Raw genomic sequence first — 144,179 nt, forward strand, 5'->3', positions numbered from 1 at the left:
CAGGAATCAAAATCAATAAAGGCATCCTCATGGATCCTTCGTCAAAGAAACCTAACAACCCACCAAGGTCATTTACAAAGGCTTCCGAAAGTAAGGGCACACCTCCTAGGAAATTTACCAACATTGGTATTACATACACGGATGCCCTTCATAGACTCATGGAGCGACGAATGTTGAAACCTGTCGGTCCTACACCTGATCCAGAAAAGAAGTCTAGGTTCTGGGATGAGAATGCCTATTGCCAATATCACGGGGGCAAAGGACACGATACTGAGATGTGCTATAAGCTCAAGCATGTGATCCAAGATATGATTGAAAGCGGGAGGTTGTCCCTCTCAACCTTTAACTCACATGGCAAGTTAGGCAATCCTCATGGATATACCACTTATCAAGAAACTCTTCTTGATTGTTATCCTTCCACTGTTCCCAATGATGAGGATGAGGTGCTCAAATGGGTAAATGCTCAAAGTCAAATGCCGAAGCCAGTTGCTAGAAGACAAAATGTTCAAGCATGGGCCGATGATTACGAGTCTAGGTCTAGTATCGCGTCAAAGTCCGAGTCCGAGTCCGAGTCTTAGGCTCTCTATCCCATAATATTTTTAGTATCTTTCTTCGTTTCCATTCCTAGTGACAACCTGGGGGCTGTCCCATGAGTCACATGTCTTCTCATATCTATGTTAAATACATTTATTATTCATTTCAATAAAAGCACACTTTTCAATCCACATATTCTATCATATCTTATCCTTTACCATTTCCTGTGACAACAAGAATTGATTTGAGACATTTTAAAATGAACAACAACAACATCACATGCCAGTCGATGTGAGTGCACTTATATGATGTTCTGTTCAAAGTTGTAGAGGACCTGAAACTCCGTGTTCTTTTCTTACCTATTCCATGTCTGGCAATAGAAACCACAATATAACCCTAGTCTAGGACGAGCATATCTCAAGAGATTCTAGGACGAATCCAGACCATCTCCCTTGTTAATGATCCATGACGGAAGGCAAGCCCATTCCCCACAATAAACAACCTCTTTACTAAAAGACCAACCCGTTTCACATTAAAGGTGCTAGTCTGACCCAAATCCATGGTAGCAAGCAAATCCAAGACGATACGAGCCATGATCAAAGACAAAAGACTCAATCAAGAGAAACTGAAATCAATATCCAAGGCCACAATTATGCGTATAGCCCAAGACAAAAGAGTCAAAAGAACAAAGCTCAATCAAGCAAGTCAATTCCAAAGTCAAAGTTATCTTCAAAAAACCTGAATCAAAAGTCTGAGCAAAATCCGAGATATATTCTAGACCAAGAATCCAAATCTGGATCAAGAACAAGCCCGAAATCAAATACAGAATACTGCTGAAGTCTATAGACTCAAGACATCAATGAAGATGGTCATCTAGCACCCCCACTTAGCCTTTCACACATTACACACCCTAAGTCCTTCTCGAGACCGTTACAGGGAGATAGTTAGGAATTTTGAGAATCCTCTTAAGCTTGTCAAGTATACCCATCCTTTAGGGCCAAGACATGGAAACTTGATCCCACATCATTTCAACCTACCTTTATGTGCTCAGGCTACATCAAGCCAAGAGACTCCATTTCCAAGCCACATTATAAGCCATAACCCCATAAAGCCTTAACTCCACAAAATCAAGCTCCAGAGATTTGTTCATCAAAGCCTCTTATTACCGAGCTCCACATTCCAAATATCCAATCCAGTTTCACCTTGACCCAAACACGGAGTCTTCAAATACTTTGCTACCTAGAATGGAACATACCCATATCATCCTTAGGGTCCACTTCTAGTGTGCTCACATGACAAGGAAATTTTTACAAAATTAATTATACCTCTTTGGTCTATGATCAGAGGGAGTTATCTCAAATCGATTCTTTGAGTCACCAAAGGAATATTACCCTTGTGACCCATGCACTTTAAGGTCCTGACAACATAGCTTAGGCACACACTTGAACTACGAGCATGGTTTGATTTCACCTCTTCAGGTGGATACGTAGGCAGTCCTTTCTTACACAAGAAGGATACAACCACAACACCCAAACAAAATTAATAAAACCTCAGAACTACGATCTGGTTTGATTTCACTTCACGTGAATACGTAGGCAGTCCTCAGGGACACAACCATCCCCACTTTTAACTTTCAACCTCAAATCAACCACCTCAACCATCAACTTTCAACCTATACTTCAACCTTCCAACCTCAATTAACATCCCTTCCACAACCAAATTTACCTCTATATTGGGGGCTCCTTATTGTCGCCCAACCTCTTTTTACCAAAGTCCAGAGTCATCTTCTCATCCTGGGGGCTTCTCTTCCAAGGCGCCACCCTTCCTTTATTCCTCTAAGTCTAGCTAGTACTCGGTCCGGACAATGACAAAGATCTTAGATCAATTCTCCAAGTTATCGTTCCTCAAGAGGAGTCTCTTTTATAGCAAACGATAGTGAAAGAAGTCCTGGTAGACAGATGTTCCATGGCTCATGCCTTGCCTTTATATGCCTTCATCTTTCTTGCGATTCTTCTACCTTTGGAACTGATACGCATTGTCACCCACACTTGGCTAGGGGTTGTGCATACTTAAGCAAAGTCTGTCAAAGTCATCCCTGTGTCGCGTCAAATCTAAGTTAGTGTCGCGTCAGTCCAACCTAAGTCTATATTTTCACATCCATATAAGGTCTACGTCGCGTCAGTCACGTGTCTAAAGCCCATTGAACATGCATAACGCGTTACAAATGACAAACTTCTTTGAACAAGTTTTAAACAACTTTTATAAAGAAACAAGTTTTTGCAAAGCCTGTGTGTTTCCTCATTCGAGGTCCATGTGATAATTGCTTACGTGCATATATTAGATTGCATTCTTGTGTGGCTACTAACCATGCAGGTGAGCTTCCAGCGCAGCAGTATTTTGCAGTATTGCTCAAATCCTTACATCCAGCGCAGTAGTATTTTGCAGTATTACTCAAATCCTTATATCCAGTAGATGTAGTATTTTTGCAAGTATTGCTCACTCAAGATTTCTCCCATGACGATCAAGATGTTCCTAGTCGTCAATATAATCACCCAACGAGAGTTTGCTTGAGGACAGAGACAGTGATTCCCCAAAGTCATCGCTTTATTCCCCGAGAGTTTGTTTGAGGCGGACTTAAGCGATTCAACCTCAAGTTTCGCCGAGTTTGTTTGAGGCGATGCAAGCGATTCAACCTCAAGTTTCGCCAGAGTTTGTTTGAGACCGACGCAAGCAGATTCAACCTCAAGTTTCGCCAGAGTTCGCTTGAGACTGACGCAAGCGGATTCCCCAGCAGTTTCTACCGACGTCCTGCTGCTTTCAATATTTCTTGTTTCCCCGCGGGGTGCGACAAAGGTGTCGTTCTCCAGAAGTTCCCAAACCAGCACTTCATTCCTTAGGTTCGTAAACCCAAAGTTAGGATTCTTACCCCTAGATTCTTAGATCCAAAAATGGCTTCCTTTAGGTTCATAAGCCTTTAAGCTCACACACCAATATCCTTAGGTTCATAAACCCATAAATCCTTTAGGAGTTCTCATACCTCACGCGTTTAAAACAAGAATTAGTAACCCGGTAGTTCCTAAATTTAACCCTAGGATCCCAAATTCTCTTAGGTTCACAAGCCTTTAAGTTCCCATACCGACCGTCCTTTTAGTTTCATATACCCAGGTTCACACATCTAGCTCTTTAGGTTCCCAAACTCCCTAGAGTTCATACACTTTTACCCTTTAGGATCACATTCCTTTAGGATCGCCTTATACCCTTTAGGATCACATTCCTTTAGGATCACCTTTTTAGGATCACCCTTCCTTAGAGTTCCTACACCCAAACCTTGGTTACCCCTTAAGTTGAACTTATATTTGGCCTCCTTCCCGTCGATGCTTTCCTTTAGGGCCCCACACCCTAGTACCAATCCTTACTTATCTTTTAGGTCTTACCCTTAGCTCCTACGCTTAACCTTAGCTCCTATGCACCTCCAGAAGCATCTCGAGAAAGAAGTCTCAGGTATGGTCTCTTCTTATGGCTGGCGAGCTTCCTTACGTAGTCTAATGGACTTTAAACGACCCTCCCCGATAGTCGACAGACTCTAAAATGTTCCCGACGACAGGTCCTTGGTTCAGACCCCTTGAACCGCCTCGCGTCGCCATAGTCGTCAGGTTGTAATCTTCGATTGACCTGATGGCTATACTTTGACTTTCGCCTTGTCCAAGCCTCAGTCAAAGTGGGGGCTCTGTAGACACCTCGTTTCTGCACCCCTCGCAAACCACCCGGTGATGATTGGGCCGCATGTTTGGTACGCGGAACGATTTGTGACAGTTCGTAAGATTATCGTTAAGTGATTGCTCAAACATTAATGTCTACCTCTTAGTTGTCATCTACGCGCCGTTACGGTCGTTTTGGCAGTAATTAGAGTTCATTTGGAGTCCAAGTCAAAAACCGTCTTCATTTTCTATAAACCGTCAAATCCCGAGTCAAAGCAATGTGCTTGTCTACCTAAGGTTAGGATGTCATAAAATGTTGATATTATATCTCATTTTGAGTCCCATGTCACTTCATTAGGCTAAACTAAAAGTTTACATTACAAAATGTGCATTTCATTTAGTTAAAATGACAACCCGATCTTTAGGCCCGTTTTACGAGGTCATAACGACTTTTGTGGGTCAGGCCTATTTCACATAAAGTTCTAGATCTTTCTCTTAGCTTTCCAACGCCACCGAAATCACCTAAATACGAGTCTTGTAGAGAAAGTTATGCCTAAAATACGACAAAGTTTGTCAAACGCGCTTTCTTGCTTTTGAGGAAAGGACGCAGCAAGTGCTGCGCCTCTTCATAGGGACGCAGCACCTGCTGCGCCTTTTCCCATAGCTTTCTTTTTGTCCAAGTTTCCGCGTTTAACCTAAGTCGGTTGTTTCCGGATCTTTCCTTCCGTATCCAACTCTTTCCATAATTCCGTCGCGTGATTAGTATAAATAGGAGCCTTCGTTCCTCATATTTCTCACGCGAGTGTCCGCCCTTCTCTTCTCCCTTTGCATTCTAGACTTTGTTCTTACTAATTGGCGCCTACGTGCTTGGACTTTCGACCACGTAAGCTCGGATCTTTCCGGGTACCAGCCTCTCCGTTGCATGACCGACCAATTTGACCAACTACACTCAATCAACTTAAATTAATTAATCGTTTTCCTCTTACGAGGGCACTTTCTTTGCATTCGCGTCGAGCATCACTAATCGATATCTTAGTCCTTCTCGTTTCGTCAACATGTAAGTCTGAGGGTGTATAATCCTTATTTATTTATTGTTATTTACTTATTGTATAATCCATTGTAAGGTTTACGTCGAAAAAACCTTTTGAAACCGATTTCTAAAACCGTCTTTAAAACCTCTTTTTACGGATTTCCAGTAGATAACCGTCGAGAAAGGACGCAGCAACTGCTGCGCCTCTTCGTGAGGCTGCCGCAGTTCCTGCTTCCTTTCTTCTTCCTTCGTTCTCTGTAATTCGTATGTTTTTATTTGTTTTATTTGTTTTCTTTAATTGTCTGATGCCATAGCATAATAATTCATATGTATATTATTCTTCATCATTAACATGTTTAATTCATCATAAATTCGGCTTAAATCCCAAGTAATCAATATTTGCGGGTTTTCGTCATTAAACTCAATCCGGGTTTTAGATATTCGATTTGTTCATATTGAGTTTCTGGAATTCATCGTTGGTATATTTGTTATGTTCATCATCATATGTTCGTCATTAACTCATGTTTAGTTTAGTCTAATTAATTTGTTTAGTTAGTTTAATTCACTAATTAATCGTTCATTCATGTAATTAATCCATCTTAATTCCGTCTCATCCATGTTTTACTGTTTTCACGACCCATTCATATGTTAAATAATCTATTAATAACTTTCATCCGAGTAAATAATTTAATCAATCATTAAATTAACAAATAGCATTAACGGTTTGCCGTTAAACTACGAGCCAGAACTCACCCTTGAAGACGCAAAGAATCGCGCCTCTTCCAAAGGGCGCGATCTCGCTGCTGCGCTGTTCAGGTGATTTGTCCCTGAACTCCTTTTCTGCCTTGACGTAGTTTAATTAGTAAGCGTATTAATCAACTAATAATCGTATTATCACCTTCTGACTTGTTCGTATTTCTTTGTTTTATTCTTTTATTCTTTTTTATCAAATCATCCGTTTTAGCGGTATTTCCGACATAAATCGCCTGTTCCATTGTAATTAATGTAATTTTCATTATTGTAATTTATATTTATTGTATTTATCATTATTTTTCGTATCATTTGTATGCTTCACATGTAAATGAACATTAAATCCTACTTCGACCCAATTGTTTGCTAAATTAATTGTCAACCGACTTAGTTAATTCTCACATGTTAGGATTAAAACTTGGATGTTGCATTGCATGCATATAGCCGACGATATATCGAGTATGAATAACTTCCCTAATCATTAGTAGAGGCCGCTATCGAGGCGGGCGGGATTAGGTGTTCGATCAAAAGAGCTTCCTAATACGTACCCTCACCCCTTACTCCAGATCTCCGTGAGCACCCGTGTTCATTGGCATCCACGAGAGTCATTCTAGACATAGAATGCTAAGGGTAACGATTGCTTAGTGTTCATGTCACTACTTTGTGTCTTGACATGACACGAGGTATTCGAACGGTTCCAATTTCCCATAAAAATTGGTGGCGACTCCATACAAAATGCAAACGCTTGTTTCGTTTCTCACCAAGCGCCCCCCGTGGGCGGCCCGCTGTCCACAATAACGGTCGCGTGTTTGTACAACCGTGGTATATATTTAACAAACATCGTTGCAATAACGGTTCCGTGTTTCTATTTAATAACGGTAGTTGCATTATCTGACCGTTATTGAAGGACTTATTTGGCGTAATGTTAGTGACACAGGAAGGGACCAATAGGTGGGGGAAAGAGGGACACCATATCAGTCCCAAAAGACACTGCCCACACACACACACACACACACACACACACACACACACACACACACACACACACACACACACACACACACACACACACACACACACACACACACACACACACACACACACACACACACCTGACCAGAGCACCTATTAAACAATTAGAAGGCAATCAAAGAAGCCCTAAAAGAAATTACGCAGACTTCAACAGCTGCGATTATCAAATGCACACAAAAAGTGACAGCAACCAACAAACATGGACCAACACAGTCCCTTATCATTTTTAAAACAATAAAATAAACAGTAATGGATTAATCAGGAAACCCAACAAACGACACCCATTTTCACCAAACGAGACCTCTCAGGACTACCGCCTTACGTGCAATAAGACCAAATAGAAGGACGACACTAACGACATTAGTAAAATGGGGTCGATAGGTGGGAGGAATGGGGGATCACCATATCAGTCCCAAATCATCACCACAAAGAACAACAGAACCTCTACATCTGTAGAACAACACACGAGCTATGCTCATCAACACGATCCAACAAGACGAGAAAAAAAAAAGGGACATACCAAGGGTGGGGGGAATGGGGCAATCACCGCTAGGTTGCACGCACGGTTTCGGTGACAGGACGAGGGAACGAAAGGACGGGAATTCGACACAGGTGGCGCTTCAATCCAAGGCTACAATCAAAAGTAAACCGAACAAAGAAAACAGATTAAAGACTCACAAGGTAAGACGAGAATGGAATCGCACTTCACGAACTATAGTGATCCGTTAACGGAGAAGGGAATAAAGCATGGAATCGGGGGAATCATTTTGCCAGAGTTGGGCTGATAATCCGCCTCATTTACGGCGGGCGGCAAATCGGTAGACGAGCGTGGGTGGCGGTTGGATGTGGTGGATCAGGTTAGGTTAAATTTGGAGGTTTTTGTTTTGGAGCTTCTAGAGGGAGAAGCATTTTTAATTTTTTTTTTTTATTTATGAGTATATTTAATTAATGCTTGGGGGACGTTAAGAAATGTGGTTAAACATGATAATCATATAATTACATTACAACAAATTATGATTGGACATAATCCTCAACTTGGCTATCTACTTGATTGATTCTTTCCACCATTTATTCCCTCATGATTTCATTTGCCAAGCATTTTACTTTAGAACATTACAAATCTTTTGCGTATCATGAATAAGAACTATAACTTCGAGAGGCTCAAGGTTTTTCGTAAAAGATAGGTCTTAGGGCCGCTTTGTGATGTTGGGTTGGGACTATTGGGATCGGACAACACAAGCTCCCACTCCATCACAACAAAATGGTGTCATTTTTGCCATGCTAATTTCTAGCTAGTCAAGTGGTTCAATTATTAGATTGTTTTTCTTGGCCTTAAAGATTCTACTCGTCAAATTCCATAACATAAGTGTAAAACGAATTAATTGCCGCCATTTCTAACTATCATCCTCGTTATGGAGAATAGAACTTTTAGATAGGTTGTGAAATTGTTTATGGATAGCGAGCTAGTAATACAATAAGGTAAAATTGAAAAAATTCGAAAATTTAGACGGAAGTTTTCAATTTTTTCATCATTCATAACGGCGGCCCTTGCTAGTCCCTTAGTTACTTCAGTGATCTTGAACAATTGCACGCACTCATGCTGACGGAGTAATTAGTTACGGAAAATTGTCACCTCTCTATTTTTTAATTCGCAGCACAAAGTTATTGTCTCCAATTAGTGCTTAAACTAGTTTCTCGTTGGCTTTTCGACAGTTGGATGATCATTTATAAAACCAAGTTACTCATCATATAGGTGTCTTCTAATGGTTGAGATTTTCGCAAGTATTGCCATACTCATCATGCATTACTAAAATTGGTTGACGACACTGTCCAAGTACCATACACGGCCATCTTATGAAACAAACATTTAATTATTTAGGTTTTCCGGATAAAACCTTATTCTTTTAAATCAAAACTTCGTAAATAAGATATACTAACACTTAACTGAATTTAATTGGTACATGCATTAGTAAATAATAAAGATGAACTAATTAAACTAAACTTATAAAATATGAATTAAACTAAACTGAAATTAACTCAAGTCAACCACATACTAAAGGTGAGTTGCTTTAAAACTTCATAAGTTAGCTAGTGTCCAACATAGACGGGTTACTAGGGCTGGGTGAGTTTATATATTATTTGCATATTCGGTTATATCGGGTTAGTTCAAGTTATGTATATTTTGTTTAGGTATTTTGTTATGGGGTCAATTCAAGGTGGGTGATTCTTGGTTAGATTATTGATTTTGGTCATGTTTGTTAACATTCTTTTTTCTTTTCTTTTTTTCCAGCTTTTCACAGATCATCATGCGTCATTTTTTTTTTTGATAAAATGTAAAAATTTTATAAATCAAAAAAGGAGATATACAAAGGAGTTGTGCTTTAGCACAATGAAGCGATATATGCCTCGTAACAGAACTACTGATATGGACAAGAGTTGGTCGTCACACATCCAATCAAACACAATTTATAGCTTCACAAACAACTCTACAATTAGTGAAGAGGCAAGTAAAGGTCGGATCCCAAAGGACGGGAATTGAGATGAGATTTCTATTGTAACTAGTGGTGTCTTAGGGGTGTCACAATTTGGGTTGATGTAGAAGGTCACTAAACTAAATAGCAATGAAAGTAAACAAGCAAGATGAATTAAAAGGGTTGTAAACAATTGATAAAAAGCACTAGGGTGTCATGGGGTCATAGGGGAATCATGGGAATTGATCATACAAACATGTTCTCAAATTATAAGCAAGCAATTATTGTTGTGATGGATTGAGTTGGGTTATATCTTACAATCCTAGGAAAGTTTAGGTCCCGGAGCCGAATCGATTAGATTGTACAACACCTACAAGTCAACTTATTCTTTCCTACTCAACAACATGCATGGTCTAATGAGACTCGAGTTGGTTTATGTCTGACAAGTCTCATTGAAAAGATAGGTGATGGGTAATAAATGCAACGATTCATAGGCTCGCATTTCATCAAACATAACATGTGCATGAGTCGAGATCAAAACAAGCAAGCAAATAAACCATGAAAGCATATTAATTTAAGCATGAATCATTCCCCATGTTGGTTTCCCCTAATTACCCATTAACCCTAGCTAGGTGACTACTCACTCATTATCATGTTGATCATGCTAGCAAGGTTGTCAATCATACCAACAAAGTAAAACATGGTGAATAAATGAATGTAATTAACAATAATTAAAAAGGGATTAAGAGAATTATATCTACTAATGATCCAATAATAAAGCAAAGATAAAAGAAGTACTTGATGCTTGATTGAGAGGTTGTCAATCTACCAATAATAACCCAAATAATCTTCAATTACCCAAAATAAAGGATGAACAAAAGAGAGATTAAGGAAATAAAACTTGTATTAGAACTTGATTAATTGTTGATTGCAAAACTAAAGAGAGATTTGATTGATATTTACTACACTAAAAATTGCTAAGAAGAACATGCTCTTCTAATTAGACTAATGGGGTATTTATAGTGGAAATTAGGTGGATGCATTAGGGTTAACTAAGGGCTAAACTAGTAATTACACTTTTTAGATTTGAGCAGGGAAACGCCGGTATTTTTCGAAAGAAGGGCATCTTTCACGGAGGCTTGAAGAAGACGAAATTGTGCTGGACTGGAATCCGTGCGTCTTAGGCTCGGGACGGGCGGATTCTGGGTCTGGAGGACGGGCGTCTTTGGGAGAAGACGGCCGGATTCTGAAGCTGCTGCACGGGCGTCTTTGGGAGAAGACGGCCGGATTGTGGAGGTGGAGGACGGGCGTCTTCCAGTCAATCCGCTCGGATTGTAGCTCAGCATTGTTTCTTCTTCTTTTCTTCCCTTTTCTTCATAAAATCCTTGGGGATTTCCTCGGGGATGCAAGGATCTTTCCTCAACATTGCCCATCTACTATAGTATGTACAAAGGCCTTCTAATCTTGTCTCTCCTTGATGCTTGGTCATTGAATTCAATCAATTTAGTCTCGTTTTGCCATGAAAATGCAAGATTCTTACTCCTTTCCTACCAAGGGATCAAAATCTCAAAGAATATGCAAAACAAAGAACTAAAGACAATAAATGACCCAAATATGCACTAAAAAGCACGGGAACAAGGCTAATTCGGGGGCTAAATATGCGCTAATTATGGTCACATCAAATATCCCCAAACCGAACCTTTGCTCGTCCCGAGTAAAGAGGTGACAAAGACTAGGACCATTATTTAAACTAACCTAATAACATAGCCGATATGAGATAATTAGCGGGTCTCACTCCGCCCCTTCAACTCACAACAAGACAACCATGAGGTAGGATGCCTTCTTGCAAGGCAAGGTGGGTCTTGCCAAAATGGCGACACATCCAAACATTAAGAACACAAAATCAAATAATGGATGCATCTACAAAAGGAATAGCCACTTCCTCATCAAGTGGCGGAGACACTAAAGAAGAACAAATTTAAGAGCATATAATCCTTCACAAATACTAGTTCAACAAATTACTAAGGCTAAGAGGATGGCACTAAATCACCTCCAAATGGTGTTAAACTAGACTACTTTCGTCCTCAATTTCCAAATGCTTTCGTCAAGAGCGATCGGATGGTGGTGGAATGATGATCCCTATGATGCTAGTAGCATATGACATGACAAGTCTCGAATTCTCTACAAAAGTAAAGGTCATGGATCGTCACAAGCTCGACAAAGTGGCTTGACAAAAAGGCTTTTTGGGAATGAAATGCTCAAATCGTTATAAACAAAGGGTGGATATGACTAGTATTCAAAAATTGACATCATTTAACTTTCACATTTCAAAAATTTAAGATGGGGTTTGTCCCTTCCGGGCTAGTGTCCTTTGCTTTCGCCAATCGCTTAATAGGCAACCGGTTAACCTCTAGACGATAGCTTTTCGGGGTGATAGTCACTCTGTTTCTGGGCGGTTGAATTCACAACCGTGTGGGGGCCCAATTCAATGGATCCCTCTCCAAAGCACATCGAAGTGGTAGGCCTCCATTAAAACGACTAAAATTCTCAACATTTCAATATTTCATAACATTTGAGGTTTCCTTAGCAATAAATTGTTTCCACATAACAAAATCTTCGAAATGAGCACTTCAAACTTATTGATAGAAAGTATTTTTGGGTTGCCTTACCACAAGGTCAATCAAGGTCACCTAGATAAGTTAACCAAGTCCACATCGCATCACGGGGTTGGATAGGTGACTCACATGCAAACCCTTGACTAGGCTTTGGGTCATGGGTCAAAAGACACTAGTATGACACAATCTAGGGTGTTTTACAACCATTCTAGTAGGCAAAGTCTTAAGTTGAAAAAGTATTTGTAATGGCTTAGTTGCTCTTGTCAAAGTTCCCAATTAGGCATTTTTCAAAACTTTTTATCTAAATGCAACTACATGCCATGAGGCAACTATTATATACATTCTAATGCAAGTGATTCTACCAACTAATATGACATATAAACTAAATGCAAGTCCTAAGTTCACATTGTTATACCGCATCAATCAAAATAAAGCCACATAGTCATTAACATAAAGAGGAAAAAAGAGATTGGAAAGATCATACCATGCGGTCTTCAATATCCTCATGTCTCGGATGTGGCGTAGTCGATCAATGTGAACAAGGATAGAACAAACACAATATATATAATAATATATACAAGACTACACTACAAAAGAAATAAACTTATTTTTGGTTTTTCAATTTTTCAATTTTTTATGGTTTTTTCGAAATTTTTGAATAAGAAGTTAAGGTAGAATTCACCATCCCCACACTAATATGGGCATTGTCCTCAATGGCCAAAATGATGGGAAATTATGCAAACATGATGCATGATTTCTACACTAAATGCAAGCTACACTAATCTACACTACATGATGCATGGTTTTTGTTTATGACGGAGAGGATAATTTAGATTACCTCCCGTTGTGTATGCATTGACTTCCCCAAACCGAGTTAGACATTATTGCTAATGTCCTAAGGATGGGTGTAGTTCATGCACACACTATGTAATGCATGAAATTAATTTGTCATTTTGGATTTTGAAAAATGGGAACAATAAAATGAAAACACCTCAATGGGGCCGAGGTGTTAGTCCTCTATGGTGCTAGGACTACTCGAACAATGATCAAGAAAAATAAATAAAACAAAGAAAGAAGTAGAACAAACCTCAAGAGGGTAGGAGCCTCCAAAGCTTACTAATCTTCCATCATATCATCACTATCATCATCTTCCTCATTAGAAGTGGACTCATCGTCACTTCCCTCTTCACTTTCTTCTTCACCTCGCTCATCATCCTCTTCTCCTTCTTCACTAGCTTCTTCATCAATGTTATCATCAACATCTTCATCACCAACAACCTCATTGTCACTTGGAAGCTCACCCCTAGATGCACTCGGAAAGAAGACTTCTCTATCCGCCCAACTAGGCAAAGGACATGAAGGATCAAGTAGTCCTTGCCTAGCTAAGTGTAGAAGGGGTGGATATTGAGCTAAGTAAGCATCTTTCCGGTCCTCGAAAGCTTGCTTGTGCATCTCTTGCATAAGAAGAGTCAAATAATCATTTCTTGCTTCAACACCTTCGGGCTTGAACTCTTGGTACTCGAAAGGATAGGGTGGTGTGTCAATGGAAGAGGAGGGCATTTCAATTTCACCCTTTTGTTGTTGGATGATATACTCGGCCTCTTTTGATAGGGGAAGGAGATAATTGGTCCGGTGGACACTTAAACGACAAATCTTCGAAGGCAAAGTAAAAGATCTAGCCTCACTAGTGAGCCATCCATACTTGGTGTCAAGAGGGTTATGAGAGACCCACTTGTACTTGTGCATCATAGTATCAATATCAATGAGATGACCACCCTTCTTTGCTACATACTTGTTATCTTTGTTGAAGTTCCGATCAAAGTATTTAGCTAGAATAGTGACTAGACCGCCATTCACAATAACGGTAGTGCCTTGCTTCCCACAATCAATGTTTAGCCATCTATCCACCAAAAGCCTTAGAGAGTTAAAAGGCTTGGTGTGTTCCCTTCCAATGTTCAAAGCCGACTCAAAAAGAACAAAATCAAGTTTGGTGAAATGGTTGGTGTCTTTTCTTGCAATGATGGTGTTTCCTATGACCTTATGCCATACTCTAATGCCCGGGTGGTGGACTAAAAGAGCACGACTAGCATGAAAGCTTTCAAATTTCCTTCCGGAAATCGCCTCCCAAAGAGGGTCGGGGTCATACTTGCCAACATTCTTAAAATAACTCGGTGAATCACTAAGACCCAAAACTTTACCCATTTCCTCAAAGGAGATGCGCCTACTAACATTAGCTAGACGGAACTCGATGGTCTCCATAGTCTCAACCTTGTTGACTTTCAAAGAACTCAAAAATTCTAAGGTAAGGGAGGGGTATGTCAATTCTTTTGACTCAAACAATTTCTCCAACCCCATGGCTTTAAAGAAGGCTCTAGTTTGCTCAAGGACACCCAAATTATCTAAGACCTCTTCACAAATAAACTTGGTGGATAAAAATGCTTTTCTAGCATACTTGGCAAAAGTGTCCCTATGGGATTTGGAAATGAAAATTATCTCCGGATAGTTCGAAAGTTGATCAATTTCCGGAGTAGTAGATGATGTTGTTCCCATGGGAGGTTGTTGTTGTTGCACTTCCAAGCTTGGGTTAGCTACCACCATAGCCAATGCTTTCTTTGCTTGAAGACTCTTTTGCCTTGATGAGAGAGTCTTTGCCTTTGGTGCCTTTGCCTTTGTTGCTTTTGTTGCTCCCTTTGTCCTTGCCATTGATGATTAAACCAAGAAAAGAGTGAAAAATCTTCAATTTGTAGTGTACCCAAATCGATTCAAAGATGAAAGGCTTTGCCTTTATGAATTCAAAAATCGACTCAAAGGTTGAAGATTTTGTGCTGTGTTTTGATTTTTATTGAAAAAGGAGTGATTGATTTGTTGTTAAAAGGATGTTTTGATTTGATTTTGGTGAATGTTGTTGAGGAATCTTGTTTTTGTGATGGAGAGGATGAGGGTTTTGGGGTTTATGAGTAGTGTTATGAATGAAGGAATGAAGAAATGAATGTGTGAGGGGGTTTATAAAACCCAAAAAATTTGAAATGCAGGGGCAACACGGGCGGTTTTTGCTCGGGACGCCCGGATTTAGCCTGTTCTGGGTTGGGAAAAACTCGCCTAAAGACGAGCGTCTTTCAGTGAAGACGGGCGACTTTCTGAAGACGGGCGGATTCCTTTGCAGGACGCCCGGATTTGCTTACAGTCAAAAATTTCAAAAATTCAGCTCAGTGCAGGACGGGCGGCTTCTACCCAATATGCCCGGATTGTCTGAAGACGGGCGGATTCTCCTGAATCCGCTCGGATTCTACCCCTTCTACCCGGATTCAGTTCCATCCGTGTACTATGCATATCCCTTGTCATTCTTCCATTCTTCTTCATATCTCGTGTTCTTCATTCTGGGGGCACTACTAAGGCATGGATGGCCTAGGCAATTGCTATCCCCACACTAAGCTAGAGCACTACACATCAATTGAAATCATTAGTCCTTCCCTCACTTCTCTCAATCATGACAATTATCTTAATCAAAGTATAAAAATCCAAAAATAACAAAAATGCAATACAAGAATTGAAATGCGAGTTAGGGAGTTAGAAATATTTATAAATGGTGGTTTAGGGAGGACTCCACCAAACTCTCATTCTTGATGAGATGTCAAGGGGGCATGTCCAAGGTGTTGTTGATATTGCTCAACACCTTGAAGAAATAATCAAAAGCTTGTTCATTATCGTGATAAAGATCTTCAATAGACCTTGGCCCTTGTTGTCGGTCTTGATCAATAGCATTGCCAATGTAGGGATTAAAAATCCCTTCAAACTCGTCGTCCCAAAGACCACATACTTCATCCACTTGATCACTAAAGAACTCTTGAGTTGATAGAGACAACTCTCCCAATTTCTTGTCTTGGCCAATGAGGCCATCCTCTTCTTCTTTGCTTGACTTTGATGAGCTTTGCAAGCTCTCCTTGTTACAATTCACTTGCTCTTTGAATGGAGCATCTTCAATTTTCTTCTTCCATTGGAGTTCCGACTTCTTCCTATCATCCTTCCGGCTATAATGATCAATCATGAAACATGGTTCATGCAAACGTGGAGCTCTCATAGTCTTGTCAAGATTAAAGGTTATACTCTCATCTCCCACTTCTAGAGTGAGCTCTCCATGTTTCACATCAATCACCGAACCCGCGGTGTGTAAGAAAGGTCTTCCTAGGATGATTGGAATGTTGGAGTCTTCTTCCATGTCAACAATGACAAAGTCCACCGGGATGAAAAATTTCCCAATTAAATGCGGGAACATCTTCCCATATCCCTAATGGTGTCTTCGTCGATCTATCGGCCATTTGGAGTGTGATATTGGTGCATTTAATCTCTCCCATCCCCAACCTTTTACTCACCGAGTACGGCATAACACTCACACTAGCCCCTAGATCACATAAGGCTTTGTTGATCGTGGTGTCGCCAATGGTACACGGTATTGAGAAGCTTCCCGGATCCTTGAGTTTTGGAGGTGAACTCCCTTGAAGTATTGCACTACTCACCTTAGTGAAGGCGATAGTCTCAAGTTTCCGAATCGACTTCTTCTTTGTGAGGATGTCTTTCATGTATTTCGCATAGGCCGGCACGTGATTGATTAATTCCGTGAAAGGAATCGAGACTTCCAAATTCTTCACAATTTCCATAAACTTTCCAAGTTGGTCATCAAATTTGGGCTTGGCTTGACGACTTGGAAAAGGAAGTCTAATCACAATGGGCTCCTTCTCCTTGACCTTGTCTTCATTTTTCTTTGAAATTTCTTCTTTTGATGATTCTCCAACCTTGGAGTTTTGCACAATTTCTTCCTTATCACTAGCTTCCACAACTTCATCCTCAACTTGCTTCCTCGGTGCTTCATACCTTGTACCACTTCTCAAGTGAATGGCACTAACCGTTTCATGTCTTGGGGGATTACTTTGAGGTGGTAATTGCCCCTTTTGTCTTTGTGAGCTTGAAGATGCTAGTTGAGTCAATTGGGTTTCCAACATTTTGGTGTGAGCTAGGATGTTGTTGATGGTGGTTTCCTTTGCTTGACTATCTTTTTGCATTTGAGTGAAAAATTCTTGTTGATTCTTTTGCATTTGGAGGACCGCTTTTTGAACATCAAAGCCTTGGTCATTTTGTTGATTGTATTGAGATTGATTTTGGTAACTTTGGTTTTGATTGTAAAAGGGTCTTCGATTTTGGTTTCTCATGGGTGGTGGGGTGTATGTTGTTTGAGGATTTTGAACATTTTGGCTTTTGTATGAGAGATTTGGATGGAATTTGGTGTTTTCATTGTAATAGTTGTAATAAGGGGTACCACTCTTGTATTCTTGGAAAGCATTCACTTGTTCATTTGTTCCCCTACATTCACTTTGGTCATGTCCCAAAGTTCCACAATTCTCACATATCCCATTTGGGATTGATGAAGATGCCGTCATGGCATTAATATGATGCTTTGGTGATTTTGAGACTTCTTCAAGTCTAGCCATTGCTTTCTCAAACTTCAAGTTGATAGTATCGATATGGGAGCTAAGTTGAGCACCTAATTGAGTAACGGCGTCCACTTCGTGCTTTCCTCCTCTAGTAGCCTTGCGAGGCCTACTATATTGTGAGTTATGGATTGCCATCTCTTCAATTTTGCTCCAAGTTTGGTTGTCATCAACCTCGGTGAACATCCCATTCGATCCCATATTAAGGATATTTCTTGAATCTTCATAAAGACCATTCCAAAATTGTTGTACCAAGAACCATTCGCTAAGTCCATGGTGAGGACATGAGCGACAAATTCCCTTGAATCGCTCCCAAGCTTCATACAAAGATTCTTCATCCCTTTGCTTAAAACCCGTAATTTGAGCTCTTAGCATGTTAGTCTTTTCCGGTGGATAGAACTTTTTGTAGAAAGCTAGAGCCAACTTCTTCCAAGAATCAATTCCGAGAGTAGCCTTATCAAGGCCTTTCAACCATTGTTTGGCGGAGCCAATTAGAGAAAAAGGAAATAAGACCCATCGAATTTGGTCTTGAGTTACACCGGTTGGTGAAATCGCATCACAATAGTCGCAAAAAGCCTCCATATGAGAATGAGGGTCTTCACTAGGCATCCCCCCAAATTAGCTCCTTTCAACTAATTGGATAAATGCGGATTTGGCAATGAAATTTCCGGTTAGATGTTGTGGTGTGGGAGTACCGTTGGGTAGGTTATCCTCGGTGGGTACGGAATGTGATGAAAACTTAGGCATTGTGGGTTGATTTTGTGGTTGATTTTGTGTTGGGTTCTCCTCACCTTCTCTTGCAAAAGGGTTGATGAACTCAATAGTTGGTTGAATATCTACAACCTCACTAATACCTCTCAAATTTCTCCTAGCAAGTCTTCTATTGATTGTCAAAGTTCTTTCAATTTCACGATCAAAAGGTAACAAATCACCTTGTGACCTTCTAGACATGCAAAATATCAAACAACTCGAAAACAATTAGAACAAACCTTGAGGAGTTTTACTTCCCGAAGGCAAAGAAAGACACAACTAATAACAATATAAGGAAATCTAAATCAAGTTAACACCGTCCCCGGCAACGGCTCCATTTTGATATGGACAAGAGTTGGTCGTCACACATCCAATCAAACACAATTTATAGCTTCACAAACAACTCTACAATTAGTGAAGAGGCAAGTAAAGGTCGGATCCCAAGGGACGGGAATTGAGATGAGATTTCTATTGTAACTAGTGGTGTCTTAGGGGTGTCACAATTTGGGTTGATGTAGAAGGTCACTAAACTAAATAGCAATGAAAGTAAACAAGCAAGATGAATTAAAAGGGTTGTAAACAATTGATAAAAAGCACTAGGGTGTCATGGGGTCATAGGGGAATCATGGGAATTGATCATACAAACATGTTCTCAAATTATAAGCAAGCAATTATTGTTGTGATGGATTGAGTTGGGTTATATCTTACAATCCTAGGAAAGTTTGGGTCCCGGAGCAGAATCGATTAGATTGTACAACACCTACAAGTCGACTTAGTCTTCCCTACTCAACAACATGCATGGTCTAATGAGACTCGAGTTGCTTTATGTCTTACAAGTCTCATTGAAAAGATAGGTGATGGGTAAAAAATGCAAGGATTCATAGGCTCGCATTTCATCAAACATAACATGTGCATGAGTCGAGATCAAAACAAGCAAGCAAATAAACCATGAAAGCATATTAATTTAAGCATGAATCATTCCCCATGTTAGTTTCCCCTAATTACCCATTAACCCTAGCTAGGTGACTACTCACTCATTATCATGTTGATCATGCTAGCAAGGTTGTCAATCGTACCAACAAAGTAAAACATGATGAATAAATGAAAGTAATTAACAATAATTAAAAAGGGATTAAGAGAATTATACCTACTAATGATCCAATAATAAAGCAAAGATAAAAGAAGTACTTGATGCTTGATTGAGAGGTTGTCAATCTACCAATAATAACCCAAATAATCTTCAATTACCCAAAATAAAGGATGAACAAAAGAGAGATTAAGGAAATAAAACTTGTATTAGAACTTGGTTAATTGTTGATTACAAAACTAAAGAGAGATTTGATTGATATTTACTACACTAAAGATTGCTAAGAAGAACATGCTCTTCTAATTAGACTAATGGGGTATTTATAGTGAAAATTAGGTGGATGCATTAGGGTTAACTAAGGGCTAAACTAGTAATTACACTTTTTAGATTTGAGCAGGGAAACGCCGGTATTTTTCGAAGGAAGGGCATCTTTCACGGAGGCTTGAAGAAGACGAAATTTTGCTGGACTGGAATCCGTGCGTCTTAGGCTCGGGACGGGCGGATTCTGGGTCTGGAGGACGGGCGTCTTTGGGAGAAGACGGCCGGATTCTGAAGCTGTTGCACGGGCGTCTTTGGGAGAAGACGGCCGGATTGTGGAGGTGGAGGACGGGCGTCTTCCAGTCAATCCGCTCGGATTGTAGCTCAGCATTGTTTCTTCTTCTTTTCTTCCCTTTTCTTCATAAAATCCTTGGGGATTTCCTCGGGGATGCAAGGATCTTTCCTCAACATTGCCCATCTACTATAGTATGTACAAAGGCCTTCTAATCTTGTCTCTCCTTGATGCTTGGTCATTGAATTCAATCAATTTAGTCTCGTTTTGCCATGAAAATGCAAGATTCTTACTCCTTTCCTACCAAGGGATCAAAATCTCAAAGAATATGCAAAACAAAGAACTAAAGACAATAAATGACCCAAATATGCACTAAAAAGCACGGGAACAAGGCTAATTCGGGGGCTAAATATGCTCTAATTATGGTCACATCAACTACAAAGCAGCAAACAAACTCGATACCAAGACCAGAGACAAAACCTCCAAGTCTAAACGAAAGCTATTCAAGCATCATCCTAATCTCTCAGTTTTATCAAAAAACTTCCTGCCCGGAGCTCAGTCAGAACTGAACTTGCTTAACCATCACATATCTTGATTTTGCACAGGATACTTGATCTTAGGTAAACAATTGGTTTTCGCAACAGCCCTGATTTTGGCCCCTATTACTTGAGGTCTCTCCTTTTTGAATTCCAGTCTACATACATTCCTTTGATGCCAGATGAAATAAATTGTAGCATTTAGAATAGCATGGATCAATCTTTTTTTCATTCTTGTTCCCCTGTAAGAAATAATCCAGCCAAGAACATTATCTCTTCTTAACTTCATTCCCAACCAGTTTTCCGAAAATACTAGAACTAGTGAGCTATACTCACAATCGAAAAACAAAAGACTGACAGTTTCTTCCTTGATTAGTGTCACTGATCCTAAGCAGGTTGAGCTTTACTCTAGTATTGATAGCCCCTTGATAAACAAACCACGCAATGCACCTATGCTTAGGTACTGACCAAGTAGCCCAGAACTAATGAAACCAAGGAACCTTGGGTTTCACATCCCTTAGACCATTATACGCATCCCTGATTTTATATTTTTCAGTCCAATCTCCCTGACAAAAAACCAGCAGCAAACTGTTTTTCACTTGCACAATCTTCCTCCAGCTCCAACTTGAATCAGAAGTAGGACTATAAGAGTGCCAGTCCTTTCCTTTACGATATATGTGGCTCACCCACTGATCCCACAGCTTATCAGGCCTGTGGAACACCCACCATGCCAATTTACCAACAGCAGCAGTGTTCCAAATAGCCATATTCCTGAGCCCTAATCCTCCTTCCTGCTTAGGTAAGAAGACTCTATCCCATGCTACTAGTGGAGCTCTGGTATATTCAGTCCTCCCTTCCCATAGAAAATTCCTACACAAAGCATCAATCCTATTCATTACTCCTTTGGGAATTATGAAAATCATTGCCCAGTAGTTGTGATAAGTAGACAGAACAGACTGAACAAGCACAAGCCTCCCGGCATAAGACAGTTTTTTTGCACCAATACTTCTAATCCTGCTTATTATCTTATCAATTAGGCCCTTGCAATCTCCTTTAGGCAGTCTAGTAGACTTGATAGGAACTCCCAAGTATTTGAAGGGTAGTTGTCCCTCTTTGAATCCTGACACTGCTAGGATTTCATCTTTATCAGCTTTGGCCATCCCATTAAAATAGGCATTCGATTTACCTGGACTTAGCTTCATACCAGAGGATTTGGAGAAAGTACTGAAAGCTCTAAGCATAGTCATAATGGATACCTTATCTCCTTTACAAAAGAGCAAGAGGTCATCAGCAAACATGAGATGGCAAAGCTTGATCTGAGCACACTTTGGATGGAATTTGAATGGGAAATTCTCAGTTATAAAGTTGAACATCATGGTGAGATACTCCATACATATGGTGAATAAGAGGGGAGAAAGAGGGTCCCCTTGTCTGAGACCTCTTTTACCCTTAAAGAATCCAAAAGACTCTCCATTGAGATTAAGAGTATATGTGGGAGTAGTAACACAACACATGATCCAGTTCCTAAATTTGGTAGGAAAGTTCAGGGCCTGGAGCATTTGGTCCAAAAATTCCCATTCTACCGTATCATACGCTTTCTGAAGATCAATTTTAAACATGCACCTTGCACTTGCTTTAGGGTTTTGATATAACTTGATCAAATCCTGGCAAATGAAGATGTTTTCCATAATGCTCCTACCTTTAATAAAACCACCTTGATTCTGACAGATGAGATCAGGGAGGATCCTTGCCAATCTGTTGCACATAATTTTGGAGATGCTTTTATATAGGACATTACAACAAGCAATGGGCCTAAATTGTAGAATAGTAGAGGGTCTCTCAACTTTAGGGATTAAGGTGATATTTGTAGCGTTTATTTGCTTAAGAAGTTTCCCTGTCAAGAAGAAATCATGAATAGCCTTTGTTACCTCCTCCCCTATTATTGATCAAGCATCTTTAAAGAATTTGCTAGTATATCCATCTGGCCCAGGAGATTTCTCATTTGGAATGTTGAAAATAGATTCTTTTATCTCATTGTCAGTAACAGGTGACAGCAGAATGTGCCAGTGAGATTCATCACACACTTTCCCTGTCTTAATCACCCTTGTTTTGATCCTCATAGTGGCCTGGTTCATGCCAAGAAGGCTACTGTAATACTCCAAAAACGCAACTTGAATAGCATTCAATTCCTTGCAAATCACTCCGTTCATACTCTTAATTTGAAGCACAAGATTACTTAATCTTCTGGCCTTGATAATCTTATGAAAAACATCTGTGGTTTTATCCCCTTCCTGCAACCACACGGCCTTTGCTTTTTGTTGAACGAAACTGAACTTAGCTTTTTTTAAATTTTAATTTGTTGGGAGTGTTCATATTCATGTTCAAGCAAATGAAATTCAGCAGGTCTGATCACCAATTCCTGCTGCAGAGATTCCAGCCTGTCTCCAGCATCCTTGCATTTACCCTCAATATCAGAAAAACATTGCTTGTTCAAACGTCAGGGAAATTAGTAAGCCATTGATGATTTACCATAAACCTGTCTAGCCTACTGAAGACCCTGTCAGCTGGTTTCTGCTTGTTAGACCAGGTATAATAAGCTTCTATAGCAGTTAAATCCATCATCCCACAATCATTGATGTAGTCCTGAAAAGGAGCCATCTTAGCTTCAGAGGTACTAGTGCCCATCCTTTACTCAACCTTAGTAACACAATTAAAGTTACCCCCAATAGCCCAAGGTCCTTGCAGCACACTTACATACCTTCTCAATTTATCCCATAATTTCACTCTATCTTGAATACTGTTAAAGGCATAAACAAAAGTCATGAAAAACTTACTGTTATTAATGAGGGACTGAGCCTCCATATGGATACATTGGGCAATATAGTCATGTATGTCAACCTGGTATTTAGCAGGGTTCCAAAGCACCCATATCCTTCCTCCTTTGTATAAGTAGTGTTGGTAGTAATGCACCACCCAGCACTAAAATTATTCAACACTCTATTGACTGGGTCTCGAGTTGATCATGCATCATTTTATATTAGTTGTTTCGAGTCAATTGGTTTTAGGTTTAGTGATCTTAAATTGGGTCAATTTGAGCTTTATTTCAATTTCATTATCATATTCTTTCATTATCTTTTATGTTTTAACTGGGTCTCGAGTTGAGTTATTGAGGTAGGGAAACATATGCGAGTTACAACCACTGAACATAACCATGTAAGATAAACTTTATGATTTTAATAATGAAATCATTCCCAAGAATCAATATAGACTTGAACTACTTTAACCCTAATATAATCAATAGACGGAATAAAGGACTAACCTTGAACCGGACAAGCCTGGCTACTTACATGCTTTCTGGAATCAAAGTACGCCTTCCCCCGAATGCTCGGTGCGGCGGTTAGGCACAGACAACATTCTGGAACTTCCAAACCAAAAAAAGGGCGTTGGGCAGATATGCGTTGGCAGGAGAGGAACGAGTCCGAAACTAAAGCCTGAAGCTGGGTCTTAGACAGAGCAGTCAGCTAGAACCAAGAGGGGTGGGAGATCCTTTCCCTGAACCCATACGGGTTTCCGCAGGGGATTTGAAATTTCTATCGAGGGAATCAGGTAACCAAAAAGGCTTTTTCTCGGGAGCATTCCAACCGCTAGTCTCGCTGAAGATCTTGTCCAAGGTCCAAGCCAAGCAGGGGCGAATGCCAATCTCGAGGAAAGTAGAAGGAACTAGATAAAAGGTGACTTGAACTGCGTGATTTGCCTCATTTGCACAGACGCACTCAATACAATAAGAAGTATAATACGATTGATTCTCCTCCTTAACCCTTTCCTTTATGTTCCTTTGATAATGGAGAAAGAAACTTACTTTCAGCCTTTCACTTTGTTGTACATATGTTTTTGTTTTGTCAAGATAATAAAATTATTATGTAACTTCCAGTATATATAAAATATATTACGTATCTTTTCGCACAATCAAACCCGATCGTACCTTTTCGTGAAAGAGGACGTATATTAGGGTAAGGTAAGAGGGAATTATAATTCCCGTACTTTAATTACATTTAATCGAAACCTATCCATCACGGTGTCGTCTTTTATATTAAAGTCTCGTAATATTTAATATAAACCTAACTTGTATTTAAATCCGAAACACATAGGCCACTCGAATATTATTAAATATTCTAACATTCTCCCACTTTGCCTTTTTGTTGACTTGATGGTTCAATAATACTATAATGTACACTATTATGTTAAGCTCACTAACTTTTTTAACTTTAATTGAATTAGAATTAATTGGATCATGGCGGTCACAAGTCATTTATTAATCGACATGATTCCTTCCACGTATCACAAATTAATTCCAAATCTAAGTCACCTTTAATTTGAGAAGAATATTAATTCTCACAATTAGTCACATATAATCCAATAACTGTAATGTATACATATACTATAATGATTAACATGTCTGTTATAACAGAAACAATACTATAAGTGAATTCTAGATGTCACATTTATTACAAGCATATTAACTTTATAATAACAAGGCCTCTGATACAGCACCCATGCGTTCTACATGGCCAATGAACGCCTTGGGTGGCAATCCCTTAGTTAATGGACCTGCTACCATCTTATCCGTTCTTATATGCTCAAATGACACTCTTTGCTTATGTACCTCCTCCTTGACGGATAAGAACTTTAATTCCATGTGCTTAGCACCATTGGAGTATTTATCGTTCTTAGAGAAGAAGATGGCTGCAGAATTATCACAATAAATTCTCAGCGGCTTAACAATACTATCGACGATCCCAAGTCCCGAGATAAAGTTTCGCAACCACGATGCATGAATAGTGGCCTCAAAGCATGCCACAAATTCAGCTCCAATAGTAGAAGTGGCAATGACAGACTACTTCCCACTTTTCCATGATACTGCCCCTTCAACTAAAAGGAACAAGAAGCCAAATGTCGATTTTCTACTATCAACACATCCGGCATAATCTGAATAACCAATCACCTCAAGATGATCAAATCTCCTATAAGTAAGCATGAGCTCTTTAGTGCCTTGCAAGTACCTAAGGACCTTCTTCGCAGCTTTCCAGTGGTCTATCCCGGGATTACATTGGTACCGACCCAGCATTCCAACAACAAAGATGATATCTGGTCGAGTACATGTCTGAATATAGTTCAAACTCCCAACCACAGATGCATAGGGAATTCTCTCCATTTCTTTTCGTTCCAGTTCATTACGGGGACATTGTATTTTACTAATTTTGTCACCTTTTTGTATAGGAACTATCCCTGTAGAGCATTCATTTATTCTATATCTCTCTAAAACTTTGTCAATTTAAGCTTTCTGAGACAACCCTAACAATCCTTGTGATCTATCACGGAAAATTTCAATTCCAATCATATAGGATGCCTCACCCATATCTTTCATTTCAAAGTTCTTAGATACATATTTCTTTACATCATGCAATATTCCTAGATCATTCGCAGCAAGCAAAATATCGTCTGTGACACCTCCATCTACCAAGGAGCCTTAACAAGACCTTCCCTAGCATATAAGGGCGTCACCATCTCGGTTGCCCGAGGACAGTGATAATTAAATGTCGATAAAAGAACATTTAAGATACATTATAGTGATTAACAAAACTACGGTACATATATACAAAGGTACAACTCAAACTACTGTCAGCTTTGTGGACTATTTCTGTCGTAACTCGTGGAAGACTCATCCCGCCAAGCACCCAGCTAACATCCAGATCACAACCTGCTAAGACTGACTGCTCACCATAAGGGATCACGGCAGACACAACAGAAACAAACAACAAGACAAACCACACAAGGTCAGTAACTGAAGAAACGCACCAACAACCACAGACACAACACAGGCACAACAAGTCATACACAACACAACACATCTCATCCAACCAATCTCTGTCACCGACTGTCCACTGGACCATCCCTGCCAGTGGGGGACCGCAGCCGTACCCACCAAATCCCCACTCATCATACCGAGCGATAAACCCATGTCCATTAATGTGGACATCCTCTCCCGTGGCGGGCTCAACGGAGGGCGAACAACGGGCGTGAAGCCACTCCCGCAAGTGACTCCACTCAGCCGAGGACGCAACTCGAGAACCAGAGACAAACAAACACAATCAGCTGTACCACAACAACGATAACGAAACAACACAATACCAACCAACTATCACAATTAGACAACCACACCGACACTACAGCAATCAAACCACATCAAAAGACACTCTAGACAATCAACAGTATTGAGTAGGCGAACCTACCTTTAGCCAACCGCAGCGATTCCACGTCCGATCACATGATACCAATCAACCAAGCAATACACCTATACAAATAGTACCATCATCTATTACTATTACTACAGCCCTAACTGAAAACACAACGACAGCGATGGTGACGATGACATACCTACGCATAACAATCCGACGTCAAGACCGCTACCCAACTCAAGCAACCCATCCCCATGGCATAAGCATCTTTAAGGACCTCAAAGGAAGGAACTATGGTGAAGGGAAGAAGGAGAGACGACATCTAGGTTTAGAGAAGAGAGGCGGAAATGATTTGCGGTTTCTTAAAACACGATATATAAATCCTCTCTGTAAACCCGCTACTCGATCGAGTAACTAACTTACTCGATCGAGTGACCCCTACTCGATCGAGCTCCCAAGCTACTCGATCGAGTAGCCTCGACTAGATCGAGTACCACACGCACAAAGCTTATCATGTCACGAGGTATCCCTCTTGGGGTGTCCCACGGTCTAGATCGGTGTCTAAGCTCAGTCAACGTGGGTCAACGGGTCCTTAAATGGACGGGTATTACAGTCTTCCCCCCTTAAAAAGAACTTCGTCCCCGAAGTTCGACTCATCCTCTCCCTAACCACCCGACAAAGAACCAGGGTCGTCACAACCGTTTACTCGACACAGGTCAACATAACTTTTTAGAAATACCATACCACTACGTATGTCCATCAAACATCATCATCAGCCACCTTAGCACACAGTACACAACACGACTCCCAGCTAATCACAAACTTTCTTTTGAATCACTTGAACGCATACCAGTCACAAAACAACTAACTCAACCATCACCTGCACCCACTACATACTACTATTAGAACGTACAATAACACAACTATTAGACTGTACTTTCATTCGTTACTTGTCAACAACTACCGATTACGAAACATACAAAACAACGATCCTACCACCGATTTATAACAACACACGTTACTGATTCATACAACACATATTTCATTCTACTCTATTACCTTAACCACACAACATAATTCTACTAAGGATAACTTAACTGTTTGCTAATAACATCTAATTCTCAAGCCAACATAGCGAATAAATACTGAAAATAAAGTACACAACATGTTATTTTATTCAACAAGTACAAACTCTTACTCAATTGCACAATAACCACTGTCAGACTATTCAAACCATCATATAAAACTGTTCAAGCAATCCTTCACATACTTTAAAATACCACATAAATACTGTAAAGTTGTTATAATCACATCATTTTTCCTTTGCGACATTACTCTTCCCCTCTTAAAAGGAACTTCGTCCCCGAAGTTCACCATCAAGCAACTTCCTTGTCCTTCAAACCGATACATATTATACCATCTTGACATTACTCATAAACCACAAAACAACCTTGATTCACATTGACAAAACTTACCCTTTGACATTACACAATGTATCTCGTATAAACATAAAACCACTGGAAGTATGTAACACACCGCAAGATATATTATTACCAACTTACAGCAAGGTCATCAACTATTTGTTGGACGATCATACCGAACATGCAAAAACATTATGAACATTGTATCCAACTTACCCAATTCGACTTGATGTAGACTACAAAGTTATACAAATACCACCGAGAATTGTGCAAAATGGCCAATATGCATATACGACTCATGACAGCAACGACACTTTATTGACATTACGTAAACATGACCCACCAGATATATAAATATATATGCGATCATTATCAACTTGGAACAACACCGCCGCACATTATACTACCTGCATCAAATTGATTTATCGTTCCGACTAATGTACATAACGTGACAATTATATATATAGCACGACCAGACACAATAATATAACCTTAGGTGAAGCTAAACGGTGATACTAAACACCCACAATGAAGATTAGTATACTAGCATACAAAGATATAATGATTCAACCAAGTCTCAATCCGAAAAGGTCCTGTAACAGTGATACTCGATCGAGTTGGTCAGGCACTCGATCGAGTTGGCCTTACTCGATCGAGCTCGTCAGCTACTCGATCGAGTAAGCCGATATCAGAAAACTCCCTCCAAAGTAATACCTGCAGCTACTCGATCGAGTGAGGGGAACTCGATCGAGTTGCCACAGGTCAAAAATCCCCTAAAAGTCAATCATAAGCCAAAGAATCATATAAACACGAGTCGGGACGCTATCACGACCCTAAAATCCTACATAACAAGTCTAAAGATACTCAAAATACGGCCTTATGGCCAACATACAAACCAAAGATCCAAAAAGGTACCAACCGAAAACAAATACTATCCACTACAAACCATGAAATAAAAGAAGAAGAAAAACGAGTATATCACTCCACATTGTGCTTGTCCATGACCTCATCTCCGCCACCACCACCAGATGTGCCCGCTCCTGCTGCATCATGACCCGCCACACCACCAGCACCAGCATCTGCACCCATACGCCAAGGGGCCAAGCAACCGTAGGGATATGACTGGGGCTTTTCCCAAGTAGACCTCTCCACGCCGAAAGAGTGGAAGATGTTAGTTATTTAGACCATATTAATACTCATCTTATGATATTAAAAATACAAATTAATTTAAAATGGTCTAAATCTACATGCATGCAAATAAAAGTATACAAGATGGTATTAAACCATCTTAAGACAAAAGTTCATTACATTGTATAAGGCAAGTTTTGGGCACAACTCAAGGACTCCTTCCTTGATGTTGTTCTTGAGCTATGAAAATGGATGATCCTCCAAGACAACAAACCACCAAAATAGATGGTCTCCTAAGGAAGCACCCAAGAATCAACCCAAAATACTACTATAATACTAACTAGATATATGCAGTAGTAAACCTTGTTTATTTGTATTTTTTGATGTACTAATTATATTATTACTTTGATAATATTATTAGTTTATTTTATATGTGTTTTAAATGTTTTAAGATGAACAAAATAAGAAGAAAAATGGTCTTTAAAAACTCCAAGTGAGCCTTCCAAAACAACAAGAAAAGACCCATTTTTCTTCCAATTTTTCCAACAACAAAAAATGGTGGAGTTTGGTGGTATTTATAGGCAATTTGGGAGCGACAATTAGGAGTGGAAAATGCCACCAAATGAACACTTGTAATGCCCTAAAAAATCAGTCCATATGGACCATTTTGGGTCCATTTCGATTTTCGACATTTGCCCCACAAATGCTTATAAGTCTTATATTTAATTATCTTACATAATTAAATATTGATTTTATTATTTAACACTTAAATAATACAAATTAACTACCAATGACTACTTAACTATTAAGTGGTCATAAGACTGTTTTATCAACATACAATGTGTCAATATTATCCCACTTAGCTAATTTTACAACCTCTTGTAAAATTAAATAGCTAATTAATTCCACCTCAAAACATATACACATATCGTATAAAAATAATTAATTAACTATTAATTAATAAATTCTAATCATTTATTATTTAAACATCACATAATTAAATAATAAATCTCCTTGTCCCGAGATCGTAACCCATAATCAAATAATACATTTATGTGACTAACTAAAAAGTCAAATAATAATACAAGGAATTAATTATCTCGTATCTCATACAAATAATTAATTTATTCTATTTGGGCGTCATCCTATAGGTGTGACCTAAAGGGATCAGCTGATCACCGCCGTCACACGACAGCAATGTCAAACTCTAGTCAGCCAATCATTACCGATTAACGATGACAAGCTGACAAATAAATAAATAAATCCCTGATATTCCTTTTACGAGATTTAATATGTAAACGCACTTATTGTGGAGGACACTACTCCAACAATCTCCCACTTGTCCGACACAAGTCTGCGTTACCAATTCTCTTGTCCAATAATATCTCCCACTCAATGCAAGAAGTCTTTCAGGTCGTTCTTGCACGTGATCATATCATAAAGTGGTTTCCTCTATCAGGAGAATGACTGTCTGACCGGATAATCTACTATAGATCTCATCCGAGCGTGGCCACGCATTCACAGTCATCTCTCCTCGAGTGGCCTTGAGATAAAATATGACTTAAATGGACAATCATGTTGACCTATTTTCTTCGTTCGATACAGATCACAATGACCCAGTAAATGCTCATCGGCCTCTTTTTACGGCGCGACCTAGAACAAAAACCAAAGCCAACGGAAAACCGCACCAACTCAGACAAATAGTCACCAGTCTAAAGAATTGACTCGAAGGAATAAATCGAAATCCTCCCCACGACCTAGCAACAAAAGGACTCTATAAACGGTCACTGTCCGACAAATTATCTCACAATATGCCTATGTAATCGACCATTCATCACTATGACCATATGACAGTCGAACCTGTCATCTATCGCCTTAAAATCTAGTCACTCTGAGACGTCACCTCATTAAGTAACTAGGGACAAAATACAATGTTAATCCAGTTCACTTAATAGGGTTCGACATTGTCTTTACAACCTATTTGGATAAAAACAAATTATATAAAAATCAGACATAAACCTGAATATAACGATAAATGCAACTTATCATATATGAAATAATAAATACAATATTTTGATTATTACATATCATATAATTTACAACAGTTCTGACATTCGTCTCAACCCCATCGAAACTACATGACTATCATGTTTAGCTTGAGACAAAGGCTTGGTTAAAGGATCAGCGATGTTGTCAGCTGTCCCAACCTTACAAACTGTAATTTCGTTCCTTTCGATTAAATCTCTAATTACATGAAATTTCCTAATTACATGTCTAGACTTGTTACTAGACTTGGGGTCTTTTGCTTGAAAAATAGCCCCGCTGTTATCACAATAAAAAGTGATAGGATCCTCGGCGGTAGGAACTACCTTCAGTCCCTCTAAAAATTGCCTAATCCAAACAGCTTCCTTTGCAGCCTTCGGAGGTCGCAATGTACTCACTTCGTTGTAGAATCAAGATCACAGACTCTTTGAAACTTCTCCAGCAAACCGCCTCTCCGTTCAACAAAAAGACAAAACCAGCCTGGGATATCAAATCATCCCTATCGGTTTGGAAACTGGCATCCGTATAACCTCTTATACGTAATTCAGATTCTCCTCCAAACACTAAGAATGAATCTTTAGTCCTTCTCAAATACTTCAGAATATTCTTGACGGCTATCCAGTGACTCTCACGTGGAGTTTTCTGAAAACGACTCGTCATACTTAAAGCATACGAGACGTCAGGACGAGAACATATCATAGCATACATGATCGATCCAACAGCGAAAGCATAGGGAATCGATTTCATGCGTTCAATATCCTTAGGCTCAGTAGGAAACTATGACTTACTCAAAGTGATCCCACTGCCCATAGGTAGAAAACGTCTCTTGGAGTTTTTCATATTGCATTGGTCAAGAATCTTATCGATATAGGCTTCATGACTTAATGCTAATATCCTTTTGGATCTATCCCTATAGATCCGGATACCCAAGATGCGCTTAGCTTCTCCCAAATCTTTCATTTGGAAGTGATTTCCTAACCACTTCTTAACAGAAGCAAGCATATCTACATCATTCCCAATGAGTAATATGTCGTCCACATCAAGAAGTAAGAAAACAACTTTACTCCCACTAAACTTCATGTATAAATATGGTTCCTCAACACTTCGAGAAAAACCATTCTGTTTAATAACATGATCAAAACGATGATTCTAACTCCTTGACGCTTGCTTAAGACCATAAATGGATCTCTTAAGTTTGCATACTTTGTTAGGATTTTTAGGATCCACAAAACCCTCAGGTTGTATCATGAACACTTCTTCTTCCAGAAACCCGTTCAGGAAAGCGGTTTTGACATCCATTTGCCATATCTCATAATCATGAAATGCAGCAATTGCTAACATTATCCGAACAGATCTAAGCATAGCAACTGGTGCAAATGTTTCATCATAGTGTAAACCATGAACCTGAGTGAAACCTTTTGCCACCAATCTAGCTTTGTAGACATCCTTATGTCCATCCATGCCGATTTTAAGCTTGAATATCCACTTACACTGAAGAGGTCGAACATCTTTAGGTAAGTCAACCAGGTCCCATACCTGATTATCGTACATGGAATCCATTTCGGATTGCATGGCCTCGAGCCATAGCTTAGAGTCAGAACTCGTAATAGCTGCTTTGTAGGTCTTGGGTTCATTACTTTCCAAAAGTAAAACGTCATAGTCACCATCTTCCTCGATAACACCAAGGTATCTATCAGGCTGGCGACTAACCCTTTCTGACCTCCTAGGTTCAGAAGGAACAATAACTGATTCAGACGTAGAAGGAACATCTTCCTGCACTATCACATCAGTTTGTGGCTCTTGAACTTCGTCAAGTTCAAATTTTCTCCCACTCTGTCTTCTAGAAATAAACTCTTTTTCTAGAAAGACAGCTTCACGAGCCACAAACACTTTGTTCTCACTACTATTGTAGAAGTAATATCCACAAGTTTTCTTAGGGTAGCCTACAAAAATACATTTTTCAGAACGAGGTGCAAGCTTATCGTCAGACTTGTTCTTGACATAAGCATCACAACCCCATACTTTCATGTATCGCAGATTCGGGACCTTCCCTTTCCATATCCCATATGGAGTTTTATCAGTTGCTTTAGTGGGATTTTTATTAAGTGATCGTACAACAGATAAAATGGCAAAACCCCAGAATGACTTAGGTAACTCTGTTTGACTCATCATTGATCGGACCATATCTAATAAAGTTCGATTCCTCCTATCAGCCACACCATTTAATTGTGGTGTGCCAGGAGGAGTTAACTGAGATACAATACCACGGTCTTTAAGGTGATCTCTAAAGTCATTGCTTAAATACTCCCCACCACGATCTGATCGTAATGCTTTAATCTTCTTATTTAATTGGTTTTTTACTTCATTCTGAAACTCTTTGAACTTATCAAAAGCTTCACTTTTATACCTCATTAAGTAGATATACCCATATCTACTCATGTCATCGGTAAAAGTAATGAAATAGTCATAATTACCTCTAGCAGTGACTGTCATTGGACCACACACATCAGTGTGTATTAAACCCAACAACTCACTAGCTCGAGATCCTTTTCCTAGAAAAGGTGAACGAGTCATCTTGCCAAGAAGACAAGATTCGCATGTACAAAATGATTCGAAATCAAAAGGTTTAATTATACCAGTCGACACTAGTCTTTTAATGCATTTCTCGTTAATGTGTCCTAATCGACAATGCCATAAATAAGATTGATCGGGATCACCTGTTTTGAGTCTTTTATTATCTAAATGATAAACATCGTTGCAAGTGTCTAGAATATAAATACCATTGATTGAAATAGCCTGACTATATACAATCCCATTAAGGGAAAAAGTACAACACTTGTCTTTAATTAGAAAGGAAAACCCTTCCGTGTCTAACACAGATACGGATATTATATTTATAGATAGCGTTGGTACAAAATAACAATTATTAAGATGCAACTGCATTCCTGAAGCTAAACTAAGTACATAAGTTCCTACTGAGACGGCAGCTACCTTAGACCCGTTTCCCATTCGGAGATCGACATCACCCTTGTTTAGCTTTCTTATGCTTTTTAGGCCCTGCAAATGATTACACAAGTGAGAAACACAACCAGTATCTAATACCCAAGTTGTATTTGAAGCATAATTTATGTCTATCATAAAAGATTCGGTTGAGAAATTACATGTCGGCTTCACAATGCCAGCTTTTATGTCATCCAGGTATTTAGTACAATTACGCCTCCAATGTCTCTTGTTATTACAATAATTACAAGTATCTTTAAGAGGATTACCCTTCTTAGGTTTAGGCTTGGTAGAGATATTCACAATATCCTTACCTTTGCCCCCCACCTGTACGGGCTTCTTACCTGCATTCCTCTTAAACTACTTCCTCCCCTTCACATTTATCGCAAGCACATCTTTTCTCGTGCTCCCACTCAATCCCATGTCCTTATCTTCTTGCACAAGTACAGAATGGAGCTCATGTAAAGTCTTTCTCATGTTCGTCATATTATAATTTACCCTAAATTGGGTAAATCCTTTGACGTGAGAGAGAGAGTGGAGCACTCGGTCCACCACTAGTTCATCGGGGATCTTACATCCCAACCCCTCTAAAGTTTCCACGTACTCAATCATTTAAAGTACGTGTGAACTTACAGGTTGACCATCTTTGAGGTTAGCCTCAAAGAAACGAACTGCAGTGTCATATTGAATTATCCTCGGGGCTTGAGAAAACATAGTGGAAAGCCTCGAGAATACTTCATGTGCATTGCGAAACTTGACACATTTCCTTTGTAAAGCAGGATCCATTGAAAAAATCAAAACATTTTTAATTGCAGCGGATTCCTTTTGATAATTTGAAAAAACCTCCCTTACATCGGCAGTGGTGCTAGTACTAGGCGAAGGGGGAGAGGGATCGACAAGGTAGCGTAATATGCCATCATCTGCGGCAGCTAATCGAAGTTGTTCCTCCCAATCTTTAAAATTACTACCGTCGTCTTTTAAAACATATTTGTCCATAAAAGAACGTAGCCATGAATCTCTAGCTATGGTGACGGTTTCACTAGTAGAAGTCATCGTGATTACTACCAAGGAAATGAAAGGAAATATTAACATTTATCGTCTATCAAATATTTAACTTGTGAAACTATTTTAACAAGTTCCCATTTATATAATGATCTCCCACTGAATTATATAAATGATTCCAAGATCCAATTTTATATAAACACGGGCACGGTGGACCGATTCAACCCACATTTATATAAATTTGGTGAGTCGACATTTTGACTGATTCTACTACTAGAACTCTTGGTTGACGGATTTTCTTAAAATCTATCTTTTTGCCCCAGAATAAATATGGGCACGGTGGACCGATTCAACCCATATTTATCCCGTTGAGTCCAACCAATTTTCACGCGTAATAACTTTTATTACCCTACTTACCCAACATAAAAAGAGTGTACCTCGGTGATCCGAACCTACCTCTAATGAAGAAGGGATTCATAGGTGCTATTATTTGGTAAGGCTAATCTCAATTTTTATACTAAATGTGAGAGATCTTATCAAATTAATTGTCTATCACTTTTAAGTGAACAAAATTGGTGAATGCTAGACAATTAAATTGATAACAACAAAAATAAAACATGTAGTGACGATTTGGCATGAAAGCATATAAGAATTAAAACAAACAAGTCCTAATATGGCCACCTAGTTAATCTAGTTAACTTAAATTATTACACTTTGGAAACCAACTCCTTGGTCCCTAGTATCTTCATAAAAATGGCCTCCTTCTTTAGGATTTCGGAACGCCTTTCCGAAAACACCGTCTTCATGAAAACTCCGTCTTTAGATGCTTCATCTAATTACTTATAATTAAATTACATAACAATACCCTATTATATAATTTGTAATAAAATTAAAACAAAAAACTATTAATTAATTACAAATTAGGCGATACGAAATCGCAATTAATTACAAAACAAGTCGATATTCCCTTACATTACGGGAAATACCAACTTCTACCTATGGCCATATTAGGAAAAAATTACATAATTATTATGTTAAAAACCATTCATCTAAATGAATAATAAAAATGCATTATGTAAATATGACATGCCAAATCGTCTTACTTACCAACAATGATCATTGAGCTTGCCTTGACGGAATTTTTACCAATAAAAATTCATAATCAATTCTTAAAATAATTTTAAGACTTACTCATCATACTAATCTGGTCTAATATCAAAATAATTATTCTCAACAATTATCTTGAATTTATATGGGAATTAAAACACAATTATGACAAAAATGATATAATAATTCACAATTATCAAATAAAAATTCCATTTAATTAAAAAATTTATGGAAAATTAAATTTCAAACCCATGAACATTCTAGTCTTACACCAAAAATGCCATGCAAGTGAAAATTTTAGTTTTGAAGTTTATTTAAAATGATTTCACAATTTAATCGATAAACGGACAATTTTTACGATTTAATTCTAAATCAAACCATAAAAATTGAAATAACTTTAAAATTAAATTTTATACATTTTGGAACATATTCCAGGAGCTAAAAATTCAAAAATTTCGAGCCCTAAAAATAAATCAATATTTATTTACAAAATAACCACTATTTACCAATTTTTATCAAATAAAAATCATTAAACTAAATAAATTAATCACATTAACTTAAAATTTCTATTTTTCTCATAAATAGAACATGTATGTGGTTATTTCTAAATAAACATGCATAAAATTAACATGCAACCAAATTTAATTAACTCTTAATTAATTTCAATGCATTTTAACTCAATTTTATGCCATTTTAAGTCATAAAAAGTAAATAAACTAACAAAAATCAAATTTTTCGTCCCATATCATTCCAAGACCAGATTATACACATGAAAGACCATATTATGTGATAAAAAACTAATTTTAATGACATAATATCAATTTTACTAATTTATCTCATAAATTACTAAAATCGTCTTAAGACAACATGCATGTATTTAACAATGCTCTGATACCACTTGTTAGTTATTTAGACCATATTAATACTCATCCTATGATATTAAAAATACAAATTAATTTAAATTGGTCTCAATCTACATGCATGCATATAAAAATATAAAAGATGGTATTAAACCATCTTATGACAAAAGTTCCTTACATTGTATAAGGCAAGTTTTGGGCACAACTCAAGGACTCCTTCCTTGATGTTGTTCTTGAGCTATGAAAATGGATGATCCTCCAAGACAACAAACCACCAAAATAGATGGTCTCCTAATGAATCACCCAAGAATCAACCCAAAATACTATTATAATACTAACTAGATATATGTAGTAGTAAACCTTGTTTATTTGTATTTTTGATGTACTAATTATATTATTACTTTGATAATATTATTAGTTTATTTTATATGTGTTTTAAATGTTTTAAGATGAACAAAATAAGAAGAAAATGGTCTTTAAAAACTCCAAGTGAGCCTTCCAAAACAACAAGAAAAGACCAATTTTTCATCCAATTTTTCCAACAACAAAAAATGGTGGAGTTTGGTGGTATTTATAGGCAATTTGGGAGGGACAATTAGGAGTGGAAAATGCCACCAAATGAACACTTGTAATACCCAAAAAAAATCAGTCCATATGGACCATTTTGGGTCCATTTCGATTTTCGACATTTGCCCCACAAATGCTTATAAGTCTTATATTTAATTATCTTACATAATTAAATATTAATTTTATTATTTAACACTTAAATAATACAAATTAACTACCAATGACTACTTAACTATTAAGTGGTCATAAGACTATTTTATCAACATACAATGTGTCAATATTATCCTACTTAGCTAATTTTACAACCTCTTGTAAAATTAAATAGCTAATTAATTCCACCTCAACACATATACACATATCGTATAAAATTAATTAATTAACTATTAATTAATAAATTCTAATCATTTATTATTTAAACATCACATAATTAAATAATAAATCTCCTTGTCCCGAGTTCGTAACCCGTCATCAAATAATACATTTATGTGACTAACTAAAAAGTCAAATAATACAAGGAATTAATTATCTCGTATCTTATACAAATAATTAATTTATTCTATTTGGGCATCATCCTATAGGTGTGACCTAAAGGGATCAGCTGATCACCGCCGTCACACGACAGCAATGTCAAACTCTAGTCAGCCAATCATTACCGATTAACGATGACCAGCTAACAAATAAATAAATAAACCCCTGATATTCCTTTTACGAGATTTAATATGTATACGCACTTATTGTGGAGGACACTACTCCAACAGAAGACTCAATTGTTGTCCCCAAGTAGACCTCTGATACCACTTTGTGACACCCCCATCTACCAAGGAGCCTTAACAAGACCTTCCCTAGCATATAAGGGCGTCATCATCTCGGTTGCCCGAGGACAGTGATAATCAAATGTCGATAAAAGAACATTTAAGATACATTATAGTGATTAACAAAACTACAATACATATATACAAAGGAACAACTCAAACTACTGTCACTTTTGTAGACTATTTCTGTCCTAACTCGTGGAAGACTCATCCCGCCAAGCACCCACCTAACATCCAGATCACAACCTGCTAAGACTGACTGTTCACCATAAGGGATCACGGCAGACACAACAGAAACAAACAACAAGACAAACCATAAAAGGTCAGTAACTCAAGAAACGCACCAACAACCATAGACACAACACAGGCACAACAAGTCATACACAACACATCTCATCCAACCAATCTCCGTCACCGACTGTCCACTGGACCAGCCCTGCCAGTGGGGGACCGCAGCCGTACCCACCAAATCCCCGCTCATCATACCGAGCGATAAACCCATGTCCATTAATGTGCACATACCCTCCCGTGGCGGGTTCCACGGAGGGCGAACTACGGGCGTGAAGCCACTCCCGCAAGTGACTCCACTCAGCCGAGGACGCACCTCGAGAATCAGAGACAAATAAACACAATCAGCGGTACCACAACAACGACAACGAAACAACACAATACCAACCAACTATCACAATCAGACAACCACACCGACACTACAGCAATCAAACCACATCAAAAGACACTCTAAACAATCAACAGTACTGAGTAGGCGAACCTACCTTTAGCCAACCGTAGCGATTCCACGTCCGATCACATGATACCAATCAACCAAGCAATACACCTATACAAATAGTACCATCATCTATTACTATTACTACAGCCCTAACTGAAAACACAACAACAAAGATGATGACGATGACATACCTACGCATAACAATCCGGCGTCAAGACCGCTACCCGAATCAAGCAACCCATCCCCATGGCATAAGCATCTTCAAGGACCTCAAAGGAAGGAACTATGGTGAAGGGAAGATGGAGAGACGACATCTAGGTTTAGAGAAGAGAGGCGAAAATGATTTGCGGTTTCTCAAAACACGATATATAAATCCTTGCTGTAAACCCGCTACTCGATCGAGTAACTAATTTACTCGATTGAGTGACCCCTACTCGATCGAGCTCCCAAGCTACTCGATCGAGTAGCCTCGATTAGATCGAGTACCATACGCACAAAGCTTATCACGTCATGAAGCATCCCTCTTAGGGTGTCCCACGGTCTAGATCGGTGTCTAAGGTCAGTCAATGTCGGTCAACGGGTCCTTAAAAGGACGGGTATTACATCATCAACATATAAGACTAAAATAACAAATCTGCTCCCACTGATCTTAATGTAGATACACCGATCGACGGTTATCTCTACAAACCCATATGACGTAATGGTATCATTAAACTTTAAATACCATTGTCGGGAAGCTTGTTTTAGCCCATGTATCGACTTTCTCAGCCTACACACATTATCTTCATTACCCGGGGATGTAAATCCCTCAGGTTGGTCCATATATACTTCTTCCTCAAGCTCACCATTTAGAAAGGCGGTCTTTACATCCATTTGGTGAAGCTCTAGATCATAATGAGCTACTAAAGCCAGGACAATTATTAAAGAATCTTTCTTTAACACCAGAGAGAAAGTTTCTTTATAGTCAATACCATCCTTCTGAGTGAAACCTTTGGCAACAAGTCGAGCCTTATACCTTTCAATGTTACCTTTAAAGTCACTTTTGGTCTTATAGACCCATTTCGACCCAACGGCCTTAGAACCCTCACGCAACACTACTAAGCCCCATACTTTGTTGTCATCTAAAGATTTAATCTCTTCTTTAATGGCAATTAACCATTTTTCAGAATTATCACTTTCCATGGTCTTAAGGAATGAGTCTGGATCCTGACTAATTCTCAAGTCACATTGAACCTCAACGTTATATGTCTCGTAGTCATCTGGGATGGCTGATCTTCTTTCTCTTACAGATCGCCTTAATTGTTCCTGTGGAACGTTGGCTAATCTCCTTCGCCTTACAGATTGCCTTGACTGTTCACGTGACATATTATTCTCCCCTTGAATTGTGACTTGATCATCATTGTTATTGTCATTTTATGGGTTTTGCACCTCATTTCGTTGTTGTTCCACTATGTCATTTGACTGTGACGGCATAATTGGTACAACAATTTCATGTGCAACTTCAGGAGAAGGAACTTCAACCTGAATTTCTTTAATGTCCACTTTTCGTTGTTCAATGCTCCCACAAGTTTGACCATTCTCAATGAATATAGCGTTTCCAGTTTTTACTATTCTCGTATTGTGATTAGGACAATAAAATCTATACCCCTTTGACTTTTCACGATAGCCAATGAAATAACCACTGACTGTCCTAGGATCTAGCTTCTTTTCATTTGGATTATACAACCTTACTTCAGCTGGGCAACCCCAAACTCGAAGATGTCTTATACTCGGTTTCCTTCCCGTCCATAGTTCGTAAGGAGCCTTAGGAACTACTTTACTAGGAACCCGATTTAAAACATAGGTTGTTGTCTTTAATGCATAAATCCATAGTGAAAGAGGTAAAGAACAATTACTTAACATGCTCCTAACCATTTCCATTAAAGTACGGTTCCGCCTTTCAGCAACACCGTTCTGCTGAGGTGTACCGGGCATTGTATATTGTGCACAAATACCCTTACTTTTAAGTAGCTTTGCAAAGGGACTACGACATTGTCCATTTTCAGTAAACCTTCCATAAAACTCACCACCCCTATCAGACCTCACAATCTTCACTTTTTTTTCTAGCTGCCTTTCCACCTCATTTATGAATATTTCAAGGATATCTACAGAATGAGCCTTTTTCATACAACAAATAAGTGAAATCTTATCGGGAGAAATCATCTATAAAGGTGATAAAGTACTTTTCACCACTCCATGATGAAGTGTCAAAAGGTCCAGAGATATCGGTGTGTCTAATTTCTAAAAGCTGAGAGCTCCTTGTAGCTGATTTCTTTACTGTATGTTTAGTCTGCTTACCTTTAATGCAGTCTACACACACATCTAAGTCACTAAAATCCAATTGATGTAGAATTTCATCTTTTACCAACCTCATTAACCTTTCTTTGGATATGTGACCTAGCATTTGGTACCACAAGTAAGCTGATTATTCATTCGATGCACTACGTTTAATTATCTTGACACTCAACATAAAATAGGGAATCAGAAAATTTAACATCAAGATTGAACCTATAAAGTGAATCAATCAAAGTACCACTACCATAAAAGTATTCATTATGATACATTCAAAATACACCATGTCCAAACTTGAAATTAAAACCTAAATTATCCAATCTACTTAATGATACAAGTTTTCTAGCACAATCGTGTACATAGAGACAATCTGTAAGATCTATATGACAACGAGTGTCTAAGATTAATCTGTAAGTCCCAATGCCCTCAATGCGTGCCTTCATCCTGTTTCCCATGGATACAAAATGTTCAGCTCCTCTTATGGGCTGGATCATACGATATCCCTGTTTAATGTGAGAAATATGAGTAGTTGCACCAGAATCTAACCACCAAGTATTATTAGGTACTTCTATAAGATTTGATTCAAACCAAACAAAACTATAATGTTTACCTTTATTTTCGAACCATGCCTTCCTTTTAGGACAATCCTTCTTAAAGTGTCCCGTTTTCTTGCAAAAGTGACACTTCTTCTCTTTCTGGATCGCACTTTCAGGTCCTTTAAAGAAAGACTTTCCCTTCTTACCATTCTTACCCTTCTTACTCGGTTTGGCCTTGCTGCTGCTGGCACGATTATGACTCAAGAAATGAACAACTTGATCTTTCATCTTCTTTAATCTCCCCTTCTCTTGTATAAGCATGGCTTTTAATTCTTGATAGTTCCACTTCTCTTTTATGGTGTTATAGTTCACCTGAAACTGGCCAAACTCATAAGGTAGAGAATTAATGATGAATTAGACCAAGAAAGTATCACTTACGTCCATCCCTAAAGTCTTCAACTTTGCTGCTAGGTTAGACATGTGTGTTACATGATCATGAATCGGTTGAGACCAAACAAACCTTTTAGTAGTCAGTTCACTCATTAAACTACCAACAATTGCCTTATCAGCTAAATCCGACTCTGAACACCCCTTTACTTTGAGCATGAATTCCCTTGCTTTCTCTGTTTTAGGCATGGAGGGCTTAATGTTATCAGCCGTTGTCATCGTCATAAGATGTAAACCCAACCTGTTAGATTTCTCCCAAGCCTGATAATGTCACTTTTCAGCTTCGGAGCTATCAGGTGTAATTTTTGTTGGTTCCTCATCATCTGTCAGGATGGCAATGTCCAAAGCCATGATACCCAGTGTATACTGGATTTTTAAGGCCCAATAATCATAATTAAGCCCATTGAACTTAACAAAAGAGTTAGTAGATGCAAACATATTTGGAGATGCTGCAAACATTTATACATGTTACCAATTAATGCTTTGAAAAACTATCATACAGATTCAAATAATATTATATAAACTTTTATACATGTATTTAAATGACCTTTGGGCAACACATAAACACAAGTAACCATCATTGATGTTAATATATACTTTAACAATTAATTATAACACACATGAATCAAATAAGAATGCTATCTTCGGATATACATACTATAAGACCCAATTTATGAATAACTAATCATTTTATATTATCAACTATATTTAATGAACCACCTTTGGGTGATCTCCCAAAATATAGATAAGAAAAAAATAATTGATCAATCAAACTATAATGTCATTTAACCATATCTTTTAATCATGATCAATTAAAAACTTTAATTTCAAATGTCTAAATGCAATATAACAAGGCCACTTTGGTGACTAACATGTAATATACAAAATAAACATTTAAATTTAATGGTAAATATATCATCATAATATATTAATAATTCATAACATGAATTTATCCATTACTTTAATGTGAATTGTTCTATTGTCTAACTTTATGTGTGTCGGAATCAGTGGCGTCTAAGGCCAAGGGCACGCCAGGGCGGTCGAACCGGGCTTCCAAATTTTGGGCCCAAGTTCGTAGTCCAGTCCATCGTTTAAAAAAAAAACCTAAAACTTAACTTAACTATTGAGCATTGAAGATATACGGTTGTCTCCTAATTTTCTCCCCTTAATTAATCTCCTTCCCAATTATTCCCAATTATCTCCTTCCCAATTCTGATTATCTCACTCCAAATTTCCACTCTCCCAATTCCCAAATAGTCAGTCAAACGTTCATAAAATCTCTGAATTTTGATTATATATATCTTGAATCTTCACAAAATTATGACACAATTTTACAATCAATTTCATCTCCCAATTTCTCCTTCAATCGAATTAGCCACCAGATTAATGATCTATCTATTACTATTTTTTACAGAAAGCATCCGTTGTTCAATAATTTCAAGTTGAAAAGCTTACAAAGATGAAGTAATCTAAAGACAAGGTAGAAATTCTTCTCTAATTTTAGTTTGTAATTCATAATTATTTTGTTTAATTCTTTCATTTCTTTATATGGGTCTGCGTCAGACCGTCTGAAAATTTTATTGATGGCGATGCCGCAAACGGAGTTCGGATATCTGACCCGAGATCTGCCTCCCCATTAACTTTTTATTAATTCTTTGTATATTATTGAAGGTTTTTGCCTTTCGGAATCAAATTTTCAAGTTTTATTGGCGGAAATCGATTAGAACGGAGGGGCATAGAACACTTGTACATCAATTTCAAGTCTACTGTATCAGGTGGTTGATATATGGTTGAAGAGTTTTGAATGTATAAATGATGTAATCCAAGTTTTCTTATGTACTTTTATGTGTTCAGCTAAGCATATGAAAAATAAACCATTTGTTCACTTTTTAGGGCCTCATTTTGTTTTTCCGCACCGGGCCTACGATTCTTTTGAAACGCCCCTGGTCGGAATAAGTAAAAATCTGTTAAATATTTAATCCTCCAAAAACACGGCCGAAATGCAATAGATACAATACCATTAAATGAACATTGACCTGACATCATAGTGCAAAACTTATTATTCTGATCCATATGCAGACAAAAATAACAGACCATAGTAGCAAGATGATATGGCAAGTTCTGCCCTAATAATCACTTACATGCCAAAAAAAACAAAAGCACGATCTTTAATACGTGAATAAATTTCGCAGCGGAAAAATCTTAGTGATTACCAACCACAATCAATGCTTAATAATGCAATATCATTATTGTTAAAATTAGGCTGTCACAAACCAGGAAACAAACACAACAGAAGGCAAATTGAAACAATTTATACGGATAAAATTATATTGCGTGCGTACACAATCATTACTATTTATGTACTAATCATTTATGCACCAGTACATATATCATTTGTGCTTTAATACATACACACCATTACTGTTATTATAAGTCTTGCCCATTTAACAAAGAACTAGTTTTTTTATCCGTGAAAATCATGGATACGCTTAGGTAAATTGTTTAAGTGGTGGACTGGTGAGGTGCATATTGATGAGTCAAACCTGGGAAACGTCCTTAATATATGCCCAAAAATAATTGATCCAAACACCCTAATTACATAAGAGCAAGTGCAAATATTTTGACAATCTCAATACTCTAACATTTTTTGGTCATAATGAAATTTTTTTAAATAAAGTAATTCTATAATCCATATCAAATTGGCTACTTAATGTAATTAATTGGTTAATTATTCGACGGGACTCGCAATTTTTTCTTATTTTTTGAAAGAACTTGGTTTTTGTTTTCAAACCAAGTTTGTTCATTTAAGAACAAACTTTGATTGCAATGGGACAAACTTTATATTAGAGGTTTGTTTTGATAACCCTAATAAAAAAACCCTCCGCCCATTGCTATTGCTATTGCTCTTAGTTTTCCATTATTTCTTGCATTTTATTTTGTTTTTCTATGTTTTCTTTATGCGGCATGTGATGTGTTTGATCTTTCATTTTCTTAGTTTTTTTTTTGGTTTTTCCTTTTCCACTACAATACATTTTTTTGTTTGATATGTTTTTTCCTTTCATTAATTTTTCCCTCATCTCAACCCATTCTTACCTTTTTCCTTCCATTTTTGAAATTTCATTGCAGTCCGTCATTTTTGTATTAGCACAACAATTCATACAACAAACAAACACCACCTACATAATAATTTCTTCGCATGTCTTCAAGCAACGAAAATGTATAATACTTGCTATAATAAATGATTATGTCAACCACATATTAAAACCATTTCAGACAACGAATAAAATTACACCTAGTTATGTAGCTTCGAAAATTTTGTTTCCATCATAAAGAATGATATTCACTACAAAATGAGATAAATATTATAAGAAAGAAAGAAAGAAATAGATATACAATGATCAAGCTTAAATTTTGTCTACTACAAGTCTTGTGGTACTTGACGTCTCTGAACACTAAGCTCAAGCTCCGCCTAAATTGCTTTGTTATAAGGTTCAATGAGCATTTTTCGCTCGAAATTTTGTTTGAATTATGTGGAGATGAATATGTGAAGAGTAATGAAATGCTCGAAATGCTTGTTAATTGGTATAATATATCATTGTCATGGTGGTAATTGGTGATAAAGTTTGATGGGCTTGAAACTTGAATAATGGTGTGAGAAAGGGTGAATGGAGATGAAGAGGATTAGAAATGACTATTTATAATAATTCTCCATTGAATTATGTAGTATTTAAAAGGTTATAGGAATATGAATGGTGTATACATTTACTAAACAGTACGTTCTATAGGAAGATAATTAGACAAAGGATTGAATGATTGATTAATATGTATTGATTATGATTTTAATTACAATTAATGATAAGAGATGCTCATTAGTTGACCCATTTTAGAATAAGTCGGTGGAATAAATGAATTTTATTATGTCTACATGGCTTTTTTTATCCTACGTGGCTTTGTCTACGTGGCGTTAATTAGTCATTTTAGGGTAGCCTTTTAATAATATTTTATAGATGGTAATTTCATATGAATACACTTCTTTTGAAACTTATTAATATGTATCAAATAAAACGAGTGAACCAATTAAACATATCTTTAATGGATAAATTAATCAAATTTATAATGGCTCTGATACCAAATGTAAGATAAACTTTATGATTTCAATAATGAAATCATCCCAAGAATCAATATAGACTTGAATTTAATCAACCATAATACAATCAATAGACGGAATAAAGGACTAACCTTGGTCCGGTCTTACAGACGCACTCAATACAATAAGAAGTATAAGACGATTGATTCTCCTCCTTAACTCGTTCCTTTATGTTACTTTGATGATGGAGGAAGAAAGTTACTTTCATCCTTTCACTTTGTTGTACATATGTTTTTGTTTTGTCAAGATAATAAAATTTTTATTTAACTTCCAGTATATATATAATATATTACGTACCTTTTCGCACAATCAAACCCGATCATACCTTTTCGTGAAAGAGGACGTATATTAGGGTAAGGTAAGAGGGAATAATAATTCCCTTACTTTAATTACATTTAATCGAAACCGATCCATCATGGTGTCGTCTTTTATATTAAAGTCTCGTAATATTTAGAGTAAATTATCAATTACACCCACGCATAATCCACTTTTTTAAACTAACTCCCACGTTAATATTTTTAATAATTTACCCCTAAAATATTTGCTCAAGTTACATTTTGCACCCAATACCATTTTCAGACCAATTTTCCATCAAAATTCAAATGACGATTTTGCCGTTGTTCTTTTATTAAGTAATTTGTTTCCCCTCTTTCCCATCTCTTTCATTCTCTTCTATAGCTCGACTGAAATCCCCCAACCGACGTCAACAAACCCATTTGTTCAATTTAGTGCTACCTCACTGTATTGTCTTATATTTGAGAGTGGCAGTATAGAGATTCCTTTGGTTGTCGTTAGAGATAGCGGTTGAGATAATAACAGATTTTCCGGTCCAAACAACGTTTCATTGCAGCCTGAGAATGACATCATAGTATGAAAGATCAGAGATGGTGTAGGGTTGATTTCTATGCATGTGCACCTTCATCTCGCTCAACGACGCCTCCATTGACGCGTATAATTCCGGGTCTTTAGACTCACTACTTGGAAGCTGCTTCAATTTCTCACAATAACACACAAAATTTGATTGGGGATCTTGTACCACGAAACAATCAGTAAAGTTTGACATTTTTTAGAATCAAATTAACCTAATTCAAGGTTTTTAACTGGCTTAACAAGGGAATTTTGGGGGGAAATTAGGTGAAAACCTCCATAAAAAGAGGGGGAAAGAAGAGAAGAATAATGCTAAAATAAGGTTTATGGTATAATCAACTTTGATTAGAGAAAGTTGTATAGAGAAAGAGAAAGCAAAAAGCATGAAGTCGTTTGGAAATGATGAATTGCTGGTATACAAAGTTGTATAGAAAAAGAGAAAGCAAGACGCGGGGGCAAAATCGTCAATTCTTTATTTATTTTTTTGCCTGAAAATGGTGTTGGGTGCAAAACATAACCTGAGCAAATAATTTGGGGGTAAATTATTAAAAAAATTTGACGTGAGAGTTAGTTTTAAAAAATGGATTAAGCGTGGATGTAATTAATAATTTACTCTAATCATATTCAGTATTATATTAAAGCTGAAACCAGTAAGCCACGTGTCATCGTCATGTTCATTTGCCATGTGTCATTAAATAAGCTTAACTCAAAAAAAAAATCTAATAGTACTAATTTTTCAAAAAAAAAAATTGTCGCATACACACAGTCAATATCATCCTATCATATATTATTATATGCCATAAATAAATAGAAACAAAAAGAGTAAATTGTGGTAACTAACTAAAATTGTTATGATTGGGGATGAAAATCAGGAAATAAATCAAATATGTCATAAATGAGGATCATTCAAATAAAATTTTACGTGGTATCAATTTTAAAAAGGTACATATATATTATTTTATGTGCAAATTTTATCATTTGAAAATCCATTTTGAAGAGTAATTTTAGCAATACTAAGGCCCTGTTTGGTAAACAGAGGATTAATTTCAGCATAAGCAGATTGCAAAAGCAGATTATAAATGGCAGATTTTATCAGAAGGTTTGACTAGCATATTATAATTAGCAAAAATTGATTTGAGTGTTTGGTAATTGGCAGATTACGATTAGTAGATTGTTTGTTTTCTTTGTAAAATGGAGAAAAATTTCCTATTTTACAATATGCTAGCCAATATGCTGGGGTAAGCAGCATATTATAAAACAACATATTGACCCCAAATATGTTGTTTCAATATGCTGTTTACCAAACACTAAAATTGGCATATTGATTGGTCAAACATGCTAAAAGCCTTGAATATGCTAAAATTTGGCCAATATGCTGTTTACTAAACAGCGCCTTAGTTCGGAAACCGCGAAAGTGGCAATTTGCCCCCTTAGCTATGTTCAATGGTGAAATTAGGCTTCTCAAGTTTCAATTGTAGCAATCAAACCCCTTAACTTTAACAAAAATTGAAATTCAGCCTCGATCTTTAATAATCACTTAAAACTCAACAAAAATTTATTTTTATATTTAATAATCTATACAAAATTATTTTTTCATCTAAACAATAGTTTTACATTCATTTATAATAAACAAAATAAAAATATGATAAAAATTGATGAACTATTCTAACATTTATAATAAATTGTCTAACATTTGTAAAATTATCAAAAAAAAATACTCCCTATTACAATTATATATTTGTATAAAAGTTATAAGATTATAAAAATTAAATTTTGTACTTGATTAATTCTATTATGAAATTCATTTTGTTGGAATATCCATGAAAAATCACACAATGGGATTTAATTTCACTATCGATTAAAGTTAAGGGGCTTTATTGCTACAAATGAAACTTAAGGGGCATAATTTCACCATTGACCAAAGTGAAGGGGGCGAATTGCCACTTTCGCGGCTGTAAAACAAATGATGTAAACCGCTAAATCTCACAAGTCTTTTTACAATAGTATATTGATAATGAACAATTATTAAACGTATAAAAAGGTGTATAGAATCTAAATTCACAGGAGTACAAATTAAAATGGAACATACGATAGTTGGGCCATTATTTCAAATGTCAATCTTACCTCTGCTTAAAATATAGGTAAAATCAGCAAATATAAAAAGTATACTTGTGTTCAAGTATTTTATTAAATGAATATATTAAGGCTCTGTTTGACAAAACTACCTGAAAAGATAGCTGAAACCTGAAAAGGTAGCTGAAAACTGAAAAGCTAAATGAAACCTGAAAAGGTAACTGATAAGGTAGCTGAAAATTAGGAGCTGATAAAGAAACTGATTATATAAAAACGCAAATTCTTGTTTACAACGGCTGTAAACACGACAATAGTGAAACGGACTCGGATACTGGTTATTTAAACCCAAATAACAAGTGAAACGGGTTGATTTAATTAGGCATATGTTAAAAAAAATATAATTTCCACAAAAATAGCAACTAAATAATACACATACCTTATTTACAATATTCTCTTTTGACTTTGTATTATCCCACGTTCCATTTAACAGCTTCATCTTCTACCTTTCTTGTCATCCATTTTTTTTCCTGTGAAAGATGACCAACAATGACAATGATGATACAATACCCGCACTCCATAACGACGATATTGTAGATGAAGATGCTAATCCTGGTTAAATTTTTTCAAGGACGGATCAATTGTTTCTCTAAAAGAAGGTAATGCATGATTTTTGCAGTCCTAATTTCGTCCCATTTCATTGACAATTTACCAATTAGGCTCCTGAACGACTCTTGTATTAACGCTTTTTATATGCACCCTTATCTTTGAATGAACGTTTTTTGTTCAATTTATCAATTCCGTCCATGCGTTTCATCCATGCTTTTTGTATGTGATGCGTGAAATTGGTTTGCTCATCGATGTATGCTGCACGCATCTTAAGCCTGGTTCAATTTATCATCCAAAAATTGGTTTGCTCATCAATTATTTGATGCGTGAAATTGGTTTGCTCACATATTTGATGCGTGAAATTGGTTTGCTCATCAATTATTTATGCGGTTGGTATGGACCCTGGTTCAATTTATCATCCAAAATTTATGTATGATCAATGTTCTTTCGTCTAATTTCAATCGTTCATCATTTTATTTTGTCTGTAATTTATCAAATTTTGATACCTCTAGTTCTCTCGTCGGATTGAAGGCTACAAAGTGGGAATACTTACTCACTCTGTACAATAGACATGCCGCAACAACTGGTTTTGGTACCAGAAAAGGCACTCGTCGTATCGAAAAGAATGTCGAGTATGAGAGATATTTTGTCTATAACTGTCAGGGTGAGCACGGTAATGGCCAAGCATTGAATTCTGATGGGACACCCTCTTCGTCAAGTACCCAAACGAAGAAAGTCAACATCACCAGATCTGTTTGCAAGGCTTCCATTCGGACACAAGTCAACAAGAAAGGCCTTTGGGAAATATTAAACCATAACCGTGATCATAACCATAGCTTAACGCCCCCTCAATGGCAACATAACCACAAGTCAGAGAGGAAAATAACTGCTGAAGAGGGTGAGGTGATTGAAATGATGACCGAAGCCTTGGTTCGCCCATCTGTCCAATATCGTGTTTTAGCTGCTATTTCTGGAGGCGAGGAGTTTGTTGGACATACAAAGGGAGACCATATCAATTACGTTAATAGGCTTAAGATGGGTGCTATTGAAGGCAGTGATGCATCAACCTTGGTCGGCTTGTTGACCAAATGTCAATCTGAAGACCCAGGTTTCTTCTACCGTTTGAAATTTGGTGCCGACGGAAGATTGTGCCATGTTTTCGGGCGTGACTCGATGATGAAGGAGGATTACTTATTGTATCATGATGTGCTTATCTTTGACACCACTTACCGTACAAATAAATAAAACTTGATTTGCGGTCCGCTAATTGGGATTAATAACCATTGGTCGAACATTATGTTCAGGTTTGCATTCATATCAAATAAACAAGATGAATCATTTGAGTGGTTGTTTAATGCCTTCAATGAATCAATGGGAGAAGATGTATGTCCTGTAACTATTTTTACTGATCAAGACCTTGCTATGACAAATGCCATCAAAGAGGTAAATAACACTTAACTGGTCACATATTCTTACGTAAATGGTTACAATTTATTATTTAGCTATAAACAGGTGCATATTTTGTAATCAAATATTTACATAGTTACATAATATTTGGAAAATGGCTACGTATAACTCAACATGTGCATATTTTGTAATCAAATATTGATACGGGACCGACTTTGTGTTATTTCTGTTGTTTGTGACCATTCTGATGACATTAGTGGCCATTTTTTGGTTATGAATTAAATCCTTTCTTTTGTATCTTATTAAGATCAAAATGTGACCAATTTTAAGCTATGTGTAGGTTTTGAATAACTACTATAGAATTTCCTTATTTTGTGTTGTTTGTGACCATTCACGCTAAAATAGTGGCTGAGGTTTTCATTAGTTTAACCTGTTATAGTACGGTTACTTTATGTACTTACATGGTCACATATTCATAGTAAAATGGACACATTCTATATTTACATTATTAATAGTTACCCCCTGATTAACTGTTATCACTCAATTGCTAGGTTTATCCAACTTCAAGGCATAGGTTATGTCAATGGCATATCCAACAGAATGCTGTTTCACACTATGGTTCAGTGAAGCATAATCGATCATTCCAGAGCGTATTCAACAAATATCTTAATGGTTGTTATAGCGAGGCGGAATTCGAAGATACATCGAGGAAAATGATATCAGACTACGGACTACAAGATAGTGATTGGTTTGATCGTCTATATACTTTAAGGGAAAAATGGAGCACCGCATTAAATAAGGGATACTTTTCAGTAGGTATATTATCGTCGCAACGGAGTGAAAGCACCAACCATGCTTTGGGGTTCCAAGCAACTAAGACTACTTCACTTATCGAATTCTTTCACATATTTGAGTCAACAGTCAGAAGATGGAGGTCGGAAGAGGAACGAAATGAATTTAATAATATCCGTGCCAAGCCCACATCTGTGTTTCCTATGGTGGACTTATTAGATCATGCATCCCAAGTTTACACACTGAAATTGTTCAGGGCATTTGAGAAGGAATTCGGTATCGCAATCGGTACAAGGGCCATAGAATGTACGACTGAAGATCATATTAAGTCATACCTTGTGTATCCATCGGGTAGTGATGAAAATCCACACCATGTCACCTTTGATTCTTCTAACTTACTTATTGAGTGCACGTGTCGTAAATTTCAGGAAAGCAGAATGTTATGCTTCCACTCCATTCGCATCTTACACCTCGGGTCTGTTTCTGAAATCCCCGACCGATACATTTCAAGGAGGTGGACTAAGTTTGCCAAGAAGAAAGTGTGGGACAGACTTCTTCCTAATGATAGGCGTAGAAGTGGCATTAATGAGGCCGTTAATTGGCGACGTCAATCGCTTACCATGTTCAACAATCTGATTACAAAATGTCAGAGTGTACCCGAAGCGAGGTCATTATTGAACCATGCTTACTCAAGAGCTCTATAAGAGGTCCAATCTTTTTTCAACAGTAGAAGAGCGTCAGAGTGTCCAACAAATAGTGCTCCACGCACAGGTCCTACGATACTTGATCCTAAACGAGCAATTACGAAGGGGCGTAAACAAAGGAAGAAAAGCGGGATACAAAAACGAAAGTCAAACCGTTCCGCTAAAACAAATGAGGTCGAACTGCCATACACTCCTATTCATAGGCTCTTATAAGCAAAATAAGTTTTTACTTTGCGGTAGTTGGAACAATGCATTTTTGTTTTGCTTTAATTTCTGAATGTAGCATTAATGAGGCAGTTAATTTTTGAACAATGCATTTTTGTTTTACTCACCAAATATTTATACATTGGTTTTCTAATTAAATTGTCGCATAATTATTTTTTTGACCTACATGTTCCGATATTTGGTCACAATTAGTTTCATGATATGTTGCTAGTAACAAGCTATAAATAGCATATACATGGCTACAAATAGTAGATATACGGCCACAAAATAAAATAACTAATTCATTTAAAAAATACAAATAGTTTAAAATTGGTCACTAAGTATAAAAGAATGTTCACAAACATTTAAAAACTACTCTTCAACAAATGTTCCTAAATCTAGTCACAATTTAATCTTAATAAGCTACATAAACAGAAAAATGTAGACAGCGGTCACTAATAGCCACTAATTTCAGAAGAATGATCCCACAAAAAAAAAGTCACGACCTGACCTATAGAGGTTACAAATTAGTGTCAAGATTTGTTGTTAGTAACAACGTACAAATAGTAGATATATGGCTACAAATAGCAGATATATAGCCACAAAAGTAAATGACTAATTAAATAACAATGCGACTATGGAAACAGTAAAGAGAAAATGTGTTCAATTCACTTCAAATAGATTACCGAAATAAGATGTGTTCAATTCATAGATGTTTGCAATTTAAACGAAAATTTTAACTAGAAAGCAACAACACTTTTTAATCATCTACCAAATCCAAATTAAAATAACAATGTTTTTCCAACAACTTCACCAATCTGCTACTTATCCTTTGCGCAATCATCCTCTACAACGGCCCCCTGAGCTCCTTTCTTCGTTGCCAACCTTGTGCATCTTCTTACATACACACTTTTGTTTGAATCTCATGGTCTCTTAGGACAATGCACGCTCTTCTTTTGTGAATGTCCCGGGCAGTTGGTATCATTACTACCAATTGAATAATTGATACCAATTGAATCGATCCCAAGGTCAAAGGACGACGCCTCAACCAATTTCATTTCCGGTATGTCATCAATCCTTCTACCCATATCTAGAAATTGTGCCAAGAAGTTTGGATCCTTCAACGCTTGTGTAAACTCTCTTTCAATCTCCTCACGAACCTCCTCTTCATCAATCGGGGTGATATTATCTTGCTTTTCCACTTCTTTAGTTCTAATCTCATGTAACCTTGACACAAGTTCCAAATCCCGCTTTGTCATCATCCAATTCACCAAACAGGGCTATAAAAGAGAATAACATGAACAAATAATTACTATACTTTATGAAAATGAGTTAGTGATGCGGTCGTTTCTACACCAAAAATAAATACCTAAATTAATGCTAACAGAAGTCAGCGGCAAGTAGGGTCGATCTCCACAGGGAGGCGGTGTACTATCTATTTGTCTATCTATCTGTTTAATGTCACAATGCTAGGGGTTTGATCGATTTAACTAACTAGAGACTAAAGCGAGGGAAAAAGATGAGAGAAATTAACAATAAGAGAAAGAAGTATGCTAAGAGTCGGTCCACCGTGGCAGCTATCAGATCTATTATATCAAGAATATTAAGGCGATTAGACTATTGATAAGAAGAGCTATGGTCGTCACCTTTCGGTCCTTAAACCGCCCTAGAGTGTAAACAGCTTAACTTTCGCCCTCACTGCAATACCCTATTGTAATTAAGCAAGCCTTCCCTTCCAATCTTTCGATCTAGGTCGGGGTTAACTAGAATTATGGTCTCCTGCATGCATTCATTCGACCGGATAACAATTAAATTGCCTAATACAATTCTTATCGCAGGACTAATCTATTTAATACAATTAAAGCATTGCTACCACGGCTTCCCTAATCCTAACATACTACGGGAAATTAGCTACTCATAATAAAATAAGCAACAACAATAATAAAGGAAGAAATAAACATTAAAAGCGAATAAAGGAAGAAGAAATTACTAGATTAAGGGATCCGGAAATGAAGAAAAGTAACAGTGTATATAGAAAGGGAAAAGGAGTAACGTGATCCTTCCCGGATTATTGGATGATTACAAATGACATCCCTAACTCCTATTTATAAGAAATTAGGAGTAGGATTAAACCTAATGACGGAATATAAAGCTTAAAAGCCCAGACCGTAGCAAAATCCACTCGATCGAGTAAGGGAACCACTCGATCGAGCAAACTCAAACTTTAAAACGGCTCGATCGACCAAGTAGAGTGCTCGATCGACTGATTACACATAAGGGACTGGTCGATCGACTAAGGAAGCAACTCGATCGACTATTTATTGCACCTAAAACCACTCGATCGAGTAATAAATCACTCGATCAGGTGGGTCTTGACTTCAGCAGCTACAATTCTCGTTAGTTTGACTTTGACTTGTCCTTTTAGCTCCCGAAACACCTTCACGCATCCCAAGACAGCTATAATTCCCGCTCCAAATCATCTCTCCCTCCAAATGCATGCAAAATGGACGGTAAATGGCTCGATTTCACTCCTTTCGGGTCCATACCTGCAAATAAGACATAATAACCCAAAGTAGCACATTCGGGGCATTTCGTAGCATAAAACCACGATAAAAGCATAGAAATACGTGCATAAAATAGGCTAAAAAGACTATATAAAATGCACGTATCAAATCTCCCCAAACCAAACCTTTACTCGTCCCCGAGTAAACTAAAAACTATACGCTAATGGAACGGAAAAATAACTCAGAGCTAGCTACAAATGCATACTTAAGCCAATTTAATGCAAGCAAACTAAACACTTATAGCAAAAAGTCAAATGCAAACGAATTGTAAGATGTTTATAAATAAAGCTGAACCGTCGACCTTGCAAGACCTTTAATAATGGACTCTCACGGGTCACTCTTCTCTCGTGAAGCAAAGGGTAAGCATATATATGTAAGAGAGAAAGAGAAATAGTCGCTCACCTAAACTACGACCCACATAAACATGCATGCAACTAATATGATAGACAATTCTAACTACCGTACATACATTCCAACCAAACAGGGTCCGTCACAGCCGAGGGCTTACAAAGATATGGTAAAGTGAGGCAATGGGTAAGAAAAGGCAAAACATTTATGGGAATGTGGAGGTATAGGTGATCAAGCTAGTACCTAAACAGAACCACATGACAACATCCAATTCTCAACTCAATTATGGAATAAGCACATGCCCTTCACTTGGCATAAAACTCACCAAACCGAACCAAACATACTCCTCATATGAAATAAGATAGAACATAGGAGTAGAGACCGTCAACCAAACAACATCTTTTTTTTTTCTTTTCTTTTCTTTCTATTTCTTTCGGTTTCTTCTTTTTCATCCCTTTTTTTTTCATTTTTCTTTTTCTTTTTTTTTCTTTTTATTTTTTTTTTCTTTCTTTTTCACGTCTTTTTTCAACTCCTTTCCTTCATAAATACCAACTCCAAAACAATAGATACAAGCCAAACTTGATACAATGAAATATATACCGCAAAACAACAATCTAGACTAGCTTGACAAGGCAGGCTAAATTTGGATGTAGCTAAGGGTCAACTGGCAAATTTGGCTAATGTGGAGTTAAATGGGTAAAAATGAAAGAAAGGGAATTTGTAAGCACCTCCCTGCATGTGACACCAACCACTAACCCGAATGTATGACGGCAAAAAGCAATTGAATTTCATATATGTGCAAATTAATGATACATGTTATGCAAGGAGTAACTACTCACAATCCTACATGAAACTGGTCATAAATGACACCAGTTTATAAGGCTCTAAATATTAGGAATTATAAGTAGGTTGCCAAAATTTCAGGTCAAGTCTATTCGTTCAGCTAAATTTAACATTAACTCGTAGATTATGCAAAAGACAAAGCTAAAAGATAACAGTTTAATGCAAGGCTTAAGCAAAAAAACAGTTGCAGCGCAATTTCATCATGGAAATCGACCGTTCCGACTCAACCTATATGCTAAAATAAACGTGAAATTTTTTGAATTTTTAACAATTTTCTGATTTTTATTGAATTTTTGAATTATGAAAATAAACAACAATGCAAGCATAAAATTAAACGTGATTACTGAAATGCAATAAACAACATGCAGACACAGATATGGATGCATAACCTCCCCAAACCAAACCGTACAATGCCCCCATTGTACCAAAACATGGAAAGGAAATGCAAACTGAAGGAGAAGGAGAGTAAATGCGGAAAACTTACAAGATAGCGCGAATAAGGGGACCTCCCCAAACCGACCATGAAATGGGAGGTTGCTAGGACCGTAAAAACCGTCTCGGGAGCTAATCCAAGTCAAAAGCACTCGATATCCGTCCAACAGTGGTCGATCGAGTGAGTGGGCGTCCAAGAACTGCTCGATCGAAAAGACACTAGGTCGATCGAATGGTTCCTTACTTTGCAGGTGGTCGATCGAGTGGTTAATCACTCGATCGAGTGAATCCCTTTGCTACAGTGTTCGATCGAGTAAGCAAAACCACTCGATCGAATGATGCTCGAGGAATTCCTGCAAAATGCAATTCAAACAGCCCGCAAACTAACAAAACAAACATACTGAGATAGTCTATGGTATAAAGACCATTTATTACAACTGAAATTGAAATAAAAACAAAGTAAAATCGCCGGGTTGCCTCCCGGGTAGCGCTAGCTTCAGTCAGGTCCCAGCTCGACCTTCTTTTTCTTCGAGCCACTCAAATTAAACACAATCAAAACAGCTCAAAGCGCGCAGCAACCTGTCAAATAGCTGCGCATGTGCTACACAACAGCATAAGTAGCACCAAAGTGGAATACAGAAATAGGAAATAAAAATATGTAAGCATTTAAGTCTAACAAATTTCCTATGAGCGCTCCTAAATTTATCCACCAAATAAAGGAGCGCGGGAGCAATTGTCAATAATTTAGGGCTCCAAATTAGATTAACAATTTTAAAATGACAAGGATGGTGAGAAATTGCTAATTTATGCGTCCACATATGAGGGGGTGTAGCTTTGAAAAAGGAAGCATGAATAAGACGAGGCAATTTACAAATAATAATAAAATTACCGTTTACTACCTCAGGTGGATCACTCTTAATGACGGAATCATAGATAAAAGAATTTATTACCTCTTCCGTGCTAGGAGTAATTACCGACTCAGCTGTCCTTTTGTCGCCCTCAGTGGAATCCGTCCCGTAAATCTCAGCCTCAAGTGCATCCAGCTCGGCTTTGAATAGGGGAGACTCACCATAACCGTTGTCATCATCAAAGTCGTCATCTAAATCAAGCCCAAATGACGAATTACAGCTCCCAATGACCAAATCAGTCGATCGAGCAGAATTACTACTCGATCGACCAATCTCTTTCCGCAATTCACTCGATCGAGTGGGAGAATCACTCGATCGAGAACTATCCTCCTGCATTCCACTCGATCGAGTAGAATTTTCACTCGATCGAGCAAGTTCTTCTGGAAAGTCACTCGATCGACCAATAATTGTCACTCGATCGAGTGATTCCTCTATCTGTGCGCTGAAATCTTCGCGTGGGGTAGTGAAATATGATAGGAACTCGTCGTCCGAGTCATAGAAGTCATCCTCATCATTGGGCAACACGGTTTCCTTACGAGAAAAACCGCTCTCAAAGAAGATAAACTTCTTCTTCTTGCATCTCAGCTGCTAACTGAGCTATTTGTGACTCCAGTTCAGGGATTCGAGCATCCATATATCTATCACTCTCTTGCATTTGTGATACAAGCATTCTCATCAAATATGTCAGCTCCGCGATCTCTTCTCTCTCCATCTCAGCTGCTAATTGAGCAACTGCAGACTCGAGCTCATCAAATCGCGAGACATATTCTTGCACTTGGAATGCAAGTTCCTCCATCAAGAACTTCAGCTCCGCAAGGTCTTCTTCTTGTATATCAGGGGAATCTTGTTGCGGTGGCCATTGACAGGGCGGATGTGGCGGCACAACTACAGCTGCATTGTGCTCAGCAGAACCACATCTCCCGCGGTAAATCACCGTCTGTTCCATAAAATGGGACATCGGTGGTGGGTCAAAGGTACTCAAGCCTTCCCTTTGACTATCTTTCACCTAGAACTGTCTAGGTAGTACCTGTAAGGCCTATCAAAACAGCACTAAACAAAAGATTAAAACGGCCTCAAGGGAAAAATCCCTTGAGGCTAAAGACAGATAAAATTAAACAAATAAATAAATAGATTGCCTCCCCGGCAACGGCGCCAAAATTTGATACTGTCGTTTCGTACCAAAAATAAAATACCTAAGTACTACTAACAGAAGTCAGCGGTAAGTAGGGTCGATCTCCACAGGGAGGCGGTGTACTATCTATTTGTCTGTTTACCTGTCTGAATGTCACAATTGGGGGTTTTGATTGATTTAACTAAACTAATGATTGAGGCAAGGGAAATGAATAAATAGTAAGAGAAAGAAGTATGCTAAGAGTCGGTCCACCGTGGCAGCTATTAGATCTATTATATCAGGAATATTAAGGCGATTAGACTATTGATAGGAAGAGCTATGGCCGTCACCTTTCGGTCCTTAAACCGCCCTAGAGTGTAAACAGCTTAACTTTCGCCCTCACTGCAATACCCTATTGTAACTAAGCAAGTCTTCCCTTCCAATCTTTCGATCTAGGTCGGGGTTAACTAGAATTATGGTCTCCTGCATGCATTCATTCGACCGGATAACAATTAAATTGCCTAATACAATTCCTACCGCAGGGCTAATCTATTTAATACAGTTAAAACATTGCTACCACGGCTTCCCTAATCCTAACATACTATGGGAAATTAGCTACTCATAATAAAATAAGCAACAACAATAATAAAGGAAGAAATAAACATTAAAAGCGAATAAAGGAAGAAGAAATTACTAGATTAAGGGATCCGGAAATGAAGAAAAGTAACAGTGTATATAGAAAGGGAAAAGGAGTAACGTGATCCTTCCCGGATTATTGGATGATTACAAATGACATCCCTAACTCCTATTTATAAGAAATTAGGAGTAGGATTAAACCTAATGACGGAATATAAAGCTTAAAAGCCCAGCCCGTAGCAAAATCCACTCGATCGAGTAAGGGAACCACTCGATCGAGCAAACTCAACTGAGAAAAACACTCGATCGACCAAGTAGAGTGCTCGATCGACTGATTACACATAAGGGACTGGTCGATCGACTAAGGAAGCAACTCGATCGACTATTTATTGCACCTAAAACCACTCGATCGAGTAATAAATCACTCGATCAGGTGGGTCTTGACTTCAGCAGCTACAATTCTCGTTAGTTTGACTTTGACTTGTCCTTTTAGCTCCCGAAACACCTTCACGCATCCCAAGACAGCTATAATTCCCGCTCCAAATCATCTCTCCCTCCAAATGCATGCAAAATGGACGGTAAATGGCTCGATTTCACTCCTTTCGGGTCCATACCTGCAAATAAGACATAATAACCCAAAGTAGCACATTCGGGGCATTTCGTAGCATAAAACCACGATAAAAGCATAGAAATACGTGCATAAAATAGGCTAAAAAGACTATATAAAATGCACGTATCAGTTAGTATTCTAAAAACGACTAAGTTCAGAAGAACGGTCACAATCAAAAAATAAATGGTCATGATAATATTTAAAGAGGTTACAAACAATATTTTTAATATGTTAGTATGCCAACAGGGGATATCAATTACAATGGTCAAATATAAAAAGAAACAATATTCTTAATCTAAAGAGGTTACAAACATATTAAATGGTCAAATATAATTAGAATGGGAAATTGTTGGTCACATTCTAATCTCAATCAAAAAATGGTCACAAACTAAACCAGAACGGTCACAAACTATAAAAAGAAACATAAATCTTGTGCGATTAATCAAAAGCCAAGCAGAATGGTCACAAACCAGAACGGTCACAAGCTATAATTCTAATAAAAAAAATGGTCATGAAACCAAGAAGAATGGTCACAAACAATATAAAACTACACTTTTAATTTGGACACAAACTTATCTATTTAAGATACTACAAACATATATACATACATCTCCACAACAGATGGCCACTAATTTCAGCACGATGGTAACAACAATTTAGAATGTTATTAATAATGTAAAGGGTAAAGAGTAAACGACTTACATCGTTATATTTGCTTTCAATTTGTTCATTACTCAATAAATCACTTGGCAGCTCAAACGTGATTGTTCTTTTGATGTGGTCATCAGGTTTAGGATCATCACCCTCAGTTGGAAGCCTATAGATTACTTTAGGCAGATTTCGGGAGATAGGGTACGTCTTCTTATCCCAACCCCCACGACCATACTCGTTGTTGTTTTTCAATGCACCAGCCCTTTCTTCCTCCACACGCACTTTTATTTTCTTATATGTCCAATGTTTAACTAAAGGAATAGTTGTTGTCGTGGCTTTGTTATCCCTCCATATAAGGCGATGGAAATAAAGTATTTGAAGCAACATCATGCATCCACCTACATTCTTTGTTCGTTTCCCTTTCCATTTTTCCACAGCTTCATTAAGCTTTTCTACCACATAAAGGCACCAATCTTGATTAATGATGTCCTCAACATTTTCCACGGCCTTTATAAGCTTAAGGTCAACGTGATTATGGCATGTCGGTGGAAGGAAAGTACCCAGAGCATACAATACAAAAAGTTGCTTGAAATCGTGGCCTCCTTTAGGCATCTTCAACATATTATCAACCAATGTGTCACTAGAAATCTCCTGACCCGCTGTTATACCTAACCTCTTTCTCCAACACTCCATTAGCCCAAGATCAGGATTATCTTTTTTCTTACTTGAGGTATGTAATACATCCTTCCCAGTGTGACAAGGCAACATAAATGTGTCATACACATCATCTCTCGTCAAAATAAAGTACCGTCCCTCACTAATTGTGAACATCCTGGAGTCTGGGTCATAACAGTTCATCAACCAATCTATCATTACGTGATACATACCGCTAGCTCTGATCTCCAACAGCCCCCCGAAACCAATCTCTTCAACACTTCTCTTTTGCTCTAACGTCATCTTCTTAATCAACTTAAACAAGCCGTCAGAGGACCCGTATGCATCAACAACCTTTTTAGAAGGCCTATTTAATATTTATACAAGATTAGTTGAACAAGTAAAACTATAACACAATCACATGTTAAACTATGTAAAATAAAAACTGGCCACCAATTTACCTATAATGGTCACAACAACAGAATATAACACAATTCTATGGTAATTAATCAAGAGCTACAAATAGTTCACAACTGGTCACATTATAATCTTAATATGATACAAAATACCACTTATAATTCAGCTATACTAGTAGATAAAATACACAACCAATAAATACCTACAAACTCAACCAGAATGGTCACAAACAACTCAAAATAATACAACATATTGGTAATTAATCAAAAACTATACAAAGCTTAAAATCGTTCACATTTTATTACCATCCAAAAAATGGCCACTAGTTGAATCAGAATAGTCACAAACTTCTCTTAATACGGTACAAATAGAAATCCAAACAAATGGCCAAAAATTTAATAATAATGGTCACAAACAATCCAAACAACTACTTTTATACAAATGTTAAACTATACAAAACTTAAATTTGGTCACTAAGTAGAATTGAATGGTCACAAACAGGTAATGTTTATACAAGATTAATTGAACAATCATTCCATTAGTTAGTGGACAACCATTCCATTAGTTAAACAAATGGTCACAACCATTCCATTAGATAAAATACACAACCAATAAATACCTACAAACTCAACCAGAATGGTCACAAACAACTCAAAATAATACAACATATTGGTAATTAATCAAAAACTATACAAAGCTTAAAATCGGTCACATTTTATTCCCATCCAAAAAATGGCCACTAGTTGAATCAGAATGGTCACAACCTTCTCTTAATACGGTACAAATAGAAATCCAAACAAATAGCCAAAAATTTAATAATAATGGTCACAAACAATCCAAACAACTACTTTTATACAAATGTTAAACTATATAAAACTTAAATTTGGTCACTAAGTAGAATTGAATGGTCACAAACAGGTAATTAAACTACTCAAAATAAGAGAACCCTTTGGTAATTAATCAAGATCTACACATATCGTAAAATTTGGCAGATTCTTTTTGCATCAAAAAATGGCCACTTCTTTAATCAGGATGGTTACAACCAACAAAAAATAACACAAATTTTAAGTAATTGACCAAATTCTACATACGGTCTAAAATTGGTTACATCCTGATCTTAATACGGCATAAACAGGTATAAATAAAATCCAAACATATGGTCACGACTTTAATCAGAATGTTCAAAAACAATGTAAAATAACTACTCCTAATCAAATGTTAGGCTATATAAAACATCAATTTGGTCACTAAGTCGAAAAGAAAGGGTCACTAATAGCGACTAAGTTCAGAAGAATTTGTCCCAAACAAAAAACAAATGGTCACAATATAATCTAAAGAGGTTACAAAACAAGTTGCATTACTCAACCCCACATGGCCACTAAATTGATCAAAATGAAGGGAGAAAAAACGCAAAATTAAACACAATAAACGCAGTAAGTAGTCAACTTACTTGATCAGAGCTCCATCCGTAGATACAACCATCTTACCATCTCGTCTCCAATTCACCGGAGCTTCTCTAACTTTTCGAGCAGGAACCCCATCTTGAGTTGTCGTAACAACCGCGTCTTTTTCCACTGGTACCCTATCTTCTTCTACGGCTCCACCGTCTCCGACTATCCCGGCTTCTACAGCCTCGACTTCAGTGTCTAAGGTTTTTCCTTTCTTCGAAATAGGACTTCCAAGATTACCTTATTGGGTTAACAAACAATGACATGCATTTCTACAAATTATCCAAAAAGAAATCGAATTGACAAAATTGAACAACAAACATACCAGACCGTGGTTGTTCCACGGCTACATCCGCTTCAATAGATCTGCATGTAGTCTTTCTCTTATTGTTATTTGTAGCTACTTTCGTTGAAATTTCGTCTCCTTAAAACAAAAACAAAAACACGACCAACAATGTTAACGATTATGAAACTACATACAAATCAATTAGTACAATTAAATTACTAAATCATACCTTCAACATCACTAGAAACTACTTCACCCGCGCTCTTTCTTGCTACCCTTTTCACGCGCTTCATCTCTGGAAAGTAGCCCCAATATTTCGGATCTGCAACAAAATTTTGGGGAAGACAAAAACTAGGGTTTATGGGACTAGAGAGAGACGGGACAAAAGTGAGGAGAGGAGAGATACGGCCGTGGGATTTTGGGGGAAAAAGTAACGCGATTTTAGGAAACAATATAGAAAAGAATATTTGTTAATTTGTTACCCTTTTTAAAATTATTTAATTTCTTAAAATTATCCCCAACCAAATACTTTCTAAATGATATCAACTTGACCCGTTTCACTATAATAACGGATATGAAAATTAGCTGAAAAGGTAGCTGATTTTGGTAAAATGACGTAAAAGGATATGAAAATTATTTAATATTATAGAATAAAGGGGTCATTAGCTTTGTAATTTAATTAGTAAATAATAATGAATGCTCTTAAATAATATTCTAATCTAATATTTCAGATTTATTTAAATATATAACTTTAATACAACTAGATAATCAACTATTATGATAGTAATCTTCCATGTGAGTAGTAAAAGCAACAATAATATATAGCAACGGAAGTAGTAAAAGTCATACTAGCAGCAACGGCAGTAGTGAAATTATCAATAATAAATGCGGGAGTAGTGAAAGAAAAAATAATGACGGCGGGAGAAGTAAAAGTAATAGTAGTCACAACACATGTAATGAAAGTAACAGTAGGAACAACGAAAAGAGTGAAAAATTAACTAACAATTCGATTTTAAGAAAATATTAATTTATTTAAATATACGAGCTTGACAAAACTAACGGGTTAACCGTAAAAATAGCTGGAATAGTAAAACAAACAACACTGACCGAAAAAGTAGTGAACGTAATAATATTAACAGGAGATGTAGTGAAAGGTAATAATATTAACAGCGGGAGAGGTGAACGTGTCTCATAATTTGTTGATTAATTTTACCTCTCATCATAATTTCAATATATAAATTGTAAATGTATGTGTTAAACAAATTTAGAGAAATATATTTCATAGAAAATAAAATTTAAATGTTAAATAAAGGTAGCCCGGGCGTAGCCGGGCACCAAACCTAGTTATTGAAAACATTGTAAACCTTCATAATGCAATTTTTATTTATATAGACAACCCGTGCAGGCACGGGTTCAAAAGCTAGTATTTAATATAAGCTTAACTTGTATTTAAACCCGAAAGACTTAAGCCACTCGAATATTATTAAATATTCTAACAAACCATTGTCCCTATTGTATTAGTCATTGGTCCATTGCATTAGACAAATTTAAGTATTGATCTGCAAGTGAAGTATTAAACCATTGTGTAGTTGAGCCAGCAACATACTCCCTCCGTTCAAGCCAATTTCATACGTCTGATTAAAATACATCTCATATTTATTCCACAAACGTATGGAATTGGCTTGGGTGGAGGGCATTTGAAATTAGAGATGCAGGGGAAAAGCACATAGTAATGCTCTTTTGCTCATTGTTTCCGCCTGAATTTATTCGATACAACCTAGGTGGAGAGAGAAAGTACCAGGCGATTTTCCCCCAAATTAAAACCCTAACATTATCGCCTATTCCTCGGCTCGCCGGCCGCCTATCCCACCACTATCATCATTCTGTCGCCGGCGAGCCGAATATTTTCATCATTGATCATCGTAGTTTCCTATAGCTGCAGTGTTAGGGATTTGTTGGTCAACCGGTTTGTTGTTTGCTCTGAAGGTCGATTGGTTTTTCGATCAAGATCGCGTTTAACATCAATGGTTGCGATTTCCTTAGAGCGCTTGTTTTCAGTGCGCCTCGTGCAACTCTATCGGTGATTTTATTCTCCCTTTCTTGTGATTTGTGATTGTTAATAGCTTCGTCTAGATCAAATAAACATTAAGCTACTATTTCTTTATGTCTCTTAATTGGGGTGGTATTTGATTACCGTATTACCGTTTTCTTTGTACTGGTTGGCTGGTTGGGGTTTCTTCTAGCTGGTGATTGCTTAGTTGTTGGTATATGTTTGAATTGGTTGCTGTTATGGAATGCAATCGGATATGTGTAAAGTTTCTCCAATCATTTGCTTGTTCTCATTTAAATGATGATTTTTTTGAGGATGAGGGATGGGATATAATGAATTGTATTATGCAAATAAAGGGATCTACCATCCCTAAAGTACAGGATTTGAAGGATAGGGGTAATAATCTTTACAAACAGAATTTTTTTGGAGTTGTCGCGTCTTGCTATGATGAAGCCTATAAGCTCCTAAGTCTTGTTGTTGGTATGGAGGGTAACTATGATACTAACTCTTTGTCTGATCTTGCGGTTTCTTTGAATTTAAATTTAGCCACTTGTGCTTTAAAGCTATTTGAATATGAGTCATCAAGGGACCATTGTTCTATAGTCTTATCTTTTTTTCCCCATAATGTCAAGGCTCTCTTCCGAAGAGGATTGGCTTTTATGAAGTTAAATAAGGTCTTAGAAGCTAAATCTGATTTAGAAGCTGCTTTATTGGTTGAGCCTAGGAATAAGGACATTCTTAGGGAATTGTGTGTAGTTAAGAATTCGAATGGGAAGAGGAACATTGCTGACCATCCCTTACAAGATCCAACTGGAAAGGGTAAAGTTCAGGTTCAAGATGATGAGCCCCCTTTGAAAGCTATGAGAGAGTCCGATAATTGTTCTTATAGTAACGCTAGAGTTGGTCTTACTAATTATCATGATACCTCTGGAGAAAATCTTACCCAACCGTGTCTGATTCAGAAGTGTGATATGGAGCTTGATACCGATAAGCTTGTTTCGGATCAACAATATTGTATTATTGATGTTTCGTCTTCATCAAGTGAGGTCTCTTGTAATTTTGATGGTTGTGCTATGGTTAATTCTCTGGATGAGAATGGCCCTAACAACGATTTGAACAGGGATTCTCATGGTGTGGAAAAGAAAATGTTTCAGTTTAGTAAAAAGGGAGGAGGACACTCCGTGCTAAAGATTGATTCGTGTACTTATAAAAAACTCCTTGATGGTAAGAAAGTGAGTTTTTTTCCAGAAATCACATTTGTCAACTCGTAAAATTCGAGTTCTTAAACCATGTATCAAGGAGCCTGATACAGGCTCAGTCACTTCCTATAAGAAGAAAAGAAAAAGACGAAAAAGGACGAATGGTTTGCGGGCTGGTACTCTGACCACTGTGGCAGCCGGGACCAAAAGTGATGTGTTGCCTTTACCTTCTATGGTTTTTATAAAGCCTACTGATTGTGATGTGGCTGATGAGAAAGCTACTCCAAGCTTATCCTCTGAGCTCGTCAATCACCAGGATTTATGCGGCTCATATGGTGTTAATTCTCATCAACCTCCATATTTCGTCTTCAAATCATCGAAAAAGGTTCCTAAAGTGTTTCATGCTAGAAGACAATCAACAAAAATGCAAGGCCGAAGAGAAGAATCTCCAAGACGCAATGTTTATATCTACCCAGGTAAATTTCCACGTTCTCGTGACGTGAGTGTGTCTTGTTGTAGGTACTCTCCTAAAGCTCAATTACTGAAGAAAAGAAAAGGACCGACATCCTCAATGTGTTACTCCAACAACTCTTTGAAGAAACCTCGTGTGTTAAGTAACTCCACCCCTAATTTAAGTTTAAGTTTTTGTATCAATAATGTAGTATTAGCACCGGACCTATCGAGTCCTATGTGCTTTATGTAAAAAACTTTCTTTACCGCTGCCAAAAATAATAATAATAATAATAATTATTCGATACAACCTGAAATTATGGCCATTGCTAGTTGCTAACTTGCTACACTAACTGTCAATTTATATAATCTGCATTGATTTCTTAAAATCAGGTAATTGATTTACACAACTTTGACAGATAAAATCATTATTAATTGTACAACTTCTCAACCACAATTAGCTAATGACTACTGAGGTTCTTTTAAGCTATGCATCAAGTTAATCACATGCGACGTACCAAAAAGTAAAATGACTCAATTATATGCACGAGAAACCATAGTTTCATGTCCTTTACAAATAAACTGATATAACCACCTTATTTATTCATTTGTCATCAAACTGCATAGATCATACTTCTTGTAAAACAAAACTTAGTATAGGGTTGAAATGAAGACAATCAATACAAAACGACCGAGTAAATTAGATCTCGATGCTCCCCTTTTATCAGCAAGACGCTCCAACCTCGCAGCCATGGCGAGTCTTAAAATTTCACGCTCGAATTCGCTGAATGACTCTAGTTATAGAGTGCCGTTTCTGTGGGAGCAGAGTCCTGGGAAACCTAAACACAATTCAAGCAGAGAAAGTATAGTAGTAGAAAATAAAGGCTTGCCTCTTCCAAAGCCACCGCCTATTCGTTGGCAAGTAGTCCCAAATAATGACGAGGAAGAAGAAGACGACATTGGCATAGACTTGTTCTCCCTAGTCGGATCACTGAATACGACTAGTGAAAGAGATGATGTAGATGGGAACGAGAGCGACATTGATCATGAGAAGAATTATGGAAGTTTGTCACCGAGTTTCATGATTGAAAGATTTCTTCCAGCAGCTGCGGCCTTAGCTGCATCGTCATTGTCTGGCTTATCGGATGACAATAAAATGAGGAAAATCTACAGGGGTAGTAAAGTCAGTAGCATCAGTAAGGAAGGACCATGTACTCCAAGGGTGGCAGGTGAAGCATACTCTTCATCAAAGGGTTGTGGACTTGAAGTCTTGTTTCCTTGGCGAGTGAAACACAGGGTTTGTGGAGTTAAGAGCCCGGTTCGAGAACCTCGTCCTAGGCTGAAATCTGATAGAATTTAAGACGGGCAAATATGATCTCATTCACTGAGTTTCTCCATGCTATATATGGATCATATATCTTACATTTAATTTTGTACACAACCCTTAAATCTTATATTTCGATATCTAAAAAGATACAGTACTGATATATATTATTCTTAATACCCATAGTATCACCATTCTCTATTGGTTATCCGGAAACAACCTTTCTATGTCGGTTTAACATCTAGATAAGGCTGCATGACTGCGTTCATCCAAGCCTCGTAGTAGCAGTAGTACTTGTATTCACAGTAGAGTACTATACTATCAAGTATCAATATATTCAATAATAAATGATTCAATATATGTAGTTCCTTACTTGATAAAATCTTAATTTAGCCGTACGAAACCGTAATCACAGGCCACATGGGCAACTTCTTAACTCCATAAGTTGTTATGTGATTATGTGACATTAGAAATAGTAGCATAGAAACATAATGAATACCTCTGTACTAGCTCCAGAGTGCTAGTGTTGGCCGTATGTAAACGAAATTGGTACAAAAAGAAATCAAATAGCGTCAACAGCAGGATTCGAACCTGCGCAGGCAAAGCCCAACAGATTTCGAGTCTGTCTCCTTAACCACTCGGACATATTGACTTTTGTTATTAAATATCTTATTTGTATATATATACTATCAAAATTATAAAGTGTGATTACCAACCTTTTTTTTCTAAAAGTTTTTTTGTCAAACACCACCTTATAAAAATGTGTTTTGCGAGACACCACCTTTAATAATTTTTTTGGTTTTTTGCCACCTTTAAAAATAAATAATTGTTTAACAATACCAAATGGTCGGAATCTGGGCAGGAATAAAAAAACTCCGGCATTGACTTGTTTTATTCTTTTCATTTGTCTCCAAATTTTCCCTCCATTTAGCAGATATTGAAGAGATACAACCCACTTCACTCTTGCTTCTTTAGCTTTTGATAGATTAAACCTCAAATGTAAGAAGTGGACTAGTGAATTATAAGATAAGATGAATAATTTTAACTTTTGGTATTGAATTAAGAAATTGGTGAAGATAATTAGGGGAAAAAGAAACATTAGATACCAACACAAACTCATAAGAAAAGAGAAAAAGGTGAAGACAAAGGAATAAGGATGAAGGAGTGTCGAGGAAGGAGGGTGATAATGATGAGGAAGGAAAGTGACGGAGTGAGGAGGTAGTCGAATATGAAGTCAATGCCGGAATTATTTTAATTTTAGTCAATCTCCGGCCATTTCGTACTGTTTAACAAAAACAAAATTTAAAAGGTGGTAAAAAACCAGAATTTTTTTTAACATGGTGTTTTACAAAGTGCCTTATATTAAAGGTGGTGTTTAACAAAAAATCCTTTTCTAAACTATTGGTTTGCCCAGTCGGTTTGTTTAAAGATCTGCCCAAATTTACCATATTTTGACTGGCTTTAAACTCATATGAAATTAGTATAACACCTAGAGGTGGACTCTGGGCCGGTTCGGTGCGGGTCGGGTCGGGTTGGTAGGGAGGGTGCCCGACCCACACCACGGGCTGAGGGTGTGCGGGCTGGGGGCGGACCGGGCTCGGAAGTGATGGCCCTGAATCGGCCCGGTTGGGGAAAATGGGGAAAGAGCGGCGGTCCAGGCGGGTTGGGCGGGTTTGGGTAGTGTGTGCTGGGGTAGAGAGAGCCCGGGACTGGCCGGGTATAGGGACGGGCTGGGCGGGCCAGGGGAGCGGGCCAACGGGATGAGGGAATGTTGACCCGGTTGGGCGAGTCGGGCCAATGCGGGCCGAGCTGACCCGCAGCAAAGTCAACGTCTAATAACACCCGTGAAAATTCACAGGATTGTTTTAATTTTTAGAAATTAAATCTATTTAGTAATTTTTTGAAAAAAATGGTATACGGTATATTTGATCATTACAAAATATATAATTAATACGTTTATATATATGTTACCCGACCCCTGTCGACATATCTATGTCCAATTTCTAAATTTTCTTTGTATCGAATAAAATTGTTTTGAGTTCTTTAATTCACAAATTTACAATTTACGATACATGTTACTTTCGTCACGGGTACTTTTTACTCTTCAACTTTTATCACAATTTTAAACTTGGTTTGGAGTCTAAGCAATGGTACTATGAAAATGTCACTGTGTGGTTAATGAAGGAGATCGTTGTATGATAAACAACAACTCTCCTATCGTCATGCCTAAAATAAACGTAAATAATTCATCGCACCGAATAGGTAACATTTTCAATTTATTATCAATATTTTATTTTTATTTTTTTGGTCAGCAAGAGAGGCAAAGCCCCGAAAGAGAAAACGAACTAACTAGCAACTAAACGAGAGAATGCAACCCCCAATAAATCTTCTCTAAGTATAGTACAAAAACCGTCTGGTAGATTGTCAATGAACGTAGTAGAAGTAGCAGAATGAATCTCGGCATTAGCTAACCGGTCCGCTGCACGATTAGCTTCCCTAAAGACATGATCAACATGAATCGTCCAGCCGTCTAAACCAATGAGCTCTTTGCAACGAAGGACAAGGGGTCACAAATTGTTACTAAGAAGGTGATCTTGTCGAAAAAAATTAACACAGGTTTTATTATCCATATGGACGAAAACCTTCGGGAATCCAGGCATACTTGCCTGTTCCAGCCCGACGAGAAGAGCGCGCATTTCAGCTCGCATAGAAGTGCAAATGGCAATTAAAAAGATAAAAGCTGAAAGAAAATTACCCGCATCATCTCTAAATAGACCTCCGCTTCCTGCTAGGCCTGGGTTTCCTTTGGAACCTTCGTCGGTGTTGAGGAGAACCCAACCATGAGGAGGAGTACTCCACCATATATAACGTTCCACAAGTGCAGATCCTGGACTCGGGATAAATAAAAAAGGGGTCGCATGCCTTTTTTGACACTTCGAACTGCTGGTTTAGGAAACTGATCGGGTCAGTTGGATTATCTTGTGCTTTATTACCAAAAACGTTATTATTCCTCCAACGCCATATCCACCAGCAAGAGATGGCAAACTTCATGACCAGATTGAAGAGCCAAGGGAAGAACCATTGCTTGCATTTTTTGAAACCCAAACCGGGGAATGGATCCATATAAAAGGCGTTATTAGAAGCCTAGTCTCCAAGTTGTGACCATATGTCATCAGAAACCGGGCATCGACGGAGAAGATGATTAGTAGTTTCATCCTCCAAATTACATATTGGGCAAATAAGATCATCTGTCAGCCCACGCCTTACTCGATTAAAATTTGTCATAAGATGACCATGTGCAGTGAGCCAAATAAACATTCGAATACGTTGTTGTACCGGTAATTTCCAAATAAGGTGCCAAGTTATGGGATTTGATTCCGGTGGAATATTTGCATGTTTATGTAATACAAGAGCGAATTTAATAGAAAACTTGCCATCAGGCGTACCGTTCCAATAAAATTCATCTTCCAAATATGGGTCTGTAGTTAGGGAATAAGCAACAATTTTCTTGAGTTCTTCTTGAGGTAGGTAATTTGAGAAAATATCTCATTTTCAATCTGAATTTTCATCCCACATCTCATTAAATATAGCTCCAAGGATAGACTCAGAATTGGGTTGTATCATTTTATCTGATAGACACCCTTTATCCACCCATGAATGATCCCAGAAAAGTGTTCTCCGCCCATTTTCTACAGCTACTGATGTACCGTTGTAAATATATTTGGCATGGGCTGTAATTCCTGCCCATACATTCGACATGTTTGTATTAGGCTTGAACATGTCGATATCACATCTCTCATTATTGTACTTACCACGTAGGACACGCGCCCATAAGCTCGTCGACTACGAGAGGACTTTCCAGCGAAGTTTAGTTAAAATGGCAGTGTTGGCATGATGAGAAGAGCGAAACCCAAGACCCCTCATCGACTTAGGTTTCTGTAAAGTTTCCCAAGAAATAAGATGTACCTTTTTCTTCTCTTCATTACCGCCCCTATAGGAAACGCCTAGTCTTACGATCAATACTATCTTAGAGTGATCGTGGTAGCTTAGTGATTTGCATACTATAATTTGCCATGGACAATAATGTAGATTGGACAAGAGTACTCCGATAAATGCTTTGTTTGCCAACCTGCTAGTCTCTTATTAAAAGTTTCTTCAAGATGGGCAAAAGTGTCTTTAATCACCCGACCATTAATGCTCAGCATACCCAATAGGTGCCAAGGTCCGGAGTAAATTCAAAGACTAGGATATTCTAAATTTCTTCTCTATTTGTCAATGGTGTATTAGCTGAAAAGAAAACTTTTGATTTAGCTACATTTACTTTTTCTGCCGAAGCACGGCAAAAATTATCAAGAACATATTTAATAACATGTGCTTGACCGGCTCTCGCTTCCGTAAATTAAATCATGTCGTCAGCAAAGAAAAGGTTGGATATCTTGGGACCATTTTTACAAATAGGAATTGGTAACCAATCGGTGTACCTGACCCGTTCATCAATCGCTTCCTGTAGTTTCTCCAAACACATGACAAGTAAATAGGAAGATAGAGGGTCACCTTGTCTAACTCCCCTTGTAGGATTAAATTTCTCAGTAGGCTCGTCGTTCCATAAAATTTGCATAGCCGAAGTAGTGACGCATTCTATAATCGTGTCGATGATAAGTGTAGGAAAACACATGCCAATAAGAGTGGCTCTGATAAAATCCCATCTCAGACGATCATAAGCTTTTTCAAGATCGATTTTAATAACAATATACCCTTTACCGCCCTTTTCTTGCGCATAGTATGAATGGCTTCTCGAAATACGACGATATTATTTGTGATTTGATGACCGGGTACGAAGCCGCTTTGATTTTATAAAATCGGTTGTGGTAGGACCTTCTTAATCCGGTTAGCAATAGTTTTGCTCGCAATTTTATAAGCAAACATTGCAAAGGCTTATAGTGGTAAGTATGATTGTGGTTGGGTGGTGTTGATGGTAAAGTTGATGATGGGTGTAACACACCCCCATCTACTAAAGTGTCTTAAGAAAGACTACTTAGCACATGAGAGTGATACCATCTCGGTTACCTGGAGTAGTATATACCAAATAGACCATGATAAACCATTTATTAAAGTAGAATAAAGTTTAATGATTACGTTGTTCCAAAATCCTCAAAACAAAGTACTAAACTACTACCAAAGAATAACTATTTAAGACTCAGCGGAAGGAAGTAACGGAAGGGTTAGTACAATTAACACCTACTAATCACACTACTCCCCATTTGCCAAAAATATCAAATGGTTCACAATAATTTTGAAAAAAAGAAGGGTAAGTACAATTACACGATCAACTACAACCACACAAACGGAATGAAACACAAGATACACAATCAGATCCACCATCTCTAAACTCCATAGTAATCATTGGCTCTCATCGAAACGAGGCCCTACCAGGTTACCCATCTCAACAGGTAACCCACCCCTGCCGATGACAAACCGCAGCGTGGTCATCAAATCCCCGCTCATCGCAACGAGCGAACCCAAGCTCATTAATGTACACATCCCCCTTTGTGACGGGAGTTATAAGAGGCGAAACAAGGGGGTGAAACCATCTCCCGACATGGCTCACAATATTCAAACTAATGTCTCCAACAATTACAATCACAAAATACAATACTATAATCACAACAATCACCCAATGCAATTAACCACATAATTGTACTGTATAGGGAAACCCTACCTTATAACTCCAAAAGTAAAGCAAGACGGTCTAGAACTGCTCCTCTATGAAATCGTCACCAATACAATGATATACATGCAACTCAATCAAGGTCTATAACTAATTACTCCAAATCCCCCAAATGAACCCCTAATTAGGGTTTACACAAACTTTTAACGATAAAAAAAACCGATTAACAATAATTACAACTTACAGTAGATACCTCGTTTCTACACCTCCCGCCAACCGCCCAGTGATGATTGGGCCGCATGTTTAATTACGCTGATTAGTATGAAAAGAGGCCTCCGCCTCACATATTTCTCACGTCAGTGTCCGCCCTTCTCTTCTCCCTTTGCATTCTAAGACCGCGCTCTTACTTTTCGACGCCTACGTGCTTGATCAATTCAACCACGTAAGCTCAGTTCGTACTGAGTACCAGTCATGTTTACATGACCGACCAATTTGACCATTACACTTTAATCAACTGAATCAATTTGTTCTAAATACTCTTTAGAGGGCACTTTCATATTACATCGAGTCGAGCAATCACTAATACGACAACTTAGTTAATCTCGCATCGTCAAACATGTAAGTCCGAGGGTGTAAATCCCTATTTATGTACTGTATTTTATTTTGTATCAATTAATGTACGAGTTTATTTCATAAGCACGCTCAAAACCGTTTTTAAAATCACGTTTTAAAATCTTTTTAATGGAACAGTACAAAGGCACCGTCGAGAAGAAACGCAACAGCTGTTGCGCCTCCGAGAACATTCGCAGCACCTGTTGCGCCTATTCTAGAGGGTGCTTAGCCGCTGTTGCTTTTCTTCTTCTTCCTCGTGTTTCTTAATTGTTTCATTCGAGGGTCTTCTTCCGTTTTATTCCTTATTCCTTTTAAGTTTTCATCTTTTCTCGTTTCAAAATTTGTTTTATTAAATACTTTTCAGTAATTCCGACCTAAATCCCTTATAATTGATATTTGTGGGGTTTTATCATTAAATTCGAACCCGGATTTAAGAGGCTCGATTTGTTCATATCAAGTCCCTTGAATTTGTCTTTGATACATAATTTTGGTTCTGTTTCTTCATCAATTTTTATCTTCGACTTTCCGTCTTTAGTTCAATTTATGTATATAAATCCGTTTCCGACATCGCATAATTACTTGCTTATAATCTTTCGTTTCAAATTCGTTTTTATCGCTTTATGACGGTCCTTAATGCATAAAATCTAATTAAATCACTTTCACTCGAGTTGTATAACAATAATCAACTTTAATCATCCAACGAACGATAACAATTAACGAGTCTGACTTTCACAGTCAGAGCCCAACTCGAGATCAGACGCACGGTTTGATGCGCCTCTTCAAAGGGACGCAGCAGATGCTGCGCCTGTTCTGAGGTGGATTCTGCCTTTGAACTCATCTCGTTCACACGTAGGCTTTCTAATTAGGTTTTAACCGGCTATTATTTGTATTATCACTAATAATTCGACATATTTTCATACTTTATGTCTTTTATTTTCAAAATCCTTCTTTTTTCGAGCGTACTTGTGACGTAAATTCAAGTTATTCTATTGTAATTCAATTGTAACTTTATTTCTTCTTGTATCTATTTATTTTTTTCGTATTATGTATGATTTATTTACATGGAAATCGCATGTAATTAATCTAACCTCCTACTTTGACTCAATTAATTGCTAAAATGGTTTGTTCACCGACTTAGTCTAATCTCACATGCTAGTTAAAACGTTGGATATAGCATAGCATGCATATAACTGACGACATATCAAGTATAAACAACTTCCCCGATCATTAGTAGAGGCCGCCATCGAGGTGGGCGGGATTAGGTGTTCAAATAAACGAGCTTCCTAATACATATACTCTCACCCCTTACTCAATATCTCTGTGAACATCCGCGTTCATTGGCATCACGAGAGTCATTATAGACATAGAATGCTAAGGGTAATGAGTTTCTTAGTGTTCTTGTCACTACTTTGTGTCTTGACATGACGCGAAATATTCGAACGGTTCCAATTTTCCATAAAAATTGGTGGCGACTTCACAAATGCAGGCTTGTTAAATCTTTCTCCGGTTTCAATGCCTTTCAAATCGGTAACGGCCCATGAGGTGCCTCGGCCTCGCGTCGGAGTTCCGTGGGAGAAGTGTCGCAGCCTCGAAACCAACGCGCGAGCAGACGCGGCGCGGGTGACTGTGTCCACAGTTTGGCGACTTCGCTGGGGATGATACACTTAGGCTAAGTCTAGTGTTACCTAGGGTGAAACTTGAACAAGGTTAGGTAATAGTTTATAAGAGACAGTTCTCAGTTTTTATTACTCGATCTTTTTAGGTCGTTTTAGCCAGCCTTCCTAGGCTTTTAACCCAAACCAATTCGACCAATCGTCCTGTCTGGACGGTGCAAGTTCCTATTTGCATCCAAATATGGATAGTGATTGACGTCAGCCATACCACAATGCTTACTCATGTTCGCATCAAGGGCTTTCACTACTCGTGCGAATGGACTAGGAACCGACCGGACTCATGTTTGGCACGGGCCTCTCCACAGACCATGGTATGATGGCTTGGTATGGCAACTCACCCTTTAAACTAAAATCATCTAAAAGCACTCAGCATACCGTTATAATGCCTATGTTTGTGTTTGTAACTTGTATGTTATCACCTTATGTAAACAAAGCCATGATGAGATTTTCAAAAAATCTTTCTTCAAAATAAAAAATGTAAATCTTTCAAAATGGTCTAAAAAGCTCAAAATCAACAAAGTCAAGTCGAAACTTTGTCAAAATTTCAAAAAAGTCAACCATTTCAAAAATCAAATTTCAAAGTCAACACTCCTATAATCACACACAATGATTGTTTAGGACAACATTTCAAAATCAACTTTCTTTCAACTCCCTTGACACACACGTGTCCTTTTAGTCAATCCACGAGTCTTGCCTTGTTTGGGTAAGTGTGAGAAGTAGTCGAATGTGTATTAATTTGTCGTCGATTCTTATCCTCAGTCCAATATGGTCAGAACAAATGAAAGCGTAGCAAGCGTCCATGGTCCCGAAGAAAATGGTAATAGTCAACTCCTGGCCGCACTACTCCTTCGTCAGGCTAGTCAAGATGTTGCTTATACTCGTCTCCAAACGATCGAAAGTCGCATAGTGGCCGTAGAAGCTAGGATCCCTCCTACAGAGAATCATATTCCCAACGTCCCTTTGAATGATGATCCTCCACCTTTTGTAAACGATTCTTCCCTAATCCTCACTGAAGCTGAAAAGCGTCTTCAATACTTAGAAGAGCAACTGATGTAGCTCAAAGGGGATGACATTTACAGGGAAAATAGCCGAAAGTATGAAGCAGTAAATGCCCAACTACCAACCAACTTCAACATGACTGACATCTCAAGCTTCAAGGGGCACGAAAACCTTCTAAAACACATTCGTGCTTTCAAAGATTACATGTCTACCAAGGGCATCAAGCCAGAGATGTTCTTAAGGATTTTTCGTTCATCTCTCGACAACATTTCTAAACAGTGGTTTCACTCTCTAAACCATAAGAAGATCTCTACTTTGGATGATGCGGCCATCGAGTTCACTATGAAATACGCAGATAATGCCGAGATTCAAGTCAACGTGCGCACTCTAGAGGTTCTTACTCAAAATGAAAAGGAAGGGTTCACCGACTTCCTAAGTAGGTGGAGGAAGACTAGTACCCAACTTATTGAGCGTCCAGACGAGGCCACTCTTGTGGAAAAGTTCGTGGTCAACCTAAGGCCTATCTATACAAATCACTTGAGGTACCAAAACATCAAGTCTTTCAAAGACTTAACAGTGTTAGGTACAAGAATCGAAGATGATATTTGGAAAGGAATCTTGTCCAAAACAGTAGGACGCAGATATCAAGGGTCCATATCAATCGAAAGTCGTTCCTACGGCTCCACCAGCAAGACTGACGATTTCAACCTCGTCGAGTCATCCAAGAAAAATAATACACCAAGGAAATTCACCGACATCGATGACACATACACAAATGCGCTGAAAAGGTTGATGAAGCAAGGGATAATTCAACCAATAGGACCTACACTTGACCCAGAAAAAAGTCCAAATTCTAGGATGATAATGCTTATTGCGAGTATCACAGGGGCAAAGGACACGACACAGAAAACTGTTATAGGCTGAAACATGCCCTCCAAGATATGATTGAAGATGGACGTTTGCCTATCCCTCCTGCAAGTAAGCCTAACAATAAAAAGAATCCTTTTGGGATTCTAACGATCTCGGATGAGGAATCCACTTTGGATTGCTCACACCTTATCTCTTCAGTCGAAGATGAGTTCAATATGGTCGACCATGGAGAAGCCTACTCTACCATTGCAGATTTTGTAGACAGGTTGCTGAACTAGAAGATGTCGTGTCATCTTTGCGAAAGTCAAAACTCCCAGCACCAAGAACCACGCAAAATGGCCAACACCCTATCCTGTGAATCTACAATGAAAGAAGTCATCACGGTAGTTGACGATTTGGTTCAACAGATTATCTATCTGGAATCCGAAATCCTATACCTCAAAGAGCTCAATACTATCAATGGTGTTTGGGCCGACGATGACGAAGATGTTTCCTCAAAGTACATCCTTTGGTCAAGACATTAGGGGATCTTGACGTAGATCACCTAAGTCGATATGGTCGCCCATACCAAAATGTGACTCCAGTGCAAATAAATAATTCAGCTACAAATGGGAATGTCATATCTCCAATAAAGAATAATGAAGATTCAGCTACTGACCACCTAATGAAGCAACTATAGAAGACAAAGGCTGATCTTTCAGTCTGGCATCTAGGTGCTAGTTCATTTTCACATCGACAAGCTTTGCTACAAGCATTGGCTAAACTCAACATAGCACACGACTCTACTCCAGATGATGTGGTCAACCTAGTCCTCCAGGACTCAATCAAGCTAAGTAACCCAGTTACTTTCTCAAATGAAGACTTGCCACCTTTCGGTGTCACTCATAATCTAGCCTTGTACATTACGGTCACATGTCTAAAAATGAATGTACCCATGACACTAGTGGATGATGGTTCCGCAATCAACGTCATACCACTGAATACAGCTTACAAGCTAGGCATGAAAGAGCCCGAGTGGACTCTAACTAATCAAGGTGTTCGCGCATACGATGGGACGCGGCGCAAAGTGATAGGTCTCATCACTCTTACTATAGCCACTGGACAAGTCAAAAGAAAGGTCAACTTCCAAATAGTAGACATCGAGGCATCCTTTAAAATACTCCTAGGAAGGCCATGGATTCACGCTCCAAAGCTGTAACATCCACGCTTCATCAAAATATCAAAATTCCTCTATATGGCCGAATAGTGACGATCACTTCGTCGCCTATCAAGGCTGTCATCAAAAAGATGTCCAGCAATTAGGTCGTGTCAGACCCAGTGCACGAGTTAGGAGGATTTCAAATCATCAACCTTGTGGAAAGTGAATTGGCACCTCTATACTTCAACCCCTATTCTAAACTAGTGGTCAACCATATACTCAAATCCGAGGGATACTTCCCAGGAATGCCACTAAACCCTATCCGGAAAAACACTTTCCCACCATTCAAAGAAGGCCATTCCAAGAAGATACCACTAGGTTTGGGATACAACCCTACCGTAGCTGAGGCTATCGAAATGCTCACTCAAGTCCACGATCGCAACAATCGAGGAATACAAATGCGACCATATCACCCAACACTGAATGGGTACTTCGTTAAGGAAGGAGACCATGAATCTTTTCACGGATTTCCTGAACCTTGGATGTTCAAAGGCAACAAGGTAGATGGAATCGAAGTGTTCCATGATTCCTATTTCATTCCCCAGGAAACGGTTCCGACCGTCAAAAATCGTCACACACCTTGTCTCGACGAACAAGCCGTTAGCCTCTTGTTCGGAGAAGATCGATTCGTTAAGGCAGCCCAAGACAAGATAATTACCATGATACTTCGGGATGACCATTTCAACCCTGCAGTACTCATCACGAATGCAAACCTAGCCAATCAACAGAAATGATAGAGAAAGTCGATCAAATGGACCAACAATCAAGGAAGGCTCTTCAAGCTCACAACTGGAGAAGGAGAGGTGTTCAAAGGAGAACTAGAAGACGACGAGTTCGAATCTGAGTCAGAGTCGGAGTCGGAAACTGAGTCTAAGGCCAGGGAAGTCATTATAGAGTCTCCTCCTATTGTCGCTCCTCATCCCTTTGTTTCTCCTAGTTTAGTATTGTCTAGTAACACTAGTTCGGGGAATGCCCCAGCAACTGTCCCTTTACCGCCACTGACTACAACACATATGGCTTCTTTGTTTCAGCTTTTTTCAAACATTAATATGAATAAATCGGATTCTGCTTACTCTTCGTGTTATCTTGATTGCAATTCTGTTTATGCTAATACTGAGGATGATCCTGACCCACACTCAATCGAACTACCTCCCTACATAATTAAAGAAATACTAGAGGAGGGTAAAGGGGCACCAGCTATAGAGAACACTGAACCTATCAACGTAGGGACAGACTTAGAACCTCAAGAACTTAGAATATGGACGACCCTAGACCCAAATGAAAGAGCTCGCTTCATCGATATTCTTCATGAATTCAAAGACGTCTTCGCTTGGTCCTACAAGGATATGCCAGGGATATACAGGGATATTGCAGAACATCGAGTCCCAAACAAACGAGGTTTCATGCCCGTAAAACAGAAACTTGGTCGAATGAGTACAAAATGGGATCTCAAGATCAAGGAGAAAGTGGACAAACAGTTCAAAGCCGGGTTCATCAATATTTCCGAGTATTCAGACTCGGTGGCTAACATAGTCCCTGTACCCAACAAGGATGGGTGAATCCAAGTTTGTGTTGATTTGAGGGACCTAAACAAGGCCAGTCCAAAAGACGATTTTCCACTCCCACACATCGACATACTAGTAGATAATATATACAGCGGATCACGCACTCCTCTCTTTCATGGATGGATACGCGGGGTATAATCAAATCAAAATGGCTGAAGAAAATATGCACAAAACAGCGTTCGTCACCCAATGGGGTATGTATTGCTACACCATTATGCCATTCGGGTTACTTAATGCTAAAGCAACGTATTAACGGACCGCGACTACCCTATTACATGACATGATGCACAAAGAAGTGGAGGTATATGTTGATGACATGATTGATAAGTCCAATGATAGGCAAGGTCACATCGCCAACCTTCGCAAGTTCTTTCTCAGATTGCGCAAGTATAACATGCGACTTAATCCTCAGAAATGTGCGTTTGGAGTCACTTTCGGCAAGCTATTGGGGTATGTAGTCAGTCAAAGGGGAATAGAGATTGATCCATCTATGATCAAGGCTCTAATCAATATGCCACAGCCACAGACAGAAAAGGAAGTTCGGGGTTTCTTGGGCAAGGTACAATACATTAGTCGTTTCATTTCGAAAATCACCATGATTTGCGAATCTATATTCAGAAAGCTCAAGAAAATTGACCACACCATGTGGAACGACGATTGTCAAAAGGCACTGGACATAATCAAGGAGATATGGCTAAACCACCAGTCCTAATGCCACCACAGAAAGATCAACCCTTATCTCTATACCTCACAGTCACGAAAACGGCCATGGGGGCCATGCTCGCACAAGTCGTCGGGAAGGAAGAAAGAGCTATCTATTATCTTAGTAAGAAGTTCTTTGAATATGATACTAAGTATACATCACTTGAGAAGACATGCCTCGCTCTTGTGTAGGCAACCAAGAAGCTACGCCATTATATGCTTAGGTATTCCGTCAAGGTGTACTCAAAGATGGATCTTGTCAAATACATTTTCGAGAAGCCTGTCTTAAATGGATGTTTGGCAAGATGACCTTTGATGCTCTCAGAGTTCGATCTCAAGTACGTACCCCTGAAGGTCATCAAAGGACGGGCAGTAGCCGAATTCTTCGCAGACAATCCCATTCATGATACCGAAGTAATAGATACATGGTAATTTCGAGATGAAGATATTTTTCACACCGATGCAGAATCGTGGGACCTCTACTTTGATAGGGCTTCTAATCTAAGAGGATATGGTATAAGAGTGTTGCTCATTTCTCCTGAAGGCGAGCATACACCCATTTTTGTCAAACTCGACTTTGAGGTGACCAATAACGCAGCAGAATATGAGGCCTACCTCATCGGTTTACAAACAACAGTCAGTCTAGGTATCAAAAGACTCCGAGTCCACGGCGACATATCTTTAATCATCAATCAAATCACTGGATCTTGGAAAATCTGAAGTGAAAGTCTTGCGCCATATCAAGCCAGGATAGATCAAGTGGCTCAATTCTTCGACCAAGTCATTTACTTAAATCTACCTCGAGAAGAAAATTAGTTTGCAGACGCTCTTGCGAAACTTGCATCCTTGATCAACATGCCCGATGACATGATAGAGATGTCGTTATGTATTGAACGACGATCTGAGCCAGCTTATGTGCATTTTATCACCAATGAAAACGAAAATCAAGAGGAGCCCTGGTACCAAGCCATCCTAAACTACAAGCTCGACGGCATATACCCACCCGATATGTACAAGAGGGGATAATGAATGATTCGTCTATTAGCATCTCAATATGTCCTAAATCAAGGGGAGTTATACAAAATAATGCCACAAGGCGTCATTTTGCTTTGCCTTGATCATTCAAAAGCAAAGAAATTTATGGAAGAAGTCCATGATGGAGAATGACGTCCTCATATGAGTGGGACAATGATGGCAAAGAAAAGCATGCGTCTAGGGTACTATTGGACAACGAAGGAGACAGATTTCATCAAATACGTAAGGCATTGCCATAATTTCCAGATCATCGGGAATGTGTAACACGTTCCACCATCTCTGCTATACACAATGACATCTCCTTGGCCATTTTCCACTTGGGGGAATTGACATCAGCGGGAAGATCACTCCAGCTGGGACGCGTGGTCATTGTTTCATTTTGGTAGCCATCGACTACTTCAGAAAATGGGTTGAAGTAGCGCCATATACTACCCTAACATCCAAGCACGTGGCTAAGTTCATACAAACCAATATCATTTGTCGGCATGGGTATCCACATGAGATAATCAGTGACAACGGTTCCCATTTTCGAGCTGAAACCGAACAGTTGTTGGCCAAGTACAAAATCAAGCACCACCATTCTTCGCCCTACCGACCTCGGACTAATGGTGCGGTAGAGGCAGCCAAAAAAATTTCATCATGATCCTCAAGAAAATGATCGATAATTATCGAGATTGGCCTAACAAGATACCCTTCGCGTTATGGGGATAACGAACCTCAGTCAGAATGCCCACTGGGGCTACTCCTTTCTATCTAACTTATGACATGGAAGTTGTACAACCAGTAGAGCTAGAGATCCCATCTCTACGTATTCTACTCGAAAGCCAAATTCCAGAAGCAGAATGGAATAGGGACAGATATGAAGAACTCGTCCTCTTGGACGAACGAAGACTACGTGCCTTGCCTAATGTTCAAACATATCAAGCGCGGATTAGAAGAGCCTTCAACAAGAAGGTCAAACCTCGGGACATCAAAGAGGGAGATCTAGTGCTTAAATTTGTTCAAGCTCTTCTACCAGTCGACCCAAGGGGAAAATTCAAACCTAATTGGGTCGATCCTTACTCAGCCAAATCGATACTCTCAAGGCGTGCGGTTAAAATTACAGACATAGACGGGAACAATTTTTCAAATCCGACTAATTCAGACGAACTCAAGCTGTATTACCCTTAGAGTAGAACTAAAAACGCGCCCCGCGGGACCCACGTGCCGCTCTTACCACACGAAATACATGGCACCAGCCGAATATCGATACTCGTGCCACCTCGCTCTTGTGTTTTGGCATTATTATTTATCCCGAGTATCATCAACAAAACTTAATTGCATTTTTAAGAGTAAGTAAAGCACCATGCTTATTCCCTATGTTCACTACAAGCTCTTGCTTCGAACATTTATTCTTTTACATTTTCTACTTTTAAACTACGTTCTAGGTTTGATTTAATTTTCAATGAATACGTAGGCAATCCTTCACATGACACAACCCAATCAATTTATAACCAAAATGTAAATAGAAGGACATTTGCTTTGGCACTTGGAATTCGAAAGAATAAATATAGGGGAGCTGATTTTATGTTTCTAACTGAAAACGATCAGTTTATTCATCTATTAATAATACGCCACATAATATATAAATGCTGAAATAAAATGCTAGACTAGGATTTTAAAAATTCCACCATGTATTACAAATGATAGTATTAATAGTAAATAATATAAAGACTGAGGCTATTTCTATTCTTCCATCTTCCCTTTGCCTTTGTCACTTTTGTCGTACTTCTTATCTCAACCTCGAGGGGGACGCTCTTGCATTATCTCTGACTAATTAACAACGGTCTTTCTTGAGGGCTAGTTTTTCCATTTCGATCTACAATAATCTTATCAACAGAAGAATTCTTTGGTTTCTTCTTAGGTCGGACAACTCGGAATCCAGCTTCTTCTTCTTCTTCTTCTTCTTCTTCTTCAGTCAAGTATATCTGGTTCTTTTTCGCCACTTCATGAATCTTGTAGTCAATCGGCTCATGCTTCCTCAACTTCTCGTGCTCTTCTAAGGTGCTAGCCTTGACCCACTGCAAATAAGAATCTGACACCCACAACGAACCAGCTGGGATAGGCATAACCACATGTTCCGTTAAGCCTAGCGCAAAGCCCATTCATGGCAAGTCTTAGAATTATGTGCCAAAGCAGTATGTGGAATGGTGTCAAGCTTAAGGATTTTCTGTCTCATGCCAACTTGCCTCATTAGCCTCTCCGGGAAGATATGGATCATGAACTCCAGGCCTGTAATACGAACAGATCGAGAATGATCAAAAGATGATAATCCAGTCAACGCCCTAAGGTGCCACCAAGGGATAATCCATCTAATCAGTGGACCTTCTTCATTGTTTAGTTTGTTCTCCCAATAGTTGCAAACTCGAGTAAAATCAACCATGTACAGCCTTGTCCTCATCACGATCGATCGTGATCGATATCCAGGCACGTCAACTAGGGGCTCGATCAATCGAAGCCTTTCCATCAGCCAAATCTGCAAAAGAAGACAAGTATTAATGTCCCCGTCTCTCGAAAAAAAGAAAAAGAATAAACAACAAAAAAAATGAAAAATGAAAAAACGAAAAGAAAGAGAGAAATAGACGAGAGCATTTTTACCTGTAAGATGATAGGACTGATGTGACTCATATTTGAGCACATTTAGTCCCCGAATTAGCCTTGTTCCTATACTTTATAGTACATAATTGGGTCACTTACTATCTTTAGTTTCCCATTTTGCATATTCTTTGAGGTTTTGTTCCCTTGGTAGGAGAGGAGTGCAAACCTTGCATTTACATGGCAAAATGGAGCTAAATTGATCGCACCTAATGACCAAGCATCAAGGGGAAGACAATACTAGATGGCCTATGTAGATAATGAAGTAGATTGGGCAATGACGAAACTATCCTTGCATCCCCGGATTGATCCTCGCGGATTATGAAGGAAGAAAGAAGAAAAGCTGCCTGCCATGGGATCCGAGCGGATCACAGACGATCCGAGCGTCTCCCTTCACCACAATCCGAGCGTCTCGTGCTGAAGACGCTCGTCCTGAAGCAAGATGATCCGAGCGTCTCCCCTGACAATCCGCTCGGATCTTACTACAGGGAACTCGTGCCTATCCTCAAGACGCTCGTCTCGTGCTAAGACCAGCAAAACGGAGATGCTCATCTCCTAGGAGAGAAGCGTTTCCTCAACTTTTCTTAAGGACCTAATAGTCATTTAATCCCTTAGTAACATGTACCTAATCTTTAGTATAAATACCCCTTTGTACTACTTAGATTAGAAATAAGTGGTAATCAATTAGTAATCATTCCTTAATCTTGTAATCAACTCTTAATCTGGTCTTAATACAAATCTCAATACTTAATCTTTCCTTAATTTCTCTATTGTTCATCATTTATTTTGGGTAATTAGAAGATCATTTGGGTTTATTGGGAGATTGACAACCTTCCATCAATCATCAAGTACTTCTATTATTCTTTGCATTATTATTTTGGAATCTCCATAGGTATAATTCTTTTAATCCTTGCTTTAATTATTGTTAATCATTTTCATTCATTCATCATGTTTTGACTTGTTAATGTGATTGACAACCTTGTTAACATGTTAAACTTGATCATGAGTGAGTAGTTCCCTTAGCTAGGGTTAATGGGTAATTAGGGGAAACCAACATGGGGAATGATTCAAGCTTAATCTAATATGTTCACATAATTTATTTGCTTGCTTGTTGTGATTCCAACTTATGCACATGTTATGTTTGATGAAATGCGAGCCTATGAATCCTTGCATTGTTTACCCATCACTTATCTTTTCAATGAGGCTTGTAAGACATAAACCAACTCGAGCCTCATTAGACCATGCATAATGTTGAATAGGAAGGATTAAGCCGACTTGTAGGTGTTGTACAATCTAATCGATTCGGCTCCGGGACCCAAACATTCTTAGGGATTGTAAGATATACACTAACTTGATCCCATCACAACAATAATTGCTTGCTTATACTTTGAGAATATGTTTGTATGATCAACTCCCATGTATTCCCTCATGAACCCATGATACCCTAGTGCTTTTAATCAATTATTTACACCTTCATTTTATCTACCTTGCTTTATTTTTATTGTAGATTAGTTCTAATTGATCTCCTATCACTACTACAAATCCAGGCAACCACAACGACCCTTTAACAACGCTTATTAACAAAAATCACCAAAAGACATAGTAGAATGGATAATTATCTTTGCACGAAATTTTACTAAACTTAATTACAACGGTTATGTGTTGTTAATCGTTGTTAATTGTTTGAACACCGGGTCAAACTTGCAAAACCGTTGTTAATATAAAAACTAATAACAACAGTTTACTCTGTAATACATTATAACCGTTGTTAATAATTTGGCGCAAAATTAGTGAAAAGTAATTACAACGGTTATATTAGTACCCGTTGTTATTATGTTTTAACAACGGTTGTAGATGCAATAACTGTTGTTATTGAAGTTAGTTCTAAAGAACAACAGATCGCTTTATTCTGCTATACGCTACAAAACACAAACACAAGCTAATTAATACTGCTACACAAATATCATCCTCCATTCCTCCCTGATCGTCTCTCTCTGTCTTCATCTCCGTCACTGTTGTCACCGTCTTCTCTCCCTCACCGTGTTTATCAATCAGGTATATATGTTTCTTAGCTTATTAACTATTTCTTATTAAGATTTTCAAGCTATATATAGATATAGGATTGTTCAATTTCTTGGCCTATGAATGTCGATTATTTTTGAATTTGTGAATTTGTTGGGTTATTATCTAATTTGTTGATAATTTAGCTTAATTAATTTTCTGAATTTCGTTTATTTGTTTGCCTATTATTGGATTTTCTGAAATAGTTGCCTATATATTACGAATGTAGAAAAATGACTCGAACTTCGATGATTGCTGCAAATATGAGTGACCCCAACTATAAGGATGGTTTAGCTGAATTTTATGAAGTCGTTACGGACAATTTGAAAGGTTCTTCTAGTATTCGATGTCCTTGTGAAAGATGTGGTGATATTAGGTCTATGGCTTTTCCGGACGTTAAAATACACCTAGAAAAGTGGAGATTTATTCGATCCTATAACCGTTGGATTTTTCATGGGGAACCATTAGAGGACGAGAATAGCGTTGAAGAAGATGATGTTGAGGCATACGAAAGGCTAACTGATGATCCTGAGTTTGCCGAGTTTTTTGAGTTGGAAGCAGACCAGTTGAATGTTGGGTCTATAGATAATGAAGAGAATGATGATGAGTCGAATGCTTTTGAAGATGTAGGTGATGACACTATTAATTGGGATGACCTTAACAACATGTATGAGAAGTTGTGTGAGTCTGAAGCACCTCTGTATCCGGGTTGTAAGTTCACAAAAATGTCGGATGTGGTGAAGTTGTATAATATCAAGGGGGCAAATGGGGTGAGTGACACGTGTTTCACTAGTTTTTTAGCCTTGATAAAGGAGTTGCTTCCAGATGGTAATGTTCTACCTGTTAAGACATATGAGGCTAAAAAACTAATAAAAGGAGTGGGTATGAAATATGAGAAAATACATGCATGTCCAAATGATTGCATATTGTATCGGAAATTATATCAAAACTTAACCAATTGCCCAAGGCCGGCCCAAGGCACGTGCAAGCGGTGCGGCCGCACAGGGCCCCCAAATTGAAGGGGCCCAATCTCGCGTAACATGCTGTAGTAAGTTAATATTATTGAAGCGCCATTTATAAGCATGAATGTAAGTATGGTTCAGTGGTTAGAAGCTTTTTAATTTGACTTGATAGTTCCGGGTTCGATTCTTACCACATGTTTTATTTTGATAAATTTATACATTTGCAGAAGTTCTTTTGGAATTAAATTATTAGCAAAATGCAGTTAGGGGGAATCGAACCTGCGCATTATTGCATAGTAGATTGATTGACCACCCACTATGCTACTTATTTGATATTGTAAAACTTGAAACTAAATTTGTAATTGTATTTGGATTTCTTCTAAAAATGCCTTTCAAATAAAATTTTTCCATAATTGCACCAAAAATTAAAAATTCTCCATAATTGCACCAAAAAATAAAAATTCTCCACAATAGTTAAAATACACTTTACTCATTTTTCTTTTAGTAATAAGGTAAGGGGCCTCTCTAAAAATTTTCGCACAGGGTCCCCAAAACTCCAGGGACGGCCCTGCCAATTGCCCTAAATGTTTGGAGTGGCGTTATAAGGATAAGGAAGGGATCCCCGCTAAGGTGTTGTGGTATTTTCCAGTGATACCAAGATTCATAAGGATTTATGCGAATCCCGATGATTCAAAAATGTTAACTTGGCATGAAACTGGAAGAATAAATGATGGAAAGCTAAGACACCCGGCATATGGTATGCAATGGAAATCGTTCAACGCTAAGTATCCCGAGTTCGGCAATGAACCTAGAAACTTACGTCTAGCATTGTCCACTGATGGAATGAACCCACACGGAAACATGAGTAGCCAACATAGTACTTGGCCAGTAGTGTTGGCTATTTATAACTTACCTCCATATGTGTGCATGAAAAGAAAGTATTTGATGTTGTCGTTGTTAATTTCCGGCCCTAAACAACCTGGAAATGATATAGATGTCTATTTGGAACCTCTTCTAGATGATTTGCGAATGTTGTGGGATAGTGGGATAGAAGTATTTGATGCATATAAGAACGAATGTTTCAATTTGAGAGCGATGTTATTGTGTACAATATCTGACTATCCGGCTTATGGCAACCTTTCTGGGCACACAGTTCATGGGAAAGAGGCTTGTTCATTGTGTGGGGAAGATATCGAGTCGGAATACTTGAAGTCTTCTCATAAGTATATGTATATGGGAAATAGGAGGTTCTTGTATCATGACCATTGTTATCGCAAGATGCAGAAATCATTCAATGGAAGACAAGAACTTCGTCAACCTCTTAGAATTTTGAGTGGGCATGAAGTTTATCAGAAACTAAAGCATATTGAGATAGATTATGGGAAGAAGAGCGGCTCTAAATTGTCTACTCGTGGGTATAAGAAAAGATCCATATTTTTTTATAAACTTCCATATTGGCCTGACCTGGAGGTCAGGCATTGCCTCGATTTCATGGACATTGAGAAAAATGTCTGTGATAATATTATCAATACCCTTCTGAATGTTCCCGGTAAAACAAAGGATAACGCCACAGCTAGGGAAGGTATGAAAATGATGGGTATTAGGCTAGAGTTGGCACCACAGAAGAGAGGTAATTGTTCATTTTTATCGCCAGCAGCTTATACCCTTTCACGGAATGAGAAAAAAGAGTTCTGTGCATGCTTGAATGGAATTAAAGTGCCACATGGTTATTCGTCGAACATGAAAAGCCTAGTGTTGATGCAAGACCTAAAACTCACCGGGTTAAAGTCACATGATTGTCACACTTTGATGCAACAATTACTACCTGTGGCTATTCGTTCCATTTTACCTGAAAAGGTAAGATATGCTATAACTAGATTCTGTCTCTTCTTCCAGTCCATATGTGAGAAAGTCATCGATCCCGATGACGCAGATTCATTGCAGGACCTCGTTGTAACCTCTCTTTGTCAGTTGGAAATGTATTTTCCACCCTCTTTCTTCACTATCATGATTCATCTGACCATTCACTTGGTTAGGGAGATTTTGTACCTTGGGCCCGTGTACTTGAGATACCAGTATCCTTTCGAAAGCTTGATGAAAGTCTACAAGGACTATACATCTAATCGGTACCGTTCGGAAGGTTGTATTGCTAAACGCGCTATTTTAGACAAAGCTCTTTCATATTGTTACGCTCATCTCTCCCCTGAGGATTTGATTGGCGTTCTTAAGAATCGTCATAGTGACTGGATGACCGAAAAAGGTATTAGGGGCCGGGTTGAAAAAATTGTGACACGTGAAATGTTGCATTTAGCACATACGTATGTGCTAAACAACGAAAATGAGGTGCAACCTTATATTCAACAACACAAAGAAGAGCTCAAATACGATCACCCAAACAAGACTGAGAAGTGGATTGCAAACGAGCATACGAAGACGTTTGGAGAGTGGTTTAGGAATATTGTCTTAGAGTATACGAATCAAACTGGTGATGACATCTCTCCTAGGTTACTACGTCTTGGTTTGGGTCCAAATGCCAGGGTCACCTTTTACAGCAGTTTTGCCATTAATGGATATACTTTTTACACCCGCTAGCAAGATGAGTTGAGCACAATGCAAAATAGTGGTGTGAGTTCTGAATTTGAGGCAATGCACTTTGCTACTTCAAACGATAAAAAGCCTATTTGGGGAAAATGCCTTTATTATGGTGTTATTCAAGAAATATTGGTATTAGATTACATTGATTTTTTTTGGTGAAATGTGAGTCATTGTATTAGATATCAAAACAAAAACAACGTATCATGTACAAGGAGTAAAGATAAACTCCCAAACAAGCTATCAGAATAAAATTCTATTGCAAGCCAACATTCCTAAGCATACTTAGGCTAGCTTGATCCATGGTTGGACCAGCTTTGAACTTGATGCGTCTCATAGCCTCCTCTTCAATCCGTTTGGCAACTATTTCAGGTCTGGTGATGAAATTATTTATCCTTGCATTATTTCTCTGCAGCCAGACATTATAGCAGTAGGCATTCATCACCACTGCCATTATCTTCAACTGTATTGACCCCGTATTACCTTCTACCATGTCATTGACATTAGGCATAGGTCTGCCAAGCCAGTTTTCTAGCTGACCTCTGATCCTGCTGCTGTAGGGACAGTAGAGAAAGAGGTGTTCATGAGTTTCAGGCATACTGTCACAGCAACAACAGTGACTATCATTGCTGCAACCAATTCTAAACAATTTCTCTTTGATGGTCAGTCCTCCATGGAGAGTAATCCAGGTTATCATTGAATGCTTAGGAGTGTTCCAGCTATTCCGCACCGGACCGATTTAGTCGATCCGAAGACAGCCGAGGCATGACCAACCAGTCATATCCTCCTCTGATTGAGTACCCATGAGTTTGAGCAGTCCAGGTATCATCAGTAAATCCATCTTTAAGCAGCTCTTTTACTTTACACACATTTTTCCAGGGCCAAGGGGCAGTTGCAGGAGGCTTATAGGTATGCCATTGTTGCTGTTTTATGTAGACCTGATTTATCCATCTAATCCAGAGCCTATCTGCTTTTGAATAGACCCAGTTCACCAATTTACCAATTGTGGCAACATTCCATAGTTCAGCTTTCTTTATTCCCAGACCACCTTCAGATTTTGGTAGAGTCACCTTGTCCCAAGCAACTAAGGGCACTCTATGATATTCAGAACTACCATCCCAGAGATAGTTCCTACAGATTGCTTCAATTCTTTTGATGACACTCTTTGGAATGATGAACATAGAAGCCCAGTAACTGTAGAGAGTATTGAGCACTGAATTTATTAGGGTAAGCCTGCCAGCATATGATAATTTTTTGGCTCCTAGACTTCGAATTCTCCCAACCATTTTCTCTGTCAGACTATTACATTCCTTCTTTGTCAGTCTGCCAGCTTGAATGGGTACTCCCAGGTATCTAAAAGGCATCTGGCCCTCACAGAAGCCAGTGACTCTCTTGATGTCCTCCTGTAGCACCTCATCCATTCCATTAAAAAAGATTTCTGACTTGGAATTATTCATATTAAGACCAGTTGCCTCTGAAAAAGAGGAGAATGCTCTCATGAGAAGCATGACAGAGTGAGCATTACCTTTGCAAAATAAGAGCAGGTCATCTGCAAACATCAAATGTGTCAATTTTAGAGATTTTCATAAAGGATGGTACTGGAATGGCCACTTCTCAGTTGCAAATTTGATCAATCTTGTCAAGTACTCCATGCACATGGTAAAGATCAGAGGAGATATAGGGTCTCCTTGTCTAAGCCCTCGTTGCCCCTTAAAGTATCCAAAGTTGCTTCCATTTAATGATAGAGTAAAGGCAGTAGACTTGACACACACCATAACCAGTTGAGTAAAATGATCAGGGAAGTTGAGACCATGAAACATTTGTTCAACAAACTCCCATTCAACAGTGTCATAAGCTTTTTGAAGGTCAATCTTGAATAGACATCTTGGAGAGACACCCTGCCTTGAATACTGTTGGACAATATCTTGACATATGAGGACATTCTCAATAATAGACCTGCCCTTTATAAAGGCTCCTTGATTATCATGAATGAGATCAGGCAAAACCAAAGATAGCCTATTACAAAGGAGCTTAGAGATGATCTTGTAAAGCATATTACAGCAGGCAATTGGTCTAAAGTGCTTTACAGAAGTAGGTCTTTCACACTTAGGAATCAAAGTAATATTGGTAGCATTAATTTGGGTGAGTAATTGACCTGTCATAAAGAATTCAGCTATTGCAGCACACACATCTGGGCCAACTATATCCCATGATTACATTGATTTCACAATGGCTTTGTTTCGATGTAACTGGGTTGATAACAACATCCATTGTGTCCGAAAGGATAAGATGGGATTTACGTTGGTCAATCGTGGTAAGGTTGGCAATAATAAGGATGATCCTTTCATAATGGCATCCCAAGCTAAACAAGTGTTCTATGTCACCGATCCTATGGATAAGAAGTGGTCTGTTGTACTGTCTATAAGGAGTAGAAGGAGTAGTCCATCCGATAATGGTGATGATTATCAGGATGTCGTTTTTTAGGGAATGGATCACTCTACCACTGTATCTTATTTCGACGATGTTGACACTGATCATGAGGACACTGAAAGCATCTATATGCGTGATGACCATGTTGATGGTATTTAGGTTAACGAAGAAACTATGACATCCAAGAAACGTCCCCGATCTTGAGATGGTCTATAATGTAAGTTATTAGCTTTTATTTTTATTTTTATTTTTTAAATATATATATCTTCCTTTTACTTTTTTTTTTTTTTTTTTTTTTTTTTTTTTAAAATAACTATCTCCATCGAACAGATTTGCATTTAGGAACGCATATTTAATACAAACGTAAAGCACGATACTCTCGACGCTACTTATACAACAAGATGGAAATCTTACAAGACCACGGGGTTACACATTACCTTTATTTAAGTTGCCTTTTCATACAAGCCCACGACACTGCTTATGATAGGCGGATACAGACACATACAGTTAAACACTCAACAAATAACACACGACGTTGCTTGGAAGTTTTAAATTTATACACGGACACATTTTGTAGGGGTTTTAGGGGTACATTGCTTGGAAAAAAATGACCACTACCTGGTTGTAGGCATCAACGCTTTTCGACTGGCCGATCGCGCCCATCAAAGATGGTCGCATACGACACTTGGACATAGTCCACGGTATTCTTCAGAAGCTCGGCATCCTCGTCTGTGGCTACCCAGAGGTATGGTTCGAGTGTTTATCTATTCGGAGCATTCCAGTCGTTCCTGCAATGGCCCCTGAGTTGAAACATCATGTCCAGCTTAAATGCTGATTCTGCATGTGCAGGTGATGTTCCAAACTGAATGAGTAGACTCCCTTTGAATCCCCATGGCCCCCATTGTGGCTAAATTTTGCTGACCGAGTATCCCAGCTCAATAAGCTTATTCCTCAAAGGATTAAAGCTTTTGGCAGCAAATTTTCCATTGTCTATATCTATGTGGCCTGGGGCATTCACAGGACACAGTTATATGGACGACCAACATTTTAAGTCATTTTCAGACCAGTAATTTGATGGTTTAATTTATTTGTGAGTTGTGGGGAGCTAATGGATACTGAGCTAATGGGATGCCGAGCTTCTGAATTTATAGCAAGTTTGAGATGTGTTGCTGGAGTGTATGTATGTTGTCTTTAGCTTTTGGTAGCTTTAAAAAGCCAATAGAAGCAATGGTCATTGTTAAAGATTCCCAAATTTGCATGGCATGGTAAATCCTGTAGATATGCAGTATATGCATGCTGGTGGTGTTATCTTATTTTCTTGATCTTATTATTAGATGTGAATGCTGTTGTTGAAATTGCTGATTAAAGTTGTTATGCTACTGTATTGTTACAGGTTTGGACTGTAATGCAATTACTGTAATTTTTTTTAAAAAAAGTGTTAAACAATAACAACGGTTATATTGACATTACCCGTTGTAATTACTTTCAACAACGGTTATATTGACATTACCCGTTGTTATTACTTTCAACAACGGCTGTAGTATTTCTACCCGTTGTCATTGGTTTTTTTAGACATATTTCATTTTGGCGCAAATTGGGTGAAAATATATTACAACGGGTATATTTTAACCGTTGTAATAAAGTTATGACAACGGTTGACTTTTATTGACCCGTTGTTATTAACATATCACAACGGTTTTATTTTAAGGACCCGTTGTTAATAGTTTGTCTTAATAAAAAACTAATTTACAAACACATACAGGTATACAGCATACCACACAAACACAGCAAAAACACACACAACATCAGTTCAACCGTTGGTATCCTGAGTTTATTCTCTCTCCCCCGCTTTCTACATTCTCGTTGCCGGCCGTTGCCCAGTTTCCGACGCCCAGATTCCGTTGCCTTCCCTTATCATCCTGCTCGTTCTCTTTATCATCATCATCATCAGGTATGTTCACTTTTGTGTTTCGTCATTAGGGTTTAAGATCATCTTTTTTATTTTTCGTCTTCTTTGTTATCTTTATCATCCCGCATCATCTACTTCATTCCTCTTATTAGGGTTTTAGGACTTTAGAAGCTCAACATGTTGTTTTAAATTTTCATTCCTCTTTAGGGTTTTAGATACTCTGCATGTCGTTGTTCATTTCCTATTTCATTCATATTTAGGGTTTTAGGATTATCATGGGTGAAAAACGGAAAAGAAGTCAAAAGAATAATAAGCCTAAGGATAATAAGCCTGGTGAGAGGGGTGCTACGAAGTGCCCTGCAGCCCTTGCTGCTATAGCGGCTAAACAGTTGCTTAAAATAACATGGAACGCGAAGGGTTTCCCTACTGGTCCAAATGCGAAGGATTTATCCACTTGGATTGGATGTTGCACAAGACAGTTTGTGCCTATCCATTTAGATGAAATTAGGAATTTGAATCCAAAATTGGCGCAGTTATTCTTAGATCGTATAAAGGAAGCCTTTGATATTGCCGAATGCTATGATAAGTATTTAATACAGAAGGTAGGGAGTGTCTTCAGGCAGTGGAAGTGTGACGTGGGTATGTATTGGTTGTATGTGGACAAGAAGACGAGGGAGATGCGTAAGAGCCCACCGTCAAACAAGTGTCCCACCATCACTCAGGAACAATGGGATCTTTTCAAAGCGATTCGAACTAGTGAGAAGTTTGAAGTTAAATATCCTCGCCTTTTAATGATTTACCTATCTTTTTTTTAATTAATGAGTTCTCTATAATCATTTTATTATCTCATCTACTTGCACTTTTATATAATTTGAAGGCCGTTAGCAAAAGAAATCGTGCTAACATTTCATGCAATAAGGGGAAATGGTATGGTTCTCGAGGCGGTTACAGATTGATAGAAGACCAACTCGTAAGTAGCATGCATCCCCCTGTTTATTTGATTTTTTTAATCACACTTGGACTTGATACACATTTATATATATAACTGTTACCATATTAATTTGTAGGTGGCAAAGGGAGTGACCGACTTGAATCGGCATGTAACTTATAAAGAAGGGCACACGCCTAAAAGATCCCGGCCGTGTGACAAATATGATCAGGAAGTGTTGGCCAACATAGTAAGCATTATTTTATTAAGACGAGTTCATTACTAACTTTATTATTTTATTCACAGATATAATTTGAAGTTTATTTAATATATTATAGGAGAAGGTATTGAAGGAGGTAGAAGAAGGGAAATTCACTCCCAATGGTCGTGATGACGTTCTTGCTAGAGTGATCGGCCGACCCGAACATCCAGGTCGATTGAGGGGCGTCCCGTTACAGGTTGGAGTCACGAAATATTATGGGACAACTGCCCCGAAAAAGAAGAAAAGAAAGACTAAGGCTGAGAAGGCTGACATGGTACCATTTATTCAATTATTTTTATTTAAGTTCACATGTTATTGTTTCAAACAAATTGCTGAAACATTACATTTTTGGCACGCAGGTTCAATTATTGGCATCCATGATACTAAAGATGAATTCTGGAGGCAAGCCTTCCGAAGAAGAATTGGAGATGATGGAGAATGTCATTAAAGGGGGTAAGGTACAACATATTAGTAAAGAGGCCGAGAACACTACTACCTTGGCAATACATGAGAAGGAAGTATCGGTCAACGAGATTCAGAAAGATCAAGTACCTACTGCTTCTGAAGTTGTAACAACTAAAGCCGATAAGGTAAATATATGACTTCCTTCTTTTTCTTTTCTTTTTTTTGGGTAAGATCAAGGGGTGTGTTCCCTGCCAGCTCTAATGCTATAACTTCTGACATCGTGCCATTGGTTAATTTTATTAGGTAAATGAGTCTGAAAAGGAGATGCAACTTGAGTTATCCGCCACAGCTGACAATAATCAGGGGATGCAACTTGAGAAGACGGCTGATGGAAAACAGCAGCATACATCCCCTTCAAATCAGTTCACAGTTTTCGGCAAGGTATGCATGAAGTCTTTAATTAGTGAAATTTATATGAATTCTATTAAATTTTGGGATATAATATATAATGTATGTGTATTCTTCAGGCCGTAAACAGGAAGGTAGTTATTATTGCTGACCCTAAATCCGCGAAACCTGTGCGTGTTGGCAGGGGTCTCGTAGACTTTCCCACCAAATCAGCGGAAACTTTATTGGTTCATGGCGAAAAACTTTTGCCGAATCATAGAAAAGTGGAGATAACTCAAGTCTTATAAGGCCATGAAAAATTTCAACTGCCCGTCCCAGTTCGTGACGACATTACTGTTGGAGTGTCCCCGACAATAATGCGATCACAATTGTTGATCATGATGATCACATGTTTAAATCTCATTTTTAGAATACGTAAGGGATGATTCATTTTATAGTCAACTGATCAACATTAATCATTAACGATTGGCTTGCTAGAGTTTGACGTTACTGTCGTGGGACGGTGGTGGTCAGTTGATCCCTTAAGGTCACACCTAAAGGATTAAATAAGATTTATTTTAGTAATAAAATGCTTTGTTACTAAAATTATTTATTGTTTGAGAAACAATAGAGATAAGAATGAATGGTTAATTATAATTACAAGATATTGTGAATTATAATTACATGACCCATTTTATTTATGTGATCAAGTATCACTAGTCAAATTATTGGATGTAATTTAATTAATTCATAAAATGATATTTATGTGATAAATATGCATTAAAATTAATTAATAACATGTAGCATACTACATGTGACATATTGTGTGACAAATGACAAATTGACGAAAATAAAATGGTAGTCCATTTTATAGAAGTGGACCTAAATATTGTGGGTGGTAGGCTTTAGTGGGTGATTATTTTATGTGATAAGAATAAATTAATAAAACCTACTCTACCTATTCTTACACACCTACAATATTGAGAAGAGCAAAAGGAAAAGAAATGATGCCATTTTGGCTCTACCAAAACCGTGACACTCCCCTTGTCATGATGGGTTGTTGTTTATTATTTTTCCTCTCTTACACATTCACATATTCATTCATTCTAATATCACATGCAAAAGTTCATGTATTTTCTCTCTTCTCTCTTTAATCTTCATCAAAAAGGATGAGTTTTTGATTCAAATTGTTCTAAAAGATTACTAAAATTATTAATGTAATATATGAGTGTTAGTAATCAATTTTACGGTAAACTACTAAACTAATATCTAGCTAATATTATTTAGTGGGGATAAGGGATTGTCTTGGGTGCAATCAAGAGGAGAATCTCTACTTTGGGATTTTTGGAGGATCATCCTTATATATGAATAGCTCAAGAACTAACAAGAAGGAGATCTTGTTGGTTCCCATATGACCGAAATCATGTAGTAAGGACAATGATTTCTTCTCTTTTAATTTAAGTTTGCATGCATAAGATCATCTTTTAATTTTATGACTACATTAAAATTATCACATATATGAATATGTTAAGTAAAGAGATATAGATTTCTAACAAGTGGTATCAGAGCATCACGGTTGTTGCATGCAAAATCGGGTTAGTTTTTCCGAGTTAATTTAATTAACATATAAAACTTGTTATTTAGGATTTATGAAGATAAATCATGAAATAATTTTGCATGTTAAAAGTTTCTGGTCCTAAGTGATTTTTAGGACATTTTGGTTTTTTTTATGGATTTTATTGTTCATTTTATATTATATTGGCATTAAAATGTGATTTTTATGATAAAAAATGTCATTTTTGGACGAAAAATAGCTAAACTTCGATTTGTTTAGCGGTTTTCGGATATGTTTTCACATATATTATATACTGATGACCTGTAAATTTTCATGATTAAATGAGTTGTTTTGTTCGAAATATGGATTTTTCAAGTTAAAATCGTATTTAAATGGGTAAATAGGTTAATATGAGTTATATTGCGAATCTGGTCATGGAAATTTAGTATGTTGTCACATGCAATTTTACAAGATGTTTCTAAAATATTTGGCTATATTGAAGTCTTTATGCATGATTTATGGATTTTTGATGAAAAATAGCATAAATAGTGACTTAATTAGTGAATAATTGCTAAAACATACTTCATGACTAAGGAAAAATGTCACATGTTGCATTTTATTATCTTTTTCAGATCAAAAAGTGAAAAGTTGATGAATATAATTTTTCTCATATTTTTAGGGTCATAATTGTTAAAACCGATAAACCGCAACATTGTTTTTCTCGATAAATTTTCGAAATATTTAACCTAAGTTTTGAACATTATGAGTGTCATGGTATTTTTTTCCAGAATGTTCATGAGTTTAAATTTCAAATTTCGAAATTATTTGAAATTCTTTATAATTTAATTTGAAGTTTATAGCATAATTTTGTATTTTAGGTCCATTTATGAACAATATTAAGAAAACAAGTTTAATTATTGTCAAAATGTTAGTGGAGACTAATTTTGAGTCCTAAGATTGTTAGGGTAATTAACTTGTACATAAATATGAATTTATGTAATTATTGTTATTTTAAAAGGTTGAATCACGCAAATCCATAAAAACCGTTTAATATACGATATTGGCTCCTTAAAGGCGATTTAGCATAAAATTGGGCATATTCATACATATTATAATGCTGCATTTTATTTATGATTGTCATAATTTTATTTTATGTAATTTTTTAATTATGTAATTTACTTAGTATGGCCTTAGTTTTTAATTTGTATTACCCGAAATGTATGGGAATATCGATTCGGTTGTAATTTATTGTGATCTCGTATCACCGTTTTGTAATTTAATAGATTTATTTTCTTTTAACTACAAATGCATAATAGGTTATTATGTAATTCATTTTGTAATTTAATTATTCCGGAGTTCCTTGAAGACGGTGCCATTCGAGAAGGCGGTCCATCAAAGAAGTGTTACCTCGAGATGCGTGCCAAGACCGAAGTTCAAGGGACCAAAGGAGTTGGTTTCCAAATTTGTAATAGTTTATTAGATTTACTATTTTAAGAAGGCCATACTAGGATTTATTTTTTATGCTTTGCATTTTATTTATATGTTGCATGCATCGCTAAATCGCCATAACCAAAACATACATTATCTTTTTAAATCGAGTTTATCGACCGTGTCAATTATAATTATCATAGTTCACCGCTTTAGTTCACTTAAAACGTGATAGATAATAAATTGACATGACCTCTCGCTAAAATAAACAATTGAGACTTAGCCTTACCAAATAGTAGAAACCATGAAGTACCAATTTCGCAAGGGAGTTGAGCCGACTTTACCGTAAGACAAACCTTATTACGTTGGTGAAGTGGGTGATAAATGTCTATCCGCCGAATTCGTGTTGATGAGGGTTTCATCGGCTATCCCGTGCCCAAGTTGATGTGAATTTGGATCATGGACACATTTATTTGAAATTTGGATTGACCTCAACAGAAGTATTCGTGACCGTAGTCGCATGTGTTCCGGGCTATAGATAAATATTAGAGTAATTTTATCGACCAAGAGTTCTAAAAGTAGAATCGCTTAAAGAGTTAATCCACCGAGTTATATTGATAAGGGTTTCATCGGCTATCGCGTGCCCAAGTTAATATGAATTTGGATCTTGGAATCATTTATCATAGTTGTGGAGAGGTCACTATGTAAATGCTTTACTTGTTATTTACAAGTATTAATAAAACGATAAATGTTAAGTTTTCCACTATTCCGTTATCATATTGTTCTATTTCTTTACCACAATTCATATAGGATATCATTTCGATTTTTGATTCAAATCTCCATTAAAACATTGTAACTAAAGACAAATGTGAATTTGCTTCTAAAACCTCAAATGAACCATTGCTAAGGATCTCTTGTAAAGAGTATAGATATAAGTTATTCATTATCAAACAGGTTTTTGATTCTTGACTAACACATCTACTTACAATGGGTTGTTTTCATATACTTAAATCAAGTACCTTGAAGCGATAAATTGTTTTGGTAATTAGTTTTGTCAAGAATTCGTAATTGACCAAAATAACGCAACCACTTCAATGAAAGTTTTAAGACTAAAACGATAAATTGAAGAGTAGTCTTCATAGAATTAAATTTTTGCTTCTCTAAGCAAAGATTCATTGAAATTGTAATACTCCGTATTTATGAGTCTTGGGGTACTCTATCGAGTAGGCCTTACTCTGTCGAGTAAGGGAGTTTTGCGAAATAAAATAGTTTCTGACCTGTTGGGTACTCGATCGAGTAACTACAATACTCGATCGAGTAGGGGGGTACTCGATCGAGTACCATGGCTACTCGATCGAGTAGCCGGTTTACGGGGGTTGTTTTCTCGGGTTTTGTTAATTATGCGATTAAGGTATATAATCTTTTCGTCATTCATTCTAATCACTTTTCTAAAACCTAAATCACTGTGAGAAGAGAAAGCAAACTACGTTCATCACCTTAATCGCATTGTTAACAAATCCCGGAGCTTGGAAGGTCGGATTTCACTTGTCTTTACATCGTTGTAATCCTTGCGTCGAGGGTAAGACCTTTATACCGTTTTTATTATATTTCGTCAAATTTAGTTAATCCCTAATTTTTGGGAATTGGGGATTTTGTTGTGTCATGTGCATAGTAGTAATTATGTGCTTGTATAATTAGGAGGAGGATTCGTAGAGGAAGCTTTTTGATATCAGCTGTGAGATCGTCTGACTATTGTGCTTTCCAGTTAGGGTTTCCCTACTCTGTATTACTTACATGTGGTGTGGTGTTGTGCTGTAATTAGAATAATTGGTTGATTGATACGATGTTGTGATTGTGATTGTGATTATGTGTCTGTGGTTCTCGAGATGCGTTCTCGGCTGAGTGTAGTCACTTGCGGGAGTGGCTTCACGCCCTAGTTTCGCCCTTCGTGGAACCCGCCACGGAAGGGGATGTGCACATTAATGGGACAGGTTTATCGCTCGGTATGATGAGCGGGGCTTAGGTGGGAATGACTGCGGTCCCCCACTGGCAGGGCTGGTCCAGTGGACAGTCGGTGACGGAGATGGAGTGGAGTGCTTGATCGTGTATGATTGTTTAAGTTGTGTTGGTTACTGTATTGTTGATTATATCACTTGTGTAAATAGTACTGACCCCGGTTAATGTTTCTAAAACCTGCGGTGATCCATTCGGGGATGGTGAGCAGATATTGAGCAGGTATGACATGAGTACTGGGATAGCTGGGATTGCCACGATCTGATGATAGAAGTCTTCCGCTGTAGCTTAGTAGTTTTCATATACATTTCAGTTAGTTCAGTAGACAACCGTTTTGAGAACATGTATTAGTATTTGGTTTGGTTTTTGGATTGTAACCTTTCACTAAGTAATTCTATTTAAATGTTGTTTCTTCATTGTTTATTTGATTATCATTGCCTCGGGTAACCGAGATGGTAACATCCTTATACCTGGGTGGTCCTGGTAAGGCACTTGGAGTATGGGGGTGTTACAAAATGGTATCAGAGCGACGATCCTGAAACCTGTAACCAATGAACCCAATGAATATAGGGAGTCAATTAAAATGAACCCGGGGTAAAGGTTGTAGGAGCTAATGCAAAGGCTTGGGAGACGTCCTAAAGTCGCGAACTCGCCATACAATTTTGAACCGGTCACATGGGGGGAATATCTGTTAAGTCGTATGTGTTGTTTGTCCGCTCGTGTGTGGATGTGATGAGGTGTGTTGTAAATGTTGGATATTTGAAGTAGAAGTTGAGAATATGAATGAAATTGAAGAGATATATATATATATATATATATATATATATATATATATATATATAACTGTGTGGAATGAGAAGCATGTTGAATGATTACTATGTGGCATTAATAACATGATATAATTGGTTGTTAATCGCATGAGCAGTTGAGTAGCATAGTATGCATAATTAAGAAATGATATCGTGTTTATAAGTTGTTTTACATGTTAGAATATGTTATAGCATGCGGGTAGCATATTCGAGTTAGCATGACTCGATCGAGTGGGACTGACTTGATCGGGTGGCTATTTGACGATTTTGTGACCAGAATCGAGTTTTAGGGTACTCGATCGAGTAACTAGGGGTACTCGATCGAGTAGGGGGTCACTCGATCGAGTAGCCTGGCTACTCGGTCGAGTATGTTAGAGGTCAGAAGGTCTGTTTGTGTTCTGGAGTCGAGGTACTCGATCGAGTATGTTGGGCACTCGATCGAGTAGCCTCTTACTGGATCGAGTAGGTTTGGGCACTCGATCGAGTGTCACCTGGGCAACCTGTTTTCGTGTTTTGAGTTTTAGTGCACGTGTTTATGTCTACCCTTTCTTATATATAGCTTCAAGATGCCGCCTAAGAGAAACGCTTACTATGCGAGAGCTGAGGCCATGAATACGGATGATATTGTTAAGATGTTGGAGCACCAGGATGCTCTTACTGAGGCCTTAAAGAAAGTGAATAAGGATAAGGAGGTTGATCACTCTAAGATCAGCCTTTACATAGCTAGGTTCAACCCAAAGGAGTACAAGGGGACCGGGGAACCAAACCTTCTTGATAACTGGCATCGTGAGATGGAGAATATACTAGACTTGGTTCATTGTCCTGGTGAGATGAGGGTTGAGCAAGCTGCGTTCTACCTGAGAGAGGCAGCTGGTGAGTGGTGGGATAAGGTGAAAGTGAGTGCCAGAGAGATGTATGCCAACCAAGGCTTACCTGCTATACCTTGGGATGAGTTCCGTAGGGCCATGAGGAAAGAGTTTGTGCCAGAGCATGTGAGAAGCAAGCTGAGAGAGGAGTTCGATGGGTTTAAGATGACATCTGACATGTCTGTGGCTGAGTACTATAAGCAGTTTAATGAGAAGTCTAGGTATGCTGAGGATATGGGTTTGAGTGAGGAGAACCTGGCGCTGAGGTTTGAGAGGGGGTTGACCCCTAAGATCATGGATAAGCTACCAGTAGGAGTCCTTACTGATGTTAAGGAAGCTTATGAGAGAGCTGGGAGAGCTGAGAGGTTAGTAGAGATGGCTCAGGAGAGGTCAGGTGTGGAGAAAAGTGCAGTGTAATGTCCAAGGGTTTAGACAAAAACAACAAACAAACCAGCAGAAATAAGACAAGTTCTCAGGAATGCAATAAACTTGTGCTATTTAATAAAATTATGAATTGACCTCCTAAAATCATGAAACTTGGCAGTAAATTACTTTGATATGAGAACTAACTCTGAGTAAATTTCTAGGATTTGTAGGAGACTCAAAGTAGCCTAAATACTCCACTGAACTGACTGATAGACACAAATGGACAGTGAATGAGATAGTTCATGGATTGGACTGAAAGGAGGGGACTTTGGATATAATTATCAACTGTAAAACCCACAGAATTCTCACAGGGAATTAAGCTAACAATTTGGGGTGTTAGAGTTAAGAGATTCCACAGATTAACACAGGAAAGACTCAACTGAAACAAACAGCAAAGCTAAACTAACCACAGTCTCAGCACAGGAAAGTTTATACTCTACTAACAGGTACTTAATCAATAACCACAGTCTAAGCACAGGTTATTATCAAGCCTGACTCTAATCTACAGACTAAGCACAAGATTAAGAGGTTTAAATTTGAGAGAAATCTCAGGTTTCATTCATAAATCAGCTGTCCTACAACAGTCTGAGTTGAGGTCCTTATATAGGCCCTTTTAGGTTACAAACTTGAAAATAAACTACATCCAAGGGTCAGGATCCCTCCTCACATGCTGGTAAGAGTCCAAGTACAATATTACAACGGTTTAAAAGCTCTTAATTGTAAACTGGAATGAAAACAAAAGAGAAATGCGGACAAAGTGACAAAGTTGTGGTCCTTTGCCGCATTGCTGGCTTTTTCGTTGAATGTAGGCACTTGAGGACGAAATGATTGAGTCCTTGGCATTAAAATTGGCTCTAGGTTGTATCTGGTATATGGGAAGACAAGCCAAAAGTACTTTGCATGCTTTTTCCTCATGGTTTAGCCAGAAATGGAAAGGTTGCTTTTGTTGTTTGTCATTTTTGCGATTCCGTCCGACTTGGATTTCTAGGACTTGCACTGTGATTCTTCCTTGGACCCCTAGGACTTTTCTGAGCCTAGTTTAGTGACCAACCAGCTGGCCATGGTGGCAGCTGGTGGTTGGGCTTGTACTCGTATCCATTAGCCACTAAACTTAGCCCGATTTGGTTGCTTCTGAAGTGGGTGTGGTCTTTGTCTTGGCTTTGCTTGCATTTGTGGGGTGTCCTGGTCGGTGGCTCCGCCGCAACCTCCCTGGTTGAACAGGGCTTGTCCTCAAGCCTGGTGACTCCTCCCCCTCAGCATCTTCATAATATGGACTTAGGTCACCTACATTGAAAGTGCCATGCACCTCATACTCTCCTGGTAGATCCACTTTGTAGGCATTTGGACCAATCCTCTCAATAATTTCAAAGGGGCCATCAGCTCTTGGCATTAACTTGTTCTTTCTTCTTGCTGGAAATCTCTCCTTTCTTAAGTGAACCCAGACCAAATCCCCTGGAACAAATTCTTTCCTTTTCTGAGGCACCTTGGACTGTTTCATGTACTTTTCATTGGTCTTCTCAATCTCCCTTTTCACAGTTTCATGGAGTTTCAGCAGTTGTTCTGCCCTAGCCTTAGCATCATGATTCATCTCATTTCTTGGTACAGATGACAAGTCTACAGGCATTAGGGGATTAATCCCATAGACAACCTCAAAAGGACTATGACCAGTAGCAGTTGATGGTGATCTGTTGAAGGCAAATTCTGCTGCTGCTAACTTGATGTCCCAATCTTTTAGACTCTTGCTTACAATACATCTCAGAATCCTACCCAAGGTTTTGTTGGTGACCTCAGTTTGGCCATCTGTTTGGGGGTGGTGAGATGTCTGAACAACCAGTTTGGTCTTGAGTAGCTTCCATAGAGTTTTCCAAAAGTAACTCATGAACTTTGTATCCCTATCTGATACAATTGTCTTTGGAACCCCATGAAGCCTTACAATTTCTTTCAGGTATAGCTCAGCAACACTGGCAGCATCTTCTGTCTTCTTGCAAGCTATGAAATGGGCCATTTTACTGAACCTGTCAACAACAACCATGATTGAATCCTTTCCTCTCTGTGTCCTTGGCAATGCAACAATAAAATCCTTGCTCACATCCTCCCATGGCTTACTTGGTACTGGTAATGGGATATATGGACCAGTTTGGAGGGAACTCTTAGCCATTTGACATACTGAACATCTCCTGAGAACATTTTGGACATCCCCCATCATTTTTGGCCAATAGAACTGTTCTTGTAGTATGTCCAGTGTCTTTTGAACACCAAAATGCCCTCCTAAGCCTCCTGAATGGACTTCCCTGATTAGGAGGTCCCTGTAGGAACCCCTTGGAACACAGAGCTTGTTCCCTTGGAATAGAAACCCATCTTGCAGCAAGTATTTGTTCCCTGGAACCCTATGCCCCTCAACCTGTGTGATCCACTCCTCAGAGAAGTCAGGGTCTTCCCTGTACATCTCTTTCATGAACTCAAAACCAAGGATCCTGGTCCCCATAGTTGACAGTAAGGAGTGCCTCCTTGATAGTGCATCTGCCACTACATTTTGTTTTCCTTCCTTATACTTGCTGGAAAAGGTGAATGATTGCAAGTACTCCACCCATTTAGCATGCCTGTGACTCAGTTTGTGTTGACCATTTATGTATTTCAAAGCTTCATGATCAGAGTGTAACACAAATGGTTTTGGCTTCAAATAGTGATTCCAATGCATGACTGCCCTGATAATTGCGTAAAATTCCTTGTCATAGGTAGAATATTTTAATTTAGCTCCATTCAATTTCTCACTGAAGTAAGCTACAGGTTTCTGAGCTTGGATCAGGACTGCACCAATGCCTACCCCACTGGCATCACACTCTACTTCAAAGAGTTGATCAAAGTCTGGCAATTTCAGAATATGGGTCTCACACATCAACTTCTTAATCCTTTCAAAGGACTGCTGAGCACTCTCAGTCCAGTGGAACTCTCCTTTCTTCATACACTCAGTAATTGGAGCAACAACTGAACTGAAGTTCTTGATAAACCTCCTATAAAAGGAGGCCAATCCATGGAACCCCCTCACCTCAGTGATTGTTTTAGGAGTAGGCCATGATTGAATGGCTGCAACTTTGTCTTGATCAACTGTAATTCCCCTCCCAGAGACAATGTACCCTAGGAATGCCACTTCTTCAACCATAAAAGTGCATTTTTCCAGTTTGCCAAATAGCTTTTGTTCCCTGAGGATCCTGAAAACAGCTTCAAGATGTTTCAGGTGCTCTCTTTTGCTGCTGCTGTAAACCAAGATATCATCAAAGTAGACCACTGCAAATTTGCCTAAACATGGCCTTAGCACCTCAGTCATCAGTCTCATAAAGGTGCTTGGTGCATTAGAAAGACCAAATGGCATCACAAGCCACTCATATAGTCCATGTTTAGTTTTGAAGGCAGTCTTCCACTCATCTCCTTCCCTTATCCTGACTTGATGGTACCCTTGCCTGAGATCAATCTTAGAAAATATCATGGCACCACTGAGCTCATCTAACATGTCATCCAACCTTGGTATTGGGAACCTGTACTTGACAGTGATGTTGTTAATGGCTCTGCTGTCAGTACACATCCTCCATGTTCCATCTTTCTTTGGAACAAGTAGAGCAGTGGACTCGCACAAGGATCGAGAGATTCCCGACAAATCCTTTGCTCATAAGTTCCTCAATTTGGCTTTGCAATTCTTTGGTAGCAGTGGGATCACTTCTATAAGCTGTCCTGTTGGGAAGCACTGAGCCTGGAACAAGGTCTATGTGGTGCTCAATGCCCCTCAATGGTGGCAACCCACTAGCGACTCTCTTGGAAACACTTCCTTATACCTCGAATTAATGGCCTAACTTCAAAGCAGGCATCTCAAGGCTCCCTTCCTTGCTTACTTCTTTGGATAGTAACACCCAGACAGGTTGTTCTTGCTTCATTTCTTTGATCATGGCTGCTTCAGAAAGAAATAGCACACCATTGTTCTCCTCCTCGGCATACTTGGACCTCCATAGTTTCCCTGGTTGGGTGGTAATGGGGTCAGAGTGACCTTCTTGCCTTCATGCTTGAAACTATAGATGTTATCCTTCCCATGGTGAGTGGTATTCTTGTCATACTCCCATGGCCTCCCCAGGAGTAGGTGGCAGGCATCCATTGGGACAATATCACACAAGACTTCATCTTTATACACTTTCCCAATAGAAAATGGAACCAAGCATTGTTTGTCCACCCTTACTTCCGCTCCCTTGTTCAACCATCTCAACTTGTAAGGGTTTGGGTGCTCTTGAGTTGTCAGGTTGAGTTTACTAACCATGGCATTTGATGCCACATTTGTACAACTTCCCCCATCTATGATTAGGTTACAAACCCTCCCGGATCGTGCATCCGGTTCGAATATCGGGGATCTTTGATCGGCTTCCAGAGGTGAGTGTTGGGAATGCATGACCCTCCACAAGACTAAGTTGTGACTGTATCGGGGGCCACAAGCGCATCTTGTTCTGGTTCTCCTTCGTCTCCACTTCCTCCATTATCGTGGTCTCATCTTCCTCATACTGAACCAAACCTTCCCTCTCCCACTGTTCTACTTCCATTCTTTGTCAAGGTTCTCTTAGAAGGACAGTCCTTCCTAAAATGGCCATACCCTTGGCATTGGAAGCATTTAATTTTCCCATCAGCCACAGGTGTGTTGGTTCTAGGATTCACATGACTCTTCCCCTTGTCTGGTGTTGGTTGGGTTGCAAGTTTTGGAGTTTCTCCAATCCTAACCCCAGAAAAAGGTTTGAAAGTGGATCTGGTAAGGGGTTTGGAAGCAGTGACCTTGGCTTTTCCCATCTTTTCAATCCTCAATGCAAGGTTGATCGCCTCATCAAAGGACCAGACTTGTTGCATTCTAACTCTTATAGCAATCTTAGGATCTAAGCCCTCAACAAACCTAGCAATTTTCTGTTCGGGCTTTTCAAGTAATCTCACATTGCAGGGTAAGTTGTTCAAAGCTTCTAAGATAAGACTCAACAGATTGTTGGTCTTGTTTCAGTTGGGTTAACTTGATAAACATATCCTGTGTGTAATCTTTAGCTATAAACTTATCCTTCAATTTCTTTTTAAGTTTTAGCCAAGATTTAATGGGTTCCTTGCCTTCTCTCATTCTCTGGCTTTTCAGGGTTTCATACCAAAGTGAGGCATAACCTTTGAATTTAAGGATAGAAACTTTGAAAGCTTTCTGTCAAGTATATCCCTTAAATTCAAAGACTCTCTCAACAGTTCTAATCCAGTCTAGCAAATCTTGTGGTTTAAACTACCATGGAAATCGGGAATCTCTACCTTTATATCTTTGTCTCTTTCCATGTAGATGCCCTCTGCCATAGATTCATCAAGATTCGACATGTCTTCTCCATGTTCCTGGTGGTATGGTTGTCCTCTTCCTGCTCCAACAAAGCCTCTACCCCCGCCCGCCTCTGTAGGGTGGCTGTTAGGAACTCCTTCGCAAGAGTGTTGACAATATTTACCAGTTCATTGATTCTTCCTGCTATCTGATCCACCCTGGTCTCAATACCAGTAAATCTCTCTTCACTCATGGGTTATTTTTTGTAGTTTTGTTGTAGTTAGGGTAAAAATGAACTCACTTTCCTTCCCAAGACTAACACAAGATAGAATCGTGTTAAAACCTTGCTCTGATATACCAATTTGAAGTGTAATGTCCAAGGGTTTAGACAAAAACAACAAACAAACCAGCAGAAATAAGACAAGTTCTCAGGAATGCAATAAACTTGTGCTATTTAATAAAATTATGAATTGACCTCCTAAAATCATGAAACTTGGCAGTAAATTACTTTGATATGAGAACTAACTCTGAGTAAATTTCTAGGATTTGTAGGAGACTCAAAGTAGCCTAAATACTCCACTGAACTGACTGATAGACACAAATGGACAGTGAATGAGATAGTTCTAGGATTGGACTGAAAGGAGGGGACTTTGGATATAATTATCAACTGTAAAACCCACAGAATTCTCACAGGGAATTAAGCTAACAATTTGGGGTGTTAGAGTTAAGAGATTCCACAGATTAACACAGGAAAGACTCAACTGAAACAAACAAAGAAAGCTAAACTAACCACAGTCTCAAAAGACAGAAAGTTTATACTCTACTAACAGGTACTTAATCAATAACCACAGTCTAAGCACAGGTTATTATCAAGCCTGACTCTAATCTACAGACTAAGCACAAGATTAAGAGGTTTAAATTTGAGAGAAATCTCAGGTTTCATTCATAAATCAGCTGTCCTACAACAGTCTGAGTTGAGGTCCTTATATAGGCCCTTTTAGGTTACAAACTTAAAAATAAACTACATCCAAGGGTCAGGATCCCTCCTCACATGCTGGTAAGAGTCCAAGTACAATATTACAACGGTTTAAAAGCTCTTAATTGTAAACTGGAATGAAAACAAAAGAGAAATGCAGGTGACAGTGACAGGTTGTGGTCCTTTGCTGCATTGCTGGCTTTTCTGTTGAATGTAGGCACTTGAGGACGAAATGATTGAGTCCTTGGCATTAAAATTGGCTCTAGGTTGTATCTGGTATATGGGAAGACAAGCCAAAAGTACTTTGCATGCTTTTTCCTCATGGTTTAGCCAGAAATGGAAAGGTTGCTTTTGTTGTTTGTCATTTGCTGCAGTTCTGTCCAGCTTGGATTTCTAGGACTTGCACTGTGATTCTTCCTTGGACCCCTAGGACTTTTCTGAGCCTAGTTTAGTGACCAACCAGCTGGCCATGGTGGCAGCTGGTGGTTGAGCTTGTACTCGTATCCATTAGCCACTAAACTTAGCCCAGTTTGGTTGCTTCCTGAAGTGGGTGTGATGCTGTCTTGGCCTGCTTGCATTTGTGGGGTGTCCTGGTCAGTGGCTCCTGCTGCAAAAAGAAAGGCGGAGAGTGAGGGTGGTGGCCAATCTAGTCACAACAAAGGCAACCAAAATCAAGCTAAGGGGTTTTCTGCTGGGTCAGGGTTTAGTGCTGGGGCTTCCTTCGGGCGTGGCCGTGGGGGCAGCAGTAATAGTTGGGGTATGACTTGTTTTGGCTGTGGCGGTGTGGGCCACAAGAGACATGAGTGTACGAGTATGCCTGGAGCTTTTCAGGGAACGGCTCGGGGGAGTTATTCTCAGGGACCTGCACAGAGCTATGCAAGCAACAGACCAAGTGGGTCATGGTCTAACCGGGGAAGTCAGGGCTATCAGGGTGGAGGTAACCGCAATGACGGTAATTCTTATCAGAAACCAGCTACGAACAACAACAACAATCAGGGGTCGGGTGCTAAGCCGGCCACATCAGCCAGTACTGTCCAGGAAGGTGGACAGAAGACCAGTGGAAAGCTGTTCATGATGGACAAGAAAGCAGCTGAGGAGGATGCGCATGTTATCACTGGTACCTTTCTTGTTAACGGTATTCATACCTTTGTTTTGTTTGATTCGGGGGCTTCCCAGTCGTTTGTATCGTCGAGTCATGTTAAAAGGTTGGGTTTGAGAGTATATGAGTCTGTGAGTGAGAAAGTTTTTATACCTTCGGGAGAGTCTGTATCTTGTGGGAGGTTGTTTAGAGATGTGTCTATGATAGTTGGGCAAGTTGATCTACCTGTAGACTTGCTAGAGTTTCCTTTTAACGGTTTTGAGATGATAGTCGGGATGGATTGGCTGGGAAAGTATAAAGCTAAGATAGACTGTCATCAAAAGAAAGTGTCTTTGAGAGGGCCTAAGGGTGTTAGTGTGTCTTATCGTGGGTTTTTAGTCAAACCCAAAGTTAAGTTGATTTTTAGCTATCACTTGAGTCTTATCTGAGGAAGGGATGCCCTTTGATCTTGTGCCATGTGAGAGATGACCAGATAGAGAGTCCGACAGTTGATGAGATACCAGTGGTGGGAGAGTTTGCCGATGTTTTTCCTGACGAGATTCCGGGGTTGCCACCGAAGAGGGAGATAGATTTCACCGTTGAGTTGAAACCGGGAACGGGGCCAATCTCTAAGGCACCGTACCGGATGGGTCCTAAAGAAATGGAGGAGCTCAGGAAACAGTTAGATGATCTGATAGAGAAGGGATACATTAGACCTAGTATATCGCCGTGGGGAGCACCAGTTCTTTTCGTGAAGAAGAAAGATGGGAGTTTGAGGTTATGCATAGATTACAGAGAGCTGAACCGAGTGACGGTGAAGAACAAGTATCCTTTGCCAAGGATAGATGACCTGTTTGATCAGTTGAGTGGTGCATCAGTCTTTTCTAAGATTGATTTGAGGTCGGGGTATCATCAAGTGAAGATTAGAGAGGTGGACATACCAATGACAGCTTTCACGTCGAGGTATGGTCACTATGAGTATGTGGTGATGCCGTTTGGGTTATCTAATGCACCGGCAGTGTTTATGGATTTGATGAACAGAATCTTCAGACAATTTCTGGACAAGTTCGTGGTGGTATTTATAGATGACATCTTGGTCTACTCTAAGACTAAAGAGGAGCATGAGGAGCATCTGAGGATTGTGTTGCAGACTTTGAGGGAGCATGAGTTGTATGCTAAGCTGTCCAAGTGTGAGTTCTGGTTAGAGAAAGTTGCTTTTATGGGGCATGTGATCTCTAAGGAGGGAGTAGCTGTGGATCCGGCAAAGATTGAGGCAGTGACAAAGTGGGAAGCACCAAAGAATGTCGCTGAGATTAGGAGTTTCTTGGGTTTAGCTGGATACTACAGACGGTTCGTGAAAGATTTCTCCAAGATAGCTAGACCTATGACAGCTTTGATGAGGAAAGAGAATAGGTTTTGTTGGGATGAGAGTTGTGAGAAAGCGTTCCAGACATTAAAGGAGCGTTTGACCACAGCTCCTATCCTAGCATTGCCTGAAGGGATCGAGAACTTTGAGGTATATACAGATGCCTCAAAGAATGGGTTGGGATGTGTGTTGATGCAGAACGGTAAGGTGATTGCCTATGCTTCTAGGCAATTGAAGCCGTATGAGGAGAACTACCCTACACATGATCTAGAGTTGGGTGCGGTGGTGTTTGCTCTCAAGATTTGGAGACATTACCTTTATGGGGCGACCTTTAAGGTATTTTCAGATCACAAGAGTCTCAAGTACGTCTTCACCCAAAAGGAGTTGAACATGAGACAGAGGAGGTGGATGGAGCTGATTGGCGATTATGACATGGATATTATCTACCATGAAGGGAAAACCAATGTCTTTGCAGATGCTTTAAGTAGGAAGAGTGTACACTCCCTGTGTACAGCTCTATCTTTGATGAGGCCGAGAGATGAGGTGGGGAAGTTCGGGATACATATGATTCAGAGTGGAGATGCCGTGGCAGATTTGACAGTACAGCCTGATCTTTATGATGATATTCGAGGTAAACAGGCTTTAGATCCTAAGATGGTTGAGTGGAGAGCTGGAGTAGAGAAAGGGACAGTGTCCCGATTTTCTATTCACACAAATGGTAGTTTGAGGTTTGATGGTAGGTGGTGTGTCCCTAATGATGAGGAGCTGAAAAAGACAATCAAGACAGAGGCACATTGTACACCATATTCAGTACATCCAGGCAGAGACAAGCTATACAAGGACTTGAAGAACACGTTTTGGTGGCCTGGGATGAAGAAAGAAACAGCTGAGTTCGTGGCCCGTTGTTTGACATGCCAGAGAGTTAAAGGGGAACATCGACGACCACAAGGTAAGATTCAGTCTTTAGAGGTACCTGAGTGGAAGTGGGAATCCATTTCTATGGATTTTATCGTGGGTTTACCAAAGAGTCAACAAGGTAATAACATGATATGGGTGATAGTGGATCGACTGACCAAGTCAGCTCACTTTGTTCCAATGAAAGATACATGGACTAAAGCACAATTGGCTATGGCTTATCGAAAGAATTCGCTAAGGTTACATGGAGTCCCTAAGGACATAGTGTCTGACAGAGATGCGAGGTTTATATCACGGTTTTGGAAAGAGTTGCAGGAATATTTGGGAACAACTTTGAAGATGAGTACAGCTTTTCATCCTGCGATGACGGTGATCTGAAAGAACAATCAAAACTCTTGAGGATATGTTACGAGCTTGTGTGATGGACTTTGGTGGTAGTTGGGAGCAGAGGTTGGATTTGATAGAGTTTTCTTACAACAACAGCTATCACACTAGTATAGGCATGGCACCGTTTGAGGCTCTATATGGGAGGAGGTGCAGGAGTCCGATTTGTTGGGACGACAGTGCTGAGGCAGTAGTTCTAGGACCAGAGATGGTACATGAGATGGTTGAACAGATTAAGATGATCAGGGAAAGGATGAGAGCAGCTCAGGATAGGCAAAAAAAGAGTTATGCAGATCTACATCGCCGGGATATAGAGTTTCAGGTTGGGGATAAGGTTCTTCTGAAAGTGTCTCCTATGCGTGGGGTTATGAGATTTGGGAAGAAAGGCAAGCTGAGTCAGAAGTTCATCGGTCCTTATGAGATCTTAGAGCGAGTTGGAGAGGTTGCTTATCGTCTGGCTTTACCTGCTGCGTTAGAGAGAGTGCATAATGTGTTTCATGTATCGCAGCTGCGGAAGTATGTGAGTGACCCGTCACATGTAATAGAGGCAGAGAGCATAGAACTAGATGAGTCTTTATCATATCTTGAGGTACCTAAGCAGATTCTTGACCGGAAGGTTAGGAAGACTAGAAGTAGTGAGACAGTTTTGCTTAAGATCCTTTGGTCTAACCACGAGACTGAGGAAGCTACATGGGAGGCAGAGGATATCATGAGAGAGCGCTACCCTTTCCTTTTCGACCAGGTATGTTTGGTTACGAGGACGTAACCTTATTTCTTTTAGGGGGGTAGGAGATGATCGCAAAGAGTTTTTAAAAGTTTTTATACCCTTTTTATGTTGTATCGGTATAGTTGTTGTCGTTGAGTCGGGTTGAGTTTGAGTTAGTAACAAGTTTCTACGTTGAGTTTGTTTTGATTGTTGAGTCGGGAGTGTTGTAGTGTGAGTCTTTGTTTGGTGTTGGTTTGAACTTCGGGGACGAAGTTCTTTTTAAGGAGGGAAGACTGTAATACTCCGTATTTATGAGTCTTGGGGTACTCTATCGAGTAGGCCTTACTCTGTCGAGTAAGGGAGTTTTGCGAAATAAAATAGTTTCTGACCTGTTGGGTACTTGATCGAGTAACTACGATACTCGATCGAGTAGGGGGGTACTCGATCGAGTACCATGACTACTCGATCGAGTAGACGGTTTACGGGGGTTGTTTTCTCGGGTTTTGTTAATTATGCGATTAAGGTATATAATCTTTTCGTCATTCATTCTAATCACTTTTCTAAAACCTAAATCACTGTGAGAAGAGAAAGCAAACTACGTTCATCACCTTAATCGCATTGTTAACAAATCCCGGAGCTTGGAAGGTCGGATTTCACTTGTCTTTACATCGTTGTAATCCTTGCGTCGAGGGTAAGACCTTTATACCGTTTTTATTATATTTCGTCAAAGTTAGTTAAACCCTAATTTTTGGGAATTGGGGATTTTGTTGTGTCATGTGCATAGTAGTAATTATGTGCTTGTATAATTAGGAGGAGGATTCGTAGAGGAAGCTTTTTGATATCAGCTGTGAGATCGTTTGACTATTGTGCTTTCCAGGTAGGGTTTCCCTACTCTGTATTACTTACATGTGGTGTGGTGTTGTGCTGTAATTAGTATAATTGGTTGATTCATACGATGTTGTGATTGTGATTGTGATTGTGTGTCTGTGGTTCTCGAGATGCGTTCTACGAGTGGAGTCACTTGCGGGAGTGGCTTCACGCCTAGTTTCGCCCTTCGTGGAACCCGCCACGGAAGGGGATGTGCACATTAATGGGACAGGGTTATCGCTCGGTATGATGAGCGGGGCTTAGGTGGGAACGGCTGCGGTCCCCCACTGGCAGGGTTGGTCCAGTGGACAGTCGGTGACGGAGATGGAGTGGAGTGCTTGATCGTGTATGATTGTTTGAGTTGTGTTGGTTACTGTATTGTTGATTATATCACTTGTGTAAATAATCGACCCGGTTAATGTTTTTAAAACTGCGGTGATCCATTCGGGGATGGTGAGCAGATATTGAGCAGGTATGACATGAGTACTTGGGATATTTGGGATTGCCACGATCCGATGATAGAAGTCTTCATTGTAGCTTAGTAGTTTTCATATACATTTCGATTAGTTCAAAGAGACAGTACCGTTTTGAGAACATGTATTAGTATTTGGTTTGGTTTTTGGATTGTAACCTTTCACTAAGTAATTCTATTTAAATGTTGTTTCTTCATTGTTTATTTGATTATCATTGCCTCGGGTAACCGAGATGGTAACATCCTTATACCTGGGTGGTCCTGGTAAGGCACTTGGAGTATGGGGGTGTTACAGAAATGAGTGGGAGCATTCTCTTAAACCGTTAAGAAAAGGGTGAGGTTCAAAGAAGAAAAAAAAATTAAAATGGAATTGATACAAGGTAATGTCAAAGGTAAAGTTATTGAGAATAACGATACTAAACCTATCAATCCCGAGAATAACGATACTAAACCTATCAATCCCGACCGATAAAGTTTCCATTGTCTTAAATGTTGGACACTAGAAAGGAAACTACCTCAAATTATTGAAGAATAAACAATTTAGTTGTCGGACATCTAATGGGATCTTCTTCTTTAAATGTTTATTTGATTAACATAAGCTTTCCTAGTACTACTTCGTCAATATTAGAAACCAGTGGAGGTTTTCATCATTATGTTTCATACATAGGATGATTAGAATATGACGATTAGCAATAATGAAGTCGAGAGATAGAGTCATTGTGTACTAAATCTAGTTTTCGGGTTTGGAGTTGTACTTAATTGTGACTATTAAGTACATAAACTCTAAATAAGAATACAAACTTGTTAAGATACAAAAGAGGTTTCACTTTTGTGACCCTATACACCACGATTTGATGTATGGCTAGCCCATTATCAAGGTGATTATATTCTAAACCAAACTAGAATGATATATCATGAAGATGATGCAAGACTCAAATTGGTAACCCAAGATTAAACCTTAAATTCTGGAATGATTAACGCAAAGAGTTATCGAGTACTCTTGAAACCATTAGATCTTATGGTTTATGCGTATCTTGTTGACAGGCTAAAGTCGTATGCCTCAAATTAACAATTTATATCACTTAAATCCAAATACTAAACAGTAGTAAAGCGGAAATAAGGGTCGAACCCAAGGGAATCAGATTAACAATTTATGCAATTTATAATGTAGGAACAGTCGATCTTTAATGTAATTAAAGATCGTAGTAACAAAAAGGGGGGATTTGAGTTGATTTTCTAACAAACTAAGATTAAAAGCTAATGCAATTTGAGTAATAAAACTAATGATTTTTGGTGTATCAAATGGTTTAAAAGGGTCTTAGAGCCAAGCATATATCCACACTCAATAACAATTGATCACTGTAAGACGGTTTCAATTACTAATCTTGATTACTCTATCGTGAATGACAAATTCCAATTCTCCTTAAGAATAGTTAATTAAAACGAATCCCGTTCTTAATCAACCCTAACTGTTAAACAACCTTAACAATCCAGTTCAAGATTTAATTCAACAAAGAAAGACAATATAAAATAGAGAACTCGATAGAGAATAAATAATGCATACAATCCAGTTGCACTTTAGATATTTATGTGAATCGCTTCTAAGTACTAATATCAACGTATCCCGTTCAATATTAATTCCTAGCTGTTACTAGCGTAGAGTTAATCAATAAATCCTATTCAATTAACAATACTAACAATAGAATGAAGAAATCAATCACTAGTTGTACACCTAGCAATAATCAATCGACACTCATAAAATTAATAACTAAGCAATTCACAATAATCAAGACAAGAAATTAAAACATTCAAACTCACAATCGTAATACGAGCGCTTCAATTGCTTGAATCCAAGAAGAAAGATTAGTTACACATCGTCTGCTAAAAACAATAATAGGGTTTTTCTTCTCAAAGTTGTGTCCCTCTTTTCTAAAACTAAAAATAATAAGTTATATAGTAATAAGTTAAATAATTAAAGTAGTAAATAAAGTACTAAAAATAATAATAATAATAATAAAATTCATCGGAACAAACCGAGTCAAATAAGGAAACAAAACACAAGCCTTTAACTGGACGCAAAACTGGACGCTGAAACAAAGCACGCGCACAAGTCGCGCCTCGGTCGCGCGCATGTGTCGCGCACAAAGTCAAATGTAGGTTGAACGCAGTCACGCATAGCTGCTGCCCGCTGCCCTTTTCTTTTGATTTATGCGCGCTCAATTAGCGCACTTTAAGCGCACACGTCTCATGTATCTCCATAGGTATCCGGGCCTATCTCTCCTCGGACTTGGACTCCGTTCTAAACTTGTAAAACCGGCCCAATGGCTAACCAAAGCTCACTAACAAATAACCTGCAATTAAGCTTCATAATACTACTCCAAGCCATTAAAACCATACTAAATCGCTCCAAATAACTACGACTAAATGAGTCGTATCAAATTCCCCATGCTTGAACTTTTACTCGTCCTCGATGTAAAACCAAAGAACACAATGAAAAAGCATACCAACACCAGCTCAAACTCAGCACATGGTAGAAAAATGACAGACAACAAGACCGCTCACTTCCCTCTCACGCCCTCCAAAACACCCTCAAAAGTGTAATCATTTCCACCGCCTAGCAAAGAGTAACAAACCCACATCCTCAAAAGACAAAAGAGCAAAGTAACAATAATTAGTGACGGTAGTCACCACAAAACAGCAATAGAAAACAATGCTACGCCCCTTATCGCTCCATCCTAACCAAAAATTCACATGGCTCACAACAAAAACCAACTAGCCATGTGTATAATCCTAGACACCTCTACTCCACTCACTAGCACAAAACCAACAACCGCCATAGCAAGGTGCAACCAACAACAACATAGCACCGCGGTTCTCCTCACCTTAGGCACTAGTCCTACCCAACCGACCTTCTTTAACACCCTTCTTATGACGCCACACCAAAAACAGGACACAAAAATTAGTGTGAAATGGATTATTTTTTTTTCTAAATCTCTCATTTTGCCTAGAGCGCCCGCCCTTGCGGGTTTTCACTCTAGCTATTTTCCTCACACTACTCTCGTGGCACGCATCTCAATTCTTCATTTTACCCGGAGCGCCCTTCCGGGTTTTCACTCCGTCCTCGGCCACTTTTCCCATTTTTGCCTAGGCGCCCTTTCGGGTTTTCACCTAGCCGGGTATTTCTTTTTTGTTTTTCCATTTTTTTCATTTTTTTTTCGTTTTTTCTGGTTTTTTTTTTTTTTTTTTTTTTTTTTTTTTTTTTTTTTTTTACGAAAACAAAGCAAATTAAATTACAAGTGACGGACTAAAATATGTACAATAGTGAATATACCCCTCCCCATGCTTGAACTCAACATTGTCCCCAATGTTGTACGGGAACACAAAAGAAAAGGGAAGGGACATACCACTAGCTAGGAAGGAGGAGACCCGAAGCGACGGGTCTGTCGGGCTCTAGCACGAGCCTCTCTGTCAAGACGTCTCTTAGCCAACTCCGCATAGAAAGAGGCCCCAGGGGCTTTGTAAGACCCCGGATACATGGCCTGAAACATGTCACTCATCGCCCGATGAAGTGCCAAACACTCACTGGTCGCATCATGAACACGCTCAATCTCATCCCGCAATTCCTCTAACTCAAGCTCTACATGGTCTCCAAGCAAAGATCACCAAACGCCTCCCTACCACTACTACCTTCACCATCAGGAGCCTCCTCGTCGTCATCATGCTCAGGTTCCTCCGAACCATCAGCCTCCGCCATCACCAAATCCGTACTAGCAACTCCAGTAGTACTCTTCTTTTTTTGAGGTGACTAGAACAAGCAGCTCCGGAGGGTCCATGGGAATGAATAGATCGCTGTGACGCGGTCCCACTGGAATCAGCATTCCCTCCGGGCGAGGTAGTCTCAAGTAAGCTGTCTTCTCAACAGTGCCTAACTGTAAAGCATATGCCTCCTCCTCACAAGCAATGCGTCCCAACATCTGCATATGGCGACACATGGACTCAATGTTCATAGAAGAGATCCCGCGGACTTGATCTCTAGGGTCCATCTCATACCCCAAATGAGTAGCAATTAGTGTCACCATTCCTCCCATAGCAATCTTACCGTCTTCGCCCCGAATATCAATGCACATTTGAACAAATTCACCCACCCAATCTGGCCGACCCACTCCTTCCGGGCCCATACCCCACAACATTTCAATCTCAGGCCGGGTAATATTGGTAGGTTCCCCTTGGCACAAGAATGTCATGGCGAGGACACGGTGAGTAAAGCGGAATGCCGGGTGAGGTATCCTAGAACTTTTCTGAGTGTGACCATCATTACACTGATGAGTAAGTGCATACCAAAACTCATTCGTATCCGCCAAGAACACCCACCCAACTCTCCGTATCGGCTCTTGGGGCTACACCAAATATTTCCCTCAAAGTAGGATAGGATAAAACGGTTTCTTTGTTCATTAACTGAAATTTAATGCTAGGGGGGTCACTCTCAGGCACCCGCTCAACGGTGGATAAGAATTCCAGGGTTAATCTCTTATACGTGTCAGCCTTCTTATTCAAAAATTCACTCAACCCAGCCCGTTCTAACAATACCTCCACCGCCTCAAGGACTCCCAACTGTCTCAATGCCTCTCTGTCAAGAAATTTGGTTACGCGGATGGTTCTTTTGGGAAGTATAAGGGCTCTCCAAAGATTTTTGTTGAACCTCGTCGAGTACATCCCATATAATCGACAACTAGACGGTTAGCACTAGCACGTGAGGTACTAGTGTTGGCCTTTGGGGTAGTTTTTGTAGCTTTTCGAGGTGGGTTTTTCGTTTTGTGGTCATTTTAAGACCTGTCAGAACCCGCAACAAAAATACAAAGCAATAATAACACACTCCCAACACTAATTCAGCGAGCTCCAACACAAAGAACTCCAACGATACAACAAGTAATAACGCAAAGAACAAATTCACAACAACTCAATCTAACAAAGACTCACGACAACTCCCTTGTAATTCCGAAATTCACACCTATCAATAACACAAAGAACCCAAGAAACACACTCGATTACTCGCGACAAAACCCGACACCTAAACCTTACGACAGTTCAACAACAGTTCCCATCAAAAGGACTCACAATGCTCGACTTAAACAATGAAACCAGAATTTATGCAAAGAGGTAGAGCATGAAATTATGAGGACTTACAGACCAATCAAAGCCGCTTGAAATCGACGCACAAGACCCAACTCAGCACCCCAAAATCGTCAATTGAAGCATCAATTTTCGAGTTCAAAAATTAGGGTTTGTGAAACCCAGATTTCCGCCCCAAATTCAAAGAAGACACGAGCGAAAATTCAGCAATAATGGATCAAACTTACACGAATTGGGGAAGAATTTGTTGGGTTTGTTTCAATTCCAGAATTAGGGTTAGAAAACCCCCAAATTTTCGGACAAATTGCAGCAATTAAGGATGAAATCTCAGCAAAATAGGAGTGAACAATCACGTTTTGGGAAGAATTGCAGTAAGAATCCCCAATTGTTTCAGAAATTAGGGTTATAAACCCCAATTTTTTCGCACCAAATTTAAGTAGTATAGAGATGAATTTGGAATTTGAACAATGAATGAACACGAAGCAACGATATTGTGCGGATTATATTTTTTTTGATTTATTGAGCATCAATTTGTGGGAGAGATTTGGAAATAAGAAGGATTTATGTTTGAGTAATTTGAGTTTTAGGAAACAGGAAGAAGAAAGGAAGGGGATTTGTCGAAGGAAAGGGTTAATACCTGATATGAATGTAAAGTGTGTCTTGAGTGGGAGTCGAGCGCGCGTCAGATGCGCATAGGGTGAATGCAGAGCGCGCAATAGAGAGCGCCTCGTGTGTTTTTATCTGCGTATGCGCGACCAATTAATGCGATCGAGGCACACTTTACATTCACGACTTGTATGTCTTTCTTTCTCCGTCTCGAAGCATTGTTCGTCATTCCTATTACATATAATAAACCGTCAAAATAAAATTAATTAAAACAAGTAATAAAAAGAAACATAATAAAATTTCTAACTACTAATTAAACCAAATAAATTAACTAATTATAAAAACTAAAGAAATATTACAAAGAAAAAGGATACAAAACCCCGGGTTGCCTCCCGTTAGCGCTTTTGTTTATAGTCGTTTGCTCGACTTAGTGGTGAAATTAATCTTCATAAATGGGGTCGTAGAGATCCAGTGACTCTACCACCTCAATCTCGACACCATCATGATAGGGCTTCAGTCTTTGCCCATTTACTTTTAGCACTTTATCCGTCGTCGGATCTCGTACCTCAACTGCACCATGAGGATAAACATTAGTAATTATAAGTGGACCGATCCAACGGGATTTCAACTTACCTGGAAATAGACGAAAGCGGGATTGGAACAAAAGGACTTTTTGACCAACTTTAAAGTCCCGTCTCAATATCATCTTGTCATGCCAAGCTTTCGTTCTTTCTTTGTAAGTAGCTGCATTATCATATGATTCAAGTCGGAGCTCTTCCAACTCTTGCAATTGCAACTTACGATGCAACCCCGCGTCATCCAAGCTCATATTAAAGCTTTTTATTGCCCAATATGCTTTATGCTCCAATTCTACAGGTAAATGACACGCTTTCCCAAACACAAGTCGATAAGGTGACATACCAATTGGGGTTTTATAGGCCGTTCGATATGCCCATAATGCATCATCTAATCTCAAGCTCCAATCCTTCCGATTAGGATTCACCGTCTTCTCAAGGATAGACTTGACTTCTCTATTGGACACTTCAGCTTGTCCATTGGTCTGCGGATGATATGCCGTGGAAACTTTATGAGTAACGCAATACTTTTTGAGCAAAGCGCTAATTGTCTTGTTGACAAAATGAGTTCCACGGTCACTTATCAAGGCCTTTGGAATTCCAAATCGAGCAAATATGTTAGCCTTGATAAAATCCGCCACCACCTTGGAGTCATCGGTCTTAGTGGGAATAGCCTCCACCCACTTAGACACATAATCTACCGCCAACAATATGTAAAGGTTTCCATATGAACTTGGAAAAGGACCCATGAAATCGATCCCCCAAGCATCAAAAATCTCACAGTTAAGCATGTAACTTTGCGGCATCTCATTCTTTCGGGAAATATTACCTACTCTTTGGCAATTGTCACAAGTTTGACAAAATCCATGAGCATCTCTAAACAAAGAAGGCCAATAAAACCCACAATCTAGCACTTTTCTCGCAGTTCTTCTTGCACCAAAGTGGCCACCGCAAGCATGTGAGTGGCAAAATGTAAGGATAGAGGCCATCTCATTCTCCGGTATACACCTCCTTATGATTTGGTCGGAACAATGCTTCCACAAATAAGGCTCATCCCACACATAATACTTCGCATCACTACGAAGCTTGTCTTTTTGAGATTTGGAAAAACCTTGTGGAAATTTCGAAGAGCAAAGAAAATTTACAAGATTGGCATACCATGGCTCTACGGATCGAATAGCGAACAAGCTCTCATCAGGAAATAATCCTTTCACCGGATTTTTCTCATGTGGATTTGCATCAACATCCACTAACCTGCTCAAATGGTCCGCTACAACATTTTCTGCTCCCTTCTTATCTTTCACCTCCAAATCAAATTCACTAAGCAATAGAATCCATCTTATCAATCTCGGCTTAGATTCTTTCTTTGCCATCAAGTGGCGTAGCGCTGCATGATCAGAAAACACCACCACTTTTGTACCAAGTAAATAGGACCGGAATTTTTCCAAAGCAAAAACAATTGCTAGAAGTTCCTTCTCAGTTGTGGTGTAATTTCGTTGTGCTTCATTTAGGGTCATGGATGCATAATGAATAACATGGGAAGCCCTCCCATTCTTTTGACCCAACACCGCTCCCAAAGCATAATCACTCGCGTCACACATGATCTCAAAGGGAAGAGACCAATCCGGTGCTTGAATAATTGGAGCGGAAGTGAGCCTACCTTTCAACTCATCAAAAGCCTCCTTACAAGCCTTGTCAAAGATGAAATCTGTCTCCTTTTGCAACAGCTTGCATAAGGGTGAAGCGATCTTAGAGAAATCCTTAATGAACCTGCGGTAAAAACCTGCATGACCAAGAAAAGATCGAACTTCGCGAACATTAGTAGGGTAAGGTAGAGACGAAATAGTATCAATCTTAGCTTTATCTACCTCAATACCTTTCGAAGACACAACATGTCCAAGTACTATACCTTGTTCCACCATAAAGTGACACTTCTCAGAATTCAAAACAAGGTTAGTATCAATACAACGCTTAAGAACAAGAGATAAATGGTGTAAACAAGTATCAAAAGAATCACCATGCACCGTAAAATCATCCATAAATACCTCAATGAAGCGTTCAACATACTCAGAAAATATGCTAACCATACATCGCTGAAAGGTAGCAGGTGCATTACAAAGTCCAAAAGGCATACGTCGATACGCAAAGGTACCAAAAGGACAAGTAAATGTGGTTTTCTCTTGATCCTCAGGGGCAATAGCTATTTGAAAATACCCCGAATACCCATCTAGAAAGCAATAATAAGCCTTACCCGCTAGTCTTTCAAGCATTTGGTCAATAAAGGGAAGAGGAAAGTGGTCTTTTCTAGTTACCGCATTCAACCTACGATAATCTATACAAACCCTCCACCCGTTTTGGATCCTAGTAGATACAAGCTCACCATCTTTGTTCTCAACTACGGTCACCCCAGATTTTTTAGGGACTACTTGGGTAGGACTCACCCATTTACTATCAGAAATAGGATAAATCATACCTACTTGAAGCAATTTGAGAACTTCTTTCTTCACTACCTCCATCATAGGAGGGTTCAATCGACGTTGTGGTTGCCTTACCGGTTTAGCGTCATCCTCTAGCAAAATCCGGTGCATACAAGTACTTGGACTAATGCCCTTGATGTCGGCAATAGTCCAACCAATAGCTAATTTGTTCTCCACAAGTACATCTTTCAACCTTGCTTCTTGTTCCTCGGTGAGCTTACTAGAGATGATAACAGGAAGTGTTTCTCCCTCACCAAGGAAAATATACTTCAAATGCTCAGGTAGAGCCTTAAGTTCTACCACACGTGCCTGCAAAACAGATGGCAACAATTTCTCCGAAGGAACAGTTAATGGCAATTTATTATTAAAATCCAAAGGAAGCTCCTCTAACTTATGTAAATCGGCCACAACCTCCTTCAAGTTAGCAGAAAAAACATATTCTACCTCTTGACCATCCACACTATTTTCCAAAGCTACCTGCAACTCATCATCACCATTAAAACCAAAGAAATCTTGGGCCAAAGGGTCAATAATGCCAATAAAATTCAAAGAGTGGTAATCATCAGGATATTTCATAGCATCATAGATGTTAAACTGTACCACCTGACCACTAGACTCCATGGTCATAGACCCACTCGACACATCAATCTTAGTGCTAGCAGTTTTCAAGAATGGCCTACCTAACAGAATAGGAGCCGCATGTTTATCATGTTCCATGTCTAGCACATAAAAATCAGCAGGAAAGATAAGATTATCAACCAAAACAAGCACATCCTCAACAATCCCTTTCGGTAGACATTCGATCTATCACCTAATCGGATAACAACACTAGTAGCATGTAGAGGACCAAGTTTCATAGATTCATATAAGGAGTAAGGCATCACATTAATAGAAGCTCCTAAATCTAGCATGGCCTTTTGAATCTTAGTGTTTCCAATGATGCAAGGGATAGTGAACATGCCCGGATCGCTACACTTAGTGGGTAATTTTCTTTGAAACATAGCGGATACATGTTCACTAACCTTCACTTTCTTCACCCCTTTCAGCTTGTTATTCCTTTTAATAGTACACAACTCCTTTAAGAATTTTGCATATTTAGGAATACTTTTCAAAAGATTAAGAAGGGGAATATTTACCTCACACTTCTGGAATACCTCATAAATGTCCTTGTCGTGCTCAAAGTGGTGAGTCCTCTTAAGTGCATCAGGAAAGGGTACCTCCGGTTCCACCACCGATATAGAAGAGGGAATATGCTCCTTCTCCTTAACAATAGAAGCTTCTTCACCTTCCTTGATCACTATCTCTTCCTCTATTTCATGAATCACCGGTTCCTTGGCTTTTCTTTTCACTTTCTCAGCCTCCACTAATTGTCTCCCATTTCTCAAAGAGATCGCTCACATTCTTTGGATTCACCACCGTTTGAGATGGTAATGCATTAGAATCTCTAGCCTCCAACCTATTAATTGCAGAGCCACCGACTAACCCGATTTTCAAGATTCTTAAAATTTTGCTTATTATCGCTCTATCTTGAGTAACACCGAGAGTAAGAGCCCGAATCATATCCTCCGTGGACATTGATGAACTCGGTGGTGCTTGTTTTTGCTTGTTGAGGCACTTGTTGATTAAATTGTTGTCCTTGTGGTCTTTGGAGAAACTGACCTCTAGGAGGGCCAGACGATGAACCGGCTTGAGAATTTCCCCAACGAAAGTTAGGGTGAGCCTTCCATCCTTCATTATAGGTCTTGGAATATGGATCCCATTTCCTGTTATTTGTAGTACTCTCCCAAACACCATTCACTTCTTCTTGGCCATTTTCTCGCAAGTAAGGACACAAATCATTAGGGTGACCCTCGCAGCGCATATGCCACAAAAAAAGAGCCATCTGTCTCCCGGATAACATGTCACGGAGAGTGGAAACAATATTATCAACCTTTTCCTCTAAACCAGGACTAACACCCATAGCATTCACTCCTCTTCGTGATGGTTTCCTCTCAAACTGTCTAGAGGTCTCACTAGCTCAAATAACCTCCCAAGCCTCATCTAGATTTTTGTTGGCTATATTTCCTCCACAAGCAGAGTGAATCATGCGACGGTCATCTTGGTTCAATCCACCACAAAAATACATAATAAGATCCCGATCGAGTAGCCATGGTAAGGGCAACTAGCACAGAGTTTCTTAAATTTCTCAAGATACTCATACATAGTTTCCCTTCTTGTTGTTCAACATTATCGATGGCTCTTTTCATTTGAGATGATCGAGAAGGAGGAAAATATTTCTCCAAGAACGCCTTCTTCATACCTACCCAAGTAGTGATACTTCCCGGTGGGAGATAGTTTAACTAGTCTCTCGCATTGTCCTTCAAGGTGAAAGGAAATGCTCTCAATTTCAACCGCTCATCGGTAATAGCGGTGGCTTCATACCAAAGTGCACACAATATGAAAGTCCGAAAGATGCTTATTCGGATCCTCAATGCTCATACCACCGAAACTTGGTAATTGATGTATCAATCCGATTTCAGGTTCAAAAGTAACTCCATCATCCAATGCTGGAAAAGTGATGCACAATGGTTGAACGTTAAGATTTGGAGCTGTGAGCTCCCTTAGAGTGCGGGTCTCTCTAGCCATATTCAAAGGTTCGGGTTGTTCAGAAATTTCAGAATATTTGAGTCCGAATGTAGATCGTCGAACTCGCCGCCTTCAGAACAGACCACTATTGCACCTCGTTTGTTCTTTCGTAACCGAAAAGAGTATGCTCAATCTCTCGGATCGAAAGGCTCGAGATTCAGGTTAGAAATACGAGTATTATGCATAAACCTACACTAAAACACAAAAATAATTAATGCCAATTCCCGCAAGAACGGCGCCAAAATTTGACAAAGCTAAAGTCGTATGCCTCAAATTAACAATTTATATCACTTAAATCCAAATACTAAACAGTAGTAAAGCGGAAATAAGGGTCGAACCCAAGGGAATCAGATTAACAATTTATGCAATTTATAATGTAGGAACAGTCGATCTTTAATGTAATTAAAGATCGTAGTAACAAAAAGGGGGGATTTGAGTTGATTTTCTAACAAACTAAGATTAAAAGCTAATGCAATTTGAGTAATAAAACTAATGATTTTTGGTGTATCAAATGGTTTAAAAGGGTCTTAGAGCCAAGCATATATCCACACTCAATAACAATTGATCACTGTAAGACGGTTTCAATTACTAATCTTGATTACTCTATCGTGAATGACAAATTCCAATTCTCCTTAAGAATAGTTAATTAAAACGAATCCCGTTCTTAATCAACCCTAACTGTTAAACAACCTTAACAATCCAGTTCAAGATTTAATTCAACAGCAGCAATATAAAATAGAGAACTCGATAGAGAATAAATAATGCATACAATCCAGTTGCACTTTAGATATTTATGTGAATCGCTTCTAAGTACTAATATCAACGTATCCCGTTCAATATTAATTCCTAGGTGTTACTAGCGTAGAGTTAATCAATAAATCCTATTCAATTAACAATACTAACAATAGAATGAAGAAATCAATCACTAGTTGTACACCTAGCAATAATCAATCGACACTCATAAAATTAATAACTAAGCAATTCACAATAATCAAGACAAGAAATTAAAACATTCAAACTCACAATCGTAATACGAGCGCTTCAATTGCTTGAATCCAAGAAGAAAGATTAGTTACACATCGTCTGCTAAAAACAATAATAGGGTTTTTCTTCTCAAAGTTGTGTCCCTCTTTTCTAAAACTAAAAATAATAAGTTATATAGTAATAAGTTAAATAATTAAAGTAGTAAATAAAGTACTAAAAATAATAATAATAATAATAAAATTCATCGGAACAAACCGAGTCAAATAAGGAAACAAAACACAAGCCTTTAACTGGACGCAAAACTGGATGCTGAAACAAAGCACGCGCACAAGTCGCGCCTCGGTCGCGCACAGGTCGCGCACAGGTCAAATGTAGGTTGAACGCAGGTCACGCATAGCTGCTGCCGCTGCCCTTTTCTTTTGATTTATGCGCGCTCAATTAGCGCACTTTAAGCGCACACGTCTCATGTATCTCCATAGGTATCCGGGCCTATCTCTCCTCGGACTTGGACTCCGTTCTAAACTTGTAAAACCGGCCCAATGGCTAACCAAAGCTCACTAACAAATAACCTGCAATTAAGCTTCATAATACTACTCCAAGCCATTAAAACCATACTAAATCGCTCCAAATAACTACGACTAAATGAGTCGTATCACTTGTATTCAAAGCAAGATATCTCGTGCTTTTTGGTTGAAAAGGAGATCAAGGTTTTAAATCACTGATCCAAAACAGGTTGATCATTTTATTTTTACCAACGATTTAAGTTGACACTAATGTGTTCACTTAATAAGGTAAATAGAGAAATCTTTGAAGAAGTTTAAAGACTTCAAGGAATCACGATTTAATCATGATGGGATTATCAAAGTGAAGACTTTGATATAAGCCAAATAAAATGTGATATAGTATCACAAGTTAATCTCTCTTAACACACATTATGGGATAATGTGTCGTTGGATAAGAAATCAAACGCTATTCGATATGGTTTTGACTTCGATCAAGTTACCTTGAGTTACTTGATCCTTTTGGGGATTTTATCATTTTGTCTAAATTATTTTTCCACTAAATCTAAAACGAATCATATGAGATATGAAATGGTAGGGTACCATGTTTGTAAGTTTTCACAATAAACAAATGCTCATTTTTCCCTTTCAATTATCACGAGTACGACGGGTTTGCGGCTCGTGAAGTTGTCTTTCTAGAATACAAGTTTATTTCTAAAAGACAGAGTGGGAGAAATTATTCAAGAGCCACAAAGAATGCCACAAAGAATGTTATGTCGCAATAAACTGGTCTTTCTTGGCTACATGAGACGTTTTGTGTAAAACGTTGTTTCTTCAAAACCTAGGAGGTTAAAGTCATCACTTGTTGAAGATGATGAATTAGTGTTACTTTTAGAAAGTAAATAGCTTGTAACTTACAAAGAAATTGTTTGATTCAAGTTGATTACTTCTGGAAAGTAATGAACATATGACTTACATGAGAGTGTTTAAGTCACAACTCAAATTCAAGGCTTAGAGCCATGAAAATCCGAAATAAATTCCAAGTGAATTGTTAGATATCAAAGCTTGATTGGTGGCAAAGGGTTTTGCACTAGTTGAAATGCTTAAGTCTATTTGGATCTTCTTAGGGATTGTGTTTCATTATGATGATATACATATAGCGAGTGAATCTAAAACCCACTTCTTCAATTAGAAGGAATGTATTTAATACATGTCTTGAGTTTTGTAGATTCTTGCAATCCTAAGATAATGTGAAACTTAAGAGAGGGTCTTAAGTAGGACATCAATGAGTTGGAATCAATGTTTTGATCATGTTATAAAACTTTTCTCGATAGGTTGAGAAGTTGTGTTTATACATAAAGTTTAGTGGGAGTTACGGAAATTTTAATTAGTCTTATATGTGGATGACATATTGATCATTGAGAATGATTTAAGACTTTTGGAGATATATAATACATCTTTAATATCCAGATTTATGGAGATAAATCCACATAATATTTGCGTCAAATAAGAAGTCTTATGTTGATAAGATTCATGACTAGTTCAATCAAGTTGAACATATTTGATTGATTCCATTTGCTTCCGCTGCCGGATCAATTAAATGAGTAATGATGTATAAAACTTCATATACTTTGAGTATGATGAACTGTTTGAAAATCGAATTTAAGTAATAGTTACCAAATAGCCATATAGATTATCCTTAAATGCTTGTAGAAGCATTAAGGGTGTAAAGTTAAGTGTTTTGATACAATTCACTAATTTGTGTAAGGGCTTACACTAATGACTGTTGAGATTGTATAAGGTTTCGGACAAAAACCGTATTCAAAATACTTAAAGATGGTTAAGGAACCATTGTGGCTATGTTATTTAAGAAATGGATTTGTTAGAATCCTTCTAGGCAATAAAGAACAATGAGAGATGCTTACAACGGAAATTGAGTACAGTTGCAATCATGAGATGTGCGAGAGGGATGGGTCCCGCACACTGTGAAAATAGTGGGAGCTATTCTTAGGCTAGAGGACCTATGTCTTGATTGGATCTCGACACGTACTCAGAAAGTTTTGTGATGCAAATGTATACATTACAGAGGAAAACGAGTATGTAGTAAGGTTGAGTAAGGTACAAGAAGTTGATAAAACCTACTAACCAAAGCCTTCTCACAGGCTAAACATGATGAGTCATGTCATTTCAATTGAATTGAAATGAACAACTATATACAAGATCAAATTAGATTATAGAACATGAAATAGTAATCAGGCATTGAATATTCATATGTGATAATCGCATTTGTCGTTCGAGTTTTTACTTTAAAAACTCCTTTTATACTTTGTTACATCCAAACGGGATGTAGAGACAATATTGAACCCCGTTAAAGTGAACCCGGATTAACATATTATTCGCCCATAGTCACTTGTATGAGGTGACGTCTCGAAGTGACTAGAGTGTGATGTGATTGATGGCAAGTTCAAGTGCCATAGAGTCATGTGAGATGACTAGTCGATCACATAGGCAGACTGTTAGGAACACTTTGTCGGGCAGTGACCGCTTATAGAGTTATGGCAAATTTATATATAGCCTGGTCGTGGCGAGAGCTACTATAGTATTCTAATGAGTCGATTCTTTTGACTAAAGACTGTTCGCCTAAGGTGGCATGGTTTCAGATTAACTTTGATTTATGTTACTACAACCTTCATAAATGGGGTCAAATGGGCATATTTTGGGTTATGATGGTTGTGGCTAGTCGATGGGAATAGTGCGATATGAATTTTCCACCCCCTTGTCATGGTTAAAACAATATCTCAGGGCCACTCGAGGAGTAATGAACTGGAAATGTGTGGCCACGCTCGGAAGGTATCTATGGTAGATAATTCCGGTCAAATCAGTTATTCTCCAGATCGAGGAAACCACTCTCGATATGATCACTTACAAGTACGACCTGCAAGACACCTTGTATTGAGTGGGAGATAGTAATCGGACAAGAGAATTGGTGACGCACACTCGTCGAGGACAAGTGGGAGATTGTTGGAGTGTCCCCGACAATAATGCGATCACAATTGTCGATCATGATGATCACATGTTTAAATCTCATTTTTAGAATACGTAAGGGATGATTCATTTTATAGTCAACTGATCAACATTAATCGGTAACGATTGGCTTGCTAGAGTTTGACGCCATCGTCGTGGGACGGTGGTGGTCAGTTGATCCCTTAAGGTCACACCTAAAGGATGATGCCCTTGTCTATAAAGTTGATTAATTGTATGACGATGCAAGTTGATCAATTCCTTAAAATTGAACAATTCGATTTGTGAGAGAGAATAAATATCTTATTGTAATGGGATTAAATAAGAATTATTTTAGTAATAAAATGCTTTGTTACTAAAATTATTTATTGTTTGAGAAACAATAGAGATAGGAATGAATGGTTAATTATAATTACAAGATATTGTGAATTATAATTACATGACCCATTTTATTTATGTGATCAAGTATCACTAGTCAAATTATTGGATTTAATTTAATTAATTCATAAAATGATATTTATGTGATAATTATGCATTAAAATTAATTAATAACATGTAGCATACTACATGTGACATATTGTGTGACAAATGACAAATTGACAATAATAAAATGGTAGTCCATTTTATAGAAGTGGACCTAAATATTGTCGGTGGTAGGCTTTAGTGGGTGATTATTTTATGTGATAAGAATAAATTAATAAAACCTACTCTACCTATTCTTACACACCTACAATATTGAGAAGAGCAAAAGGAAAAGAAATGATGCCATTTTGGCTCTACCAAAACCGTGACACTCCCCTTGTCATGATGGGTTGTTGGTTATTATTTTTCCTCTCTTACACATTCACATATTCATTCATTCTAATATCACATGCAAAAGTTCATGTATTTTCTCTCTTCTCTCTTTAATATTCATCAAAAAGGATGAGTTTTTGATTCAAATTGTTCTAAAAGATTACTAAAATTATTAATGTAATATATGAGTGTTAGTAATCAATTTTAAGGTAAACTACTAAACTAATATCTAGCTAATATTATTTAGTGGGAATAAGGGATTGTCTTGGCAGAAATCAAGAGGAGAATCTCTACTTTGGGATTTTTGGAGGATCATCCTTATATATGAATAGCTCAAGAACTAACAAGAAGGAGATCTTGTTGGTGCCCATATGACCGAAATCATGTAGTAAGGACAATGATTTCTTCTCTTTTAATTTAAGTTTGCATGCATAAGATCATCTTTTAATTTTATGACTAAATTAAAATCATCACATATATGAATATGTTAAGTAAAGAGATATAGATTTCTAACAATTACCATTCTGGCAAATGCGATTGGAAGTTTCATCCAATGGCCGGAATCTCAGATCTTCCTGGCTCGTTCGTCTCCGCCTCAACCGAAAGCAGTTGGGGTTAGAAAAAATACCTTTATATGTTAAATTTTTATATGTTAAATGTTTTTATATGTTAAATTTATATGTTATTATTTGTTTGTAGGGAACAAAAAACACGGATAAGCCGGATAAGCCTAAGTCCCCAGACATGCCAACTACCTCGTCGAAACAACAACTTGATGAGGTATTTAATTAACTTCTCCATTTTTTAAAAAACCTCCCTTTATTTATATATTTTCTGTATTTCTAAAAAGCATGGAAATTTTGTGTAGCGGACAAAAAGAGGGATAAGCCTAAGTCCTCAGACATACCTACTACTGCCTCATCATTGAAAGAGCAGGTTGATGAGGTATTTAGTTAAGTACTCTTTTATTTTTATTACTCCAAATAGTATATGTTACCTTTGGATTTTTTATTATTTTATTTATCTACATGTATAGGCTGGTGGTAGTAGCACAAAAAGAGAAAAGCATTACTTCCCCGCACTGAAAGATGTTAGGAGTATAAACTCCACTAATTTTTCTGGGAGCGAATTCATGCTAAAAGTAAGAACGCTGACGATGAGGAAACTGTATTTGGAGGCTAGCCGTCGCATAGAAAACGAGCAATTGATAATTATTTCGCTCGATGGGGATATTTTAGGGATTGAGCGCGAAGCAATTCTGTCATGGGAGCTGCTAGCCATTTGGGCTGGCCTTGGCGAGATTGATGTCCAACACCTATTTGTTTGGATGAAGTAAGTTTCTTAATAAATCATTTCATATTCTAATATTCTGACTAGATAGTTTTTTAAATACCGGAATTAATACCGCAATAATGTAGGTTCTTGAAATTGAGAGTGATCCCCGAGAACAAGATTCAATGTGATCAATACGGATTCCTGTGCCCCTATATTTTATCTATGCATATCGCGTTGATTCCGTACGAAGATCGGGTAGATTATATTGCTCGGGAATTGGCGACAAACAAAAAGCTCATATTTGCCCCTTATAATGAAATCGGGTAATAAACAAATTAATATTACGATTCCACCTACAATTGCATTTTCATAACTAATATATGTACTTGTTAATAATGATGATGTCTCTTGATGTAGGAGTCATTGGGTGCTAGCAGCCATCATGCCGACCAAGAAGAAAGTTTTTTGGTTGGACTCTTTGCATAGAGAACCAAACGAGACCTTTAAGGGCTTGATTATTAAGTAAGTTTATAATACTGATTTATTTATAATAACATTAAGTTTTAGTTTTTATTTATAGCAAAAAGCTCATTTTTGCCCCAAAAATATGAGTTTCTGCCTCCTTTTTTTTATTTTTATTTTTATTTTTTTTTATAAAAAAAGGGCCTTTGAGAAGAAAAGAGCTAACGAGGATCAACCCACGAAAGATTTTGATGATGGCCCTACTTTTATTACGATAACAGGGGTACGTGTTCAAATATGATACCTTAAGTGCAAAAATCTGTCTTTAATAATAATACGTGCGCAAATACAATACCTAAAGTGCAAGATTCTGACGTGGGCCTTCTCGTCTCTTCGTTTTTTATGTAATAATAGGTCCCTCTCCAGCCGGATAGCATACAATGTGGATACTACGGTTGTCGGTTCATATTGGAGGTTATTATGCGAAGATATATCCTTATTCCAGAAAAGGTTAGTAATTTAACAATGTGTTTATTACTTTTTTTAAATTAGAGCTGATGTTGTCTTGCTTGCTGCTATATCATGATGTTGCTATGTTGAATGATGTATGTTGTTACACTAATGAACAACACTAATGCTGCTATCAATCAATAATATCTTGTCTTTGTTTTTTCCGCAGTATGTAATCAACGCGCCACAAGTACCTGAGTACAAAAAGTACCAAATAGACGAGGTAAGGGACTTGTTGGGCAAATACGTCTTAGAACATTGCAATAAAGACTAAATGCATGATACTTAGAGCTTAGATCAGCTTAGTAAATTTTTTGTTGAAGTTAGGGAATGATCTTTGTAGATAGAGCTAGGGGGATGCACAGTTTTGGGAATCTTAGTTCATGTAAAGTTATCAAATTGTAAGTATATATGATGCTGCTGTTGTGGTTGAATTGAATCTATTGAGTTCTGATGAACCCATCTCGTGATTTATCTTAAAGTCTTTGATATATCTTCTGCCGATATATGCAGGATTTTGAATGGCATGAAACAAATTTAATTTTTAAAAAAATTACGAAAAGGTAATAAAAACGGTTACTAAAACAAAAGCCGTTGTAAATACCTTTCACAAATACCCGCGCATAATATTCAACAACAGGTTTTAAAAAAAGAACCGTTGTAAATACCTTTCACAAATACCCGCGCATAATATTCAACAACAGGTTTTAAATGAAGAACCGTTGTTACTAACAATTTCAACAACGGTTATTTTACGTATACCCGTTGTTAAAAGTCTTCACAATTTTGGTGGGAAAGATACAACAACGGTTTTTTATATGATAACCGTTGTTATATCCTTCCTACCAAATTTTTTTCAAACTTTCCACAACGACTTACTCGCAACAACAACGGGTTTTAACCGTTGTGATTACTTTCCACAACGGTTTTAGTAAATAACCTAACCGTTGTAAATACCTTTTACAACGGCCGCTTTAACAACGTCCGCTTTTTGTTTTAACAACGGTTTTTACCCGCTGTTATAGCCAGTATCTGGAGTAGTGTATCTCAACCCCAAATTGTGACACCCTAAGACACGACCATTAACAATTGATAATCCTACATCAATACCAGTCCCTTGGGATCCGACCTTTACTTGCCTCTTTACTAAGAGTAGTTGGTGAAGTTATAAATATTGTTTTGGTTGGGTAAGTTTTGACGACGAGTTTTAAACCTTTGAACCAAAAATGGCGCCGTTGCCGGCGACGGTGTTAACTTGATTTGATTTTCATTAATTGTTTTTAGTTGTGTCTTTCTTTACCTTGGGGAAATAAAAATCCTCAAGGTACTTCTCACCTTTTTCTCTTAGTATATTTTGCAAGATGGATATTATAGATTGTTTTGTTGAGGACCACATGAGTATGCCTTTTATCAAAGACCCTTTGCAAGCATTGGAAGCCTTAGAAGCAAGTGAGGCCAAAAATAAGCATTGGGAATTGGAAGTAGATCTCCTTGAGGCCGCTCTAGCTAACAAAGAACTTACTTATGAGCAATCGACGTTGATACATGACATTCTCATAGAAGCATCCCAATCCATTGAAGAAGAACAAGCAATCGAAGATCATACCACACAAGCCGAAGAGGTAGATGAATTTGTCATGGAATTTGAGTATGATGAGGTTGATGAGCTTGAAGAACAAGTCGAATATGCTATGAGGATGGAGTGTATAATGGAAATGGAGCAAATCCTTAATGAAACTTCAATGGAGGAAAGTGAGGTACCAACTTCAATTCTAAAACCTCTTCCCCCAAATTTGAAATATGCTTACCTTGATGAATCTAAAACTAAACCCGTGATTGTTAATGACAAACATGATGAGAACCAATTGGAAAGTTTGCTTGATGTGTTAAAACAACATGAAAAGGCTATAGATTATAGTCTAGATGACCTTAAAGGGACAAGTCCCAATTTTTTCATGCATAGAATTCATCTAGAAGAGGACCATAGGCCTACAATTCAATCCCAAAGGAGATTAAACCCCCACATGCAAGAAGTTGTAAAAGCGGAGGTTATGAAATTACTTGATGCGGGAATCATATATCCTATATCGGATTCTTTGTGGGTTAGCCCCGTTCATGTGGTACCCAAGAAAGGATGTACCACGGTGGTAACAAATGATAAGAATGAGCTAATACCCACAAGGAAAATCACCGGTTGGCGTATGTGTATTGACTATCGTAAATTGAATTACGAAACAAGAAAGGATCATTTCCCCCTACCATTCATTGACCAAATGCTTGAGAGGTTAGCCTCTAACAAATTCTTTTGCTACCTTGACGGGTACTCATGATTCTTCCAAATCCCGATACACCCAGATGACCAACACAAGACCACTTTCACATGCCCTTATGGTACTTTTGCATATAGGAGAATGCCTTTCGGGCTATATATTGCCCCCGCTACTTTCCAAAGATGCATGATGAGTGTTTTCTCCGATTATCTAGAAACCATAATGGAAGTTTTTATGGACGATTTTAGTGTTTATGGAAAAGACTTTGACTCATTCTTGCATAATCTTTATCTTGTATTGCAAAAATGTGAACATGTTAGTCTTGTTTTGAATTGGGAAAAGTGTCACTTCATGGTCAATGAAGGTATTGTTTTGGGTCATTTAATCTCGGAAAAGGACATCGAAGTTGACAAAGCCAAGGTTGAGGTGATAGAGAAACTCCCACCTCCCGTGAATGTTAGACGGGTCGGGAGCTTTCTTGGTCACGCGGGTTTTTATCGCCGTTTCATAAAAGATTTTTCAAAAATTGCGAAACCCCTCACTCAGCTTTTGCTCAAAGATGCCCAATTCCAATTCACTGATGAGTGTGTTGAAGCCTTTAATAGAATCAAGGAAGCACTTATCTTTGCACCAATCATCCAACCACCAAATTGGGAATTACCGTTTGAGATCATGTGCGCTGCAAGTAACTACGCCGTTGGAGCGGTTCTTGGCCAACGGGTAGGAAAGGCTTTACATGTTATCTATTACATAAGCAAGATTCTTGACTCCGCACAAGTGAGCTACGATACCACCGAGAAGGAACTCCTTGCCATTGTCTATGCCTTTGACAAATTTCGTTCCTACTTGCTTGGATCGAAAGTGATTGTTTTCTCGGATCATCGTGCTCTTAGACATCTCTTGATAAAGAAATAAGCAAAACCAAGATTGTTGAGATGGATTTTGCTACTCCAAGAATTTGATTTAGAGATAAGAGACAAAAAGGGAGCCGAGAATGTGGTAACGGACCACTTGTCAAGAATTCGATTCCATAGTGATGAGGGAGAGACACCGATCAATGACTCTTTCCCCGATGATATCTTAATGGCCATTCAATCACAACTTGAGAGGCAAACCACACCATGGTTTGCCGATTATGCTAACTACATTGTGGGAGGAGTCATTCCTCCAAATTTGATTTACAATCAAAGGAAGAGAATCTTGTTTGAAGTAAAAAGGTACTTTTGGGATGATCCCAATCTTTACAAGGAAGGTAGTGATGGACTTTACCGAAGATGCATACCACAATGGGAAGTTCAAGGTGTTTTGGAGGGATGCCATTTGTCCCCATATGGAGGACATCATGGAGCACGAAGAACTATTGCTAATGTAACACCCCGCGCTCTCCTTATATTTTAAATAAATTTTTAAGTAATTTTTATTAAATAATTATTATTTAAAGCTTATTTTCATAAAACATCGTCATAGCCGTGTAACGGTAATAATAGTGTAGATTTTAATAATATTATTCTCCGTCTCGAGTTATAGTAGACTTGGGACGAAAATTCTAGTGGATACCGACTCATTTTGAGTTATTGGGCTTAACTTGACTCATGGGTCTTTTCTCTCCTCTTTCCTCTACACTAACCCCCAACTAAACCCTCACAACTTCATCTCCCTCATTCTAATTTCTGAAATTTCCCCAACAACCACTCCACCATTGTTAAACCCTTGCTCTCAACCCTAAAATCACCATAATTCACTCAATTCTTCACCAATCTCGTTCTTTTTCGCGCCATTCTCTTCCTTTTCTCATTTCCCTTGTTTCTAAGTAAGAAAGTTGCCATCTTTTCCTCTTTTTCGAAATCCTCATCTTTCAAGGATGTGGATTCTTGACTTAATATCTTTATTTTTGTGTTTAGGGGAGAACTTGGACAACCCGGAGGAGGATAGCTACATCATTGACGAGTCTTTAGAAGATTGAAGTGCAAAAAGGTAACGGTGATGGGTTACTCGACTTTTATGTTAAAATTGTGTGGTTTTATGTAGTTATAATCTCATATGAATGTTAAAAGTTGTATCTTTCATGATTGGTGCTAATTTGGTTGTTGAATATCATGCTTGTTTGCAATTCTCACATGTATGGATGAAAATCTCATGCTACATCTCTTGAATCCGAAATTTCCCATTCACATGCTCAAATATGTTGTTTTTCCGAGTTAGAATCATGCTAGGATACGTAAACAATTGATGAGAAACAATTTTTGTTGGTTTCAAATGGTTTGGAAGTGTTTTGCATTGAACCCGTGTGTTTGTAGTCCCAGTCCCGGTGGATCAAGAGGGCTCTTGGCCACCGACCTACCGGGAGATTCTGTAAGTTTTGGACATATTTTAGTAAGCTCAGTAGTCCCAGTAGGGTGACCGGCAATGGCTCTCGACCGGGCTGGGAGTACACGAGGGTTTTAGGTGATTTTGAGTTTGGGCGTATTCCACCCGGGGGACAGCACGGTCATCGACCTACTGGGAGTGCATCAAGGTTTTATGTGTTTTTGAAATTTGGCCGTATTCCCAGTAGGTGGACGCAGCCGGTCCTCTGACCGCTGGGAGTGCACTATAAGTTTTATTAAATTTCTGATTTTGGCATGTTGTCGGTAGGTGGCCGGCAGACACCACCCTACCGGGAGTCCCCTGTTTGCTCTATTTCACTTGTGACTTCTAATAACGATTGAGTTATGCATGTATCTTCTTTCCTATAGATAATTAGTTACTTTAAGACTCATTAATGTTATGAACATGCAAAATGGTTATGGTTCTTGTTCGGACCCGAGTGTGACGTTTTACATTGTGAGACTACTCGACATTCCCTATTTGTTGCCCTCGGACATTGGGTCACGGTTAGGTGCCATTGTTTCCGAGTTGGGCTAGTTTTCCTTCCGCTTCTTCGGACCGGGGGTCACGGTTAGGTGACAAGGTTCCGTTTGAGGTTACTCGACTTTCGGGCACGGTTAGGTGTACCATATTTCGAGTCTTGGATACGATTTGGTATCGTTTGTCGAATCGGGTGTCGTCCATCCCGAGAGTCTGGCCAGGTTTAGACTAGGACCGTATTATGATCGTCGTCCTACCAAGAGGTTGGAGTCTAGAGGGTTGTCTTGTTTGAGTCTATACTTTGTAATTGTCTTACATTTGAGTCGAGTTGATAGGTGACAGTGTGACCTAATAATCCTTCTCTCATTTGTGCTTTACCATTCCTACTTTCTTATGCCCATAAATCATGATTTTCTTAATACCGTAAGTATTCACCCTTATGCTTGTTTGCTTAATTAAATTCTTAATTACTTGTATTTTGACATATTGTGGCTGGGAGAACCCTGAGTTACTCCCCACTGACTGTGGCTTTCATATCTATTATGAATGACAGGTTGGTGATGAAGCTAAGTGGGGAAGCCCGTGTGAGCTAGCGAGTTCTTACCTCGGACCTTATTAGTTATTACATAATAGACTCACCTACTTTTCGAATTTATGTTAATTCGTGGGATATCTTTTCCCCAATAAATAGACTTGTGTTGTAAACTTAAATTTAACTAACTAAACTTATGTATCATGTTGGTGATGCCTCGCGTTGGACTTCACGAGAAGCCCCAAAAAGTTTTAAAAATACCGTGTTTCCGCCACGATTTACTTGCCACATTTAGTTACCTCAACGAGGGGTGTCACAGTTGGTATCAGAGCATATATTGCTCCCGACGCACACACGTGTACCCCAACTTAAAATTCTTACTTGACCTTGAATAATGAATGAGAGATGGGTAGAATTAAGGACCTAAGTTGGTAGCCTTTTTGTGTATGTTTTGTGATAGGTTCTAACTTGTTTGCTCTTGTGCGAAAAGATGGTACGAGCGACCGTTGTGGAAAATGCGATCATGCAAGCCCTCACCCAAGTGCTTGCTAATCAACAAAATGCTCAACCCGCTCCCCCTACACAAGAAGCCAACCGTCAAGGAAGTTATGCTTGGATTGCAAGTCAACTAGCAAGGAACAAGGCTAAGACCTATGGTGGTGAAGTGGATCCCGTTGCTCTCTCAGAGTGGTTCCGTGATATGGAGAAGAACTTCTCTCTCTTTGATGCCCGAGAGGAGGACAAGGTGAGGTTAGCCTCTCACTTTCTTGTGAAGGAAGCCGATAGGTGGTGGACTTTGACCGGTCCTACCGCTACTCAAGACCCCAACTTTGATTGGAGCCGCTTCAAGTCACTTGTGGAAACCCGCTTCTATCCTAAGGAGCTCAAGCAACAAAGATTGAAGGAATTCATGGAATTCAAGCAAGGGAAGCTATCAATTCAAGCCTACACCGACAAGTTTAATGAACTTGCTCATTATGCCTCCAAGTTCGTGAAAGATGAAGAGGATCGTGTCTACTTCTACAAGAACAAGTTGAACCCTAAGGTGGAAAGCATGGTGAGAAGAAGCTCAACTACCTTTGTGGAAGTTTATGATGATGCTATTTGGGCCGAAAGCTCTCTGAAGGCCATTGAGGAAGATTCTAAAACCCACTCCTCTTCTCATTCTTATCGTTCTAACTTTCATGGCAAGAGACCATTTGTGCCTTCTACTTCCAACTATGCCAACAAGAGGAGGTTTGTGCCAAGGATGCAAGACCATGGAGGACAAGGACCAAGAGTTCAAGAATCTAGAGGACAAGTTCCCACACCAACCAATGAACTTGAGAAGGACCGTAAGTGCTACCATTGTAGACAAGCTCTACACCCCGGAGTTGGATGTTATGGCAAGCCCTTGACTTGCTTTCATTGTAAGAAGCCCGGACATCGTGTTGCCGATTGCCCCGAGAAGAAGAATGCTCCTACTCCAAATGCTAGGCCAAGAGGAACCATCTTTGTCATGAGTCGAGCCGAAGCCGCCGCTCATCCCGATATCATCACGGGTATGTTCTCAATTTTTGATCAACCTTGCCTTATTCTATTCAATACCAGCGCATCTTTATCCTTTATATCTTCTAAGTTTTCGGAAAAATTAGCCCTTGAACCTATTCCGAGTGAGGAAACATCTATATCCTTACCTTCCGGAGAGATGTTCTCTTGTTCCCTCACTTTCTCCGACATTCCTATCTCTATTTCGGGAACCTGGTTCCCCGCTAACCTACTTCGTTTTCCCCTTGAGGAATTCGATGTAATTTTGGGTATGGATTGGTTGTCAAATTATGATGCAAGATTCGAGTGTAGAGACCAAAGGATTCGCCTCAAGAGTCCGTTAGGCACTCGTGTGTCTTATAGAGGAGTCCGTTCCCAAGAAGGTGTGAAGTTGATTTCCGCTTTGAAGTTGATGAGTATGAGGAGGAAAGGTTACCAAATCTTTCTTTGTGTGGTGACTTCTACCTCCCCTCCCTTACCAAAGATCGAAGAAGTGCC

The 144,179-nt window shown here is 38.5% G+C and overlaps 2 protein-coding genes and 2 non-coding genes across 4 annotated transcripts; 3 read left to right on the forward strand and 1 right to left on the reverse strand.

Annotated features, from left to right (window-relative positions):
- The first annotated feature begins 17,881 nt into the window (after nt 1–17,881).
- LOC141654207 (small nucleolar RNA R71) lies at nt 17,882–17,988 on the forward strand. The gene has a single exon (XR_012547771.1). It is a non-coding gene; the product is annotated as a small nucleolar RNA R71 (small nucleolar RNA).
- Nucleotides 17,989–50,878: 32,890 nt separating this feature from the next.
- LOC141651668 (protein FAR1-RELATED SEQUENCE 5-like) lies at nt 50,879–53,349 on the forward strand. The gene is made up of 3 exons (XM_074459368.1): nt 50,879–51,642; nt 51,751–51,889; nt 52,405–53,349. Exons 1-3 carry the CDS (start codon nt 50,879–50,881, stop codon nt 53,347–53,349), a joined length of 1,848 nt encoding a protein of 615 aa, XP_074315469.1.
- Nucleotides 53,350–68,911: 15,562 nt separating this feature from the next.
- LOC141651669 (uncharacterized) lies at nt 68,912–69,520 on the forward strand. Its single transcript, XM_074459369.1, has one exon. It carries the CDS (start codon nt 68,912–68,914, stop codon nt 69,518–69,520), a length of 609 nt encoding a protein of 202 aa, XP_074315470.1.
- Nucleotides 69,521–70,054: 534 nt separating this feature from the next.
- On the reverse strand, nt 70,055–70,136 carry TRNAS-CGA (transfer RNA serine (anticodon CGA)). The gene has a single exon. It is a non-coding gene; the product is annotated as a tRNA-Ser (tRNA).
- Nucleotides 70,137–144,179: the final 74,043 nt, after the last annotated feature.

This window comes from Silene latifolia, chromosome 4 (genome assembly GCF_048544455.1).
Source record: "Silene latifolia isolate original U9 population chromosome 4, ASM4854445v1, whole genome shotgun sequence".
In the NCBI taxonomy this organism is placed as follows: Eukaryota; Viridiplantae; Streptophyta; class Magnoliopsida; order Caryophyllales; family Caryophyllaceae; genus Silene; species Silene latifolia.

Excerpts from the sequence above, each read along its gene's own strand:
- LOC141651668 (XM_074459368.1), top strand. The coding sequence starts at position 50,879 with ATGATCAATGTTCTTTCGTCTAATTTCAATCGTTCATCATTTTATTTT. Across the intron at positions 51,643-51,750 it reads ATGAAGGAGGATTACTTATT|GTTTGCATTCATATCAAATA; the intron begins GTATCATGATGT and ends CATTATGTTCAG. Across the intron at positions 51,890-52,404 it reads TGACAAATGCCATCAAAGAG|GTTTATCCAACTTCAAGGCA; the intron begins GTAAATAACACT and ends CTCAATTGCTAG.
- LOC141651669 (XM_074459369.1), top strand. The coding sequence starts at position 68,912 with ATGGCGAGTCTTAAAATTTCACGCTCGAATTCGCTGAATGACTCTAGT.